Source organism: Chiloscyllium plagiosum, unplaced genomic scaffold, assembly GCF_037043375.1.
Source record: "Chiloscyllium plagiosum isolate Xiang-an unplaced genomic scaffold, Cpla_swu_hap1 HiC_scaffold_11, whole genome shotgun sequence".
Taxonomy (NCBI): domain Eukaryota; kingdom Metazoa; phylum Chordata; class Chondrichthyes; order Orectolobiformes; family Hemiscylliidae; genus Chiloscyllium; species Chiloscyllium plagiosum.
This window is the reverse complement of record NW_028270149.1, coordinates 31,204,102-31,328,834: the sequence shown is the minus strand read 5'-3', so window position 1 is coordinate 31,328,834 and position 124,733 is coordinate 31,204,102. Positions and strand designations below refer to the sequence as shown.

The following is a 124,733-nucleotide window of genomic DNA, read 5'->3' as shown; positions in this document are numbered from 1 at the left end:
CATTAGATGGGGAAATGTTTGATAGGCTGTTTGATTCAGCTTGGAGGGATCCATTTGAGAAAACAATCAAGCCCATAGCCACTGGGAGTACTGTCCTCATTCTGTTCTCTGAGACTACATCTTCAGTATTGTATTGTTTTGTGATCACCTCCTTGACTGTATGACTCTAATACAGTTGCTCATGTATTAGAGTCATACAGTCATACAGCACGGAAACAGACCCCTCAGTCCAACTTGTCAATGCTGACCAAGTTTCTCAAACTAAACTAGTGTCACTTGCCTGCATTTTGACCCATATCCCTCTAAACCTTTCCTATTCATGTACCTGTCCAAATGTCTTTTAAATGTTGTAACTGTACCAGCATCTACCATTTCCTCTAGTATTTCATTCCACACATGAACCACCCTCTATGTGAAAATGTTGCCCCTTAGATCCCTTTTAAATCTTTATCCTCTCACCTTAAAAATATGCTCCTTAAGTTTTGAACTCCCCCAACTCTAGTGAAAACATCTTTGTTGTTCACCTTATTTATGCCCCTCATGAGTTTATAAATCTCTAATACTTCGACTGGACAGTGTGCCAAACAACTGGGAGTGGAATCCTCAGTGACCCACTTAGGGCACTCATGAGCGAACACCAACAAATAAAGTGATATTTCAATCGCTCATCCAGAAAGCAAAAAAAACAACTCACAGAGTGGCAATGTGAATCACACTGCAGCTGGATAAGTAACCAGTAAAATAACATTCACAGTATTAACAGAGATGATGTGGGTGAATCTGAAAGTAAAAGTTCTGCATTTGGCAAGTCCTTTTCAAGAGAATCATGCATGCCTTGAGTAATAACTTCCCAGTCACATGGGTGTAAGACGGCACCCTTACAGTCAATACTAAGAAAATGTTCTCCTTTCATCAGAGGTGGGGAAGAACGAATAACAAAAATGGGGAGAAAGGTTCATATGGCACTTGTTTTTGAATGGTAATTTTCATTATACTGCATTATGCTGGACACTGCAGCGAAACCAGCAACATTATTACTGGCTAGCAACAAAAAGGCTAAAGTAATTGATCAACTGTAAGCAATGTTGTAGAGAGGTGTTTGTGTGAGCCATTATCACGCCATTTTCCATAAAACCAGCTTACCCTGCACAGTGCCCCAGGTGTACTGGTGTGCCTTTATCGTCTTATCCCCAATCTATTTCTTCTGTGCTCTCAACTACAGCAAATGCCAAATGTGCATTCATCTTTCTATTGATTACTCCAGACTTATGTAAAAGATGGTGAATACTTCCCAAAGATTCTTAAGTGGATAATGTTTCCTGCTCTTCTCCCCCCTGCAAAAAGCTCATCTTCTTCGGTGACTTTACTCTATCCTTTCCTCATGCTGCAGAGCAAGGATGGGGACAACTATATCCCCAGTGAGTGGGGGCAGGTGAGAACTTGCAATGGCAAACAACACCTCACCAATGTCGCGTATCACTTCCTGCAGACTTACCAACTCTTCTTCAGTGCTCGAAAGAGACTGTACTTCCAGAATTACTGCAAAGGTTAATAGAAAGTAATAAGCAACTAACCTGCAAGGTGGATGATGCTGACTTTAAACAGCCCTATTGGAGTCTGGAGACGGATGAGGGAGGTGGTCCTTTGCATTGCTGAATGCAAACATAGCTATGTGTGTATTTAAGAGAGGGCCATAAATCACATGGTGTGGTCAAAAATGGCAGCTCAGGTTTGAAATCAATATAGACACTAATATAATCTGCTCCTTCATGTGCTTCTAGCACATGCAGGTATTGCCTAAGCAAACACTATCAAGATGATGTTTCTTGCACAGTGATCCTGGAATGATAATGAAAATGCCAAAGTACAGAACATATTGGTGCTATAGAGCCAGATTTTGTGAACATGGTTTGTTATCATACCTATGAGCGCCTACACTTCTCTCTGAAAATAATTTACAGATTTTCTTTTATTCATCATTTCACTCTTGAATAATTTGTCATCCTGCTATTGCTCAAACTTGTTTGGCTTCCTTATTTGAGTATATTCAAAAAAATGTGCTTAGACCTGTTCTGACACACCTCTGTGGCAAGTGGGGCTTGATATGGCTTAGAGGTAGTGACAACAGCTGATGACAAGAGCCTCCTGATTTTGAACCTTAAGTTGTATATATATTTTTAATCAACCTCTTCACAGATGTTATAACACAACTCTGGGGCAGGTTGGGCTTGAACCCCAGTCTTCTGGCTCAGAGGTAGAGACACTATCACTGCATCACAAGTACCTCCTGATTTTGCTTATATACTTTTATTTATGTATTATGCCCTTAAATATGTTTCATTTGTTCTTTATTGAAATGTTGTTGAGCAAACCTCTCCAATCGATTATAGACTGTATTTTGTTTATATTCCATCATGCATTATTAGTTTCCTCGAACTATGTTTTAAGTAAAACTTTATAATGATACATCCACTTGGCTAACAATATGATGACCTCCTGAGATGTCTAGTGGAAATATGAGCTGCTTGCAAAATATCTTAGTATGCAGTTTGATGAATTATGTTCATTGGTTTGTAATTCATAACTCAGTCCCATTTTGGGATAACTCTCATTTACCATTTGTGGAACAGGCGACGAAATCAACAATGCCCCCTCAGATTTGGTTGTGTGCTGTACATTATCTTTTCAGGATGGAAATCTACCATCCTTACGTGGTCTGGCCTACGTGTGACTCCAGATCCACAGCAATATGTCCCTCTGGGCAGCTAGGGAGGGTAACGAATGTTGGCCTAGCCAATGACAATTGCATCCTGTGAACTATCAAGCAAAGGTGTTGGTTTTTTTGCTGCATACGTCCCACAATTCTTTTGATCTTGCAAGCATGTTGATGCCAGCTGCAAGAATATTAGCTGCTTTTTCAGTATTTCTATGAGAGATTATTCGAGTGCGAAAGGAGACAAAGGTAGTGACCACGTGGTAGGAAGTGAATCAACCAAGAAAGAAACCTACACTGCAGTCTAACCCAGCAGTGAATCTTCACAGCTACTTTGTCTGCAGTTTGATTTCAAGTGCCTCTGAACATTGGAGTTGGTCTAAGAAAAATAAACAAAGAGTGAAATTCAGAGCACAGCTGACCTTGGAGACACCTATGTGGGGAGAGCACAGCAGGGGAGCAGCTAAGTGGCTTTTTTTTGTGAATCTACAGTAGTGAATTGAGTGAGTTCTTTCTTATTATATGTTTTTATTGAGATCTATCTCTTGATTAAACTTTAAAAATATAAAACATGGGTACTAAGTTAGCATGGAGTAGGGTTTTTAGAGCAGAAGACTGTGCCATTTTCTGGGTACAAAGGTGGAGGTGTAAAAATAGCCTTTCGTGGAGTGACATGATCTTCCTGTTGGATGTGGGAGATGATGGTGAGTTTCCATGTTACTGATGATTGTGTCTGCAGGAAGTGTGCTTGGTTGTGAATCCTATCAGATCGCATGGATTGGCTAGAGCGGCAGTTAGAGGCAATGAGGAATTCACAGAAGCTGGGGATGATGAATGGAATTTGCAGGAAGGAGATAAACTGAAGATCTAGTCAGGAAGATGGGTGACCTCCAATAAAGCTAGGAGAGGGAGGCAGGTAGTGCCGGAGTCTTCTGTGGCTATCCCCATCTCAAACAAGTGTACTGTTATGGAATATGTAGGAGGTGATGGACTCTCAGAAGAATGTAGCACTGACATCGAGTACCGAGACTGGCTGTAATGTAACGAGGGGTAACCAGGTTCCAAGCAATCGATTGTGATAGGGGAATCTCTAGTCAAAGGCACGGACACATGTTTCTGCAGCTGACAACGAGACATCAGAATGGTGTGTTGCGTCCCTGGTGCCAGGAACAAGGCTATCTCAGAGAGGGTGCAGAATATTCTCAAAGGTGAGAGAGACCAGTAGGAGGTTATTGTACAAATTAGAACTAATGACATAGGAAGAGATAAGAACGAGATGTTGAGGCGAGAATATAGGAGGTTCGGCGGGAAATTAAAACGGAGACCCTCGAAGGTAGTAATATTGTTCCTGATGCCAAGAGCTAATGAGGGTAGGAATAGGAGGATAGAGCAGATGATTGCATGGCTGAGGAGCTGGTGTTTGGAAGAAGGGTTCATATTTTTGAATCATTGGAATCTTGTCTAGGGTAGAAGTGATCTGTACAAGAAGGATGGATTGCACCTGAATTGGAAGGGGATTAATATACTGACTGGGAGATTTGCTAGAGCTGCTCGGGAGGATTTAAATGAGTAAGGGAGGGTATGGGACTCATAGAGATAGTGTGGAAAGAGAGCAGTTTGAGACTGATATTGTTGGGAAAAGGAATAAGTCAAACATTCAGGGTAGGCAGGAACAAAGCAGAGACTGAGGTAAGGCTGTTAAATTACATTTATTTCAATGCAACAGGCCTAACAGGTAAGACAGATGAACTGACGGCATAATTGGGAACATGGGTTAGGGATACCATAGCAATTACAGAGACACAGCTTACGGATGGTCAGGGCTGGCAGCTTAATGTTCCAGGTTTGGATGCTATACAAAGGATAGAAAGGGGAGCAAGAGAGGAGTGGGAGTGGTATTTTTGTATAAGGATAACATTACTGCTGTACGTTGGGATGATATTCTTGGGAATATATCAAGGGAAGATATTTGGATGAAACTGAGAAATAAGAAAGGGATGGTCATCTTATTGAGTTTGTACAATAGACCCCCTGGTAGTCAGCCAGACATTGAGAAATAAATTTGTAAGGAGATCTCAGTTATCTGTAAGAATAATAGGGTGATTATGGTAGGGGATTTTAACTTTCCAAACATGGACTGGTTCTGCCACGATGTTAAGGGCTTGGATGGAAAGGAATTTGTTAAGTGTGTACAAGAAACTTTTTTGATTCTGTACGTGGATGCACCAACTAGAGGTGTAAACCTTGACCAACTCTTGGGAAATAAGGCAGGGCAGGTGACTGAGGTGTCAGTGGGGAGCACTTTTGAGCCAGTGACCATAATTCTATTGATTTTAAAATAGTAATGAAAAAGGATAGACTGGATGTAAATGTTAAAGTTCTAAATTGGAGGAAGGCCAATTTGGCAGTATTAGGTTGGAACTTTCAAAAGTTGATTGGGGGCAGATATTTGCAGGTAAAGGGACAGCTAGAAAATGGGAAGCATTAAAAAATGAGATTACAAGAGTCCAGAGACAGTATGTTCCTGTTAGGGTGAAAGGCACAGCTGGTAGGTGTAGGCAATGCTGGATAACTAGAGAAATTGAGGTTTTGGTCAAGAAAAGAAGGATGCATAAGTTACATATAGACAACAGGAACGAAGTGAATCCCTTGAGGTGTATAAAGACAGTAGGAGTATGCTTAAGAGGGAAATCAGGAGGGCAAAAGGGAAACATGAAATGGATTTGGCAAATAGGGTTAAGGAGAATCCAAAGAAATTCTACAGATAGATTAAGGACAAAAGGGTAACTTGGGAGAGGTTAGGGCCCCTTAAAGATCAGCAAGGCCACCTAATTGTGGAACTGCAGAAGATCGGTGACATAGTAAATGAGTATTTTGCATCAGTGTTTACTGTGGTGAAGTATATGGAAGATATAGAATGTGAGGAAATATATGGTGACATCTTGATAAATGTCCATATTACAGGGGAGAAGGTGCTGGACATCTTAAAATGTATAAAGATGAATAAATCCTTGGGACCTGATCAGGCATACCCTAGAATTCTTTGGGAAGCAAAGTATGAGATTGCTGAGTCCCTTGCTGAGATACTTGTATCATCAATAGCCATAGATGAGGTGCCCGAAGATTGGAGACTGGCTGGTGTTGTGCCACTATTTAAGAAAGGTGGTAAGGAAAAGCCAGGGTGAGACTGACACGGGTGGGCAAGTTATTGGACGGAATCCTGAGGGACAGGATTTACATGTATTTGGAAAGGCAAGGACTGATTAGGGAGAATCAACATGGCTTTGTGCTTGGGAAATCGTATCTCACTAACTGGATTGAGTTGTTGAAGAAGTAATGAAAAAAGATGATGAGGGCAGGGCAGTGGATGTGATCTATACGGACTTCAGTAAGGCATTCAACAAGGTTCCTTCTGGTAGACTGGTTAACAAGATTAGATCACGTGGAATAAAGGGATACAGACCTGGCTTGAAGGTAGAAGATAAAGAGTGGTGGTGAAGGGTTGCTTTTCAGATTGGAGGTCTGTGACCAGGGTATGCCACAAGGATCGGTGCTGGGACTACTGTTTTTTGACATTTATATAAATGAGTTGGATGTGAATACCAGAGGTATAGTTAGTAAATTTGCAGATGATGCTGAAATTGGAGGTGTTCTGGACAGCGAAGAGGGTTACCTCAAAATACAACAATATCTTGTTCAAATGGGTCAATGGGTTGTGGAACAAAGTGTAATTTAGATAAATGTGAGGTATCGCATTTTGGAAAGGCAAATCAGGACAGGACTTAAATACTTAATTGTAAGGTTGTGGGGAGTGTTGCTGAACAAAGAGACCTTGGAGTGCAGGTTTATATTTTCTTGAGAATGGAGCCGCACATAGATAGAATAGTGAAGAAGGCATTTGGTATGCTTGCCTTTATTAGTCAGTCATTGAGTATAGGAGTTGCAAGGTCATGTTGCAGCCACACAGGACATTGGTTCGCCCACTTTTCAATTATTGGTCTCCCTCCTATAGGAAGGATATTGTGAAATTTGAACGGGTTCAGAAAAGATTTACATGGATGTTGCCAGGTTTGGAGAGTTTGAGCTGTAGGGAGAGGCTGAATATACTGGGGCTATTTTCTCTGGAGCATCAGAGGCTGAGGGGTGACCTTATAGAGTTTAATAAAATTATGAGGGGCATGGATAGGATAAATAGGCAAGTTCTTTCCGCCGGAGTGGGGGAGTCCAGAACTAGAGGGCATAGGTTTATGGTGAGAGGGAAAAGATATAAAAGGGACCTAAGAGGCAACTTTTTCACGCAGAGGGTGATGTGTGTATGGGATGTGTTGCCAGAGGAAGTGGTGGAGGCTGGTACAATTACAACATAAAAAAGGCATCTGGATGGGTACATGAATAGGAAGAGTTTAGAGGGATATGGGCCAAATGTTAGCAAATGGGATGAAATTTATATAATATATCTGGTCAGCATGGACAAATAGGACTGAAGGGTCTGCTTCTGTGTTGTATATCTATGATTCTATGACTCTTAATAAATAGGAAGGTCAGTAATACTCATGATGACTCTAAGATGGTGGCGCCGGAGTAGGCAGTGTTCCTCAGCTTGGTGTTCATCCATTCCGTCTGTTTTATTCTTTCTTATCTTTACTCGTTTTTCTTCTCTCTTTTAAATTTTTTAAAAAATGGTGTTTTTGGAAACATACCTTGAAGCGACAGTGACAACATCGGAGTGGCTGAGGGTCAGAGCAGAGTGGGCAGGAGGCATGGAACAGAGCTGGCTCAAGGCCCAAGCAGAGCAGATGGCCAGTGGGCTGGAGGCCCGAGCAGAGCGGGACGGCCAGCGTGCCACCAAGTGGAATGGGACGCCCAGCAGCCTAGAGACTCGAGCAGAGCAGGATAGCCAGTGTGCCCCCAAATGGAGTGGAACGCTCAGCGGCCTGGACACCAGAACAGAGCGGGATGGCCAGCATAGCCCCAAGTGGAGTGGAACACCCAGCGGCTGGAGGCCCGAACAGAGCAGGATGACCAGCGTGCCCCAAGAGGAGATGGTTGTTGAACTGGGGACTGGAGCGGCCAGTCAGCGGTTTGTGAGCCCGGTCACACCACATGTGGAAGCTCCCTGCATTGATTTACTGAAGGTCATTTATAGAAAGACCATAATGTTCAGTTTTAACTTTAGTTCTTACTTTTCTAATTTATTCTATTAATAACTGTTAGGTTATTTAACTTATTCTTATCTCTGTATTTTGTATCTAAGATTTTTACCTCAGTACTTTTTAGCTAAGATGGCATCATGTGGGGTGGCACTGTAAACTTCTCACTGTACTACTGTATTTGAGTACACACGACAATAAAGGATATTCCAATTCTAAAGATTCTTTGCAACTCATGGTGTATGATCGGAGTACAAATCACTCAGATGATTGGCATTAGAATTGGTAACAAGTACTGGTTTAACTTGTTGATGTCGGTTTGCTTGCTGAGCTGGAATGTTCATTTCCAGACATTTCATCTCCCTACTAGGTAACGTCTTCAGTGGGCCTCAGGCGACACACTGCTGATAAGTCCTGCATTCTATATTTGTATTGGTTTAACTGTATAATCTTATATGACAGCACAGGGCCACCAACTAATAACTGGTTAAATATTGGGTAAATACAGCCATGAGATAATGTGTAAAGGAGGGGGACAGATTAATGAGTCATTTGACCCAATATAAAGTGAAACAAAAATATTGCTGGAGAAACTCAGCAAGTCTGACAGCATCCGTCAAGAGAAAGAAATGATGTGGAGGTGCCAGCATTGGACTAGGTGGACAAAGTTAAAAATCCCACAACACTGGGTTATCGTCCAACCTGTTTATTTGGAAGCAATAGCTTTTGGAGTGCTGCTCCTTCATCAGGTAGCTTTAGAAGAGGATCATAAGACAGAATTTATAGCAAAAGATTACAGTGTCTTGCAACTGAAATGAAATATTGAACAAACCTAGATTGCTGGCAATCAATATTTCATTTCAGGTGCATGGCACTGTAATCTTTTGCTGTAAATTCTGTGTCTTATCATCCTCTTCCAAAACATCCTGACGGATGAGCAGCCCTCCGAAAGCTAGTGCGTCCAAATAAACCTGTTGGACTATAACTTGGTTGTTGTGTGATTTTTAACTGAGGGAGAGAAAGAGGGAGTTGATGTTTCGAGTCCGCTGATCCTTCCCCTCTACAGATGCTGCCAGAGTTGCTGACTTTCGCCACCACTTTTAGTTTCAGATTTCCAGCAGTTCCTTGCTTTGTAAAATTCTAGCTTTAGTTTTGAAAGCAGGCGTGTTATTTATTAGACAATAATTCATTTCGTTAGGTTCTGCCAGGTTGACCGTTGCGTTGATGTTTGTGTTGTAGATTATGTGCTGTACACTGTGTGTGTGTGTGTGTGGAGGGCGGGCGCTATGACCCTGCGGAAGAGTGCTGGCAGTTGATGGCGGCGCGGACTCGGTAGGGTGGACTCTGCCGCTGTATGCCCGACTGTGCTCCCGCTCCGGCGGCTGCACTACCATCCGGTTTCCCCTCCCCTTTCTCCTCCTCCTCCTCCTTCCAGCCCCCTGCTCCGAGACCATCGGCGTGGACCCCAGTGCTTCCCCGCCCCGCCCGGCACTCACTCGGAATGGCGACCGAAATGGATTCGCTGGGCTCGGCTGCAGAGAGTACGGCAGCGCCCGGCGGCGGCCTGGACGCCGACGATGATGAAGAGAACTGGCTGTACGGAGGTGAGCAAATCCCGGGAAAGCCTGGGGACGGCGCCGGGGGACGGCGCCACTTCCCCAGGAGCTGGGAGCGGGCTTGCCTCGGTGCATTTTACTCAGGAGTGAACGAAGCGCTGGAAGTGCATGTTTGTGTCTTGGCTGCAAGTGTTTCCAGAACATGGACTGTCCGGGGATCAGTCAACATTGCCTTTAAAGGGACAATGCCCTTTTGTTGGCCTAAGTCCCCGCAGCAGAAAGCGCGCACACACTTACTTTTGCAGCATTCTCGATGTAAACAGATTACCTGCGACCTTTCATTAGTGTCGAGATAATCAGAAGCATTGCATTGCAAGTGATTCACTCAAAGTCATTCCAAGCTTCTTAATTTTATTTGAAAGGAGAAGGGGTAACGACCGAGTTTTAATTGCTGTTCCTATGAGTGCAGCAATTAGATTTTACTTTTTTACAAGTGAAATGCACTAAAGAAACAACTTGTGTTTACCATCTCAGCATGCCCTGCAGTGCCACTCAGTTCATGAATCAATTATCACAGTTTATATAGGTCAGTTTAAGGGAAAGCATTTTCTTCTGAATTGCCTCATAAATAGTTACTAGTTTCTAAAGTCCCCCATTCCATCCAATGCACTTCTTCCCTTGTAACTCATGCAGATTTAAGGTTTCACTGATGCCCTCCAAGCGTTCATTCTAGGTCATGTATTGTCAACCTGGCTAAGAGCAGGATGCAGAGTGTAGATTGATCCCCGATGGTCTGTGTGGTTGTGCATTTAGTCAGAATTTGATGTCAACACAATAGTGAGTTAAATGGCAGCAAAATTATTAATGTGTAAGTTTCTCAGCAATTTTTGCCAAGGAAACAATGTGGCATAAATTAACAATTGCCACAATTTGCTGGACAATTTGTGCTGTTACACTGTCAGCCTCTCAAAAAAAAGTGGATCAATTTGCTGTCGAACTTCCTGAGAATCTTGTGAAGTGGTTGCATTTGTGCATTAACTGCCAATAAATCCCACCACGGAAAGTTTTGTACCTAACCATGATAAGGTTTTTTTTAATGGAATTGATGTTCCATTGATGTCAATCAACCCCCATGTTTAGGAAGTGCTGACAAAAAGTGTACTCTTAGCACTGAGCACCCTCCTCTCCATGTTGAATTTGTAGGGAATTAGTCAGAAGTGTCATAATTTTTTGAATAAAATCCCTAACTTGAACAAAACGAGAGAAGTATTATTATGTAGCACATATTTCCGTGCTAACTGATCAAAGGACATCATTGTGTCTCCCTCAAATAACTCGCCCATGCAAGACACACCCCTAATGTTTGAATCCTGAATCTATCGTCCCTGGATGGCAAGCTGGCATACCCACTATAGATGTAAGAGAAGATGTTTTGCCAATGTTGCCTTTCCTCTGCCGAATTGTCCTCCATGCTTTATAACTATTCATAACAATTGGGTTATGGCAATATTCCTTAACTGTCCTAATTTTATCCAAAAGCAGCAAGCTAGTAAGGGGGCACCCTTCCTGAGAGGTTTTGATATCTAACCATATTGAAAGAGTGTCCCCACAAGCCCAATCACTCACGTAAGATAAAAGCGAGCTTAGTTGATAGTTTTTAATGTCCAGGAGATCCACTCATCCTAATCGGTGAGGCAATTGCAGTTTAGCTAATTTTAATAAGGGGCCGCTTACAATGCCAAATAAAAGAACTGGACCAACGTTCAGTGTCCTGAACATTTCTTATCGAAAATCACAGGGAGCAGCCATATAGGATACAACAAACGGGGGGAGAATATTCATCTTAATAAGAGCTATTCGACCTAACCATGAGACCAGAAGCACTTCTTTAAGGTCTTGTTTGATTTCATTAAATAATTGAATAAAATTAGCTTTAAACAACCGAAGATCAGCAAGGCGGCCTTTGTGTGGAGCCACAGAAAATGGGGGAGATACTAAATGAATCTTTTGCATCAGTATTTACTGTGGAAAAGGATATGGAAGATATAGACTGTAAGGAAATAGATGGTGACATCTTGCAAAATGTCCAGGTTACAGAGGAGGAAGTGCTGGATGTCTTGAAACGGTTAAAAGTGGATAAATGACCGGGACCTGATCAGGTGTACCCGAGAACTCTGTGGGAAGCTAGAGAAGTGATTGCTGGGCCTGTTGCTGAGATATTTGTATTATCGATAGTCATGGGTGAGGTGCCGGAAGACTGGAGGTTGGCAAACGTGGTGCCACTGTTTAAGAAAGGCGGTAAAGACGAGCCAGGGAACTATAGACCGGTGAGCCTGACCTCGGTGGTGGGCAAGTTGTTGGAGGGAATCCTGAGGGACAGGATGTACATGTATTTGGAAATGCAAGGACTGATTTGGGATAGTCAACATGGCTTTGTGAGTGGGAAATCATGTCTCACAAATTTGATTGAGTTTCTTGAAGAAGTCACAAAAAAGATTGATGACGGTAGAGCAGTAGATGTGATCCATATGGACTTCAGTAAGGTGTTCGACAAGGTTCCCCATGGGCAACTGATTAGCAAGGTTAGATCTCATAGGATACAGGGAGAACTAGCCATTTGGATACAGAACTAGCTCAAAGGTAGAAGACAGAGGGTGGTGGTGGAGGGTTGTTTTTCAGACTGGAGGCCTGTGACCAATGGAGTGCCACAAGGATCAGTGATGGGTCCTCTACTTTTTGTCAATTACATAAATGATTTGGATGCGAGCATAAAAGGTACAGTTAGTAAGTTTGCAGATGACACCAAAATTGGAGGTTTAGTGGACAGCGAAGAGGGTTACCTCAGATTACATCAGGATCTTGACCAGATTGGCCAATGGGCTGAGTAGTGGCAGATGGAGTTTAATTCAGATAAATGCGAGGTGCTGCATTTTGGGAAAGCAAATCTTAGCAGGACTTATACACTTAATGGTAAGGTCCCAGGGAGTGTTGCTGAACAAAGATACCTTGGAGTGCAGGTTCATAGCTCCTTGAAAGTGGATTCACAGGTAGATAGGATAGTGAAGAAGGCGTTTGGTATGCTTTCCTTTATTGGTCAGAGTAATGAGTACAGGAGTTGGGGGGGTCATGTTGCGGCTGTACAGGACATTGGTTAGGCCACTGTTAGGAAATTTCACGCAATATTCCATCGGAAAGATGTTGTGAAATTTGAAAGAGTTCAGAAAAGATTTACAAGGATGTTGCCAGGATTGGAGGATCTGAGCTATAGAGAGAGGCTGAACAGGCTGGGGCTGTTTTCCCTGGAGCGTCGGAGGCTGAGGGCTGACCTTATAGAGGTTTACAAAATTATAAGGGGCGTGGATAGGATAAATAGGCAAAGTCTTTTCCCTGGGGTGGGGGAGTCCAGAACTAGAGGGCATAGGTTTTGGGTGAGAGGGGAAAGATATAAAAGAGACCTAAGGGGCAACGTTTTCACACAGATGGTGGTAAGTGTATGGAATGAGCTGCCAGAGGATGTGGTGGAGGCTGGTACAATTGCAACATTTAAGAGGCATTTGGATGGGTATATGAATAGGAAGGGTTTGGAGGGATATGTGCCAGGGGTTGGCAGGTGGGGCTAGATCGGGTTGGGATATCTGGTTGGCATGGACAGGTTGGACCGAAGGGTCTGTTTTCATGCTGTACATCTCTATGACTCTATAACCGATCTAGAACTAAAGTGATGAATATGTCCAAATAGATAAAACCCCACTGTGACATTTAAATGGGAATCAATATTCACCCTCAAGACCTAGCACCTTCGTAAGACCACCCATAGGCATAGCCTCTGATTTTGCAAAATTAATCTTGTACCCTGCAAAGGTGCCAAACGTGCTGATGTGTTGTATCAGGCGAGGCACCGAAGCTGCTGGATTTGACAAAAAAAAACGTCGTCTGCGTACAACGAAATCTAATGTTATTTTGATCCCACTTCTGGAGCCGATATATCGGAATCCCTACTAATGGCCACCACAACTGTCCAATTACCAACATAAAAAGCAATGGTGAAAGGGGACAGCCCTGCCGGCTGCCCCTAAAAATGTTAAAATTCCTTGATTGCAGTGAGAGGATCACTGTAGAGAACCTTTACCCACCTTGTAATGTCTTCGCCCAAGCCCAACCGCTCCAGAGCATAAAAAAGGCACGGCCACTCAACTCGGTCAAATGCCGTCTCAGAGATAGTGGGAGACGATCATGACTCTGAGTCATTGAACATGTTGAGCATTGGGTCAGACAATATGTTTATAAATTCCTTGTAGAATTCACTGGGAAGACCATCAGAACTGGGTGTCTTTCCACTCTGAAGCTGTTTCACAGCCTCCTGCATCTCTTGCTCTGAGAAGGGGGCATTGAGAAAAGACTCTTCTTCAGGAGTCATGCCCAGGAGTTCCAGATCCTTGAAAAAGGACTCCATCATGTTCTGTCCCTCCTCACAACCCCCAGATTGGTACAACTTCACTTCTACTATTTTAGATTCCTCTGGCTCTTAATTGAAGGTACACTGTACCTATAACTAAAAGTTAAATGCCAGTTTACGCTGTCAGTGCCCATCCCAGACCAGACCTACTCTCTGACTTCTGCAGCGAGCCCTGAATTGTTTCCTAAATGTTTGAACTTCTCTGGGCATCAAGATTACATATCAGCACTGTGCTACACTGTGAGACTGTGAAGTGTTGTTTAAGTTATAAAATAGCTTTGATTAGCTCAAGCCCTTAGGGTGACCCTGTCTCTGGGCCAGAAGGCTGGGTTAAGTCCTGACTGCAGTAGAGATATGTCATAACACACTTGAACATACCGCACTTAATCACATTTGATTAAATGTATCTGCACCCTTTCCGACTGCTACAGTCCCCTGCTGAGCTTGTCACTGGCCTACCAGTTTTACTGGATATTTTTTCAGCTTCAGTTGCAGTTTGGTTCCTAGCCAGAGATTCACTCTTCTGTATTGATGTACATTTCTGTGTGGCTTCTCAAACTTAGGGTGATCTCCAATCACACCAGTGTCTTTTCAATACCTTGTAACTGTTTCTGCACATCTGAATCTTATTCCCATTCAACTATGTTCATCAATGTAGCCGTATAAAAGTAAAATACTGTGATGCTGGAAATCTGAAACCAGAAGAAATATTGGAAAAACAAGGTCCAAATGATATCTGTGGATGGAAGCCATGTTAATGTTTCCGATTGATGACCTTTCGTCAAAATGGTACATGGACAATCAGCAAATGCATTGATGCTCTACCTTTTAAATGGATTCAGTACTTAAATCATCAGGTGTGCCTTTCTCTAACCTGATCAAGAATTTGTCAATTTTACAGGTTAACTCTATCTGCATCAATTTTATTGGACTGTGACACTATTGGAATACATCCCCCTTAATAACCAGACCTTTGGAACTTAAGTTGTCCCTCCATTGATATTTCCTATTTTTATAATAGGTTATTTCCTCTATACTAGATTGGGTTGGGATATCTGGTCGGCATGGACGGGTTGGACCGAAGGGTCTGTTTCCATGCTGTACATCTCTATGACCCTATGACCTCTCTCTCCTCTCACTTCTTCATATCAGTACCCTCCTAAACCCTACCACAATCATTTTTTAATTCTTGACCTTGTTCTTCTTCTGCTTCGGAGCCCAGGCTTGACACTTTCTTGGACAAGGCTACAGCTTCCCTCTCTGCCGTTCTTGGTATCTGATAAAGTTCACACTGAGTCACTTGTAGCTGCCTCCTCCTGAGCAGCAACCCTAACTGCTCCATCAGCACTTTTTTTGACATTATTACCAGATATTCTGTCTGGTGCTAATTAGATTAGATTACATTACAGTGTGGAAACAGGCCCTTCGGCCCAACAAGTCCACACCGACCCGCCGAAGCGAAACCCACCCATACCCCTACATTTACCCCTTACCTAACACTACGGGCAATTTAGTATGGCCAATTCACCTGGCCCTGCACATCTTTGGACTGTGGGAGGAAACCGGAGCACCCGGAGGAAACCCACGCAGACACGGGGAGAACGTGCAAACTCCACACAGTCAGTCGACTGAGGCGGGAATTGAACCCGGGTCTCTGGCGCTGTGAGGCAGCAGTGCTAACCACTGTGCCACCATGCTCTTCCACTCGAATCTCTTCCTTGCTTGAGTTACCCCTGCTTATTTACTTTTTCAGTTGGTCAGTTGCCATTGCATTTCTCTTTGACTTGTTTTATTTGGTTCTGATTGTTATCCTTACTATGTGGATGATTGCATTGACATCTGGACCTTTTTTCCCTAAGTGAAATAATAGTGATATCTGCCTGAACCCTCCAACACTTGCCCTGCCCACACCATTGCAGTGCTGCTGGGGAACTTGTATCTCACCAATTTACTACAATTCTTGAGGAGGTAACAAGCAATTCTGAGGATAGATTTAGGGGAAACCAGTGGATGTAATATATTTGGATTTCCAAAACGTGCTTGATAAGAACCACTCGTGGAGTTTGCACATTCTCCCCGTGTCTGCGTGGGTTTCCTCTGGGTGCTCTGGTTTCCTCCCACAGTCAAAAGATGTGCAGATTAGGTGAATTGGCCATGCTAAATTGCCCTTAGTGTTAGGTGCATTAGTCAGGGGTAATTGGAGGGGAATGGGTCTGGGTGGGTTGCTTTTCGGAGGGTCGGTGTGGACTTGTTGGGCTGAAGGGCCTGTTTCCACACTGTCAGGAATCTAATCTAATCTAATCTAATCATAAGGCTGCTTAAGAGCCATGATGTTGGGGATAGTATATTAGCATGGATAGAGGGTTGGCTAATTATCAAAGACAGAATTGGGATAAAGAGGCCATCTTCAGGGTGGTAACTTGTAACTAATGGTGTGCCATAGATATCAATGCTGGGGTGACCGTTATTTGCGATACACATTAATGACTTGATGAGGAAAATGAATGTGCAATCGTCAAGTTTGGGGATGACACAAAGATGGAAATGCAAGTAGTTAAGGTGACACAAAGAGTCTGCAGTGGAATATAGACAGGTTGCTGAATGGATAAAAGCTTCACAGACAAAATATAATATGGGAAAATAAGTTGTTAAAAAAAACTGAAAGAACTGAGGAATTAAAGGATGAGTAGGGTAGGAATAGGGCCAAAGACAGAATTGGGAAGTTGTATGTGGACCCTGTGGAGATCGGAGAGGAGCTCAACGAATATTTCTCATCGGTTTTCACTCCGGAAAAGGAGAATATTTCAGAGGAGAAGAATGAGATATGTGATATTAGACCAGAAAGGATCAAGGTTAGTCAGGAAGAAGTGTTATCAATTCTAGAAGGAGTAAAAATAGACACGTCCCCTGGGCCGGGTGGGATTTATCGAAGGATTCTCTGGGAAGCTAGGGAGGAGGTGTTGGAACCTTTGGCTTTGATCTTTGAGTCATCATTATCTACAGGTTTTGTACCAGACTACTGGAGGATTGCAAATGTTGTGCCCTTGTTCAAGAAGGGCAATAGAGATGACCCAGGTTATTATAGACCAGTGAGCCTTACATCTGTTATTGGAAAGGATTGTGAGAGATAGGATTAATAATCATCTAGCAAGCAACAATTTGATTGCAGGTAGTCAACATGGTTTTGTCAAGGGTAGGTCATGTCTCACAAACCTCATTGAGTTTTTTGAGAAGTGACCAAGCATGTAGATGAGGGTAGGGCAGTCGACATCGTGTACATGGACTTCAGTAAGACCTTTGATAACGTTCCACATGGTAGGCTGTTGGAGAAAATGCAGAGGCATGAGATTAAGAGTGATTTAGCAGTTTGGGTTAGAAACTGGCTTTTTGTAAGAAGGCAGCGAGTGGTGTTTGGTGGAAAATTTTCAGCTTGGAGTCCGGTTACTAGTGGTGTGCCACAAGGATCTGTTTTGGTACCACTGCTGTTTGTCATTTTTATGAATGACTTAGACGCAGGCATAGGTGGGTGGGTTAGTGGGTGTGCAGATGACACTAAAGTTCGTGGAGTAGTGGACAGTGTGGTAGAATGTTGCAGGTTGCAGGTGGACTTGGATAAACTGCAGAACTGGGCCAAGAGGTGGCAAATGGAGTTCAATGCAGATAACTGAGAGGTGATTCACTTTGGGAAGAATAACAGGTAGGCAGAATACTGGGTGAATGGAAAAATTCTTGGTAATGTGAATGTGCATAGGGATCTTGGAGTCCATGTACATAGATCCCTGAAAGTTGCCACCCACGTGGATAGTGCTGTTAAGAAGGCATAAGGGTATGTTAGGTTTTATTGGTAGAGAGATTGAGTTCCCAATCCGCAATATCATGCTGCAACTATACAAAACGCTAGTGCGGGCGCATTTGGAATATTGTATACGGCTCTGGTTGCCATATTTCGGGAAGGATGTGGAAGCATTGGAAAAGGTGCAGAGGAGATTTAGATTAGATTAGATTACTTTACAGTGTGGAAACAGGCCCTTTGGCCCAACAAGACCACACCGACCCGCCGAAGCGCACCCACCCAGACCCATTCCCCTACATTTACCTCTGCACCTAACACTACAGGCAATTTAGCGTGGCCAATTCACCTAACCTGCACATTTTTGGACTGTGGGAGGAAACCGGAGCACCCGGAGGAAACCCACGCAGACACTGGGAGAATGTGCAAACTCCACACAGTCAGTCGCCTGAGGTGGGAATTGAACCTGGGTCTCTGGCGCTGTGAGGCAGCAGTGCTAACCACTGTGCCACCGTGCCGCCCACTAACCAGGGTGTTTACCCTGGGTGTTGCCTGATCTGAAGGGAAGCTCTTATGAGGAAAAGCTGAGAGACTTGGGTCTGTTCTCATTGGAAAGAAGAAGGCTAAGAGGGGATTTGATGGAGACATACAAGACGATCAGAGTATTAGATAGGGTCGAAAGTGAAAGTCTTTTCCCAAAGTCTTGTACAAGGGAGCATAGCTACAAATTGAGGGGTGATAGATTTAAGACAGATGTCAGAGGCAGGTTCTTTACTCAGAGAGTGGGAAGGGCGTGGAATGCCCTGCCTGCTAATGTAGTTAACCCAACCACATTAGGGAGACTTAAACAATCTTTGAATAAGCACATGGATGATGATGGGATAGTGTAGGGAGATGGGCTTAGATTAGTTCACAGTTCGACGCAACATCAAGGGCCGAGGGGCCTCTCCTGCGCTATATTGTTCTATCTATGTAACTGCGGATGCTGGAAATCAGAAACAAAAACTGAAATTGCTGGAAAAGCTCATCAGGTCTGGCAGCAACTGTGGAGGGAAATCGAGAATTAAAGTTTTGGGTCCAACGACCCTTCAGAACTGATGGTAGCTAGGAAAATGTTGATTTTTATGCAAAAAATAAGGTGGAGGTCTGATTTTAATTGTTTTACATTGAGAGCCAAACCTTAAGCTTCTGAGACCTTAGGACCTCAATCTCTCTTTTAAGACATTAATTAAAACCATCTTTTGACCAAATATTTAGTCATCTGTGCCTAATACGTGACTTGGTGTTAAATTTCACTTCTATGATGTGCCTTGGGATGTTTGATGTTCCTAGTGCATTTATATAGCACTATTAGAAAGTGGGGACTGCAGATGCTGGAAATCAGAGTCAAAAAGTATGGTGCTGGAAAAGCACAGCAGGTCAGGCAGCATCTGAGGAGCAGGAGAGAAACACTTCGAGCATGAGCTCTTCATCAGGAATGTATGGGTGTGCAAAGGGGCCTGAGAGATAAATGGGAGAGGGATGGGGCTGGGGGAAGGTAGCTGGGAATGCGATAGGTAGATGTGGGAGTTGCTGGTGATAGGTTGGAGTGGAGGATGGAGCGGATAGGTGGGAAGGAAGATGGACAGATAGGACAGTTCAAGAGGGTGGCGCTAAACTTCACAAGCACCTTCTTGTGAAGGCTGAGGATCCTGGGATTGTATTCATTGGAGTTTAGAAGATTAAGGGGAGATCTAATAGAAACTTACAAGATAATACATGACTTGGAAAGGGTGGACGCTAGGAAATTGTTTCCATTAGGCGAGGAGACTAGGACCCGTGGACACAGCCTTAGAATTAGAGGGGGTACATTCAGAACAGAAATGCGGAGACATTTCTTTAGCCAAAGAGTGGTGGGCCTGTGGAATTCATTGCCGCGGAGTGCAGTGGAGGCTGGGACGCTAAATGTCTTCAAGGCCGAGATTGATAAATTCTTGATGTCACAAGAAATTAAGGGCTACGGGGAGAATGCGGGTAAGTGGAGTTGAAATGCCCATCAGCCATGATTGAATGGCGGAGTGGACTCGATGGGCCGAATGGCCTTACTTCCACTCCTATGACTTATGGTCTTCTACCCTGACCTCAAGTTCTCCTCGACCATCACAGACACCTCCCTCCCCTTCCTAGACCCCTCCACCTCCATTTCCGGCAAAGGACTCAACGTGGACATTTATTTCAAACCCACCGACTCTCACAGCTACCTTGACAACACCACCTCCCACAACCCACTCCTGTAAAAACTCTATCCCTTGCTCCCAATTCCTCTGCCTCTGCCACATCTGCTCCCAGGAGGACCAATTCCACCGTAGAACAATCTGGATGGCTTCCTTCTTCAAGGACTGCAATTTCCCCTCCCACATGGGTGATGATGCCCTCCAGCATATCTCCTCTGCTTCCCACACTCCGCCTTGAACTCTACCCCTCCAACTGAAACAAGGACAGAACCCCTCGGTCCTCACCTGTGAACAGACCCCACCACCAGAACTATATTTCCCTCCCCACCCCTATCTACATTTTGCACAGACCATTCCCTCCACATCTCCCTTGTTAGGTCCATGCCCCTCATCAACCCACCCTCCACTCCTGGCGCCTTCCCCTGCCATCACAAGATGTTTAAAACCTGTGCCTACACCTCCCCCCTCACTTCCAGCCAGGCCCCGAAGGATCCTTCCATATCTGACTGAGATTTTCCTGCACATCCAAACGCTTCATCTACTGTGTCCATTGCTCGTTATGTGGTCTCCTCTACATTGGGGAGGCAGGACGCCAACTTGTGGAACATTTCTGGGACATGTAAACAAAGCCACTGAACTGTGGCTGAACACTTCAACTCCCTCTCCCACTCCGCCAAGGACATGGAAGTCCTGGGCCGCCTCCATCGCCAAATCCTAGCCACCTGACATCTGGAGGAAGAATACCTCATCTTCCGCTTTGGGACCCTCCAACCCAAGGAATCAATGTCGATTTCACTGGTTTCATCATGTCCCCACCCCCCACCTTATCCCAGGTCCAACCCTCTAACTCAGCACCACCCTCTTGAACTGTCCTACCTGTCCATCTTCCTTCCCACCCATCTGCTCCACCCTCCGCTCTAACCTATCACTATCACCCCCCACCTTCATCTACCTATTGCATTCCCAGCTACGTTCCCCTGTTCCAGCAACAACCCCTTCCCATTTATCCCTTAGCCCCCTTGGGGGCCCCCCTACATTCCTGATGAAGAGCTTATGCTTAAAACATCAACTCTCCTGCTCCTTGGATGCTGCCTGACCAGCTGTGCTTTTCCGGAAGCGTACTTTTTGACTATATATATGCACTGTTAATACTGTATCACCTGATGCTTTTTTTTTACAAAATAAGCTGCTCAGTGCTTCTATTGGCATGTGACTAATTCATTTATAGCTCTGTCAAGTATGGGGTACTCCACTGCTGAAAACCTTTCATTCTATATGCACGAATGTTGGGCACTATGTATGTGCGACTGAAGGGTTAATATGCATTTTAGAGCAGATTACCTTTTTTAAACAAGTCCAGTCTTTGGCTTTTTATTGAACATTTCATTTTAAAATAAGGATGCCTCCAGTATTGTCATGAGGCTGTTTTGCAAAAATGGAAACTTTTACATCTTCGCTGCAGTAAGCTAACTCTGTCCTCAAGCAGTGAAAGATTACTTTCTCGAGTTAGGTTTGCACTTTATGCTTTAAGTAGGGTCAGGAATTGAATTGCAAACTTGATTCCCATGTCATACTTCACCGTTTTGCACTTGCGAGGCAGCTTTACTTCAGTGTGGTAGTGGTGATATTACCAACCCATGAGATTTCCCTCGCAAGGTTATACTACGCAAATATTATAAATTTTCAAGATTATTACATTTTGAAATTATTACTTACCTGTTGGAAACCACAAATAGACTTCTCTCTTTCTATTAATAGATGAAAACCCTGGAAAACAAGAAGAGGTGGCTTTGGTTGATGGGTAAGCAACAGGATTTTAATTTGCAGCACTGTATAAGAAAGTTGAATTCCATTCCCATTTCGTTTGAAATGTAAATCCTTATGTGTGTATACACTTTAGACAAACCATTTAGTCATTTGTTCCTTTTACTGCGTTTGGAGAAAAGTTTGTTGTACACTGCATTGACCTCCCCATATTTCTGCACGCATGTATACCTCACGTATTGAGGTTCCTTTGTATTCCTTTACTTTGTTGTTTAATTGTGATTGCAGCATTAGGGAAATGATGAATCAGAATTTCCAGTTGTGTATTGTATGTGTGCTGTTTCATTCTCAGTTTTATAAATCTACATTCTTCCTGTAAATTCCAGCACCATTTTTTAATGTGCATGATACTTGGATCCTTGGCGAGTTCTGAGAAGATTTGTAGCTCAGGTTGAGGTTCTGGATGGAGGTTTATTCACTGAGCTGGAAGATTCATTTTCACCATACTAGATAACATCTTCAGTCAGCCTCCAGACGAAGTACTGCTGATGATTCCTGCTTTCTATTTATATGTTACCTAGTATGGTGACGAAACGTCTGAAATGAACCCTCCAGCTCAACGAAGAAGCCTACATCCAGAACTTGGATTCTTAACCACTGACTGGCATGATTTGAGAGTTGTAGGTCTTTAAAATCTTGTTTTTCTAACTGTAAATAAGCTGCCATAATTGTGGTTTCAAAACCAGTCTTCGTGTTTTCATAATTTCTGATTTTCATTTTTGGGACTTTTGAATTTAAAACAAATCAGATATTATACTGTAATACTGAGACAACAGGCACTTGCTCACTTTTTCTAGTTCACCTTATCTCACCACTGTAATCCTGCTCTGGTTTGTGCTTTTTTCAAGTCTAAATGGAATTAAATGTACGAAATGCAGGCTAACAAATATGAATTGAATTGCCTTTTGTAACCTTTGGGAGTGATGTTGGTGAAGCATATTTAACAAATGTATCAGTTACATCATAGAAACATCCCTATTCTACTTGAAGTCTGTGTTCTTTTTTCCTGTCTAGAGTCCCAAAATATGATTTTTTTTCCGGTCTTGGTGTACTTTCATCTTAATCTTAAAGAAAGTTTGTTGATTACCAAGAAATACTTTATTCCATCCTGAAAGGATGCATATCGTTGTCATATCATTATAAACTTTACCCAAAAACTTAATGGGGAATATCAGTCTTGTGGCTCTCTTTATAGAGTTCTACTAGTGAGGTAAATGTTTATGATGTATTTATTACAAAGAATCCATAATTTTGAATTGAAAATTGGGCAACTAATCATAAGTCAGAACTGCGATGAAAAACTGTTGGTATTGTCCAGACAAACAGCTAAGAATGGCTGTCCGAATAAAGTCCTAAAGTTAGTGGCAATTTTTATTCAGCTTTGTTTGCATGAGTCTGTGCCCTCACAAAATGCATAGAAAATGAGCATTTAAAAATTAAATTGTTGATAATTAAAGAAGAAAATGCAAATAATCTTAAGACATCTACTCCTAAGAATGTTAGTTATTTAAAATTAAAATCATTATTCAAATTTATCATCTTATGTTTTGTTTTGATGTAACTTGGTTACTTGCTTGTACAGGGGTGAAGATTCTTTAAAATCGCTGCAGGAGCCGTCACAAGAATTCAAAGTCAGCAATTTGGAAATGGCTGAGGCTGTAAGTTTCAGAATGGTGTTCTCAGCATTAGTTTGCTATTTGTTTAGTAATTGGGTAAAGTCTCAGTTAAAAAGAATGTAGTATTTCAGATGGAGAGTTCTGCATATTCCATGTCAATGATTTACGATTTAGTCAGAATGTGCCTCAGGAGTGGGTCGGATTAATTCATTAGGATTGCACCATACTTTTTTATGCTTTCAGTGCTGCTTTTTGACGGCTGCATTATTTAGACCCTTCCTTCATTTTAATCAGAGGAAGTTGTAACGTTGAAGGACATGGGAGCACATGTGCTATTGTGTATCTTATGCTTGCACACTCTCGTCATTACCTGACAAAGTACAAGTTTCCTATTTCTGTCTTTAAACTCTAAATAATAAAATGCACAGATGTGGACAGTGAAGCTTTCATTTTTGAAAGGAAATGCTGCAGGTCAGCTGAAAAAAGACTGTGAAAAATTAGATCAAAAGAGGTGATCTGCATGTGGTATATTATTATGCTAATTATTTTTGGACAATTAGAGTCATAAAGATGCACAGCACGGAAACACACCTTTCGGTCCAACTTGTCCATGCCAACCAGATATCCCTAAATTAATCTAGTCCCATTTGTCAGGATTTGGCCCATATCCCTGTAAACCTTTCCTCCTCATATACCCATCCAGATGCCTTTGAAATGTTGTAATTGTACCAGCCTCCACCACTTCCTCTGGCAGCTCATTCCATACGCTGTACATGAAAAACTTGCACCTTAGGTCCTTTTTAAATTTTTCTCCCTAATCTTAAACCTATGCCCTCTCGTTTTGGACTCCTCCCCATCCCACGGAAAAGACCTTGTATATTTACCCCATGCATGCCCCTCATGATTTTATAAACATGTGTAATGTCACCCCTTAGTTTCCAATGCTGCAAGGAAAATAGCCCCAGCCTCTCCCTATAGCTCAAACCCTCCAAGCTTGGCAACATCTTTGTAAATCTTTTCTGAACCCTTTCAAGTTTCACAACATCCTTCCTGTATCAGGGAGACCTGAATTGCACACAGTATTCCAAAAGTGGTGTAACATGGCCACCCAAATCATATACTCAATGCTCTGACCAATAAAGGCAAGCAAATCAAATGCTGCCTTCACAATCCTATCTACCTGCGATTCTACTTTCAAGCAACAGTGATCCTCACTCCAAGGCCACTTTGTTCAGCAACACTCCCCAGGATCTTACTATTAAGTGTATAAGTCCTGCCCTGATTCCAAAATGCAACACCTCACATTTATGTAAATTAAACTCCATCTGCAGCCCATTACCTCATGATAAATTGTACTGTCAAACTAAATGAATCTGACCCTGACTTGGTCAGTATATTTGCTGTCTATGAATAAAGCAATCTAATTTATTTGTGTCAATTTTTTCTTGATTCACCTTCAGAATGTTTAAAGACACATGAAAGATACATATGTTCAGTCCAGGACACAAAGGAGTACAATGTATTAAACTCCCATGTGTTTTTCATTATTCAAGTTGATGTATGACAGTGAAATTATTATCTTAGGAATGATTTCTGTTCAACTGAAGAGGTATCAAATAGAATCAGCAAAGGTTTAGTCGTTGACCCTGGCTGTGAAGGGAGAAACAATGGACTGAATTTAATGGAAGCATACCGGTTGGGACAGGGGCAGGGTGGATACCCTGTCACTTTCCAGACTCTCCAGTTAAGTTCAGGGTGGAAGGTTCAAACATTACCTTTCTGTCCACAGACCAGTTGAGGTCTTTAAGTGCCACTTAAGAGCCTTATTCCATTGCCCTGGTAATCCCCAACCACCTCGGGTAGGTGGGGAGGGGTCACCTGTCGTCTTGGGTGTTCTGTGCCCAAAGAAGTGATCTGCTAATGGAAGCCAAGGGACCTTCAGGGACACAACCCTCCACAATTGATAATATCCCCATGCTGGGACCCCACTGCCCTTGATGTTTCTGCCCATTCACCTTTGTTCAAAGAGGTTCAGTTCTGAACCTTCTAGTCAATTCCACTGCAGTACCAGCAAATGGCTATGGTTCCTGGGGGTACTGAGAGCATTAGTGATCTGCAGATTCCGGGTGTGATATCTACATTGCACAAGGACATTGTTGGGAAATTGTTCCTTATGGCACCGGGGACCTCAACAGATTGGTTAATTGGGATTTTATCTCAATAGGGCTTCTAGAAAAGGCTGTGAGAACTGATGGGTTGCCACACCATTACAACCATTGAATTTCGCCAATGTTTAAAGGGAAAAGAGGAAAAATAACATAGTGAGGTGGCAAAGGAATTTCCACTTATTTTCATAGGATGATGGTTAAGCTTCAGGATATATTAATGTTTCCTAGCCAACGATCCAATGTGTACTAAATCATATTGACTTGAAAGATATCAGGCCTTTTTTCTGTTTGGGCAAAGTAACCTAGCCTCAGCTAGGGTAGCAGTAACCACAGCAGGCAGGACTAGATGGAAAAATTATCAGCAATAATCTTATATGTGACTGGTGTCAAGTGATCTTTTTGAAAAATGCAAGACTTTGGGTGAGGCCTGGATTGGCTGTGTTTTCTGGGTTCTTTTAACAAACCTTTAAAATAGAGATTTCTCGATGACTATGAAAGATGTCTTTGAAATGTAACCTCATCTCATCTAGTCTGCCAAATGACAGCAGCTGAATTGAATGTATTGTAGGCCAACCCAGCACTTATTGCACATCTCTTATTACCCAGAGGGCATTACTAAGGTCTGAAGTTGCATGGAAGCCAGACAGATGACAGCTTTCCTTGCTTACCGACTATTAGTAAACCAGATGACATTACAATGCCATTAGGCTAGTTTTTTATTCCAGACTTTATTGAGTTGAAGTTGCACTATCTACTATCATGACCCATATCCTGGTTAATATCATGGGGTTCTAGATTACTCGTCCAGTGACAAATACCACTACGTCAACACCACCTTCATGACCTAAGCCAGCTAAGAACTAGTTTGAAGCAAGGTTTTTTCCACAAGGGTATTTTATCCCATCAGTCAGAATTATTTTTAAATCCACGTGCTGATGCACTACTTCACCATCTTCCCAACCTCCTTAAGTCTTTAAAACCAACTGTACTTTATCTGCTCTTTTTGCATGGAGCAGATAAAGTACAGTTGGCCAAAAACAATCTCTCCGCTATTGGTGTATAGTGACAGTGGGGTGCACTATCTGCAAGAAGCACTGTAGTGACTCACCAAGGTTCCGTTGATGTCACCTTCCGAAACTATGAACTCTACCATCTAGAAAAACCAAAAGCAGAATGGTAACACAAGCAGCACCAAGTTCCATTCTAACTTGGCAAATATTGGTGTTCCTGCTCTGTTGCCATATCAGTATCCTCGAATAGCCTACTTAACAATTCTCTGGGTATACCTTCACTTCAAGAAGGCAGCTCATTTCTTTTTCCATCAGGGAGAATAATTAATGCTAACCATGCCAGTAATGTCCACATTCGATGAATGAATAAATACATATAGCAAATCTGTCTCTTGTTATTTAAACAAATAGCTTATAAGAAGGGATTGAACCAAAATGTAATCATTCTGACTTAATAGCAAAATTGATACTTCAGAAATTTATTAACATGTTGGTTGATTGAAATGTATGTATTTTAGGCTTCACAAAATGGTGATGAGGATGACAGTGACAGCGACAGTGATGACGATGATGTGAAGGTCACTATTGGCAACATTAAGACAGGTGCACCACAATATATGTAAGTGAACTTGTATGTTATTATATCTTTTTTTTATTACTATAACAAAATAAACTGTGGGCACTGGAAATCTGAAACAAAAACAAAAATTTCTGCTTTTGTCTATGTATTACATTGCTTTATTTGATCAAACATTGTAGAATAAGACAAGTAACAAGTAGGGAATCTAACCTAACACTTGCTTAGACCACGTAGCTCTTGACCTTATTTAAGTCTTGGCCCAAACATAAATAAAAGAACTGAACTCTAGAGGTGAAGTGAGAGTGACTGCCCTTAACATCAAGGCTGCATTTGACCAAGACCTGTACAATGTGACAAGTGGCAAATAACATTTATGCTACACAATTCCCAAGGAATAACTATCTCCAATGAGAGAGAGAATTTAGGCATCGCCCTTTGACATTCAGTGGCATCAGCATCACTGAGGCCCCCACTATCAACGTCCTGGAAATTGGCCTAGATCAAACACTGAAGAGGACTAGCTGTATGAATTGTGAGTACAAGAGCAGGTTAGAGTCTAGGAATTCTGCAACAAGGACCTAACTTCCCAAAGCCTCTCTACCATAAACAAGGCATAACTCTGATGAAGTACTCCAAACTTGCCTGGACGAATGCATCTTCAACAATACATGGACTTGTCCCCTCTAGAACAAAGCAGTCCACTTGATTGGCACTACATCCACAGGAAATCACTTTATCCATCACTAATACGTTGTGGCAGCAGCGTGTGCCATCTGCCAGATGCACTGTAGAAATTCACTGTAACTCTTCAGTTAGCATCTTCCAAACCCATGACCACTACCATCTAGAACAGCAAGGGCAGCAGGTATATGGGAATGCTACCTGCAAGTCTCCTGCCCCGTAACACCCCACCAAGCTGCTCAATATCATGACTTGGAAATATGTTGCTATTCCTTCCATTTGCTGAGTCAAAAACCATCCCTCCCTCTCTCCCTACCTATCAAAATTGTGGGTCTACCTATATCAAATAGACTGCAGTGATTGGTGAAGGTAGTGCACTACCACCTTTTTGACAGAATTGGGGATGGGCAATAATATTTGGCTCAACCAGTGAAACCCACATCCCCTAAATAATTTTTTTGTAAAAAATGAACAAGAAGTTGACAAAGTTTTGTTTAAATCAACCTAACTACCAGATCCCTCAAATAAGTTTTGTCTCCACTAGAACATGGCAACATGTTGCTTGCCCCACTGAAACTTCCTATTAATCTTTTCCTTAAGTTCGTTATTCTTCATATAAAGAAATGAAATATTAACTTCCTTTCTTGTTATTGACATTAACTTGAAGGAGTTCCAGTGCTTTCACTCAGCAGCAGTGAAGGATAGGCAATATCCTTTCTAAATAAAATTGTATGTGTGGATTAAATTAGATTACTTACAGTGTGGAAACAGGCCCTTTGGCCCAAGAAGTCCACACCGACCCTCCGAAGAGCAACCCATCCAGACCAATTCCCCTACATTTTACCCTTTCACCTTACACTATTTAGCTTGGCCAATTCACCTAACCTGCACATCTTTGGACTGTGGGAAGAAACCAAGCAGACACGGGGAGAATGTGCAAACTCCACCCAAACAGTTGCCTGAGGTGGGAATTGAACCCGGGTCTCTGGCGCTGTGAGGCAGCAGTGCTAACCACTGTGCCACCGTGCCACCCAAATTGGAGGGGAAGTTACAAGTTGCGGTATTCCCATGTCTCTGCTGCTCTTGTCCTTTTTCGATAGTAGCATTGTGGGTTTGGAAAGAGGCTTGATGAATTTCTGCATGGATCTTGTAGTGGTATGCACTGCTGCTATTGAAAGTCCATGGTGAGGGAGTGAATTTTGTAGATATGGTACCAATCAAGTGGGTTGCTTTGTCCTGGTTGGTGTCAAGCTTCTTGAGTATTGTTGGAGCTGCACTCGTTCAGACAAGTGGGGAGTATTCCCACAGACTCCTGTCCTGTAGATGGTAGACAGGCTTTGGGGAGTCAGGAGGTGAGTTGCCTGCTGCAGGATTCCTAGCTTCTAATCTGCTATGGTAACCACAGTATTTATGATGCGCCTAACTTACTTTTTGGTTAGTGGTAATTTCCAGAAAGTTGATAGTAGAGGTTTCAGTGATGGTAACAGCATTAAAAATCATATGGCATTGGTTAGATTCTCTTTCATTGGCGATGGTTGCTTGACATTTATGTGGCATGAATGTTATTTGCCACTAGTCAACGCAAGCCTGGATTTCGGCCAGTGCGTATGGACATAGCCTACTTGAGTCATTGAGTCATACAGCATGGAAACAGAACTTTTGGTCCCACTTGTCCATGACAACCAAGTTTTCCAAACTAAACCAGTTCCACTTGCCTGCATTTGGCCATATCCCTCTCAACTTTTCCTACTCATATCCCTATCCAAACGTCTTTTAAATGTTGAAACTGTACCTGCGTCAACTACTACTTCCGGCAGTTCATTCCACGTACGATCCATCCTGTATGTGAAAATGTTGTCCCTCGGGTCTTTTTTAAATCTTTCTCCTCTCCTTAAAAAATGCCCTCTGGTTTTGAAAGACCCCACCCTTGGGAAAAGACTTCTGCTATTCACCTTGTCTATGTTGCTTGCGATCTTAAACCTCTATAAGATTACCCCTCAACATCCTATGCTCCAGTGAATAATGTTCCAGTTTAACCTTATAACTCAAATCTTCCTATCCTTGTAACACCCTGGTAAATCTTTTCTGAACCTTCTCCAATTTAATAATATCCTTCCTATTGCAAGGCAACCAGAACTGTATACAGTACTAGTACTGCGGAATCACAAATGGTGCTGAACATTTTCCAATATCAGAGAACATCCTCACTTCTTTTCCATTATGCTGGAGGGAAGATGATTGAAGCTGCTGAGCATGTTCAGACCTGAGACTGTACCAAGATAATAGTTAGCCCTGGTTCAGTGGTAGCCCTCTTACCACAGAGTTAGACACTGTGGTCATACTCCAAGGATTTGGTCACAGTCTAGGCTATCATTCCACTCTTGGACCATAAGACATAGGAGCGGAAGTAAGGCCATTCAGCCCATCGAGTCCACTCCGCCATTCAATCATGGCTGATGGGCATTTCAACTCCACTTACCCGCATTCTCCCCATACAGTACCATACTAAGGTACTGTATTTTAGACAGGATTTTTATAGCAAGGCCTCATTGGCTCCATCGAGTAGGCCTGAGTGATCTCTTGATGATATTTTGAAGAAGATCAGATAAGCTTGCTCTGGTGTCCTATCACCATTTACCTTAGCCAACAGATTATCTAATCAGTAATATTTTACTGTGCACAAACTGACCTCATGTTTTCAATATCACAAGGTCTGTGTGTCAAATACTGTTTCATTTGCTGTAAAGCCCTATGGAATGTTCTGCATGATGGTATATGAATGCAAGTCTTTATTTCTTTATAAATCAACACATCTCAACTATTCAGTTTTTTGAACTAAGAAAATTTGTTGCAATTTTTCACATATGTCAAAATCTTTCTTAATCACGGATACATTTTAACGTAGGCGGGGGTAGGGTAATGGCCCACTTACCGGAACTTGTTAGTAATACAATACATAGTGATATGTATTTAAAAATGAAAAGAAATTGAAAATTGTTTTAATTTATTTACTTTTAATTTATACAGGGGGACTCCGATGAACTTGAATCTGAAGAGTGGACGGCCTTATGGCTCTTCTGCAGGTCAGTGAGCTGCCTATACAGCAATTTTTCAGTGATAGTAGTGAATTTTTAGATTACGCAGGGCTGTTCACTTTAATTGAAAACCACTAGGTAGCCCATGACCCGTTTTACTGGCATGTGGAAGACTACTGGGAACGAACGAGACTCGCGGTTGGTGTGTTGCCTCCCACGTGCCAGGGTCCGTGATGTCTCGGATCGTATCTTTGGGGTCCTGAAGGGAGAGGGTGACCAGTCTCAAGTCGTTGTCCATGTAGGTACCAATGACACAGGTAGAAGGAGAGATAGGGATGTAAGGCAGGATTTCAGGGAGCTAGGGTGGAAGCTGAGAGCTAGAGTTGTTATCTCTGGTTTGTTACCCGTGCCATGTGATAGCGGGGCAAGGAATAGGGATGGTGCAGGAGGGTGGGTTTCAGGTTCTTGGACAATTGGGGCTCATTCTGGGGAAGGTGGGACTTGTACAAACAGGACGGTCTTCACTTGAACCAGAGGGGTACTAATATCCTGGGTGGGAAATTTGCTGGAGCTATTCAGGTGGGTTTAAACTAGCTCAGCCGGGGGATGGGAACCGGAGGTGTAGCTGCAGTGCACAGGAGGATGAGAGTAGGAAGGACAAGGATAGGATTTCAGGGTCACAGGAATGTGCTGGCAGACAGCGAAGTGGTTTGAAGTGTGTTTACTTCAATGCCAAAAGTATCCGAAATAAGATGGGTGAGCTTGCAGCATGGATAGGTACTTGGGACGTCGATGTTGTAGCCATTTCAGAGACGTGGATAGAGCAGGGTGAGGAATGGGTGTTGCAGGTTCCAGGATTTAGATCTTTCATTAACAACAGGCAAGGTGGTAAAAGAGGGGGACATGGCCTTGTTAGTCAAGGATAGTATAATGGTGGCTGAGAGAACTTTTGATGAGGACTCGTCTACTGAGGTAGTGTGGGCTGAGGTTAGAAATAGGAGAGGAGAGGTCACACTGCTTGGAGTTTTTTATAGGCCTCCGCAGAGTTCCAGGGAGGTGGAATAGAGGACTGGCAAAATTATTCTGGGTAGGAGTGAAAGGAACAGGGTGGTCATTATGGGGGACTTTAACTTCCCCAACATTGACTGAAAATGCTATAACTCTAGTATGTCGATGGACAAAAACTGATCCAATGTGTACAGGAGGGTTTCCTGACACAGTGTATCGAAGGGCTGACAAGAGGGGAGGCCACACTGGATCTGGTGCTTGGTAATGAACCAGGCCAGGTGTTTGATTTAGTTGTAGGTGAGCACTTTGGAGAGAGTGACCATAATTCAGTTACGTTTGGTTTAGCGATGGAAAGGGATAGGTTCAAGCCATAGGTCAAGAGCTATCAATGGGGTAAGGGCAATTATAATGCTATTAGGCAAGAATTAGGATGCATAGAATGGGGTAGTAAAATGCAGGGGATGCAGGTAATGGAAATGTGGAGCTGGTTTAAGGAAAAGATATTGCGTGTCCTTGATAGGTATGTCCTTGTCAGGCAGGGAGGAAGTGATAAGGTAAGGGAACCGTGGTTTACAACAGAAATTGCATCTCTTGTTACGAAGAAGAATGAGGCAAGATGGTTCAGACGAGGCAATGGAGAGTTGCAGATCAGCTAGGAAGAATTTGAAGAGAGAGTTAAGAAGAGCAAAGAGAGGACACGAGCAGTCTTTAGCAAATAGAATGAAGGAGAACCCTAGGGAACTTTAGGAAACTTATTTTTTTAATCTGCTGTCCTTGCCCAGTATGGCCCATGTGATGCCAGACCCACAGAAATATAATTGATTCTTCACTGCCTTCCTGCATGCCTCTCAATCAAGACCAATTCGGGATAGCTAACAAATTTTGGCCCTGCATCCAACATCCATAAACCAGGAATGAATGGCTGTGGCTGTTTGACAAATTGCTTTTAGTTAACTGAGCTGTGATAAAATTTGTTGTTCTGCAGATACTTGTTGTGTTTTGAGTTTAACATAGTATGTTGTTATTTGAGCTATCAGTTCATGCACCAAATTGCACTCTACATAGCCAAACAGGCTAGGAAGGACCTTGGTCAGTCTCCAGGATTCTCTGTTAGGATTGGTTTTCTTAAATAAGTTTGCTCATTCATCAGTAGGACCTGCACAGAGATGAAGAGATGGTAACGGTCAGAATTTTATTTCAGTTTTAACCTATGGATATATGGTACTGTAGAGAGAGAGAGAGTTAATCTCAAATTGGTGTCCCTTTATTCTGAACCTAAGATGAGAAGTAATTTCTTGTGAGGATTGTAAGCCTTTAGAACACCTTACCACAGAGAACTGTGGGAGCAGAGTCATTGCCTATATTTAAGGCTGCGATACACTGTTGATCAGTAGGAGATTCCACGGTTGTTGGAAAAATGCAGGAGGGTGGATATGACTGATGTTGGATCAGCTATGATCCTAATGAATGGTTAAGTAGGCTCGAGGGGCCAAATGGCCTATGTCAGTTCCTATTTATTTTGGTCTTACATGAACATCAATTTATCAATATCCTTTGAACGGTTTTGATGATGGCAACTCGACTGTCAAGAGTAGCTTTGTCTATGTAACTTGTGGTTTCAAATTTAACCCGAAGGAAATTTATAGATTGTCATATGTAATACTTTAATGTTGATTCAAAGAAATCAATTACTTAAAAGGGATTGATTTGTGCTGATGGAAGGCCAAAGTTATTAAAGCAGATAAAGAGTTAATGCACTGGAGTGATATACTGAGTTATTTCTGTTTCTTTATTCTACTTCCTGGCTGAAAGGCAATTCCTGAACCCATTTCAAATAATAGGCTTAAGCAAGAGCACATTAGTTATCTGTTAGCTTGTCATATAAGCCTAAAAGGTATAACATCACTGAACAGCTTTACTGTATAAAACACCTGAAAGCTCTACTGTGATTTTTGAATCCAATTTAATGTGCAGTTTCTGATGTTCATGTGACTGTTTTTCTTCGGTGTAAAAATGGTTAAATAAAGTCTTTAATTGTGATGCTTCTATAAATCATTTTAGTTGTTAATAGTTCTTTAGCCAATGCTGTGATGCAGTCCTGTTTCTAGGGAAAGGAGTTAATGTTAATTGAACCAGTTTATACAGGAGAATTCAGAATGAACAGTGGCACAGTGGTTAGCACTGCTGCCTCACAGCGCCAGAGACCCGGTTCAATTCCCGCCTCAGGCGACTGACTGTGTGGAGTTTGCACATTCTCCCCGTGTCTGCGTGGGTTTCCTCCGAGAGCTCCGGTTTCCTCCCACAGTCCAAAGATGTGCAGGTCAGGTGAATTGGCCATGCTAAATTGCCCGTAGTGTTAGGTAAAGGGGTAAATGTAGGGGAATGGGTGGGTTGCGCTTCGGCGGGTCGGTGTGGACCTGTTGGGCCGAAGGGCCTGTTTCCACACTGTAATATAATCTAATCTAATTTAATCTAATCTAAACGAAGTGCTATGCGCAAAACCCTAAATAAAAGTGTAAATCGTATGTCAGTTTTCTCTGAAAATCACTGGTCTGTTCTAAATTAGTTAATCCTGACATATTGGAGTGAATCGATTGTAGTTGGCTTCCCTGTCCCCGCCTCAGAAATAAGAATGAGAGATTGGGCCTCTGCTGCTCAATGGCCAATGTAACAGTGAATGAGCAGTTGGTACTCCTCCAATTGAATACCTTGGCGCAGATTGTGCAGACTTTCTGTTGAATTAATAGATGCACAAATGAGATATTCGAGACTAACCACTCCACTGGGAACTGCACAGATCTGTACCAATCACCACAAAATGAGGAGTCTTACAAAAATTGTTCATTTAAAGCAAATGTATTAACAAAGATGACTAGAAGTACTATTGCAGAAGCAATTAGATTTTTATTGGCTGAGTATCACTTCAGTAGAATGCATTTTAATAGAGTTTGAAAATTTATGCTGCAATGTCTACGGAGTTTCTAATCAAATACTGAGGAAAGATTGTAAAAACTGGACAGCAACAAAGGAATTTAACAGATGTTCCTAAATAAGATCCATTTATGGATAATGTGTGAGAAATTCATTCAAATAAACATTAGTTTTAAAAATAATTGGACATTGCTTGAAAGCAGGTCAGTTTTCTCTCTTCACTTTGAGAATTTTCTAATAGAATATTGTCATAGCTCTTGTGTTCAAACATGGTACTTTTAATATTTTAGTAGACTAGGTTAGATTACCTACAGTATGAAAACAGGCCCTTTGGCCCAACCAGTCCACACCGACCCTCCGAAGAGTAACCCACCCAGACCCATTTCCCTCTGACTAATGCACCTAACACTATGGGCAATTTAGCATGGCCAATTCACCTGATCTGCACATCTTTGGACTGTGGGAGGAAACCGGAGCACCCGGAGGAAACCCACGCAGACACGAGGAGAATGTGCAAACTCCACACAGACAGTCGCCCGAGGCTGGAATCGAACCTGGGACCCTGGTGCTGTGAGGCAGCAGTGCTAACCACTGAGCCACCGTACTGCCTACTTGGTTTATATGCAAAATAATTTTGCTGCAGTGAGTACTTATTATTGATTAAGCATTTGTCATGGGCAATTCACTGGTTATGCTGTAAAGAGAATGAAATTTTGTTGAAAGGAAATGTTTTGATTGTAAAAGTGTCTTTTCTGTTCTTGCTACAGCAAAGTTGCATTCCCGAGGTATTGACTTAGATGCCCCTGGGAGCATCAATGGGATTCCAGTGATTGAGGCAGATTTAGATTTGTTTGAAGACAAACCTTGGAGAAAACCAGGTAAGTTTTGAATAAAAATAATTGTTTTTGGTCCAAACACACACAATGCTGGAGAAATTCAGCTACCCTGGCAAATCTGTGGGGAGAGAAACAGAGTTAACATTTTGAGACAGATGTGGCTATTATTCAGAAGCCTATTTTTAATGCCTAGCATGATTCTGTTATAGACAATAGGTGCAGGAGTAGGCCATTCGGCCCTTGGAGCCAGCACCACCATTCATTATGATCATGGCTGATCATCCTCAATCAGTATCCTGTTCCTGCTTTATCCCCATAACCCTTGATTCCACTATCCTTAAGAGCTCTATCCAACTGTGTCTTGAAATGTTTAATGAAATTGTTTAATGCATGTTGAAATGAAAGGCCATGCACTTAGTTAACACCTTTCATATCGTCAGACGTTCAAAAATGTAGAATCGTTAAAGTATTGTCACTATTGTTACATTGTTAAATGAACAGCGAATTTGTGGATGGTTGTCTCTCTCAGACAAGACTTGAGACCTTTTTTACCGTGAATTTTTAGTGTAAGTTTTTAAATTGAGAAATGTAAACTATTTACAACTAAGAATGTCTAAAGTGCAGGTGTGAGCTATTCAGTAAATCCTTTGGAATTACCATTGACTTCCCAATTCCAATGAAGTTTCCAAACATGATTATTGACACCAGAATGGAGTCAGAAATTGACAGCCTCAGACTCCAACTTTGATGTTGCCTAGAAAACCCCTTGGAGGATGTGGGTATTGACAATGCTGAATTGCTGCTGTATTTGTTTATCTATGCTGCAAGCAGTAACATATATATTTTGATATAAATTGGGAAACTAATTAAGATAAGGAGTTTTCATTGAGTGTGCAAATTTAATTGCGTGTTTCTTTAGAGACCAAAATTCCCAAAGTGAATGTGAGGGCCCCCAACGGGGTTGCGAGCTGACATTTGGGTTTGAGATTGCTAAGGCAGCATTGGCTCATACCCCCAAAAACATGGTGTTGTGGTGGGAAAAGATTTGGGAAACACTGTTATGAATGCTTGAGACCCAGGTGATGAATGTTTAACTCTTTTTGTTATTAGGTCATTGTCCTCATCCTTGTACAGTGCGAATGGTCGGGAAAGCCAACTTTTGTGAAGGAAGCTATTGGAACATGGAATATTTTATCACAGGAAGTTGTTGAGACAGAAAGAATTGCAGCTTTTTAAGAAATAATGGGTAAATATTTGAAGCTGAATAGATACAGAGCTATGAAGAGAGCACAGGGCTGAGAGGTGAATTTGGGGTTGCTCTGACAAAAAGCCAGCGCAAACATTCTAGGCCAAATACTGGCTTTCTGTGCTGTAGTCTTATAATTGTTCAATTGAGTGAATGGTGAGGTAAGGGTTATCGAGTACCAATATTTCATTTGCAGGTAGGAGGGAAAATAGTTGACTTTGACATAACATGCTCCTTTATTTTTCCATTTACTTCCTTTCTTAGGAGCTGATCTTTCTGATTATTTTAATTATGGCTTCAATGAAGAGACGTGGAAAGCTTATTGTGAGAAACAACGAAGACTCCAGTTAGGACTTGATCCTATACTTGCATCTGCTTCAGAGAGCAAAAAATTGGTACAGAATACTTTGCTGCTTAAAGGGTGAATGGGATAACAATTGGTTTGTTGCTTCACTTTGTTTCACAGTTTAAGGATTTTATTTTCTGTTTGGAATGAGTTACCAAAATAAAACAAAACTCTTAATGTAGTTCAGAAGATACTTCGATCAGTCTGTTTTATTGATAGATAATGGCCATTCTGTTCTGTGGTGAGTTAATTGCGGTTATTTTGTTTGGAAATCTGAAGACATTTGAGCAGCGTCCTCATCATTACAGATACTGTGTGTGATGTAATACATGTCAGTAATTAATTCTCCAGTCAATATTCAGTTATGTTTAAGTAACATAATCTACAGGAATAAGGGCTTATCTAGTTTCCACACTTACTGGCATTCGTTAGTAATAAAATAACTTTCATTTCTGTGTAGCAGTGGGCGGCATGGTGGCACAGTGGTTAGCACTGCTGCCTCACAGCGCCAGAGACCTGGGTTCAATTCCCACCTCAGGCGACTGATTGATTGTGTGGAGTTTGCACGTTCTGCGTGGGTTTCCTCCGGGCACTCCGGTTTCCTCCCACAGTCCAAAGATGTGCAGGTCAGGTGAATTGGCCATGCTAAATTGCCCGTAGTGTTAGGTAAGGGGTGAATGTAGGGGTATGGGTGGGTTACGCTTCGGCGGGTCGGTGTGGACTTGTTGGGCCTGTTTCCACACTGTAATGTAATCTAATCTAATCTAATCATAATCTAATCAATTTCTGAGTCCCAGGAAACCTAAAATACTTTATTGCTAATTAGATACATTTGAGGTATATTTGCAGGTCTTTCAACTTGGTTTGATGGAAACAAGATTTGAGAGAGGAATGTTAATTAGACTACTCTTTGCTCTATGTTGAATAGCACCAGAGAAGCTTTCCACCTGAACTGGAATCCCTTTTAAACATCACCTCTGAAAAATAAAGTAGGCCCTCAGTACAGTTCTCAAGGAGCAGCCAAAACTAAATGCTAAAGTCTTGCTTGCTTATGTGTTCTTGAAACTGTTTAATGTTAACTTAATGTTTAAGTGTGATATGTGTGTTTTGCGCAAATTTTACAAAAGGCTTGTGTCTACTCATTGTTTCCAACCATCTCTTTTGCCTAGGTTCAGCAAGGGAAAGTGAGCAACATAGAGAAGGATCTGGAAAATAATTTACCCAAAATGGAATTGAAAGCTGATTTTACATCTCCTCCTGGTGGAAGGATGAAAGCAGGCCCACCGCCTAATAGGTAAGATGCATTGCTACTGACGATCAATACGTACTTGTGAAAGCTGAATAAACATAAAAACAAAATATAGTGAGTTTAGGTGGAACCCAGTCCAGTCCTAATTCTCCACAAAGAATAAAAGAACTGCAATTACTGAGGATCTAGAATAAAAATTAAATGCTGGAAAAACTCAGAAGCTCTCGCAGCAGCTAAGGACAGAGAAACAATGTTAATGCTTTGAGTTCAGTAGCTCTTCAGCAAAGGCCTGTAAAATAATTCTCTTCTGATGTCTTTTTTGTGAAGGTTGATTTTTGTTCAAGTGGTGGGGAGCTGTTGGCTTTGAACTTCCAATCTTATGATCTCCTAAAATGGAAGATAAGCACTCTTAGAATGAGGAATAGATGTGATACATCATTGGGTTGTGTCAGTAAAGGATGCTGATAGAAAATAGGGTTAAATCTTTCTTTCTGCTGTTTAAGACTTTTCCAAATTCTTGTGTATGTAGCACTTTATTTTTCTTGTAACCTTTTAATATTCTTTTGTTAAGTACATTAGTAGTTTCTTGGGAATTTTTCAGTGACCAATCACCATGTTAACCAAATTGTAAACAATAAATTTTACAATTTATCAAGCCAGGATTCACTATGGCTTCTGATTGCTCATTTGGGATTAAGGGCAGGATTTGGCTCGGCTGTGATATGCTCACAATTTAAAAGGTTTGCTGTGTAAGATCACTTAAATAGAATAAGGTAGTGGAAGTTGACTGGCACTCCAGCAAGGGTCAGATTGTTTAAGAAGGGAGAAAATTACGCAATAACTAATGTCACTTGTGGGATTAGATATTTTAATTTTGCAATTCTTTTCAAAACACCAAACACTTGCAACACAGGTGAAACTTTGAAATGTTGATGCTCAGAGGGACTTGAGTATACTTGTATAAGGAAGATAAAGTTAACATGAAGATAAAGCAAGCAGTAGGAAGCAGGTGGCATGTCAGCCTTTATTAAAAGTGGATTGAAGTACAAGGATAAAGGAATCTTGCTGCAATTGTACAGGGCTTTGGTCAGACCACATCTAAAATACTGAGTGTTGTTTGCGTCTCTGTAAGTAAGGCAAGATGTACATTCATTGGAGGTAGCTGAAAATGTGTTGCTGGAACAGCGCAGCAGGTCAGGCGGCATCCAGGGAACAGGAGAATCGACGTTTCGGGCATAAGCCCTTCTTCAGGAAAGAAGGGCTTATGCCCGAAACGTCGATTCTCCTGTTCCCTGGATGCTGCCTGACCTGCTGCGCTGTTCCAGCAACACATTTTCAGCTCTGATCTCCAGCATCTGCAGACCTCACTTTCTCCTCGAAGATTCATTGGAGGTAGTTCAGTGAAGGTGAGTCCCTTGCTGAGGGGATTGTCCTATGTTGAAAGGCTGAGTAAATTGAGTCTGTATCCACTGGGGTTCACATAAATTGGAGGTGGCCTAATTGAAACATTGAAGATTCTGAGCATGTTGACAGGGTTGATGCTGGTTGTTTCTACTGTAATTAGAACACAGCAGACTCAAGAAAAGGGGGAGATCATTTAGGACTGAGATGAAAAGAAATTTCTCTTCCATGGTATGTTGTGGGTGCTCTATCACTGGATATGGGATATGGGAAGTGGGCAAGAAAGTGGGAACCCAAGATCAGTCATGATCATTCTGAATGGCAACATCAGCTGAATGGGTGGTATCATCTGTTCCACTTCTTCCTTGTGTTGTTATTAGCCAAATGGATCCTTCGGGTGTGCTGATTTTTGTTAGGTGTTGTTTTCAATCAAGATCCATGATCACACTAATAGATTCTAATTTGGCATCCAAAATTTTTTTAATTCTGTGTCTTGCTTGTTGGACAAAAGTTAATGGTTGGGAATAACTAGTTTTGCAAGAAAGTTCTGTCGGGCAGCAAAGAATGTATGTATTCCGTGAATTGGCAAGCTGAATCAAATTGCAGGAATGACAGATGTCGTAATCATGTATGCCACAGTAGTTCTGTTCAAAGAGTGTGGCTGATCCAATGTTTTGGAACAGAGGCACCTGTTCTCTGCACTTTCAGTGATCCAGTAAATCTGGAATTGATGATATCCTTCATCTTGAATGTCAGCAAAAAATATTTTTGTTAAGTGGCAGTGACATGTTTGGAGGAATTGTTGGAAGTATCGTGTGTGACACATCTTGAGTTATAAAAGCAGTTTCCCTCCGATGAGGCATTTCGTGTACTTGTACTGTGTGGTTTATTTCCAGTCATTTTTCTCTAAGATGTTATCAGTTCAAGCTTAAGTAGAAATATTCAACTCATGAGAATCCATGGAATGAGTTGTGAACTCAGTTTTATTTGTTGTGTAGTGATTTTATTTTTAATAGTGACTTTACCATGAAAGCATATTTGATGAAGTTCAACTTTATTCGAGACTTTTTTTATATAACTTATTGCAACATATATGTATATATATATATATATATATATATGCCTAATCATGAAGCAATATCTACTTCTTTAAATTTTGAAATTCATTTGCTAAGTTGCATTTCTGTGTACGGTTTCTGTATGACCTGTGGAGCCCTGGGTATGATTTCTGTTCCTGATTCTTCTCAAAAATAATGATGTTGGAGGAGACTTTTAAGCTGTGCCATTTAATCCTGGTCATTACCTTGCCTTTTGATACATTTATCATACAGAGCAATACAATCATTTTTGGTTCTGAATGCTGCGAGGACAATTCAGTAAGATTGAAAACTAAATATTTGTTTTCTTTCTGAATTGTCTGGTTTAAAAGAAAAATGCTTCTCCCATTGCATTCCACACTTTCACTTAAGTGCTGTTGCAGGATTGTAAGGGATAAACATTTACCCAGATGACAGTTTGAATTGTAACTTGGTTTGCTACAGATGTGGCATTGTTGGAAAACCCGAGCTTATCAGCACCTCAGAATATTAAGTACAGCATTCAAAAAAAAACAAAATGGACTGATTCTTGCAGAACTTTTATGTGATCTAACTCTTTAGAACTATCAGATTTAATGTAATATTAAGTTTTTCCTCCAGAAAACTTGCTGGCGCGATTGACGTTATTAGTGGATACACTGGTTCCATCAGGAGGGTAGAAGGAAGGCGACGAGACAAACATGGAGGAGATGAGAGTGCAATTCAGGTAAAATCATTGCTTTGTATGTTAATCACAAAAACAAAATTGGGACATGTTTATGGTAAAAATGAGCAATCTTTTCAGAGACTGTGTAAAAGCTGATGGGTACAGCACATGTTCTTTCAATATCCTGTTCCATTGAATTGAAGGTAGTTAAAATGGAAATTTGAGATGGCCACAAGGAGTACTTAGTGCCCTTGAAACAGTGCTGCAGCAAGAAGTCAGAATTTTCAGCTTTGAGTGGAAGGAAATAGACAGGAAAAAACTGTTTACCCTGATCTGTACTGTAGGCATCTGTAATTGTAGTGGTTAAATAGTCTAGAGTTCATTTCCTGAAGGGTAGAGCTTCATCATATATACAAGAGGAATAGTATATTGTTTCCAGGTGACACATTAAGTAGTGATCTCTTTAGTTTGTTCAAGCAAGTGTAAAAGATTCTATGATAACAGTGTGGGACAGTGCACTGACTCAGTGGTTAGCATTGCTGTCTCAAAGTGCCAGGGACCCGGGTTCAATTCCACCCTTAGGCATCTGTCTATGTTGAGTTTACACATTCTCCCTGTGACTGCTCTGGGTTTTCTCTGGGTGCTCCTGTTTCTTCCCACGGTCCAAAGATGTGCAGGTTAGGTGGATTGGTCATGTGAAATTACCCACAGTATCCAGGGATGTGCAAGCTGGGTGGATTAGACATGAGGAAACGCAGGGTGACAGGGATAGGATGGAGGGGTGGATCTGGGTGGGATGCTTTTTGGAGGGTTGATGTAGATTTGATGGACTGAATGGCCTCTTTCCACATTCTAGGAATTCAATGATACTATGAACAATTCAAATAAGAGTCCTAGCCGGCATTTCTTTCTTTCTTTCTGTCTGTAGTTGCACAGTTTATCTTATAATACCAATGGGGCTTAAAAACTGTTATTGTTGGCTTTAGATAATCCTTTTGCTAGTCTACACCCAGGGTGTTTTGCACTGTCAATTGATAATCAGATGTCCTAGCCAATAGTATGATTTTTAGAACATTGCTCTTTAACTCTCAAGACAACTTCAAGTGCAATCCTTGTTTAATATGGAGCCATTTCACCGTAATCAGTTACTGGATAATTTAACGAAGGGAAATCTTTCCCTTTTCTAAATTAAAACCACTGAAGTGATTTGTAGTTTGTCCATCAAATTTTGAATGAAATCAGCAAGTTAGGCATAGTCCTGGTCTGTTTTCAGGAAAGGCTATCTCAAGTGATCTGCAGAAAGCCCTGTGACACTTTGTATCTAACTTTTCAAAATATGTTTGACAGAATGTCACACAATGGGCTCTTGGTTAAACTCAAAGCTGTGGTGATCACTGAGTAACCAGAGTATCACTTTGTGAAATGGTTGTAAGTTGTGAACAAGTAATCAAATAATTTACTGCCTAGGGCTCAATATTTGTTTAAATCTTTGAGTTTATACAAATGCTCTACTTTAAGAAACTTGATGCAAGGTAATTAGTTCTGCAGATGATGTCATTGTAGTGGTGGGCAGTTAATATTGAGGAAACAGCTCAAAAACCAAAAATGACTTGGGTCAGAAATGTGTAGACAGAATTATAGTGAATAACAAGATAGATACAAAGTAAAGCACCTAAGAATGAAGAATAGTGATTCATGTGCTCTATGAATTAGGGTTACATAAGTTCTAGCAAATCTATATAAAATCTAGGTGCTTTGGTAGTTGATGCTAAAATATCTAATATTAAATTATAATTAATGTTGTACGCAACATAAATCTGGTCAGAGAAAATTAGTGATCAGACTACAGTGCTGTGGTCTAATCATATTTTAAATATCGCATTCTAATCTGGTGCCAAAATTTCATTGGTGTGCTGGAGACAGTGCTGAGAAGAGTCATGAGGCTCATCTCTATTATCAAAGTTTTGACCGATGAGGAAAGGCACTCTAGAAATTGATCTTCAATAATATAGACAGGATATGTGAGTGAAAATTTTAAATGTAGAACTTCAAATTATATAAGTAGGAGAAGAGTCTGTTGGTTTCCATAATAAAAGATAAATTTAAGACTGGAAAATAGGGTATTTTTCACATAAGCTGATAATTTCTGATAGAAAGAAACAAAATCTGGGAAACATTTTAAACCAATTAAATTCTGTGGTGAGATACTCTGATCTTTTTGAATGGATTAATAAAATTGTGTCAAATGGCATTGTTCCTTGGTAACCATATTGTGACCTGGGCCACTTTGGTCTGTGTCGCTCAGTGGTTAATTGGGCAGTGCACTTTCCAGCTCAGTCATTAAAATAGCTGTAATGTCACAGACGTAATAGACAAATTGATTAAAGGAACCTGAGTGCATGTCAGAGAGCAAAACTTTACCAGAACTTCCATTCAAAATACACTTGGATTTTTGTTTATGAAGTCAAATATTTGAACTGAATGTGTTTCTCTCTAGAATTTCTTCCCTTATGTTACAATGCCATGTGGTACTTAGTTATTCAAACCACAGTGCTCAGGTTTGGTTCCATATCTGTCACCTGATGATTTCTGTTGGGTTGCAAATAGGTGAACCAAAGTTAGCCACTGAACCACAAAGGAAGGATTCCTGCTTTGGTTCTGAGCGATGGGATACCATCAATGCCCCACAGCCCGCTAACACTTGGGGGGGAAAATGGCCATGGGCACGATACCAGAAGGCTGATGATGAGTGGGAATCATTAGTCAGTTCTTTCACAACAAGCAGGGAGCAAATTTTTTTTCAATTTTTCTGCTCTGACTAATTTGTTTTATCTATTTGTTCTTTTGTTGGGGTATGATCTTCTGGAACAACAGTGTCTCAGTTGGCTGCCTTGAGTATTCAGAATTAGACTTCTGTTATCGTACAGGGATTTGAGTAGGGTTAGGAAGTGGACAGGCAAATGACAAATGCAGTTCAATACAGACTGATCTAAGATGATGAGCCTGGGGAAGATAAGTAAAACAGTGGGAATTCAAGTTTAAAGATTGAAGAATATACATCAGAGCACCTTGTCAATCTTTGGAATTGGGGAACAGAGTCCATTTACATTAAGCTCGTTCGTTGTCAAGTTTTGAAATGACTTGAAGTTATTATTGGTTGCGATGGTTATAATTGTCCAATATAAGTAAGACTTGATTCCTCCTAATGTCTAATCAATCATATCAAAAGGCATTAACTTTATTGCCTTGGGTGGAAGTACAATTTCTTTATACCTAATCCTTGATTGTTCTAGGTATAAGTGCTTTAGTCAATCTCTGTCCTTAGGAATTCATCCTTAGGTTTTCTTTACATAAAACTTTTGGTGGCAAATTTATTCTAATCATTGCTACCTTATTATTTGACTGGATCATTTACAAAGGATGTCCTGTATCCATTTATCTGCTGAAGCCAGATGAAGATCTCTGAGCTTCCCATGCCATGATTCTATCAGCTGATAAACATTTCAGTTCCAGTTTTTCAGCAAAGGAATGAAAATACAGTGGCTCTTGCAGCTTTTGCTGGAAATTTAGCTGTTTATGATCGATTTATTTCAAAACCTAGGTGTTAAAAATCTATAGTTATTGAAGACCAAATGCTTAAGTCATTCCTCAGCCTTTACTTAAAATGTATCACAAACAGGAATAAAAATGTTAGAATCAATTTTCATTGTTAGATTTTGTTAATAAGCAAAAGAAAATCTGATGTGGGGATTTTCCTGTAACCTTATATAAGAGTGTTAATGGATACCTTGTTGAAAAATACTAGGCTCTGCAGCAATACTAATGATGACTAGCAAGATTTTAGTCTGCATGACTAACTCCCGGGATAATGTTGAAATTTTATGGAGCGCTGATTTGGACTGGTCTTTGCAATTCACTTTGAGTCATTTTCAAACTGGAGAGGTTAGACTGCAAATGATGCTGTTGATTAAATACCTGAGCTTTAAAGAGCACTGAGGGAAATGTGCAATAAGACCCTATTGTACTTGGGGTTATAAATGAACCACAACTAATATTACCAAAATATTACCATGGTTGCCAATTTTATTAAGTTCAAATGAGAAAAATAATGAGACAAAAATAGATATGGCATTTTTACACGAAGTGGTAAATTGTGGAACAGAATGCCCAGCAACATTGTGAGGGTATATGCAAATTCAAGAAGGAGAAACGTACAACAGCCCAATGATCTTTTCAAACTTGTATCTTTTTAATTCTGTACTTTAGGAAATGTAATTCTGACACACAAGTGTAACTGACTGAACTATAAGAATATTTTCTTTTGTTGAGGATATTTAGGTTCTTGGAGACCATGGAAACAAAAGACCACCATTTCCAGCTCCCACAGGTCCTCCTCCTCCAATACCTGGACCACCCCCTCATTTCTTGCATCCACCCCCTCCTGTCAGCAGTGGACCACCACCCATGCACCCACCAGGTAAGATGCTTTGATTATGTTTACTTTTTTTGATAATTTATTTTAGTTTTATTTTGTGTTTGTAATAATAGTTAAAGAGTCAACAAGAGTAGAATACAGAGATGGGAAGGATATTGGAATTTCTGGTGTTAGTGATACCGCGTGTCGTTAAAGCAGTGTGTGACAATTACAGCTTCGGAAGTGTTGCAAATAGGATATTATTCAGCCAGAAATTGAGCTGGTATAATTTTAGCACTGTCCTCCTAGTTTACATCTATTAGTGAGCGACAGCAATGGCACAGTGATTTAGCCTTGCTGCCTCAGAGGACCAGGCACCCAGGTTTGATTCGCAATTTGGGTGACTGTCCATGTGGAGTTTGCACATTCTCCCCGTGTCTGTGTGGGTTTCCTCTGCGTGCTCAAGTTTCTTCCCACAGCCCACAGATTGCAGGTTAGGTGGATTAGCCATTCTAAGTTGGCCGTAGTGTCCAGGGATGGACAGGCCAGGTAGATTAGCCATGGGAAATGTAAGGTGGTAGGTGAATGGGTCTGGGTGGAATGCTCTTGAGAGGATCCTCAACCAGAGGCTCAAGGCAGACTTGATGTGGCGAATAGCCTCTTTCTGCACTGTAGGGATTCTATGATTGTATGAATTTTTGACAGATTGGTGTGAGGTACAAAAGACTTTCTGATTTGAGTGTGATCTACCGGATAAAAGGGATTAAGAGGGACTTATTGAAATATTTAAAGTGAGCCTGCCCCCTAATCTCATGATTTTTCCTTCATTAGTATTGTAGATTTTAGGAAAGCATCAATCTTGATTTTCCTTCATATATTCTGCAGCACCTATACATTTGGTTTGTTATGTGAACATGCAAATTACGAGCAGGAGTAGGTAATTGAACCTGTCAATTCGATAAGATCATGGCTGATTGGATTGTAACCTCAAATCCACATTCCTCTCTACCCCAATAAACTTTTACCCTTTGCTTAACAAGAATCTCTTTGCTTCTCCCACCTTTTCAGGAAGAGAGTTCTAAAACTCCTGACTCACTGACAGAAAGAAAATCACCTTATCTCTGTTTTAAATGGGTGACCCTTGATTTTTAAATGGTGACCTCTAGTTCTAGATTGTCATCGGAGGAAATCGAATCCATATCTATCTTGTCAAAATCACTCAGATCTTACATAATTTAATCAAGGTAACTCCTACTCTTCTAAAGTCAGCTGCTGCAAATCTTATCTGTCATAATATTCCATCAATTCGAGGTATTATAACAACAGATTTCAGTTTATTGCCAATTATAAGGCATAAACTAAATGAGCTGTATATACAAGTGTAGACGTTCTTATTCAACATTTGTACTCAGTCAGTCCATTGTTTATTGTAAATGGTGGGAAGCTTGCATGTCCATCCTGGATCTAGATTTATTTACACTCTGATCCACACCATAAAATGCTTCTTTCAGTATGGCATCAGAGTGGTTAAGGTGAAGATAGATTCCATGAGTAGGTGCAGGATAAATGTGCTATCCGGTGTTATCCTGTTTTTAATTTCTAGTTTGTACTGAATGTTAAGGGTTCAGTAATTAGATAGTATTACCCCTGAATTATGAGTATTTGCTGGAAAGTGAGTAGTGAGGGAGAGGCTGTCTGGTTTGGGTTTAATGATACTGTGTCACATAAACTGCCAACAGTTGGTCCAAATAATGGTGTCCTCTGCATGGTTATAAAGGACGGATGAATTTGGAATTCGCTTCCTTTTAATTAGGAAATAATTCATTTCCACCATAGTTATTCTACAGATTTATCTTGACACTGCATAATGATTCAATAGATTAAATATAGAATTGCAACAAAATGATGCAACCAGGTTTTTCTTTTTTTTGGGGCAAGGAAGAAGGTGGACTATAAACTTGTTCCTGAGAGTTACCTTCACCCAGTGGGTCAAAATGTTAATTTGATGCCTCCTGGGCTTGTATTTATATCTACCCGTTTTCTTCCAACAACAGGATCAGGCCAGAGAAGCTTACCAGTTTATTTCCCTTGCTTCAATTGTTGGTTTTCCTCAAACTGAAGATCAATAGATTAGTTAAATTCTTCCTAAGATTCTCATAACAAATGGTGAATAATAAACGGATTTTTAAAAAAAAAACCCATTTATTCAGCTGGGCTAAAATCTTCGGGTGGTATACAGGAACTAACAGAAGTGAGGAGGACATAGTTAGCATTCATCTAAACGGAGATACAAATACAGCATAAAGTAATCAGTGCAGGCTTCAAATTGGCGAAGTTGCTTAGAAAATGAAACCCAGAGTGTAGTTTGTGGGAAATAATTTGTTTCCATGGATGATCTTTTTGGGATGTTGAAACAAATAACTTGTGCACAATGGTACATCTTTTTACATTCATGTCTTCATTCAGTGACATTAAAATCAAGGAAGTGCAAAATGGAGTAGGTGTAAAGCATCCTACCTGTAGCTATATTTATGTCAAATAGATCAGATAAAAATGGGACCTCTCTTTGCTGCACCCTGATCAACAAAATGACCAGTCATTCAGTGGATAATTGCAACAGTAATCCAGTGTTTTAGCAATGTAACTATGTTGTTGGTGCCTGTTTACTGTAACTTAGCAACCCTATCATTAGTTTAAATTTCTTTCCCTGCCACGGGATGGTTCAGAAGGAACCACTCTTCCAGGTAATTGGAGAACATTTTTATTAAACTCAATGTTCATAGTCACCTAATATTTTAATGCAGTTGGTTTGTTTAAAGCTCGTGAAACTTGTTGTATTCACAGGAATGCCGCCACCTGGGCCTCTTCCAGGTAATTGTACTTTTGATTTATATCTATGAATGTAAGAAATGCTCTTGGTTGAAGAACCTATGGATTTATAATTTTAATGGCACAGTTTTACGCACAGTTTTACTGTGCATTTAGCAATAAATCCTTTTGCGCAGAAATCTAGTGGTCTGTAATAATTTCCCAAATATTGATAACAAGACCAAAGAAGTGCTTTCATTTAGCACTAACTGTTTCAAATGTAGGTACTATTTGGATCACTTTTAATTATTTGATAGAAATTGTTTTTTCTAACTGAGTGAATTTCACCAGGATTCAGAAGCCGCTGATCAGAACTGAATGTATTGCAAAATTTAAAGCTGCATACGTAAAGTTCTACTTTCCTGATGTGAGCATAATGTAAGTGGCAGATATAGATGTGTTTGCCACATGTGCCACACTTTGCTGATAACTCATCACCTTTTGTATTATAATAGGGAATCTAAGTTGCTACCACCATGATTGTTTCTTCATGCATGAAGAAACAATGTAACTAATTTTGCAATGAACTTTCTGACAAGAGGAGCTGTTGTTCATGTTTCCCTTCCTTAATGCTGAAGTCACTTTGACATTCTTGTTGGTGCTAACACAGCTCTGATCAGGGAATCAAACTTTGAACCTTTTTAGTTTGTATTGCTATACCAGTTGCAGGATTAATATTGGGACATGGGTCGAGATATATCCAAACAGGTATCCATTGTGTTGTTTCTGCGAGAGATGTGTTTGAGATCAATTATGATGTGTTGAACGTTGCTGACCAAAGATGAAATTCAGTACTGTATATGTTTAGCAGCATGAAATACTGCGAAAGATAACCTTTGCAATCTTGATTGTTCTACATTATTGTACTATTTTGAATTTTATTCAGACATGTAAAATGAACTGAACTCTGCTTTCTTTTTTCAGCATTATTTCCACCACCAGTTGTGCCCCCTCCATCATTACTTATGCCAACCATAGACGGGTAAGAAACAACGTGTCACTAACTTGATTGTATGATAACAGTGAAGAGGAAACTGGTATTTTAAGAAATCTTCCTTATATTCCATATATTCCAAAGTACTTGACAACCAATAAGTTATTTTTGTAACTGTTGTAATGTAGGAAATTTGGATTTTCAAAAAGATTTCAATCATGCACTGTATTATAGACTGTGTTTTAAAGTACAAGCATGTGGAATTGGCAAATAACAGAACGAATAGAAAGCTGCCTTGGAAAGTGGGGTTCAACAGGAATTCTTGTTGGGGCCTATGTTCACAATTAAGATAAAATGATTTGAACATGGTGATTATGAGCACAATTTCAGAATTACAGACACATCAGGAGGTAAAGCTAAAATTGAGGAAGAACTCCACATAATTGTAAGACATATATAATCTTGCAGAATGGTTGTGCAGCTGAGAAACTAATTTCAATATAAGCAGGTGTGGATAGTGCTCTTCCATAGGAAGGTTAAGGAGACCACATACTGCCTGGATAATAAGAATAACTAGGAGATCTTGGGTATACAACACAAAACGTAGTGAAGCAAGTTTAAAAACAGAGCAAGTGAATCTGGAGCTCTCGGAGAGCTGGAGTTCAGGAATAAAATTAAAAAGCCCTTTTATATAATTACATTTTATTATGTAAGAAATGGAGACAAGTGATCATTTTGACACTGTTTTTGTTAGTGTAAGTAATACAACTTGTGCCTAATGAAGAATTTCTGACTTTTCCAGTGGTCCACCTCCAGGCTATGACAACAGGCCACCTCCTTTATTCCCCTATAGTACTGCAGGTAATTGTTCGTCAGTTCTACTGGAAATTCATCTTTTAATCTAAGTAAAACATTAATTGGCTGGCAGCACAATTTATCAGAATCTTTGATAAAATTCATGGAGATTCTTCGGGGCATCAGGAGATGAGTTACTTATTGTCTATTCCTAGCTTCTAACCAGCCACCACAGTACGTACTTTTTAAAGTTTTATTTTGGTTTGTTAGTCTTTTCTGCTTTGTTGCTGAAGGTTGATTCATGCTGAAGTATAGTTAAATTGGTACCAGATGCCCTCTAGTACTTTATGCAAGTGGCCATTCTACACATGCCTGGATGATGAATGTTGGGAAGCTGTACATATGTAAGATATGTCATATATAAGCCTGATCCTATTTTCACTGAACATACATGCAAGTGCTTTTTCAGTAAAGGTCAGATACCATTAATAGATATGAGGAATGGGTACTCTGCTTGATTGATCACCCTGTCCTCAATCTTTTCTTCATCTAAGAAGCAGTGAGGCCAGAACACAAGGGTTTTAATTAGTAAACTTTCACATTTTATCTTTTTATAATTTTACATAGTGTTTAATTTATACATTAAGATTAGATTTTAAATTTTAAACCTGGACAAAATAAATTTAATTCCAAATGTGAGGTAAGACTGACTGTCCTTGACATCAAGGCTGCACTTGACTAAGTGTGGCTTCAAGGAGTCCTAGGCAAAACTGAAGTCATTGAAAAGCAGGTGTGGGAAAGCTCTCTGCTGGTTGGAGTCACTTAGGAAAATGGCTGAGGTTATTGGAAGTCAGTCAACTCAGCTGCAGGACAGCTCTGTAGGCATTCCTCAGGGTAGCTATCTTCGATAGCTTCATAATGACTTTCCTCCATCATTTAGGTCAGAAGTGGGGATGTTCAGCACCATTTGCAACTCCTCTGATACTGAAGCAGTCTGATGCAACATGATCTAGACAATAGTTTGCCTAAATATGGACAAGTAGTCAAGCCACACAAATGCCAGGCAATGACCATCTCCAATAAGAGACATCTACTACCCCTTGATATTCAATGGCATTACAATTACTGAAATCTTCACTACGAACATGAAGGGAGTTACCGTCGGCTGGAAATTGATCTGGATTCACCATATCAATGCAGTGGCTGGTTAGAGGCTAGAAACATGCAGTGAGTAACTCACCTCCTGACTCCCCAAAGATTGCCCATCATTTACAAGGCACAAGTCGGAGTATGATGGAATACTCCCCACTTACCTGGATTAGTCCAGCTACACAAACACTCAAACTTGACACCGTTCAGGACAAAGCAGCCCGCTTGATTGGCAACATATACACAACCATTCAGTCATTCCTCCACAGATGCTCAGTGGCAGCAATCTACAAATTTGCCAGAGACCCTAAGACAATACCTTCCAAACTCACAACCAGTTCCATCTAGAAGGACAACAGCAGCAGAACATTGAGAACTCCAGAACTGCAAGTTCCCCTTCAAGCAGTTATCCTGGCTTGGAAGTATATGACCATTCCTTCACTGTCACTGGGTCAAAATCCTGTAATTCGCTCCCTAATGGCATTGTGGGTCAACCTACAGCACAAATCTGTAGCAGTTCAAGATGGTAGTTCACCACCATCTTCTCAAGGGCAACTAGGAACGAGCAATAAATGCTGGCCACCCAATGATGCCAACATCCCATGAGTGAATTTTTTAAAAAAGCAATACTTGAAGTATTGCAATCAAGCTCAATATTGGACATAATGAAGAGTGTATCATTAATTGGACTGTAAATGGCAGAGCTGCAAATGAAGGACAAAATCTAAATTGTGTACAGGTTTATTGATAGTATACTTAAGTTTCTGTCATACCTTGGGCATCACAGATCAGATTTGTTTATTGCAACAAGTTTAGTGCTGACTTAAGTCCCTTGAAAGAAAGACCTTTTGATTATCTGCATTTATTGTCAAATATCCAATTACTTTATTTGAAAGTTCTTTTGTTTTGACAGTTATGGTAGGTCAGAAGAACTAGTTATATTATCAGACCTTTCATTAAACATCCAATATATCCAAGGAAGATCAGTTCAGTTGCAAGCTGAGTATGTTTAAGCTAAAGGTTCAGTGCTGAAATACTTATTTTCCTTAGGTTCTCAGGTATTCTTCTAGTTTGTCACCCGTGGGCTCAGTGTTATAAATAATGTTCCTCTTTTAGTAATGGGAGCTTATATCTAATCCCCAGCTCATCTGCTTTGATTATTTTTCTTTTCCCCCAGACTCTGGACTAATTGGTTATCCTGCTATCTCTACAACACACACGTCCTGGATGAACACAGTTGAGAAAAGTACCAACAGCCACTGGGAATACCAAGGGCATCGGCGAGAAAGAGAGCGAGAACATGATCGAGACAGAAATCGTGAGCGAGATCGTGGCCCAACACCAACAACATCTGAATACAGGTGAGTGAATGCCTTGATTATAAGAAAAATAATGGATACTGGAAATCTAAAATAATAATAAGAGATATTTGCAGAAAGCATGTAGAGAAAATTATGATAAATCATTGAGAGTTGCTGAGCTAAATAGCTCCTTTTATAATGATTTCTCTTCCTCACCCCCATAGTGCTGTAAGCAAGGTTCTATCCTCGGCCCTAATTCTCATTTACATATCCTTGGAAACACAGAATTAGGCCTTACAGTATTGCAAAGGTGGGCGATAGGGTAACATGTCAGCAAAGATTGCAAATCGATTAACATACAATCGGAATAAACAGGTATGGTCTGGCTGGCTAGCAGGAGGTAATGAACGAGGTGCCACAAGGATCAGTACTTGTGCCTCAACTTGAAACAGTGACATGCAACCACAATTAAAATGAAATCAATATAGCTTGAATTCCTTTATGTCTGAGGGTTTGCAGTTGCTGTGACTAAATAATGAACGGCCAAGCTAGATTCTTCCTGTTTCAAAAATAGCTGAATCATTTTAGAATGCTGATTTAAGTAATCACACACTTGATCAAAAATTAATTCATCCGGCTATTTTGATTGTTCCTTATTCAATACTGTAGTTGTGTTTGTGTTAACTAACCCTTAAAAAAAAAGGCTGAAGCACAGGAGTGGAATGTGTTGATACTAATTTAATGTTAAGCATAGTGAACAGAAGGAGGCAAATGCTCTGCCTTTTGGAAGCAATATATTTTCAATCAGTTGATCAGAGATCCCTCAATAGTTTTTGTGTTCTCAAGCTTGGAGTGAGCATCTTGAGATGATTAATAAAGGCAACAGGGCTTTGTGACTATGTTAAGATGTTCAAGAGGTTCTGCAAAATATAGAAACTAGGAGCAGGAGTAGACCATTCAGTCTTTGTGCCATTCAGTATGATCATGGCTGATCCTTTATCTCAGTGCCATATTCCTACTTCTTATATCCCTTGATGTTTTGTGTTTCTCTTTCTTGAATATATTCATTGATATCACCTACGCAAATTTCTCTGTTAGAGAATTCCACAGGTTCTTACCCTTTCGGTAATATTTCCTCATTTCAGTCCAAAATGGCATATGTTGAGACAGCATCCCCTCACTCTAGACTCTCCAAACAGGGAAGGCATTCTTCTGGCATCTAGTCTGTCCCTCCCTGTTAGAATTTTTATACATTTAAATCATATGCCCTTATCATCCCATTTGAACACAGTCAAGCTAATCTCTCTTCACAGGACAGCTCTGCTATCCCTGGTATCAGCATAGTGAATTTCCACTGCGCTCCCTCAATAGCAAGTATATTTTTTCTTAGATAGGGAGACCAAAACTGCACACAATACTCCAAGTATGGCCTCTCCATGGCCCTGCATAACTTCTGTAAGACATCCTACTTCAGACCTCAAATCTTTTTGTAATGAAGACCGGTTTTCAAATTTGCTTTCCTAATAGTTTGCTGCAGGATAACTAAGGTCCCTTGCCATTAAATAAAAGCAAACTTTTGCCATAGATCATAGTCCACCGACTTTATGCAGTGAAGATAATGCTTATTGCTTTTTTTTCAGTAGCAGAGAACGTAACTATGACAGAGACTATCATCGGAGCAGAGATCGCAGTAGAGACCGAGAAGATCGCCACAGGGAACGGCGGCACAAAGACAAAGATGATTCCAAGCACAAGTCCTCGAGGCGGTATGCACTTTATATCTAGTGACATTTCATCTTAACTATGAGTCAGCCAATGAGTGGTATGGTAAGTCCTGTTGCTATAAAGGTTAAGTGTAGCAAGGAGTTCTCGCAGCATCAGGCTTTAAATAATTTTTAATCAACTTGTTTGGGCAACTTATGACACATTTCTCGAGGCAGGCTGAAGTTCTGCCCCAGATGTTGGGACAGAAGACCCTGCACAATAGGAGTCCCAAAAATCAGTCTTTATTGACAACTCCTGGGGTTTTATAATTAAGGAATGAAGGAAAATAACACTTGTATCATACTCCTAAGAAAGAATATCTTAGACCACTTCATTAGGAGAAAACAGCACATATCAATGAGAAAATGATGGAAGTTTATACAATGGAAGGAAAAAAAAACACAATGCACAAATTATTAGGCTACAATACTTGAAAACAAGGAGAGGGATGGCATGGAGCAAAATTGATTTGGAAAGGAAAATGTAGTTCATAACAATGATCCCTCTACCTTTTTTTTTCTCTATTGAAGTGTGGATTAAATTTTGTTTTATTTCAGTATCCTGGCAATTATGGATATAAGCCACAGTAGAAACACATTAAACTGTCATGTAAGAATTTTCTTACACACGTTAAATGCATTCTATCCACACTAAAATTCATTTTTGAAATAAAACAGTCTGATGAGCTTCCTTTCCTTGATGTGCTGGCTGAGAAATCCAAAAATGGATAATCTACTGTTTCCTGCAAGCCTATTCACTAGTGAATATATGCATTGGGATTCCTACAGCCCCACCCCAAGATTAGCCTCATTGGTAGACTTATAAATAGGACCTAAGCCATTTACTCTTAGTTAGCTTTGATATGCATTATTTTGGTATTAAGCTATTCTTCAGGATAATGCCTACCATGATCAGATCATTGCTGTGAAACTGTACGTTACTTCAGCTGTTTGCAATAGGCAAAGTACTGAACTATCCTGTGCATTGCAAAACTTGAAACATTATACCTGATGTTACATCTGCTTCTGTGATTGGACAATTTGAGTATTTAGCTTTGCACTTGTGATGCCAATGCTATGGGCCAAATGTTAGAAAGGGGATTAGAATGGTTAAGTGCTTGATTTTGACAAGCACAGTTTCAAAGGGCTTTTTTGTGCTTTAGACCTGACATTAAAACTTGGTAATCATTAGGAACAGTGGAAAGCCATTTAGCCCTTCAAGCCTGTTCCATCATTCTTAATGTAAACACTGCCAGAAACTATATAGAGGAACCTCTATTATCCAAACAAGATCACAAGGTCTTGGCTAAACTGTGTTATCCTGCATTCGATTATCCAAACAAAATATTTCCCATCCATATCGTTCAGATAACCGAGGTTCCTCTGTAGCTGAATTTAGTTTTATACCATATTAAAGTGCTTTACAGCAATTTCTCATGAAGCACTCCTGATATGTTCCTAAAAACAAAGGCTAAATGAAAACATGAACGAATGAGCGAATGTTTTGTCCTGTAATGTTTACATTTAAAGCAAATTGGCTACCTTCAACCTAACTGGCTCAAGATTCCTCTTACTAATTTTTGACATAACTCAAAGTAACTTCTTGCTTGCTGTTTTCTGTCACTCTCCTCCCAAACCTTCGCACTTGCTACTTCTCCAAACTATAGCTATTTCTGTGAATCCTCAAAAACACAAGAATCAGGAGACAGCAACTCAGCCCTTTGAGCCTGCTCTGCCATTTACTATGACCACGGCTAATCTCATCTTGATCTTTCTTAATTCCACTTTCCGACTTGTTGTCCATAAATTTTTAATTCAGAATGGGCTGAAAGGTTATCTCTGTTATATTTATTCAATATGCTGGCATCCACCATATTCTGTGGTAATGAATTCTGCCGATTCATGCATGACCTGAGATAAGTAATTCTTCATGTGTTTTAAATTTGCCACCCTTTAGCCTAAAACAAGACCTCTTGTTTTCCCTTGTAGGGTAATCTAGAACATCTGCTCTATGTCTATTTTATCAATCGCCTTTAGCATATTTAAATATCTCAATTAATGTCCTCTTATTCTAAACTCTACCAAGTATAGACCAAACTGCTTGTTCTCTCTCTTCATGTTCCCAGCTCACACTAGACCCTCACCAGCAATGTGAGTAGCTGCATTTCTGCAGAGGACATCCAAAACTTGTGCTGCAAATAAACTTCTCCGAAGAGCTCTCGGTCCCTCAAACGGCAGCACCTTTTATCCACCCTCTCCCACTTTGAGCCTGTCCTCTTTTCCTGCACTGTTACTGGTCACCCTTCACTAACACTAGCTACAGCATACCAATAATGAATGCTATGCAATGCAACAAAAAGGAGTTTGTGCTTTACAGCGTTAACCATAATTTTGCCAAGTTATTTTTGACCGGAGGTGGTTTCACGGGAATTTCCAGGTACCTCAGTCACGCAGTCATTATTCATGTCTGGGTTAAAACAGTGAACGGCAGCTGGTTATTTGACTGAACAACCTTGTTGTTTTTAATCTGATATTCACAGATCACTGCAGAGAAAAAGCCCTGTGCATTTTGAAAGTGCTGTTTTCACAGTGCGAAAGGGATTTTGCTCAATTCACTAATTGAACAGCAATAGCATTTCATTTATTGGAAATTGTGTGTAGTTTTTCCTTTTCCACCATTACTTCTAGGGAAGGGCTGAGAGAACCCTGGGAAATGGGTAACTTCCTGGGATTTTTGTGCTTCAAAGTTTCAGTAGACTCACAGGAACCACCCTGAAGCATTCACCCATGCTTGTAGCTCACTGTTCTGTATACAAGTTTTACTGTTGACTTATTTTCACAGCAAACAACACGAGAGTGAGGAAGGAGAAAGTCACAGACGTCACAAACACAAGAAAAATAAACGAAACAAAGAGGACAAAGAAGTTGGGGATGAAGGTGCTGCAGAGACCGAGGGAACTGAAACTAAAGACTAACTGCTGAGTTGGTAGTCTTCATTGGAGAATACTACTCCTGATGAACAGTTAGCTCTGATGTTTTGGATCATTTCCTATTGAAGTTGCATTCACAGCACCTTTAAAAACAAAAAAAAACTAAATGGACAGTAATGCTGAAGATGGCCTCTGCATAATATTACAATGTGAAGCCTGATCCCACCTTTCTACGTATTTACACTTGTCTTTTTTTTGTAAAATGTGCTTGTAAAACAAAAAAAATTAAAACAGTTTTTCTAAATCTAGTTTATATTCAATGCACATTTAAGTTCAGAAATTACCAAGTCAAACATTGCAGATTAAGATTTTTATATTTAAAAAATCAGACATTTTCTAAAGCTTACATTTATGGTTCATAAATCAGTTGTACAACCTCAACCAATTTTCTTAGGTTTCATAATTTAACTTACAGCAGCATTTTAAAGTCTCCAGTGCAAAAACATTTTTCCACAGATGTAAACAGGAACCATATTAAATTGCAACAACCTGGAGGATTATATAATGCAAACTTGCAGTTTTAAGAAAATACAGCAGTGATTTTTCTGCCGAATGAAAAATTTTAATTCTAGCAAACTTAAACTAGAGATTACAGTATTTACTTTTCTCCCCATTTGTTTCTCAGCTGATTCATTTCCAGGCTACCAGGTACCAATGCCCACTTTGTTGGAATGTTCCATGTGGCTTTAGCACAGAAGTTCTTCAATAACTCAAATTGCCTACAGAGGTTAAAGCAGCATCCTGTAGTATCCAAAAACCAGATAAAATTGGAGATCGGTGAACTGCTACAAGATCCAAGGAAAGGATAATCTGAATAGGAGTCCTGACATTGTCAATAGTCATGTGCAAGTTTAGGTTTCTGCCCCAAGAGAAAATTTTTGCTTTGGCTATAGCCATACTATTAGAAATGCTTCATCCTGCCCTCGGAAGCAGCCCAACTATGACATCCTTGTATATGATCATCTGTATGACCACAAAATTACATTAACAAATTGACTCAGATTGTTGAATGTGGGAACTCATACACTGGACATCTGTTTGGAAATTATGGTCAGCCTTTGACTTTTATCCCACCACCCCATGATTCACTCATTGCATTTTTAAACTATTTGGTATTTTGCTGGAGTAAAGTGAAATCACAGGTCTGTATTTTTAAAAAAAGTTTGACAAATGCACTTTGGTAATCTCGTATTTTTCTACTTGACCACATAATGAGGTGGTTTCTTGTTTTCTAAGTTGTACTGTGCCATTTCATTATTTAAGTTTTGAAGGAAAATGTCTCATCAGTTCACTTTCTTTCACACATTACTTCCTGGCCATGAGACGACAGTAAGAGTGACTCTGTTCCTCTGTTCTTTTAGCATTGGAATTACAGCTGAATTGCTCATGCCTGCAGTGGAAACTCCATTTACAGCTACAATCTCATCCCCGCATCTGTAAGACAAAATATGTAAAACAATGCTGTCAAGAGGAATTGAATCTTGAGTAAAGATTATTTAGTGATAGTTAATTCAAAGATAGTTGCTCTGGCAGGCATTCAGTTCTTCAAGCCTGTTCAACAATTAGACTCTAGCTGATCTGTACCTCAATTCCATCAATCAATCTCAGTTCATACATTTATCAGCTTGATCTAGCGTTATTTGCTTTTTTTAAATTTAGAATTGGAGGAGAGGCAACGTTCCATGTTTTCACGGCCCTTTGCTTTGAAAAAGTACTTTTGTCATACCCAACAGTCCAGCTTTTCTGTCCTTATGACTATATAATATCCTCTTGGTCGGGATTCTGCTATTGCCATCTACCCTCAAATTATTTTGAATCATTAGTTCAATTAGCCCTTCCTATTCAAGTATAAATCTAGTCATAGTAAACTAATTACCTGAATGGATACAATTTCTCCTGTTTCCAGCATGATCACAATGAAAAGAAGCATTCAGTTCAACATGTTATTCCATTTTCATAAGAATTTTGTACTTTTTGCCAATGTCTGGGTTTGCACTTACATTAGAATGTAGCCTTCTATGAAATGAAATAAAGCCTAGTCCTTTATTGTACATATAGTGGAATGAAGTGAAAAGGGAAATGAGTCTTTTCTTTCCAAGTGCGCTGTCTGATATGCTGAGTGTTTCCAAAGTTTGGTGTACCACAGTTTTCTTTTAACCTTCTACCAGATTGTACCCTTTCCAGTCTAGACAAGTATTCTTGACAACAGAGTAAGACTAGTCTGACTCATACAGCATGGAAACAGACCCTTTCGTCCAACTCATCCATGCTGACCAAGTTTCCCAAACTAAACTAGTCTCCTTTATCTGTGTATTGCCCATATTCCTCTAAATCTTTCTTATTCATTACCTATCCATGTTGTAACTCTACCTTTGCATACCACTTCCTCTGGCAGTTTGTTCAGTGCAGATCCAGCCTCTTGTTATAACTCAAATCCTCCAGTCCCAGCAAATCCTGGGGTAAATTTTTTCTGAACTCTCTCCAATTTAATAATATCCTTCCTGTAGCTAGGCATCAAGAACTATATACAGTATTTCAAAAGTGGCCTCACCAAGATCCTGTACAACTGCAACATGTCTCCTGTATTCAATGGTCTGAGCAATGAAGGAAAGTGTACCAAGCATCTTTATAACCATCCAGTTTACCTGTGACACAACCTTTAAAAGAATTGTGTACCTGAACCCCTAGGTGTCTCTGTACAATAACACTAACCAGAGCTGTACCATTAACTGTATAAGTCCTGCCCTTGCTTGTCTTAGCAAAATGTAACAGCTCGCATTTATCCAAATTAAACTCTGACTCTGAATAGGAGATTATGGGATTGGAAACTCAGCTCAAAGACTATCTATTTGCATGTTTGTAATGTTGTTTGTCCCCACATAATTGCTGTAGAAACCCTCTGTTATGCCTTTGTTACTGCTAGACTGAACTATTCCAGGGGTCTACTAACTGGCCTCCCTTAAGCCCTTCATCAGAAATGGAATATGTCCAAAACATCAACTCTCCTGCTCCTCATAGTACCTGACCTGTGCCTTTTCAGTGCCACACGTTTTGACACTGATCTGCAGTCCTTACTTTTTTTTTTAGATTAGATTAGATTACAGTGTGGAAACAGGCCCTTCGGCCCAACAAGTCCACACCGACCCGCCAAAGCGAAACCCACCCATACCCCTACATTTACCCATTACCTAACACTACGGGCAATTTAGTATGGCCAATTCACCTGACCCTGCACATCTTTGGACTGTGGGAGGAAACCGGAGCACCCGGAGGAAACCCACGCAGACACGGGGAGAACGTGCAAACTCCACACAGTCAGTCGCCTGAGTCGGGAATTGAACCCGGGTCTCTGGCGCTGCGAGGCAGCAGTGCTAACTGCTGTGCCACCGTGCCGCCCACTTTCTCGTCACTTATTCCATTATCTATAAACAATAGATCTATAAACTGCTGCCTAATTCCCACCTTACTAGCTCCTTGACCTGTATTGATTAACTGTCCGTCAAGACCTCCATCTGATCTTCTTTCTAAACTCCTCCAGTTCTACCATCTTCACAACTTATCATTTCTCCAATTCTGGCAACTTGTGCATCCCACCACTGACTCCAGCCCTCTTGGCCCTACACTCTGACAATTCCTTTCCACATCACTTGACCTCTTTCTTTGAAGATAATCCTTTTCTTCAAATTTCTTTTTACAGAAATCTAGGTTTGCAGTCTCCTCAAGATGCCTTTCAAAACGATGCTTTCACAATTTAAATGAATCCTTTTGTTGCAAAGTCTTCTATATTCTGAAGAGCAATAATAAATGTAGGTTGTGTCTGACCAATTCTTTACTGAACAATTAATCCTCTTTTTGCTTCCTCTCTATAAGCATGTCATTTTCCTTTTCCATAAAGTCATATACCAGGCTGATCTTTCTAGAGCATGGAGGTGGCATAAGGCGGCATAAGGCATTTGGTCCTCTGAAGCTGCTCTCGTGATAAGAAACAATTACTTTCAAATCCACCTTTTTGCCTTATTCCCATATTCCTAATTTTCCTGGTACCTGAAATTTTGTTGACGTCTATCTTAAATATATTCAACAAAGAAGCATCCTCAACTTTACGATAAAGTGAATTGTTGGGATCCATAACCCTTCGATTGAAAGCATTTCTCCACAACTCAAACCTAAATAGTTGATCCCTAATTCTGGGACTCTTCCCAGGCATATTCTAACTCTACAGCCAGAATAAACATAGTATCAGCATCTATCTGGTCCAGTCTCTCATTGTTTTAATGAGATCACCTCTTGTTAATCTGCAATCCAGGGAAAACAGACCTAGTCTAGTCTTATCAACATTTCCTCACAGGACAGTCAAAACAGTTGTAACTTACTTGAGTCTTCCATCAAAGTATGCTGGTGTGCCCGGTACAATGGTTTTGATAAAGAAAGGCTGGTTTTCTTGGCTTTCCTCTACACCCCCAACGATGCTAAATCCCCAGCTTTCAGAATTACTCTTATGCAGAGTAATGTCATTGCAACAGTGAAGATAACTTTGAATGGAGAACAGGAAATAAGATGTCAAGATTAATAATTTTAAAAATATTTATGGAAGACACTTGATCAGAAATATTCTAAAAATCAATTTTACACCACGATGTTTAAGATACACATCTTTTATGTTCTATCCATTTTTAAGAAAGTATGGATCAGTTTGTAGGTGTCAGCAATTTTGTAATGTGTTTGAATATTTGCCAATGTTCATGTCTTGGTACAGTTGTGATTAAAATGTATTCACGATATTTACAGCAAGGGTGGCCAAGCTTCACATGGCAGGGTGCACATTTTCAATCTTTCTCTTTGCAGGGGTCTGGTGAGCAAATTTCGAAAAGGTAATGGTTGCCAAAACACAATAAGACAGGGATGTCATTAAAAAGAAATTGAAAAATAATACGTTGATAATTTAAATGACCAATTAACAAATTGTCATGTACTGCCAATTAAAGATTTATTGACTGCTAATTTTTGTCTCCATGGTCAAGAAGCAGAGCTAAAGAGAGAGGGTGGAAAAAAGCCCCAATTTATGATCACCCAGGTAAGGCGATGTCATGCAGGACTGAGCTAAGTAGTTATGTTTCACTGATGCTAATCTTGCAATGCCTCTCGTGGGGCATATGCCGAGATGGCTCAGCAGAATTCACATGTAAGCCAAGTTTGGAATGTTGACTTTCAGCCTGGAGTTTCCTCTTCTCACAGTCTGCTTTCCCTCTCCTTTCTCCCATTTCCTACATTCTCATCCTTTTCCCTCCTCTCTCACTCACTCTGCCTTACTCAACACTTTTAACTTCAATTATAAGAAATAATCATGGGCTTTCTGCTCCAGACATTTCCCTAACACGCCACCATCAAATAGTTTGCCTTGAAATGTAAGTGGCCAAGATTATTTTTCCTGGAGAGACAACCTAACTTGGTAGAAGACTCCTTTTTTGTATAAATGAAAGGAAAGAAAAATTAGGAGTGACCTGATTTTTGTATCATTCCCACTTGATCTCTCTCACCATTATAGCCCAAGTTGCAGCTCCCTTCTGCCTTCTGACATTCACTGGCTACTCCCCATGGTACACTCATCTTCCCTCTCCCCAAAGCCAACAAACTTCCACTTAACCCTCCACAAAGCAGGAAAAACAATGTGTAATGTAGTTATCAATAATGGGAGCATTATGAATAAGCTGTAAACCCATCTATCAGCAAAGACTGCATCAGACCATTAAAAAAAATGCTGATATTAACCCTATTCAACTGGGAGTAAAGTGGCAGTAGAAGAAAATCTCATTATACATTCTAAATTGGCATTTGTTCTAAACCAATTAAACCATTTATCTTTTTTCTTAACTCACTCTGACTTACGTTATTGTAAAAAATGTTTCCATTCCATGCAATCCTTCTGCCATTAAAAAAAAGGTTTTGCACCCATTGCTGTGAAAACAGTGCTCACCTTGGTAACCCTAGCCATGTGACCCAGAGAGGGGACCAATCATAATCACTTTCCTTGCCTGCTTCCATGAGCTCCTCAGATGTTGGTGCCATCTCAGCATTTGGCAAATCCAAAACCTTTAGCAGCACTGCAGAGGAGGCTGTATTCAATTTGAGAACTGACACTGCTTCATTATAACTCAACTGTGTGAGGTCTACTCCATTTATGCTCAGCAGTACATTTCCTATGAAAAAAGAATGACTCATTTTAGTGTCATACAATAAATTATGAATCTCAGAATGAATGTGTACATTAAAGAAGAATACATGATTGCAACATTTTTTTCGCCTTCCCTACAGGACTTTCATGTCAGGTATGCTTAGACCTGCTTGTCCAAATAACCATTCTTCATGTGCCAGCTCTAATCACCAAAGAGAAATTTTGACCTAATCACATTTATCCTTTGCACTCCACCCAATCTGATGTCATCAGCTTCCTATCAGACTAGATTAGTTTAAAACGTTAGTGGATTACTCATCTTTAGCTCAACCTACTCCAAATTTCTAGCAAAGGTTGCCAGACTACAATCAGAAGGAATTCAGACGAAGTTTCCTTAATGTGGAGTAGGGTAGACAAAGTTAAAAATCTCACAACACCAGGTTGTTTGGTAGTTCAACAGATTTATTTGGAAGCACTAGCTTTCGGCATGCTGCTCCTTTGTCAAGTGATTGTGGAGTCCACTATAACCTGGTGTTGTGAGATTTTTTAAACTTCCTTTCCTTGGTACAGGGCTGTAGATAGCAATTACAACACTCTTGCCACCATCACAGTTAACTGAATACTTTGGAAGTTTCTTTAGTTTCCATGATGCAGCTATTCTCCACCTGAGCTGCCAAGGGAAACTGAATTTTATTGATAAATTCCAACAATAAAAATGTTAAAGACAATTAACTATCAGGTGATCAACAGCACCAGTTGTCTCCAAATGTGTCTCACTTCAAAAATTGGCATGATGAAAAGCTTTAAAGGGGAAATAAACACAAAAGGGAATTCATGAGCAGCCTGTTCTATTCAAAATGATTCTATTTGCGTCTTTATCAGAATTAACACTGATGTAGTCAAACACAGTGGCATGCAGTCAACAGTCATTTCGTTATTCCAAGGGATTTGATAATGGGTGTTCAGACTGAGTGCAGTCTGAGGAACAAACCATATGTTAGGTCATTCTGCAACTTGAAAATTATCTAGGTATGAAAATTTAAAGTAGTTTCATCCATGTATCACTGTGTTTTTCACCCTAAAACATGAATTTCAGGTCACATGGTCTCTCATGCATGATCTTCCATGGGAGTGTGCCAGCTGCCAAATTGAAAGTGGGAGTGTTCCAGACATGAAGGGATACCAATTGGAATCTTAATTCTGGTTGTGAAATCCTGACTGGATTAATGTCTTCCTGACGCCACACAAAAAAAAACAAAATATGGATTGCTGCCATCCTACCATTCTACCTCTCCCATTTCAGGATCTGAGGACCAGATTATGCAGATAAATGTGGGTGGCCTTTGTTTTAATCAACACAACTAGACATGAAAGTAGAAATTACGCATTATGCCAAGCTTTCTGAAAATGAGAATTTATTACATCTTTCCTTCCTCTGCTATGTAATTCCCTCAAGTTGCCTGCACTGAAACTCTGTTTGAAAACAATACAAGGATGGAGGAAAGGAGATTTACAACAGCCTTTATAATATTGCAACAGCTTTGCTTCATAAAAAAAGTATCTATTTTTTATTTCAGTTCAAATCAGAAAATAAGAAAAAATATTTAGATGCCAAGAAGAACTGGTTTTTATATTGCATCTGCTTCACGTAATAAAAAGTTCCAAGCCACGTCTTAAAAGGAAAACTAAGGTAGAGGGACAGAGAGGTTTAACAAGGGAATTTCAGTCATTAGGACTTTGTCAGCTGAAGGCATACTAACCAACAGTACAATTAAAACTCATTAATGCTCAAGAAGTCTGAATTAAAAGAATGGCAATGTGGACTGGTAGAGATTTTAAAGATAAGTAAGGCCGTGGAGGGATCTGGCAATATGAGAACTTTTAATCAAAGCATTGGCTCCCAATTGTGTAATGTACATCAGTGAGGTGAGGGGTGACGGATAAATGGGACTTGATGTGAGTAAAAACACGGGCTGCAGAATTTGGATGCTCACTAGAGTGGAAGAGGCTGACCAGGAGAGCATTGAAAAAGCCAACTGTAGAGATGGAAGTAGTATAAAAGAGCATTTCAGCAGCAGATCAGCTAAAATGCACAGAATTAGGCAACGTTACAGAGGTGGAACCAGGCAGTCATAGTGATGGTGCTCATCTGTGGTTAAACACATTCTGGGATCAAATATGAACAACCTGATTTAGGAAAACTGGCACTGTTCTATCAGGCAGCATACAGATGAAAAATAAGGAGGACAAAAGGTAGAGTCATTGTGTGTGGGGCAGGAGTGCACATGTAACCATGAGAGTGAGAAGCCTTTTCAGCCAATTCTCTGGAACTGTAAAGGAACAAGGTGAGCGCATCTCATCCAGACGATAATAGCCGAGAGCCAGTGGAAGACAATAATGTGGTCAACTCTGGCAAAGATTGCAAGCAAGTTGAGTAGGACAAGGACAGTTTGTCTATCTTTATTAGAGTCACATAGGATGTCATTTAATGATTTTGAAAAAAAAAGTATGTGATTGGGGCAAAAATTTGTTTGGAGGATTTCGAACAGTCAAGTTTTGAAAACAATGGGCATAGATTTGGGAGGCAAATGTATATTGAAAGACTTTGGAAAAGAAGCAGGTTGGAAATGGGGAAATAGCCTGTACGGACTGGACGGTCATGGACTGTTTGTGTTTTGAATGATGGGGTGATGGTGGGAATTTGAGGAGAAAAGAACAATAACTGAAGAGACAGAACTGTAAATGTCATCAAGTAACATGAGAACCAGGAAGGTAAATCAAGTGATCAACAGTTTAGTGGGAATAATGCTAAGCATGCAAGGCCATGGCATGGTGTTATTATCAGTGGACTGTTAACTCAGAGACCCAGGTAACGTTCTGGGAACCTGGATTTGAATCCTCGCACGGCAGATGATGGCATTTATATTCAATAATGAAAAACATCTGTAAAGAATAGTTTAGTAATGACCATGAATCCATTGTCGATTGTCGTCAAAACCCACCGCATTCACTAATGTCCGTTAGGAAGGAAACTGCTATCCTTACCTGGTCTGGCCTACATGTGATTCCAGACCAACAACAATGTGGTTGACTCTTAATTGCCCTCTGGGCAATTAGGGATGAGCAATAAATGCTGGTCTAGCTAGTGATGCCCTCATCTTGTGAATAAATGGAATAAAAACATAGGAGGAGGTGGGAACTCTAATTAATAAATATATCAATATGCAATATAAGCTGTCTTTCAGTTTTTAAATTACAATTTTATTTCCATTCAGAGGCTGCAATGCATTTCTAGCAAGGCCAGCACTGAATATCCCTAATTACCCTTGTGGTGATGGTGTTGCACTGCCTTTCTGGATCACTGCAGTCAGGAAGTGTGTTTTGGAATTTTCACCCAGCAATCTTATGACAGTTTATCTCTGGGCAGATAACTGGAACTGATGAAATGCAAACACAAATACCTAGATATGCTATTAAATAATCCATGAGAAGACAGATTAAAATTTAAATATACTGATAAAACAAAAAGTCAGAATAGGAAATACAGATTTGATATAAATGCAAAATATTACAGATGTTTAAAATCTGTGATAAAAACAAACAGTAAACTGTTTTCCTGCTGGAAATACTCAACAGGTCACGGAGCATTTTCTGAGAGAGAAAAACAGAGGTCGATGACTTTCATTGGAACAGAGTTTATATAGAAATGATAATGCTATTAAAGCCAATGGAAGGGGAAAGCAATCGGGAGAATCGAAGAGGTCTGTGATAGGGTGGAGATCAAATAAATAAAAGGTTTCATGGTGCAAAAGCCAAAGCGAGTGGTAATGGGTCCAGTGTATCCAAATGCAGGAATAGTTACAAGGCCATTGTCTGACTGTAGGGATAAAAAGACAAACACAACAAAATGAATTTTTTTCTCAGTAGCAAACAAACAGAAAATATTGAGACAAAGATCCTGATCTGAAATTGTTGAATCTAGCAGGCTGACGAGTTCTGAGTTGCAAGATGAGAGTACTGAGCTTCATTAGAACATTGAGGCTGGCCATGAACATAAAGGTCAGAATAGGAGCAAGGCAGAGAATTAAAATAACAATTAACAGGAAGCCCCTGGGCCATATGTGCTTGCTCTATGCCAAGTTAATTGATTTAGTGAAGTTAGAGGTTAAAAAAAGATAGAATTGGCTCACGTCCCTACATTATGGAAAGAAAATTGAATACAGGCCTGTACTTTCAAACTAACATGCAGATATTTGTACGTTGGTTGAGGGCAGGCTGGTACTCTATTGTGATGCCTGCTACAGTTAATATCTTGGTAATAATTAATGTTTGAAGTTTATGCATGAAGAGAACTATTTACGAGATATAGGGGAACAAACAACACCTGCTGGAAAATACTTCAATAAAGCGAAAAGGAAAATATCACAGTTGATGCAGTAATTAGCGAGCTTAAACTACAAATGGAGAGGTTAATTAATGCACAGACTTTTAGGCATACAACCAACATCTTCTAAACAATAAGCAGAGCTCTACATATAGCTCTGTATCCTGAAATCTAAGAGTGCAGATGGCTACACAGGTATGCTACAATCAATAAATGTCACTGAAATGTAATCTTACCCTTTTTGATTCTGCCATCTCTATAGAGGCAGCCCACTGGCTGGATGCTGGTCACATAGATCGGTACCTTATACTTATTTTCACGACCACCTGAAATAGTTATTCCCAGAGACTCACGAGGCTCCTTTCTCACTGGAACTGTCTTCTCCAGGCACAGTGAATTCTGGGAAGGATCCTTAGGGAAGATTATATTATTGAAGGATAAAACTGTAAATGCACAACTTATAGGGATTTATCCAATTTGATGCTAAGCACAATATTTCAGCCCTATTACTTCAAAACTAGTCAAGGATTACAGACAATCTTTGCTCCAGTCTCATTATGTCTTTTTAAAATATCCCTATAAAGATTAGCCATACAGAAATTCAAATGAAAGTGACACCCTCCCTAATCCAGGAATTTAAACTGGTGAAACTATAAATTGTCAATGGTATTGGTTCAGATTGGTGAAGTAATCCATGGTGTACCTCCCATTTTTAAATATTCCTCCTGCCTTCCTTTTAGTTAATACATTTTATTTTCCATTGGAGTATTGAGTTGAAACTTATTCCCAAGCCTTTATCCCTGTCTCAACTGTCCCACCAGGATGGTGATGGACCATGTTTCTGCTTACTTAAATTTGGGGGGGGGGGGGGGGGGAGGGGGGAGGGGGGTGGAAAGAGGGATACGCAGCCATGTGTAGAGGACACATATGTCAGCCTATGCGTTTTCACTAATGGTAGTGTGATACTGACCCATATGGAGGGTTTGAGAGCTAATCGTAAAATAGTGAATGGAAAATAATGCAAGGGCGGAATACTTCTCATATCATATTCATGAGCAAACTCCATTCAATGATGTAGCAGACTAAAGGTAAAATCAGAGAGCAAGCATGTTAATCCAGAGATACTCATTTCCATTATGTCTCCACACATCATTGACGTAATCGAGACATTACAGCTCAGAGGAAATCATTTGGTCCTCAAGGCATCATTAAAGAACAAAGTGACTCCACCAGTGACTGAGAGCTTCCAGCTTTTTCAATGCTCGTCAGCATTTTCTCACGATAGAACTTGCCAGGTATCAGAATCAACTAGTAGAGAAACGTCTTACTGTTTTGGTTTCAAGCATGTTGACAGGAAGACAAAATCCTGGATTTTGGATTTGTTTTGTAATAACTGGGAATTGCTGAAGGGAATAGACTTACATACTAAATCGCATGACCTTGTCTCAAAATAGATACAGTAAAACCAAGCTTTCAATTGTCATTCAGAATATTTGGCAAACAAAGTCTTGTTTAAACCTCACCTCACTAACTCCCAATCTCCTTTTACATGACATGAATCAATCTCATAGCCCAAGGAAGTTTACATTCAATGTAACTTTTGTACTCAACTTATGCCTTAGACATGAAAAATGAAACATTAGACCACCTTTACTGCCCAATTCCCATTTTGACAAAAGCAACAACGGTTCCTTTGGAATCAGTTTTGCACTTTTTTCCCCCTATACATTATTTTATCAATTAAACCGGATATAATGTATAAAATTTAAAACTAAATACTGCAGTCTCCAATAACCCTTTTTGAATAACTGATTTGCAATCCAATAAGAACACAAGATCAAATTACTTAAACTACATTCTGAAAATAAAAAAAAAAATCTGTTTTGTTCTAGGTTAGCACTTGTCAAAATAGTTGCCTGCTTGGTGTTTCAACTGTGAATGGAGTGGGTACAGAACTCTAATGGAAAGCACATAGAAATGGTTTTTATTCACCATCATATTATGACTGCGTTTACCTTTTGGTAATGGGAGCGTCGACGGCAATGATGCTGCAGTGATTTACTGCGCTGGCGTGGGGGACTGCTGTTGCTTGATCCAGCTTCATCAATAATCTCTGAGCTTTGCTGACCAGTGTACCTCTGAATCACAAAGTTAACATTTCCTTCACTGGACTAAAGAGAGGAACAGTAATTGGTTCAGTTATTGGACAGTTTATTCCAATTTTTAAAAAAAACATTTAGGTTGATATGCATTTGCAGTAGAGCAAGAGACAACCAGAGATAAAAGGGAAGCAGAGAGGATGAGTTTTCGAAGAGGGCAAGTGAAAAAGGGTGAGGGATGGAGGAGAGGAGGAGATGAATTAGAGGCAAGAGGGGAAAAGAGAGATGCACAAGAGAGGGACTGAGGGAGAGAGAAATAGACAGAAGGAGGAGGGACGGGGGAAAATGGGAAGGGGGGGTAACAGAAAAGCAGTGAGATAAAGAAAGCATAAAAAAAAAGATGCAGTGGTGATCAGCTAAGGTATGTACTCACTTGTTCTCAAATGGACTAATCCTTAAAAGAATCTTATATTTTGAAACAAGAGGTCAATCTCTGAAGTTACCTGGATTATCTGTGAAATTACCTGGATTATCTGTGCTGCAATTTCTGGAGTTCCGTTTTTGAGGTCCTGCTGATTAATCATAAGCACTTTGTCATTATTACGCAGCTTTCCATCCCGAGCAGCCAAGCCACCAGCCAGGAGATCCAAAATAAACACTCCTGGCTCATCCGCCTTCCGAATCAGTTTAATCCCCAATGGTTCGCTTCGGTCCCTTTTGTGCAAAGTTACATTCAGAATCTGCTTGTGGCTGCTGTTGCTCCTTTCTTGTGAAGAACTTCGAATGGCAAAGCCTCTTTCCTGCAGCACTGAGAGCCGACAGACAGTGCTGGGCTGCCTCAGTACCTTGATGGCGTAGCTGTGTGGAACACTGGTGATGTTCACACCATTTACCTGTGAGGAATAGAATGGGATGAGATCCTGATGGTGTATATCCAGTGTGTCTGATCGACATTAGTGAACGTCAAATCAGGAGACAACTGGCAAAACCCATAACTGCGGTGATTTTAATTCCAGACACCTACTGCATGCTCACAGGCACCTGTCAGCCCAAAGCTGGTGATGATTGCCAGGTGTCTATAAGCATGAGGACATTTTGGCGTAACAGAACAGCCAGCTGGTACGGAAGGAAACGTCACTGCCACTTGAGCAAGTAAAGTCAGGTAGACCTAATGCTTTCTTTGTTCAACTTAGAGATCCACTCTTGCTGAAAGAGGCATGAATTCCAGTCTCAGTAATATCATCCACACCAATCAGCCTAAACTGTTGGTATTGGATGTGAAAGAACTGCTGTATTATTAAGGCTAAACATGCATGCTGTAGAGAAGGGTGCTAGGCCTCAAAGAAAGAGGCTGAGCCTTTTCATTTTATACAGGATCTACTCAGTCATCAAAAAGAAAAGACTTCCATTTCATTAATCTATGCACACCTTGAAATTACCATGACTTCTGTGACAGTACCTTACAAATGCACCACTATCTAAAAAGGCAGGATAGCTATATACAGGAGCACCACCACCCACCTGCAAGTTCCCCTCTGAGTCATACACCATCCTAAATTGGAACTTCACAGCCAATCTTTCACTGTCACGGAGTCAAAATCCTTCCTAGTAGCACTGTGGGTGTCCCTACCTCCCAAGGATTGCAGTGGTTCAGAAGGCAGCTCACCACCACTTCCAGAGGCAAAAGAGGAATGGCAAAATAAATGCTGACCTACATCCCATGAACTGATGGAAAAAACCCAATACTGAAGTGAAACTTTGCTGGACCACTACACAACTTAGTTCCCTGAACGAGCAATTATTTTGAAAGTACGTTAATGTTTGAAAATCTAAAATGGCATAAACAATCTTAGTTTCAGTTAGCAAGTTTAAAATAAAGGCCAAACTGAAACCCAAGACTTTACAAGTTAAGCTATACATCTGATCACCTTCAGAAGCAGTTACCTCTGTTATATGGTCTCCAGGTGCAAGCTTTCCATTTCTAGCAACAACGCTGTCCCGAAGAATCTCCTGAATCACAATGTTACACAGTGGTGTATCTTTACCACCCACTATCCGAATCCCTAGCTCCTCCTGAGGATCTGCACGATGAATTTCAACAATAGTTGTTTCTGCTAAGAGGCTTGACAATCGAGGCAAGTCTGCAACAAAATGAAAATCATGTCAGTTTCGTTTGAGAAGAACAAATAACGACCAATCAAGCTAAAACTGATCACACATTAAACTGATCCACCACTGCCAATAACATTTTATGCAATTAACTGTTGCATAACCATGTAAATGTCGTGAGGATTGCTGCCTCAACCAGACTTCCAGGCATTGAGTCCCAGCTTCCGAACTCCCTCTGAGCAAGAAAGTATTTCTCCTTGAATCTCCACTGAACCTCCTATCTCTTACTCTAAATTTATGCCTCTACCCTGGTTATAAACTCCTGTGGATATCCACTTGTTACATCTTGCCAACCTAAAAATGACCCATTTATGCCTACTGTTTTCTGTTACCTATAAAACATGAGCTCTGATTTTGCACAGCTGCATCCCGTCAAATGGAAATCTAAGCGTGGTAAATGCAAAGGTTCCCAGTTATCCACATCAGCTATGATTTCTTAAAGGAACCCAGTCAAACATAACTTCCTTTTCACAAAACCATGTTGATTTTGTCCAATTGAATTGGTTGGTATGGGGTTCCTTCGGTTGGGGTTTTACTGGGAGATGACTGGGGGCTGGGGGAGGAAATCACAGACATCAGAAGCAGGGGCAGGGGTTGGCTCCCAGCAGACACTCCACTGCTTGTTGTCCAGTACCTCAAATCAGGTGCTAGAGTGTGTACTCCCCCAGGCCTCCGCTGGCAGTGGGCCAGAAAGGTCAAACATTGGCTCCTCTGCCTAGATTTGACCATTGTACCTAGAATTTCATTCAGTTGGGACTTTTAAAGGTGACCTCCCATCTCATTAATTGGCTATCCCTCTTCCAGGGCAGAGGATTCCATTGCAGTTCTCACATGTTATGCACTTGTCTCAATTGTGCTAAGTCACTAGTGTTTGCCTTTTACAGGTGTTACCCTCTCAGTCTGTTTGAACAAACTAAACCTCCATCTGGGTCATCCTAACACAAGCAAGTACCTTCAACAGTGCAACCGATTGTAAGTACTGTTCCTCAAATAATATTTTCAGCACTGATATGAAAAGTGCCAGAACCAGAAACACCAATCTTTACTTTTCAAAGAAAAACAAGCACTTACTGCAATCAATCCCAAAGTTATTTTTACTTTGTTACCTTTACTATAGCAGTCTACATGCAGGATAGTGAAACAGAAGTATTAAAAAGAATATCCTGTGTTAGATTATATATGCACGTTTAAAAAATGTAGAATATTTGTCATATATGAAAAGATCAGCATTTGTATAGCACTTTTCACAACAGCAGAACAACTCAAAAACACTTCCAAGCCAATTAAGTGCATGCTAACTATCAACACGGTTGTAATTTTTGACACTAGCCAAGCAAAGGAGAGCTTGCATTCATGTAAGAACATTCTGCTGAAGTACAGTCCATCGGGTGATCTCAGCTTTCTGTCCATCCTACTCTAAAAACATTAGCAGGCTCATGAACTTCAATTGTTCATCCCTCAAGATGTAGCTGGAATTAAGAAACACTCTATTTTCTCCCATGTCCATCTACAATTCAATCAAGTTTTAAATGTTTGTTTCAAAAAGCTGCCAGCCCAGCTTTCAAGCACCTCAAAATTTGTAACAATCCAAGTCCTGAAAGATACTTAATTGTAGGAACTAGAAACGATAATAGATGTGTAACAGAAAATTTAACAATACGTATGTTTGGATGAAAAGTTGTTGAGGGCCCAACTTGCGATCTAAGAGTTTTGATTAAGTCCTTTTTTATTGTAACTATTTGAAACATGTAGAAGCCAGCAATATCAGAATTGTAATATTCACGTAACAGACAGTTCCAAGCGGTTGCTAACTTTAACTTTTCCATTGCTAAATTCAATCCTGCTTTGCAATAAAGACAGTGCTTGTTGCAAGGTTTTCAATAGGTCCCTAAACCAATTGTGGCACCACACTTGATGAAATCAAGGATCACAATTGAGGGGAAGAGAGAAAGAGAGAGACAGAGAGAGACAGAAAGAGAGAAAGAGAGAGAAACGGGGGAACAGGATGGAGGGCAACAGAGATAGTTAAACAAACAGACAGATAGACAGACATGGAGAAATATGGGGAGGGTATGAGAGCTAAATATAAAACATTGATTGGAAGAATACAGAAAGGTGGTGTGCTTATATTACACTTCTGAGCAAACCCCTTGTAGTCACGTGACTCCTGTGGGGATGTCTTGGAGCTGAGTTGACTGATCTCCAATAACCACGATCGCCTTTGTTTGTGCCAGATATGACTCCAATCAGCGAAGAGCTTCCTCTGATTTCCATCAGCTCCAGTTTTGCTAGGTCTCCTTGATGCTACATGGAGTCAAATATGGACTCAATGTCACACTCACCTCATCTCTGATAAACATCTCTTTTGTCCATGTTTAGACCAAGACTGTCATGAGGTCAGGTGTTGAGTGGCACTGGCACAACTCAAACAATGCGTCTATGAGCAGGTTATTGCTGACATGTTCGAAAGCACTGTTGATGACACTTTCCAAAACTTTACTGCTGAGAGTAGACTGACAGGACGGTTATTATCTGGGTTAGATTTGTTCTGCTTTTTGTGTACAGTATATACCTGCATACATTGCAATGTTCTAGCTGTACTGGAGAACAAGTCTTTAGTACTATTGCCAGAATGCCATCAGGGGCCATAGCCTTTGCAGTATTCAGTGCCTCCAGCTGTTTCTTGATATTGCATGCAGTAAATTGAATTGGCTGAAGACTGGAATCTGTTGTACAGGAGACCTCTGGATGAGGCCAAGGTGGATCATCCACTTAGCACTTCTGGCTGAAGATTGTTGCAAATGCTTCAGCCCTATCTTTTGTACTGGTGTGCAGGGTTCTTCCATCATTGAGGATGGGGATATCTGCGGAGCCTCATCCTCCTCCAGTAAGTTGTCCCCCACCATTCACAATTTCACTTGGCCATTGCCAGTATCTGCTTCATCTAAATCTCATTTCTTGAAACACATTCTACATAAACAATTTTCTTCACTGGCCGACTTGTTCCTGAAACTTACTGAATTGACAAGCAGCTCATCCATTCCGTTGGAAGCCCAAATTCTATTTCATGGGCTGCCACTTATTTAATTTTCAGGCACCCATTCCCACTCAGTCACAATTTTATTTCATTGTTTTAATAGTACTCCTGCCTAACTTAAAACCAATGCAAATTTAACTAATTCTGCTTTTGGCAATGCAAATTTGGAAAAATAGGAATTGAAGAGGGGCTCTAAGGTGGCTCTCTTAAATGTATAAAATAACGGTATGCATGAGACAGACAGAGATCCATGTGATATCACAAATTACAGCAGTGAACCTAATGCTATATAATACTTCACCTTTCAAATTACACCATGATATTAAGTGAATAATTAAATTAATTAAGTTAATTATTTCAGTTTCAATTCAAAATCAAAGCCTTTAACTTACTTTAAAACCACAGAATCCCTACTCTGCAGAAAGAGGCCATTTGACCCCATCAAGTCTGCACCAACCCTCCAAGGAGTGGCACACCCAGACACAGCAACCATATTCCTTTTTCCCCTGAGCAATCCACCTAATCTGCATATCTTTTGACTGTGGGAGGAAACAGGAGCTCCAAAGGAGAAGGTGCAATCTCCACTCATGCAGTTACCCAAGGCTGGAATCGAACCCACATCTCTGGTGCTGTGAGGCAGCAGTGCTAATCACTGAAACACCATTGCCTCCCAATGTTGGGCAGTTATTTTGGATTTGATGGATGGTTTTCTGGTCTGGACAGTAACAGTTGAATATAAATACTTAGGCAGCCAAATTCTTACCATCTTCTTCCCGATCTTCTTCAAAAGCAGGGTTAACAAGTCCAGGCTCAGCAGTTCTGAGGGAGACAATAGCTGCTGCAGAACCTTCTGAAGCTATTGTTTCATCATCTGGTGCTGGGTCTTGGTTTATCTTCAAGCTAGATTGCCTCTTGTTTTCAATTTTAATTCTGTGCTTTGTCAGGCCAGGGCACCTAAAGCAAAAAAAATTAGATCATCACTATTGTCGGGAGACCATGACACAATGATCCAATCTATACAAATTGTTTCACTGCATGCAAAATTTGAGCTTCTGATCTACTAACTTTCAAAGGATTTTAATCTGTGGGAGCACCTGCAATTGCTGACTCACATCAAGGAACGCTTCTCTTTGAAAAGGTATTTCACAATCAATTACTTGTTATTTCATTCAGGTAGGCATAACATCCAATGGCGAAAGTGAGGACTGCAGATGCTGGAGATTAAAGTCAAGATTAGAGTGGTGCTGGAAAAGCACAGCAAGTCAGGCAGCATCCGAGGAGCAGGAAAGTTGATGTTTCGGGCAAAGGCCCTTCATCAGGAACGAATGCATTCATTCCTGCTCCTCGGATGCTGCCTGACCTGATGTGCTTTTCCAGCACCACTCTAATCATAACATCCAATGGTTCAATGTCTAATCAAAATCAGTAGGACAACAACCAATTCAATTTTAGCGGTTTACAGATGAATTAGAATTGAGAGAACTCTAACGCTTTCTCATTAGGACAATGAGATTTAATGTTCTTTTAATTTTTTTTGTTGCTGAAACTCATTTATTGCACTATGTGGTTCATTCCAACTTGCTGTGTGGCCACATGTGCATCTTAGAGGGAAGGCTGGTTGAGCATGGCCTAATTTTTGTATTTGAAGTACATTCCCGGTTGCTGTTTAGCACCAGTTCAACTAACAGGGAACATTGTTGGGCACAGCCTCAGACCAACAGTTCATTCAAAAGATGCCACACAACCTACAATGAAGCAAACCTTCGCACTACACGGATCATGACCTCCTGAATATTAAGCCAACTTGGCAGTTCCCAATAATGACAAGAGGAAAAAAAAAACAAAGAAAATGCTGAATGTAAAATGGACTCCATTGACTTCAGACATTGCCGCTCTGTCCCATCACAGACTTGGTAAAAATAACTTAATCTCATAATGTAAATTACTAACCACAGGTAAAACCTTCAGAAACACAGGCCCACCCTCCCTTAATCTACAACCTGATTGGCCTCTTACCAAATAGAAACTCAATACGCTGTACTACTTATGATTTAAAAAACACCAAGTCAGTGAGAAATTGATAAAAGTGCAGCTAAACTGATTAAGGATTAACAGAATCAGTTTCTAATTTGGCACAATCTCCTGTGATCTTATTTAAGATTTAAAATGAATATGGGCAAATGCAAACTTTCTGAGACATCAGAATTAACATTAATCTACCCTTTAACATATTTGAGGATTCATACAGATGTTCTAGGTATGGGGTAGATTTGAAAAAAAAAAGATTATTTCCTTTTCTTGAAAAAAAATCAAGCCCTCCCTCAACTAATTTATTGTCTGATCTACCTTGTAGATATATTTCTTGGCACTAAAAAAAATTAAGGGCTCTGGGCAGAAAGCAGGATCAGGGTACCAAGTTGGATGATAATACTGAATGATGGAACAGGCTCGAAGGACCAAATGGTCTATCCTGATCCTATTTGCTATTTCTGTTTCATTGCCTCCTGGCTAAACAATGGCTTGATGTTAAAATTCTCAGCATCGCTTTCAAATCCCTCCATGGTCTTGCCTTTCTCGATCTTTATCATTTTCTCCACCCCCAAAACCCTCTTGACCTACCTGTACTATTTAAAACTGGGGATGCACAAGAAACTAGAATTAATCAGTTTAATATCTATATCTGTGCCTTCAGCTGCCACAGGTCCTACGCTTTGAATTCCCTTGACAAACCTCTCCAAATCTTCAGTTGAACTTCTTCCTTTAAAAAGGTACCCCTTAAACCCTCTCTCTATGATTTTTTGACCATCTGCTCTCAGATTTGCCTTATGTAGTTCAATATTAAACTTTGCTTAATACTGTTTTAACATGAGGGACACTCCACAATTTAAATTTCCTCCTTAGCAGTTCCTGTGCTCGGCTTATTGATCCATTCACAATAATAATCTCCTTGCAGACCATTACACTGTAAATACTACAATTTCCACATCTCTGCAAATATATATTTTCAGCTTTTGTTGCTGTGTTCATACAAACATGTTTCCAGTAATAGTTTAGCCTTCAAAGAGGTCAGAGGAATTTAAATTGCAACATTAGCAGCAGTGTATCTTTAGATTTAGTAAGTAAAGCCTATTTATATTATGGACTGAGACTGAATGCAATTCCTTTTTGAATGATCTTAAAGTGATAAAGATTTTTAAGTAAGAAATTGCACCTTCACTGGAGGTAAATACTAAATCGATGAGCATAACAGAAATTAACATGAAACTGGCTGCAATGCCTTCACTTGCTGAGATCACTGACTAGCTCCACACCCAAATCATCAAGTTTGTTCTCATCTCACTTGAATGGCAGCTGGTTCAGAGTAGTTTGTACTGTACTGCATGCATTCCATGGTCTAACAGATTGGACATCAGTTACCAAAGACCCCTGGCAGTGCTGTCACCAGTTTTATTTAGACTAAGTAATACCCATTCACTGGAGGGCATTCAAATCAATAGACTCTCAGATATAATGAAATGTGGCTTATGCATTTTGTGTATATAACAGGAGTGCCACTGATGATAAGACGTCTAGTAGTTTGGCAGTACATTGCATTTCCAGCAAAAAGGACTTGATGTCTGGGGAATCCACAACATTATCAATTTACAAAAGTATGGATCTACTATAACATGGTACCACCGTGCTAAAAGAGTAAGATTCAGTAAATACAGGGAAGACTGTTCTTTCCATTTCATTAAAACAATTGTTTCTCTGTGTACCATAGTGGAGCCCAGTGTGATAACACCTGGCCCAAAGGTATAAATGGGAAGAAGGGGGTGAAGTAGTTACATTTCTCAGGTAGAAATAACAGGATACAGTATAAACATTTTTGAGACTAAATGTGAGGGCAGGTACATTAGCATTGTCTAGCTCACCGTACCAACTAACCAACTCTTAAAAGACAATCAGAGAATGTAACAGCAAAAAAAACCTTCTTCCCTGCCCACTACCTTCAATTTTTCACAGGGCATTGTGTTACAGGCAGAGCTGGGGGGGGGTCTAATTGACCCCAGGCTGGTGCAGGTGGGTCAACCCGGTTAGGATTTCAGGAACCAATCATTTCTCTCCCTTGCCAGGAAGCTGGGTAATTGTGGAGATGTTGAGTTAAGGCCTCTGAGTTATGCCCTATTAACGATTACTTAAGGGATTTAAATGATGGTGGGTTGAGAAAGAGCCTTCCTATCCAGAGCTTAATTGATGAGGTGATAAGAAGCAGCTAGTATCTCTCCATGGTCAATTCGTCCAATCATTTCCCCATCCTTCCACCTCCAGTGAGGGTAAAATTCCATCCAGTCTAACCACTGAATGGAAAGTACTAGTCATTATATATTGGAACCTCAAGATGTTGGCAAAATACCAATGACTCATAGCATGAGACACAAGCTAGCAATTGTACACAAAAAGATTATTTCGTAATTTATCTTATTGCTGTTGGCAGAACCTTGCAGAACACCTTTATGGTTCCCTGATTACAAAAGTGATCTGATTGATTAGAAAGATATTTTGGCTATCCTCGGGCCAAAAAGGTGCTGCGTAAACATAAATCATTTTCTTTTTATCCTGAGAATGGAACTTCACTAATTAGAAACATGCATTGTTCATACACCATCGTGTATCACTTTATGATCTAAGAAAGATGGTTTCATCCAAGAATTTAGTCACTTTTCGAGCTGTGCAATATTTGCATTCTGAAAAAAGGATAATTTATACCTTGAAACCATTGTTAAATATTTACATTCAGTGTTTATTGCACTTTGTTACTTCTGTTCCTAAGGATGTTGGTTAAACTGATAACTTTTAAATTCAAGGAAAGCATGTTAAAAATCACACAACACCAGGTTATAGTCCAACAGGTTTAATTGGAAGCACACTAGCTTTCGGAGCAACGCTCCTTCATCAGGTGATTCGGAGCGTCGCTCCGAAAGCTAGTGTGCTTCCAATTAAACCTGTTGGACTATAACCTGGTGTTGTGTGATTTTTAACTTTGTACACCCCAGTCCAACACCGGCATCTCCGAATCTTGAATTTAAAAGGTACTGAGAATGTGATGAGCATTCATCATTATAAAAAAGGCAACCTTGACCCTTGAGCTTGCTAATACTGACATTAAGATATATGCATAACTACTAGGTGACTGGAGTTTCCAGTCAGCTATGTGAGATACATTTAGTTAGAAATATTTTAAAAACGTATTGGAAGAAAACTTTAACTAGAACTGTATAATAAATGTTTATTCTTCTCATCCATAATCCCTAGTTTGTTCCACATTTTAAGACTCCATTGCAGTTATAACATCTCCTCTCACTGAATCTCTCAATAGTTGTGGAGATAGACTTAATGATCTTTGTCTTCGTACAATAATGTTAGTGGATAGCAACCAGAAGTGTACACGCTCATCAAATTGGAAAAACAATTTGAAATATAATCAAACCTCCCTGACAAGCAACATTGCTGACAACATCTATGAAGACACTTTGGATATGTTCCAAAAGAAAAAACAAAATTATACTTAAAAAACAAATGCTGCCATAATCCTACAAAGAGTCATATTGCTGACAGCGGAGAGATATAGCCACAGCCGTGGTAAATCAACTTGGGGATAATTTTTGGCTACTATGGGACTGGTCAAATGATCCAATTAGTTCCTCTTGTCACATGCATAATCTTCTACTTTGCCAATTAACCAGTGCTGTACCAGATTTCAGTTGGCACAAAAGGTGGCAACCTCACCAATATAATTAATCCAAAGCTAAAATTGTCCTGAACTGCTAGGACATCAACAAATCACATAGACAAGCGTAAATGTTTGCATCGATTATAAATTGTATTGTAAGAAAATGTGATCTATCAAAACAGTAAAAAGATTGAAATGCTTAAATGCATTGTTTTGGGAACAGGTTCGATGGACCTGCAGATTTGTTGATAATTGTATAATCAACAGATTTTTGCAAAGCCAGAGAGGAAAGTTGAGATAAATGACAGAATAAATTAAGAGTACCAATAAAGAATTGAAACAATTTAGTCATTTGGTAAGATAGAACTTAAGTAACACTGAAAAGATATACATTTTATTAAAGCTTTTTGTTTCACACTCATCAGGACAATTCATCAGGAATATCAATGTAAAAGGAAAATTAACGTTTGTACATACTGAAAGTTACATATCAATGGAAATAAAATGTTTCTATTTCACCAACTTTTCAATCTAGTATTATTACATATCAGTGCAGAAGACCCAAATTGTTGCAAACAGAAATAACATGTACACACAACGTATCTGTTTCAACTCAAAAACATAGGTGATATCCATTCTCTGATATTTTTCTCAAGACAATGCCTTGACAAATCAGAGTCAGTCACCGAGCTGATGCATCCTCTATGGCAATGCCTCTATCAAGCAGAGTCCACTTTTCAACCAATCAGAAATCTTCTCATAAACAATATATATGCTGTTTTCCCTTTCTGTTGGTATTCTTGCAAATTTTCCTGACGAATGCCAGATGAAACCCTTCGGAAAAAGTGTCTCTCTGAGTAATATGCTAAATGAAACATTATTGGCCAGTTAGGGATTTAACATTCAAGGAATTTCTGCTGTTAGCATTGTATCAATGCAAAACCATCTAATCTCAGTGTAAGCAAAGCCTTGTCTGGTCTCAATTATTGTGAGTTTTTAATTTAAGAAGATTAGTTTAAATTATATCTGCTGTGACAAATACCTTAAAAGCACAATACCAAGACTAAAGTTGAAAGAACATAATCATCTCATTGTGATTTGAGGAGTGCATGTCTCCTCATGTCACAAGGCACACTCCAGGTGAGAGTGAAACGCTCCATTTAAAACTACAGCACTTGTAAAGAGACAGACTTTATTCCAGACTCCCCACTAAGAAAAGGAGGGTTGACAGGAGGGCAGATACTTATGGTACAACAGGAAACTATTATTTTCTTTTTAATCTTATTCAGAGAGTAGTCCCCCAAAGGCACACAGTTGCAATGCCAGATTAAACAAAAAAAAATCAGCAAAATAAAAACATTATATTTCCGGCTGAACAGCCCTACTGTGCCTGTTTGATCCCCTGATCAATTATTAATGAGCTGAAAGTATCTACTCAATCTAAATCCATGGTTAAAGTCCACTCCAGTTCAGAAACAAAAGTCTTGTGATAACATCTCGTTTACCAACAGATGTTTTCACTGAATATGCTATTGTCCAAACTCTCCCATTACTGTCTCATAAATACACCAGTCTAAAGGAGGTCAGGTCACTGGAACAAGAGTCGCAGTCAGAAATGTTAGCAACCTAGTTCATCAAAATCCAGCAGGCATTGTTTGGCTGAAGTAATAGCCACCATATGGGAACAATAGCTGTGGTTGCGTTACTAAATTAGTAATGTAGAGGACTGGACTAGTGTTCCATGGCATAAATTCAAATTAAGTCTGGCTAGTAAAGCTCAAAATAAAGAAGGGGGTAGCCACACTTCTAGATGTGTACTGCACACCCCCAACTAATGGAAGAGAGTTAGAGGAGCAAATATATAGGGAAAAAGTTCTGAGTCCACAAATAATCAGTTATTAACAACTGCGGAATTCAAACACCCAAATACCAACTGGAATACAGCTAGTATAAAAAGATCTGGAGGTACAAAATGGTTGAACTGCATTCAACAGGACTTTTGTTTGCCAGCAATAAAACCTGACATGGGCTTTTTTTTAAATAAACCTAAGACCGTCTCATACAGACAGTTCTAGGTTTAGTCTCAGAAACTGGACAGGTGAAAGAAAAAGTGATCCTTTTGGATACAGCCATCATAATACATTTAGACTTATCATCCTGATGGATAGGGTCAAAAATAGAACAAGAATAGAATTTCTAAACAGTGCAAGGCAAACTTTAACAAGCTAAATCATGATCAGGCAGAAGTGGAATAGTTACAGCTGTGGTAAAACAGAAGGAGACTTGAAAAGTTGTTGTTGTGACCTGTCTGGGAAAACTACAAGAAGTGGGGGAAGGGATGGGAGGTGAGAGTGTGGGAGTCCATCAGAGGGAGAGTACAACTACTGTAACTCGGTCAGAATACTGAAATGGCTACCTCTAAGCTCATAACCCCAAAACCTCAGCTTTTAACTCCACTTGGGGTCGCAGACCCCACTTTAGAAAATCTGGCCCTAAGTTTCTTTCAAAGCTCGCGTTACATTTTCCATCTCTACAGGTATCAACATCATTGTGTTAACAAGAGTTTGTTTGAGATTCTTGCCCTGTTCCCAAGTAAAACATCATATAAGAGTAAGATCAAGTAGAATTTTTTTTAAAAAAAGTTCAAGGAATGTGGGCATTGCTGGCTGGGTCAGCATTAATTCCCCATGAGAAAGTGGTGCTGAGCTGCCTTCTTGAACTGCTGCAGGAGATTCTCGGAAGTTTCAGCATTTTGAACAAGTAATGAACAACGTCCTCATGTTGAAAGCCAATACTTGTCACTCAAATGAAAAATGTTTCTATTCAGTATTTTTCTGTGTCCACTGTTACTTCAATGGATTGACAAAAGGTAAAGATCGTTTTGTTTTGACCGAGTAAAATCCCTGAACTTCCTGCACTCTCCATAATGGTAACACCATCAGCTTCCAAACCTAGTGTTCAATATAAAACAGACACAGTAATGAAAATTTATTGCCAGCTTTGTGCCACAATTCAGTCATATAATCAACTGTCTAATCTTGAACCACAATGTTTGGTTTTGGGATGAGTTATTTGGAACTTGTAAAAAATAAAACTAGACGTAAAATGCATGTTTTAATGATTGCCTAAAACAATATGCCCTCCGTATGTATGCAGAGTGGAAAACAAGAGCTGTTTTCTTTTAAATTTATTCATGGGATGTGGGTGTTGCTGGCTAGACCAGCATTTATTGCCCATCCTTAATTGCTCTGTAAAGCTGGTAGTGAGTTTGCTGTTGTACAGCAGCTACATGAAAGAAATCCAAGATGTGAAGGGCGGTGAACGTCTGGAATTCTTTACCACAGGGAACTGTGGAGGCCAAACCACTGAAAGAGGAAATAGATAGCTTTTGAAATGTTGGTGGGTTGATGGTTATGCCGAGCTGGAACGAAGGAGGAGTTGACACCTGGTGCAGATCAGCCATGACCTTATTGAATAGTGCGACACACTTGTGCAGCTGAAGGGTCTACTCCTGCTGTTTTACTTTGTGTACAAAAAAAAACACAATTCAAATGTATTGAGATTAGCCACAGAAAACAAACATGCCTTTTGTCAAAAATTCTTCCAGTGGATGAAGTGCTTGATTCTTGTTTTACAACATTGAACTACTCAATGAGGTATTGAACACTTTTCCTGTCCCATTATGCTCCACAAGATGAGACATTCCCTCCAGGAAGACTGAGAGGGGTTTTAAAAATGCCAAAAAGGGTATATATTTGTCTCATACAAAATAACGATTTACAATTTAGCTGAAAAAATACACAACTTTGTGATGAGAGCTTATGAAGGCAAATACATCTTGGTTTATCTTGGAATTCACAGTATTAGCAGAGGGTTCGCAACTGCTCTCAAAGTGCACAATTCAAACTATCTTTACAATGAAAGAACTGCAGCTATACAACCTCCTGCATCAGCAGACTCTTAGTTATTTTGATAGTTCAAGCTAGAGAAAGTCCTGTTTGAACCAGATAAGTACAATTCCCTGCATTTGGATCTAGAAAAGTGACTGTCTTATTAAGATGGCATCAAGCTTGAATTTGCTGTTTCAGGAAAAACTCTGAGCAAAGTTGGTATCTGTTTTTATTCACAGTTCTTTGCTCTTGTCAATCGGGTTTCTATATCACATACTATAGCCCAGCACTATAATGGAGATCAGCATCAAATGCAAAGGAAGAATGCAAGGGTTGCTTGGAGGTTGTCTGAAATGGGAACAGTTTTTAAAGCATGAGATCATGCTTTCACAACCATATATACAGTTAAAAATATTTTGACCAGTGAATCCCTTAAAAAACAATAACAAATGCTATTTGTATTTGCATAGCTCCTACAATGTCATAAAAATTCACAAGGTGCTACACAGGAGCATTATCAAATAAAATGTGACAATGTGCTATATAACATAGATTACAAAAAGCTTGGGGTATCATAAAAGAGAGAGGGCAATGAAGTTTATAATGGAATTCCAGAGCTTAGGGCTCAGTGGTAGGGGGTGTGATTAAAATTGGGGACAGACATAAAAGGCAGTGGTGGGTTTGGAAAAGATTACAGATACAAAGCAAGCCAAGGCCATGCATGGAACAGTATTTTAAACATCAAGGCATTGCTTAAACTGGAGCCAAATGTAATTCAATATGAATGATCCTGTTCCCGATGCTTGCCCTACTAAATTTGGCTCTATCAGCAGAATTGCAGAAAGTGTATCTTGGTCTACTATTGAGACAATGCTTCAAAATGAACAATTTAAACACCAGTAATGGGTTAACAGGGCAAACTTCCTGAATAATTATTAACCAAATGCCAGTATAAAAATGGTTACTGCCTACGGCCATACTAGTCTCAAAGCACTCAACCTAGTCTGATCTCAGAAGCTAAAATGACTCAGGCCTGGTTAGTACTTGGATGAGAGATTGCCTGGGAATGCCAGATGCAGCAGACTTAAGGGCTATTGTAGTACAATGGTAGTGCCCTTACCTCTGAGCCAGGAGACCCAAATTCAATTCCCACTTGCTCCTGGTGGTGTGTACTAACAGCTCTGAACAGATTGATTAGAAAATATTTAAAATTGATTGTAACTCACTGCATGATGCACTTGTTATTTTATGCCAATCTCATCTAAAGGCATGAGTCCACAAGTACCAGTGACTCAATGGTCACCACCTTCTCAGGGCAACTATGAGTGTGCAATAAATGCAACACTTCCCAGCAAAATTTGCATTCTATGAATGATTAATAAGAAAATCCTCCAAGTGGCTTTACCAACACCTTCCACCCCGACCTCAAATTCACCTGGACCGTCTCAAACTCCTCCCTCCCCTTCCTAGACCTTTCCATTTCTATCTCGGGTGACCGAATCGACACGGACATTTACTATAAACCGATCGACTCCCACAGCTACCTAGACTACACCTCCTCCCACCCTGCCCCCTGTAAAAACGCCATCCCATATTCCCAATTCCTTCGTCTCCGCCGCATCTGCTCCCAGGAGGACCAGTTCCAAAACCGTACAACCCAGATGGCCTCCTTCTTCAAGGACCGCCACTTCCCGCCAGACATAGTCGACGATGCCCTCCACCGCATCTCTTCCACTTCCCGCTCCTCCGCCCTTGAGCCCCGCCACTCCCCTCCAACCACCACCAGGAGAGAACCCCACTGGTCCTCACCTACTACCTCACCAACCTCCATGTACGACGTATCATCCGCCGTCATTTCCGCCACCTCCAAACGGACCCCACCACCAGGGATATATTTCCCTCCCCTGCCCTATCAGCGTTCCGAAAAGACCACTCCCTCCGTGACTCCCTCGTCAGGTCCACACCCCCCACCAAACCCAACCTCCACTCCCGGCACCTTCCCCTGCAACCGCAAGAAATGCAAAACTTGCGCCCACACCTCCCCCCCTTACTTCCCTCCAAGGCCCCAAGGGACACTTCCATATCCGCCACAAATTCACCTGCACCTCCACACACATCATCTATTGCATCTGCTGCACCCGATGTGGCTTCCTCTATATTGGGGAGACAGGCCTCCTACTTGCGGAATATTTCAGAGCACACCTCTGGGACACCCGGACCAACCAATCCAACCACCCCGTGGCCCAACACTTTAACTCCCCCTCCCACTCCACCAAGGACATGCAGGTCCTTGGACTCCTCCATCGCCAGACCATGGCAACACGACGGTTGGAGGAAGAGCGCCTCATTTTCTGCCTGGGAACCCTCCAACCACAAGGGATGAACTCAGATTTCTCCAGTTTCCTCATTTCCCCTCCCCCCACCTTGTCTCAGTCAAATCCCTCGAACTCAGCACCGCCTTCCTAACCTGCAATCTTCTTCCTGACCTCTCCGCCCCCACACCACTCCGGCCTATCACCCTCACCTTGACCTCTCTCCACCTATCGCATTTCCAAAGCCCCTCCCCCAAGTCCCTCCTCCCTACCTTTTATCTTAGCCTGCTGGACACACTTTCCTCATTCCTGAAGAAGGGCTTATGCCCGAAACGTCGATTCTCCTGTTCCTTGGATGCTGCCTGACCTGCTGCGCTTTTCCAGCAACACATTTTCAGGTCAAAATAACAGCATGTTTGACCATAATGGCTACAACTGCCATAATAAATCCTCACCTACCATCTCAGTGTGAATACTTAGCTATAATCAGTAGTTTAAACCAAAAATATGTGTACTGTTACAGTGTTCAAATGCTTCCTGAATTAAAATTAGATTAATCAATGCAGAGGAAATTCTACCTGGGTGCGTCTGCTATGGAATGACGCAGTGTGACAGACATTCCCAGGGTATGATTTGGAGATGCCAGTGTTGGACGGGGGTGTACAAAGTTAAAAATCACACAACACCAGGTTATAGTCCAACAAGTTTATTTGGAAGCACTAGTTTTCGGCTCTGACAACCACCTCATGAAGGAGCAGTGCTCCGAAAGCTCTTGCTTCCAAATAAACCTGTTGGACAACAACCTCGTGTTGTGTGATTTTTAACCTTGCACATTCCAGGGTAGGGGAGTTCAAAACTAGAGGGCATAGGTTGAAGGTCAGAGGGGAAAGATATAAAAAGGACCTAAGGGGCTACCATTTCACACAAAGGGTGGTGTGTGTATGAAATGAGCTGCCAGAGGAAGTGGTGGAGGCTGGTACAATTAAAACATTTCATAGAATCCCCACAGTGTGGGAAAAAGGCCAAACAGCATCTGGAGTGGTATATGAATAGGAAGTGTTTAGAGGGATATGATGCAATACTGATAAATCAGACTAGATTTATTTAGGGTATCTATCTGGTTGGCATGGACGAGTTGGACCGAAGGGCCTGTTTCTATCCTGTACATCTCTGTGACTCTATGACTATTTGTGTTACATAAGAACTCAAACTTCTGTTCAGTTTTGTTTCCATGAATGTATTTCAAAAGAACTTTGGTAGTGAAGAGCTTGACATGACCCAAGGATATAAAAAAGGTGCTATACAAAGACTAGCTAACCCTTTCCCAATTAGTTTCAAATTTATTGTGTTTTTGGTAGTGGGGGGAGCGGAGACAAGGACACAAGAAGTTTCTAAATTTCTGTATTAATTTTTGCATTAGTTTAACTGCACCACTTGCTTCTCTTACCATTGAAACTGGAGCACACACCGCTTACCTATTCCGGAGATGTGGGTCGAGCTCACAGCGTTGCATCACCTTCCCACAGTCCAATCGAAAAGGGCAAAAAACGATCAGCTTATCGAGTAGGTTCCGCACCAGGAGGCTGGATTTCCGACAGTGCTGGAAGTGAAGCCTCTTACGATCCATCGGGCAGAAATCCTGCTCTTGCAAGAAATTCTCCAGGCACTTAAAACAAAACGTGTGGCCACATGGAGTGTCCAGAGGCTGCAGCAGGGGCTGCAGGCAAATGTGACAAACTAGTTCATCATCCACTTCATCTTGATAGTCGTACAAATGGTTCTCTACCACCATATGGGTCTGACCGCACTCCCAACACAATTCATTCACAGTCTGGCTTGCATCTTCAGGATTAACGTCACTCATGATGTCCACCTGGTACTGAGAGCTCCTCAACGAGTTGCAGATCTTTACTGGAAACTTTCAGATCGCACTTGTCAGTGTCTGTTTCTTTACTGCAAAAGAAAAATCATTTGGAAAAAAGGCATGAATCAGACATAAATATTTATTCCTGCTTCAAGAGTAAAATACTTCAAATTTGAAATAATAAAAGAAAACATGAGAAATATTCAGTAGATCAAACAGCATCTTGGAGAGAAACAGACTTCACATTAATTGATTTGTATTTCAAATATTTAATAATGAGAATCATTAGCCAACAGGCAGTTTTAATACTTCAGGGTAAAAGACAGAGGTTCAGCTAAACGGGAATTACCAGAATGCTTTTTAACAAGTCTGGCAAGTTGTTTTGCAACTTACATTCTAATTAGAGTGATACTGTTTCGGAGGTATCTGTATTAATAATAGGTGCACCCATTAACTCCACCTTTTCTCAAGTATCATGTTCAAAGTAAAAGCTATGTGATGCACAAGCTCTTCCTATGAATGAGCTGTTTACCTGAAATCGTCACAATACTGAGATCAGTCCTTTTACAGTCATTTTTGCAAGGTGGGTCTAATGGTGGCATCAAGTACAGTATTGTAGTACAGTGGTTAAGATACTGGCCTGTTAATCCAAGGGCCCTGGACTAATATTCTGGAGACAGGAGTTCAAATATCACCATTGCAGTTAATTAACTAAATCTGGAACTAAACGATGACCGTAAAATTAATAAATTGTCATGGGTTCACTAATGTCCAATATAAATGACTCCAAATCTACAGCTATGTGACAGATTCAAAAGCACTCTCTCAAATGACAAGGAAACCACTCCATTGTACCAAACTACTATGAAAAGCTATAATAAAAATAAACTCAGATGAAATACACAACATTGACCTGGACATCAAGTTTGGAGGCACAACCAGCCTAGTCCATTATGCAAAGTCATCCTAACATCTAGAGACATAGGAGACTGTCCCCACATAGTAGTCAAACAGTAATAATAAAGCAAAGAACAACAGATATTACAGATCTTAAACAAACAGAAATCAAACACTACTAGAGAAACTCGTAGAGAGAAAACAGGAGTTCCAAGACCTGTAAGCCTTATTTAAAACAGACCCAGGTCTCAAAATGTTAACTGTTTTCTCCACAGAGGCTAGCAGACCTGACTTTCTCCAGCAATTTCTGTTTCTTAAATCTTAATTTTTAAAGTTGTTCATGGAATGTGGGTATTGCAGACTAGGACACCATTTATTGCCCATCCCTAAATGCCCTGGACTTCCTTCTCAAACTGCTGTGGTCCTTGAGGTTTAGGAAGTCCCACAGTCCCTTAAGGGATGGAATTGCTGGGTTCTAACCCATCAAGCATGAAGGAACAGTGATAAATTTCCAAGTCGGGGTGGTGTGTGGCTTGGAGAGGAACCTTCAGGTGGTTGTATTTCCCATACATCTACTGTCCCTGCCCTTCCATGTGGTAGACACCATGTACGGTATTTGGAAATGGTGTTGAAGGAGCCCGAGTGAGTTACTGCACTGCATCTTGTAAATGGTATATACTGCAACACCGTGTATCAGTGGTAATGGGTGTGAATGAAACTTGAATTCAATAGAAAATATGGAATTGAAAGTAGAGCAATTGTAAAAACCATTTTTCCTGAATTTTTAAATTGTGGACTGAAATGGGAAAGGACTGTTTTAAAACCTAAGGATTGTGGGAAGAATTACTGCACTTTCTAAAAAGCAGGTTACTCACAATAAGTGCTGCTTACACTGTTGTTTGTTCAAGCAGCAGTGGAAGTTTAGTTGCTGAGGAATGGACACCAGGGAGCATGCCCAAAATGAGAATCTGCCTGCAACAAGTGGTTGATTGTTCAGTGGAATGGCAACCAGTTGTTGATTACAAAGGCCTTCTCTCCAACAAATGTGAGATTGGCTCTCTAGTAGCTGAACAGCTCATGCGTGTAAATGTTTGGTCAGAGCCATTAGACTTGTGAAAAGTAAGGAATTACCCGTTTTCTACTGTAAAAGTCACCTTAAGCCTGAAAAAGCCAGTTTACTTCACTCATCAATTGCTGTAAACGAAGGCTCTTAACCAACAATTCAGAGACTTTGTAAGTGTGAACCGGTCACTCTGTGCCTCCTGCAAGTAAGTGAAATTACCTGGAGAAGGAAGATTGAGGAGCAGCATCATCTCAGTGAACCCTATCGATTGGCGGGATGGGACCATTCGCAGCGCCGATTCACCGCCGCCAATTAGCCACTGCCCTTTCACCGCTGGGGACGCTTCGCCACCGCCCATTGGCCACTGAGGATGATTCGCCACCGCAAGTGTTTGTAACTCATTTTTATGTATAAACCAGTAAAATGATATTTATTTCACCGCATTTTTTATCAATACGTACTATGTTGTTGTATAAATAAAGGGGACCGAGAAGTATGAAAGAACAGGCGGGAGGGAAAACAATCAGTACATATATATATTTCCGGTGGCGAATAGTCTCCAGAGATCAAACGACCCCAGTGGAGAAATGCTGGTGGCGAACCGGCAGTGGCTAATCGGCGGCGGCAAATGTGCCGTGGCGAATCATCACCAACCCATCGACTAGGACCATTGAACTGCCTTCCCAGTCTTTCCCTCTGCCTGCCACACACATTTTTTTGTATTTGTCGGTCTATATATGAGAAGAATTTTATAATGAGGATAGAACTAGTAAAGTTCACATCCATGGATCATAATTGTTTACCTGTGGTTAAAATCTACTTATTTGTAATAAATAGATAATTCTTGTTAAGTACAGAAAGCTAGTCCTTGCTTTCTGTGAAACTTGTATTAAAACAAAATGGCAAAACATGACCCTAAGAAGCCCAGAGAAAAGATGTCCTTTAATGCTTAATCTGTTCAGAATTGCATATAAGAGGAAACAAGAGGAAAAGCTCTGATATTAAAAGGGGAGGTGATGGCCTAGTGGTATTATCACTGGACTATTAATCCAGAGACCCAGGTAAGGTTCTGGCAACCGAAGTTTGAATACTGCCATGACAGCTGCTGGAATTTGAATTCAATACAAATTTGGAATTAAGAATCAGTTCAGCCCAGAAGCTCCCAAGGAATGTGTCCAATTCTGAATAATCTTCCAACTGCTCCAGAAATGAACTCTCCACCATAAGGAGATGCTCGCTGATGATTGCACAGTGTTTAGTTTCATTCGTAACTCATCAGTCAATGACAACAGTTTCTGCCCACATGCATCAAGGGCTGGACATCCTTAAGGCTTGACAAGGAGTAAGTAACATCTGTGCCACACAAGTATCAGGCAATGACAATGACAATCTCCAACAAAAGAAAGAGAATCTGTACTTCTCCCCTTGAAATTCAATGGCATGATCATTGCTGAATTTCCCAATATCAATACCCTGGGAGGTTACCTTTGACAAAATATATAATTGGGCCAGCTAAACAGCAGGGAAGAGATTTCTACTGCCATCACTGCTTTATCATCATTACTGGGTAGTTTGGATATTACCCTATTAACAATAGATTTGAAATTGACAAAACTTTATCAAGCCTATAACGAAATCATTGAGCAACTCAAAAAGAGAGTTCACTGTTCAATTCATAGGCACACTGTAAATGTATTTTGATAGCTGAGCAAAGAAAAACATTAAGATATCACAAGTGAAGGTTTGCTTCTGTATTTGGCAATGCTCAAATTTCTGCAAAGATCTACTGTTTTAGGTTTCCTTTAAAAACATGACCTGCTCTACATTAGGGTACTTAACAACAGGACATACGTTCCATTGAAAATACATTAACGACCTTCAAATACTGAGTATTTTTGCCAGAACAGTTAGGTTTTGTACTATTTGTAGATCAGAATAAGCATTTAAGCATATAGCATGCACATTAATTCAAGTATCAATGCATCAACTGAAAATAAATTTTAAAATTCAGACAATTGCATATTGGAAAGTGAGCTGAGAATTGATTAAATAATAATAATGCACTGTGTTCATGTCCACTACCTAGAGAAGAAGCACTTAATGGAAATTACAGGGGAAAATGGATAGCAACATCTATCACCTTAAGGAGTACAAATCACCAACAATGAAAGGCCACAAAACTTTCAAATATAGATAAACTCAACTCTCTCCTGAAACAAAGTTGTTGTTTAATTGACCCATTTCAATTATTTTCTTCAATGTTTCAAAATATATGAAGGCATGATGAAGCTATTTTTGATATAAAATTTCATTTTAACTAAATGATTTATTTGATGATATCCACCAAAAAGATGAAGCCCATTTTGGTTCAGCCTGATCATTTTTTAGTTTCCTTCATTAAAACAGGATTTCTGAAAAATTTATTTTTAAACCAATGATTGGATTGCCCATTTCTGACTCTTTCCCCATGAAGACTCTAAATAGTGGCCATGTGACTTGGTTAAGCCATTACATCAGCACCTCATACTTTTCCATGACCTCAAAGCAATAAAACTGTATGCCTTCCTTAGTGTACACTCTTGTACAATTTACGGATTTACATTTAAAAGTTTGGAACCACCCAACAATTACCACGTGTCACGACTGGGTCTCATATTCTTTCCAATTTTGCTACTGAAACTATGGTCTCTTCCTTATGTTTCCCAATTTGTCACCTTTGACAAATCTATTTCTTAGCTTTATAAGTCACACTTCCATTCAACCATACGAAAAGTCTTTGATTAGACCTGGCAATCATTAATCGGACAAAGCCATCATCACCTCTGTTTGGTGGAGTTCAGTATTCTTCTAGCTAGTTCTATTAATTTCACATTTCACTCCTCCAAGGAGAAAAGTCCCTGGTTCTCTAATTTATCCATCTAACTGGAACCCCTCATCCCTGGAACCATTCATTCAGCACCCTCTCCAAATGCATTCACAATTTTTCTAATGTGCAGGAAGCAGAAGTGCACATAACAATCCAATTGAGGCTTTGTAATCAGCGCTTTATAAAGATTCAATAAAACGTCCACTGGTCCAGCCCAGGATCCCAAATGTCTTGTTAACCACTTACTCATGCCCTGCCACCTTCAATAATTCATGCACATAGTTCCCCAGCTTGCTCTGCTCTGTGTCCCATTTAGAATTGTGCCCTTTATTTTACAATGTCTCTTCTCGTTCTTCTTACCAAATTGAAATTTAGTGCAGAGAACGGTGAAACAATACTGTTTGCCACTATTTATTATTGCACCAGTACTATGTCCTCTTGCTGTTGATCACTATCCTGCACACAGGTCAAGTTTTTATTCTTTCAAGCTTTGCGTCACTTTTTTGTAATTCACTTCGGGACATGGGCATTGTTGGCTGGCCAGCATTTACTACTTGCCCCTAATTGTCTTTGAGAAGGTGGTAATGAACTGACTTCTTGAACCACTGCAGTCCATGTGCTATAGGTAGATCCACAATGCCCTTCAGAAGAGGATTCCAGGACTTTCACCTGGTGACAGTCAAGGAGGGGAACTTGCAGGTGGCAGTGTTCCCACGTATCTATTGCCCTTGCTCCATGGAAGTGACTGTAGATTTGGAAGGTTCTGTCGAAGGTTCTTTGGTGAATTTTATAGACAGTACACACAGCAACTAAGAATTGGTGGTGAATGAATGGATGCTTGTGGATGAGGTGCCATCCAAATGGGCTGCTTTGTCCTGGATGATGTCAAGCTTCGAGTGTTTCTGGAGCTGCACTTATCCAGCCAAGTGGGGAGTATTCTATTACACTCTTGACTTGCACCTTGGAGATGGTGGACACACTTTGGGGAGTCAGGAGGTGAGTTACTTACTGCAATACTCAAACTTTGAAATTATGACCCGAATGTCAATTACTTTCTCTTTCCCAATACATGTTACTTGACAAGTTTCAGACTTATTGTCCTAAAATGGGTTTTCTCTTTGGCTGCTTTTGCTCAGATAGCACACCTGTTGTTAAAACTACATCATTCAAATGGTAACTAACACGGTCAGTTGAGTCCCAGTGGGATAACTCTCACCTGATTCAAATGTTTCACTCTAGAATTTTCAGCATAGGTTAACATTTCAGAGTACAGTAATATCAAGGTGGTGATACACTGGAGAAAGGATCAACTTTTTACAGAGACATTAAACTTGCCCTCGCAGCTTAACGTAAACTATCCAGTTATACCATCTCAAAAAGAGCTGTACTATTCTCTCCAATGTTGTGGGCAACATTTGCCCTGCAGCCAACATCACTGAAATAGATTAAGTGATTTATTTAATTGTTATTTATGGAAGCATACTGTGTGCAATTTGGATGGAGTGCTTCCTACATTGCAAAACAGTCATCTCACTTCAAACATACTTCAATACACAAGATATTCTGAGGTTGTGCATGGTACTATATAAAAGAAACACTTCCCTTTCAGCTTCTTTGGATTAACAGACAGTGGAACGCACTAGTGTCATGTTTCTCATTACCAAGCTGTCTGGGAAACAGAAAGGGGAACAGTGAGCATTCCAATATCAACACAATATTTCATGAGATGTGACACCTGATGAACTTTGTCCATCTGTTTATGCCAAGCAAAAGGATGCAATGTATCATGAACTAGACCAAAGATGCCTGAATGCATGTTGGAAATGTTAACAGTTACAATTAAAATGAAATGGAAATGAGAATTTTGGAAGTGAATTTGTTTTATAGAGGTGGATCAGTTTTAAGGGCTCTACATTTATGTCTATCTTGGAAAGAACTATTTTCTCCCTCTGCTAGACATATTACACACATTTGTATACTTTCAACCTAATGAGTAATAGGTACTAATCTGCCCAAAACTATCCAAAATGTGTCATGAGTTGTCATTAACATGTCAGCTTTAAGAGAGGTGACAGGATAGACAAGGTAGGAAATAAAAATTGAACTGTTTTGGGGATGAAGCTGAGGAATGACTGTAGGTGTACAGCAAAGGATATTTTGGATCTGGCTGGATTATAACTGACCCAAAAGGTATTTGATCTTAAAACTGATGCTGAAAATGCATGGTTTTGTTGAAAACTTGTAGAGCCCATGCACACTGAAGGGCATAGAATTACAACTCGTACAAAAAGAAAACTTGAATCAAAATGCAATGGACGCATTATAACCATGGTAGATGAATATGCTGGTTAGATGTGATACTCTATCACCATCCATCTTTATGCCTCTCTGTCTAAGAGACACACTATGGCATCACAACAGAATTAATTGACATTGATAGTTTAATTATTCAACTTTACCCCTGTGATATTCCAGATAGTGAGTGGTCAAGGAGCAAGTCTTAAAACAATAAGTCGAAAACCTGTAACACTCAGCATCACATGACATTACTGTAACAACCCACTATTTAGTTCACTGGCTTCTTCCTTGGTACTTTCTGCTATACAAATCCAAATGCAAAAGAAAATCAGTTGCTACATTTAGATCAGGTTTCTCCAAATTAACTACGCCTTGTGCATTCAGAGCTATGGTAGGAACCCCTGAGGGCAAACCATCCATCAACAGCAGAGAACCATTTCATAACATGACTAAGCAAAGGGAATTATTCTTAATGCTGAAAAATATAAAGAACCAGAGTGAGCACTTGAGCAGTCTCCCAGCAGTCCAAAATTTGTTTGTCACATCCAAACTTTCTGCCTATGACTCAATACTCTACCAGAGGTGGGAATGGCCATTTTCAGGGGTCACTAAACTCTTCACCTGAAAGCTTCCCAGATCAGACTCTAATCAACCAATTATGGAGTTGATCAATGAGCTTTTCAATGAATCCTTAACAGCAAAGCCCCATTCTTCCAGAAGCAACCAGCCAACCAGAAGCCAGCACCTTCTGGTTCCTAGTAATCATGCTGGAAGCCCAGGCATCAAGAGATCCAACAGCAAGAAAGCACCTCAATTTCTTTTCAGTCTCACAGGTGAGGCTGGCCACCCTTAACTGATGCAAATTAAGACCACAGGCCCTAGTTCTCTAGTTGGAGAACCAACTACTTTTCTTGCCTACAGGGAAGGCAAGTATTTGGGCCGGTTGTGATGTTGAGGCCTTTAGCTAACTCTTAATTGGTCCCTTAAGGGTCTTTATTCATGACAGCTCAAGAAGGTCACCAGTTGACCTTCTCACCAGCATTTCATTACTGGGGTGGCAAGAAAGAGGCAAATATCCCTCAAGGCAAAAGTGAGGACTGCAGATGTTGGAAACCAGAGTTTAGATCAGAATGGTGCTGGAAAAGCACAGCAGGTCAAGCAGCATCCGAGGAGCAGGAAAATCGACGTTTCAGGCAAAAGCCCTTCATCAGCCTTTTATCTCTCCACCCTGGAGGCTTTCTACCTCTATTCCTAATGAAAGGCTTTTGCCAGAAACGTTGATTTTCCTGCTCCTCGGATGCTGCCTGACCTGCTATGCTTTTCCAGCACCACTCTGATCTAAACCCCAAATATCTCAAGTCCAACTCACTCAATTTTTACCCTTCTCACCACCTTCTAGGAGGGAATAAATGAAACCTCAGTGTTACAGCCGATATGTCAAAAGTAATGGTAATGTCTATCCAATTTACAAAATGTGAAATAACAAACAGTTGAGAGTAAGAGAGAGACCAAGTGAATTGCATATTTCTGTAGTAATTTTCAACTTCTCAAACGGTGTTTTCTATGGATCGGAAGGGGAACCTGATTGAGGTGACAGAATTAGGAGGAGCATGGACTGGCTGGACAGGAAGCAGCTGTTCCCCCCAGTTGAAGAGTAAATCATTTTAATGTTTAGATTCCCTACAGTCCGGAAATAGGCCCTCCAGCCCAACAAGTTCACACCAACCCTCCAAAGAGTAACCCATCCAGATCCATTTCCCTACCATTTATTTACCCCTTACTAATGCACTGTGGACAATTTACCATGGCCAATTCATCTGAACTACACATTTTTAGATTGTGGGAGGAAACCAGAGCACCCAGAGAATGTGCAAACTCCACACAGACAGACAGTCGCCCTAAGCAGGAATTGAACCTGGGTCCCTGGCGCTATGAGGCAGCATTGCTAACCACTGAGCCACCATGCCGCCCAAGTTATAGAAATCTTACAATATGGAAGCAGGCCATTCAGCTCATCAAGTCCACATCAACCCTCCAAAGACAGACCCACCCAGACCCAACCCACTGTAACCTTGCATTTTCCCATGGCCAATCCACCTAACCTGCACATCTTTGGACTATGTGTGAGAGGAAACCTACACAGACACAAGGAGAATGTGTGGAGTTTACACAGACAGTTGCCCGAGGGTGGAACTGAACCCAGGTCCCTAGCGTTGTGGGGCAGCAGTGTTAACCACTCAGCCACCAAGCCATAGAGGCCTAACTGTAATCATAAATTTTAAAAGGTGAAGAGAAGGAGGTTTACAGGGGATTTGAGGAAAAATGTCTTCATACAGAGGGTGGTGGGAATCTGGAATGCACACTTGGGAGGGCAGTAGAGATCGGAGCCCCACAAAACTTAAAAAAAAAAGGATGAGCACTTGAGATGTCATAGCATTCACGGCTGTGGACCAAGTGCTGGAAAGTGGGGTTAGTGTCAATAAGTCAGCACAGTCTTGATGGGCCAAATGGCCTCTTGTATGACTTGATGTCTCTATGACTCTTAGTGACATTAATTCATCCAAAGAATTTGGGCGGCACGGTGGCACAGTGGTTAGCACTGCTGCCTCGCAGCGCCAGAGACCCGGGTTCAATTCCCGCCTCAGGCGACTGACTGTGTGGAGTTTGCACATTCTCCCCGTGTCTGCATGGGTTTCCTCCGGGTGCTCCGGTTTCCTCCCACAGTCCAAAGATGTGCAGGTCAGGTGAATTGGCCATGTTAAAATTGTCCGTAGTGTTAGGTAAGGGTTAAATGTAGGGGTATGGGTGGTTTGCGCTTCGGCGGGTCAGTGTGGACTTGTTGGGCCGAAGGGCCTGTTTCCACACTGTAAAGTAATCTAATCTAATCTAATCTAATCACAATGGAATGGATATAGAGAGTCTGAAACTTTGCCCTAGTGAGTCAGGACCTCTAAAAACGGGCATGCATGAGCAAAGTAAGATTCTTAACATATCTTGAGAAGGAGTATAATATTAATCATCATGACAGTTTGTTCTTTTAGATTTTGCTTATCAGCAATTCATATAGATTTTGATATTTTGATTTTATACGCTGGATATTGAGACTTACATAGGGGCTCATAATGTGCTCAGGCAGACTTTATAAATTCATCTCTCATCTAATAAACAGGCAATATTTTTAAATAGATATTTAATTTTAATATGCAAATAATCCAGCAACAAATACCACAACTGGCCAACTGTTTCAGGCAGCAGCTCCTGTGAATAAGTGATCCGTGCAGCCTCTGTATACAACCAGTCTAAGAATATCTTTTATCAAATAGAACATACACCTGTCGCTGTACAAAGCTGTCAAACAACCACACCCATTCTTAATAGGGACAGCCCTTACCAGGACCTGTACTTGCAAGTGGCTGTGAAGCAGCTCTCCTATAGGTTCCTATTCAAAGACAGAGAGAGGCTTGGCAGCAAATCAACTTGTTTTCCATTTCATCATCTAGCTGCTGTTTGTCTGTTGCCTGTAGATTAATCAGCATGAACCATCTGAGAAAATGGAAAGAGACCCGCCCACTGCTAGCTGCCTTACTTATATTACCAAGCTGTGTGCCAGTGTTTAAGGATGAATAGAATCTTCAAATATTCAAAGTCTACATCCAAGGAAAGCAGAGAAAGGGCAGTGCTGCAGTTATCTTAACACATGATTGACAATTTAAGAGATTATGTCTTGATTTGCCATCTGAATCATGGTTGAGAGAACCGCATGTGATAGCAGGCCATGTATAGTTCATATTTCAATTACAAACTCCTGGAAGTTAATCTGAAACATTCCCTTGCATACTGACAGTAGGGAAACTGTCTCTGAAATTAAATGGAACCTTAACTGTGTTTGGTTTTAGTTGCACTTTCTTTAGGCAATGAAGTGAAATAAATTCAACACTCTACCCACACCATCTCACTGGAGTCAACTTACCCCACCAGAGAGCAACTATCTCTTCAGATCAGCCAATGATCTGCTTGGTCCAACATGCTCAGCAATATACTAGTCTGTGCCTTTAGTAACTGAATAGTCAGTAGTCATTGCTTTTATAAGTATGTGATCTCCACAGCAGCACAGCAACATCAATCAGAAAATGCAACAGGCAATTTACACGCAGCAAGGTCACACAAACTCCAGTGTAAATGTGAACAGACCATCGGTTTTAGTAACATTGCTCGAGGGATAAACGCTGTCATGGACAATGGAGAGAAGTTCCTATTGTTTTCCAAAAGAGTGCTGGATATTGGACTTACATAGGGGCTCATAATGTGCTCAGGCAGACTTTATGAATTCATCTCTCATATAATAAAAAGGCAATACTCTTAAATGGATATTTAATTTTAATATGCAAATAATCCAGCAACAAATACCACAACTGGCCAACTGTTTCAGGCAGCAGCTCCTCTTCAAAGAGAGCATTTATATCTAGCTCAGGTGGCTGAGAGTTGCCTCAGTCTAAGAAAGCTTTGAGAAGGAGGAAGAAGCAATGTAGATTAGGATGAACAAATTTTCCTTAACAATGCATTGCTGATGATAGAAGTATCTCAGATATATAGATTTGCAGTTTTTGGAGCATACGGTGTACCATCCACTGTTGGTGCGGGTGTGACAGCATATCACAGAATGGTTATTTTAAATCAACCTGCTCAGCCATTTAACTACACACCTTTAGATCAGGTGTGACTTGAAGCCAACTCTCCTGATCCAGAGGTGGGGATATTACTACTGCAAGACAGAGTCCTCACATCGAGTGAATCTAAATGTCTAATACCTGCAACAAACTTATTATGTGGAAATTCAGAAAAACAATTCCCCAAATAAAATAGTGCTATATTTTGCAACATATTTATTGTGTTCATCACTATCACAGTAGTCTGATCAGTAAATTAATACTATTCACAAATCCACAATGAAGAATTTGGGGGCTCAGTGTATCACTTTCTTCGGGGACTATTCCAAATCCCAAGTCTTGTGGTCAATGAGTAAAATTTTGACATTCATTAAAATATTATTTTGTTTTAATTTGATTTATATTTTGTCATTTAATAAATGAATATAATGTTAAGTTTATTTAATTGAAAGCAAATGATTTTTCCCACTCACTAAGCCTGGGGCACTAGGAAACTCAAATTTATGCCATTTCAGGCTTGGAATTCTTGGCAGGTTTGCAGTCATATTCCCAAAGCTATGTCATTGCCACTATCAAAGGATCAGAACAACAGATTTTCAGAGGAAAAAACCTCCAACTCCCTGTATTGAACTTCTAATTGAAAGCTGACAATTAAAAATTCACTGAACAGAAAGTATTCACTTAACTGGAACAAAATATTACCATAGTCTGTGTTTAGGAAGGCCTTTGACCAGGTCAGTTAGAGTTCTGCTGTTACAGTGTCATTTTTCCAAACAATGAGAACATAATCAAGCTTTAGTAAGTGATCTTGGCTACCATGCTATTCAATGCAGACCCAATACACGTTTTGCAATCTATCCAACATGAACAGAATGTCATTATTTGCAGACTTTACATACAAAGAGGCCTGTAAAGGCATACATCATACGATTAACTTCTATTTGAAGTCCCACAGTGTGGTGCAGGTTATTTATGGAAATCATTCATTTGCATGCTGGTATCAATACGCTGGGGGGGGGAACAAATGTGGCATCACAATTCTACTTACAGATTACTTTCTCATATGAAGGAAAAGAGTATCTTCCTAAAGAAGATACTCTTAATGCTGCTGCGCCCCAATACAAACTTGCACAGTCAGACCCAACAAGTGCAAACACTGGGGTCTCCACAATGGCATTGGAGACTTACATTCTTCTGGGTCATTAGGGACATGCAAACAGAAGTAGACTATTCAGCCCCTCTCACCATTCAGAAAGATCATGGCTGATCTGTGGCCTAACTCCAAATGCCTGCCTTTGGCCCAAATCCCTTAACGCCTTTGCTTTACAAAAATCGATCTATCGTAGATTTTAAATGATCAACTGTTCCAGCATCCATTGCTGTTTGTGGAAGGAATTGAAGCCATGCAGCTATCATCATTCTGCACAGCAAACCAGCTATCCTGCTTATGAACTAACTGACCCCCTTATCTCTTGATATGACTCTAGAGGTCTGGCCTGTTTTGTAGCTATCCAAGATTCTGAGAAGATTCAAATGTGGCAGCACGTCAGGTATCATAAAACTGCACCATTACACATCACACACAGCACAATCGATAGAACAGGTTTCTTCCCAAGTGTTTCTGTTCTCAAACTGAGGATTTTCATACTAAACTGGCAGAACAGTCCATACTACCCCATGTCTCATAATAAGATAAAAGATAGTTGACCACATGCCCAGCCTATGGGGGTCACAACTTTCTGAATCAGCTTATTATTCCTAGTGGAATGGAAATAGAGTGGAATTAAAACACACATAAAAGGATGGAGATTAGATTTATACCACATACCTGCATCTAGAAAATGTCATTGTTTGCTCATTTGAGTCTTTTGCGAGAGGACTTTATCCAATTTTCTCCTTTACCCTGTGCCAAAGATACAAATCTTAGGGGGACACAGCTCAGCTGTGTCTGGCAATCCTGAGTGTCTCTGCATGGTCATTCTCCACATTTAAGATATTCAACTGCGGACAGGGTGAGAGGCAAGCCTGTGTTTACATGAAGGTGGCACAGATGCTTTACAATTTTTAATATGTTCCTTTAATTATGTGCAGTAGTAAGTGAATAAGGCATGAAGTTAAGATCATAAGAAATTGGAACAGAGTAGGCCTTCGACCCCTCGAGCCTGTTCTGCTATTCAATGTGGTCTTGGCTGACCCAGCATTCCTCATGGTCATTTTCCTGACCTTCTTCATAACCTTTGATTCCATGCTGAGATGGACTAGGAATGCCAAAAGTGTGACAATAAAAATATCCCTGAACATGGGCTGAGGGGGCAACTTGTGAGAAAGTAGCAGTGACTCAAAATGCATTGACCAGGAAGGTCCGAGTCTTATTCTGCGTTGAGATGGTTGATCCAAGCTGAGACAGGGACAGGAATGCTAAAGAAATTGAACTGTATTTCACTTTACATAATGTCAATGGGGAGGATGATAGCATAATGGTTACTAGTTCAGCAACCACTGACACCTGGAGTAAATCTCTGCAGATATAATTTCAAATCCCACCATTGCAGATGAGCAGATGTAAATATAATCAATAAAAAAAACTGGAATAAAATGCTGGTTCCATGAATATTAATCATAAGTCTAAATCATTTAGTTGTAAAAACCCACATGGTTCACTAATGTGTTTCATGGAGGCAACTTGGTCTGGCCTACATATGATTCCAGACCCACAGCAGATTAAAATATCACGGAATCACAGAGCTGTACAGCATAGAAACTGACCCTTCGGTCCAATTTGTCCATGCCAACCAGACATCCTAACATAACCTAGTCCCATTTGCCAGCATTTGGCCCATATCCCTCTAAACAATTCCTATTCATGTACCCATCCAGATGTCTTTTAAATGTTGCAATTGTACCAGTCTCCACCACTTCCTCTAGCAGCCCAACCCATACACACACACTACCCTCTGCATGAAAAAGTTGCTCCTTAGGTCCCTTTTAAATCTTTCCCCTCTCACCTTAAACATATACCCTCTAGTTTTGGACTCCCTCATGACAGGGAAAACACATTGGCTAGTCACTCTATCCATGCCCCTCATGATTTTATAAACCTTTACAAGGTCACTCCTTAGCCTCTGATGCTCCAGGGAAAATAGACCCAACCTCTTCAGCCTCTCGCTACAGCTCAAATCCTCCAACCCTGCCAACATCCTTGTAAATCCAGTGAATTACATCAATCTGCTACAAAAAAAAACAAAGCACTATGAATGTACTTGTACCACATGGACTGCAGTGATTCAAAAAGGGGGCTTAATGCTATCACAAAGCCTCATGATGGCTCAGTCATTAGCACTACATTTCTTACAGCGCCAGGGATCCAGGTTCAATTCCACCCTTCGGCAACTGTGTGGAATTTGTACGTTCTCCCCATGTCTTCGTGGGCTTCCTCTGGGTGCCCCAGTTTCTTCCCACACTCCAAAGATGTGTAGGTTAGTGAACAGCTCAGGCTAAATTGCTCACAGTGTCCAGGGATGTGCAGGTTAAGGTGGGTTAGCCATGGGGCATGCAAGGTTTGGATAGTGAGTGAGTCTGGGTGAAATGTGCTTCGGTGGGTCAGCATGTGCTCGACGGGCCAAATGGCCTGCTTCCACACTTTCGGTATTCTATGATTCTTCAGGACCCTCCACAGGGGAAATAAATGCTGGCCTTGCCAGTGACACTCACATCCTGACAACAAATTTTAAAAATTGAAACATTACCTAATATAAATTTTCCAAATGTTATGAATAAAGTTTATGCTGAGAAATATGTTGACAACTACTTTTTGGTCTACAATCCAGTAACAGCTACAGGAGTGGAAATGAGTGAATACTTAGCTGAAGATAAAGGTACTCCCAGCTGAGTTCCCCTCCTCTGTTACTGTCATACCTTAGACATGAGCATAGCCACTCGAGAGAATGGCTGCTCTCCACAGAACCACTCAAGGAAGGATGTCAACTTAATTAACAAAGCAGCGAAACAAAATCTGAAGGAAGCAAGAGTGTTTTGGTTTGCTTTTTGTGCAATGGTATACTGCCCTATTCCTGTAAATGTTTTCTCTGTAAATTATGCACCCATAATTGGCTATATGTTCGCAATTACTGATAGGGAACACTTTATTACATTGCCAAAGGGCCAGTTCCATCTATGAGGCTGCAGCTGCCAGCAAATTGTGAGACTGCTAGAGGAAAAATTGCCAAGCCCAAAACGGTCCCCCACAAGATGTAAAACCACCATTACATCAGAAGCCAAGGGCTAAATGATCAGAAGTTGGAACAGTGAGTCTTTTTTTTCTCACACACAGCCCAAACACTGCTGTGGAAACTGAACCAATCCAGGAACATGCTTATTTGGATACCAGACTGTACAATAAATTTAGCAACTGATCAGGTACACTTTGTTTCATACAAGGTTTAACTCTGTTGTGATGGCAACAACAGCCAAAACACATTACAAGGTGGAGCGACAACAGCACAAAATGCTTCGCCGTACTGTGGAACTTAGTTGGAGATCAAATCACAATAGACACATTAACAACAGACACTGAACTCAATTATTTAGAATCTTGGAAAAATGACAAAGTCCATTCCACCTGATGAGCTCATGGGTCTGTGAAACTTAGCATTACTGAGCACTACATGACATCAAACAAGAATTTTAAGGTGTTATCATTTTTTTTGTTCATTGTCATGGTAAAATACAGTTAACAAATTTACATGTTACAATAATAAAAAAAGAAAGCAAGACTTTGGGAATAACGTGGACTGTTTTTCTCCTGTATTTTCCCTGGGAATAACGTGGACTGTTTTTCTCCTGTATTTTCCCTGAACCAATTGCTTCAATTCCTTGTTAGGCTACAATATATCAAGTCAAGATTAGAGTGGTGCTGGAAAAGCACAGCAGGTCAGGCAGCATCCAAGGAGCATGGGCGCTGCTGTGCTTTTCCAGCACCACTCTAATCTTGACTTTGATCTCCAGCATCTGCACTCCTCACTTTCGCCTACACTATCTCAAGTGGCAATCTCTCTTCAGTAACTGGTGGGATACCTGCAAGAGGGCCCAACTACTTGGGCTCAAGCTATTCATAAGAGAAAGTGACAATTTGGAGGTGGGGCCCATATGAAATATTTCTAAATTCACAGATGATATAAAAGCCAGGCCAGAAACCATGTGTTGTGAGGAAGTCTTCAGTGGTTTTAGGAGGACATGGACAGGCTTAATGAATGGCCAAGAACATGGCAGAGAGAATATAATGAGGAAAAAGTGAGGTTATCTGCTTGGTAGGAAGAATAAATGTACAGAGTATTTCAAATGGTAAGAGTTGGAAAGTGTAAATGGACAAAGGAACCTGGATGACCAAGTCAGTAAATCACTGAAGACTAACAGAGGTGCAGTAAGCTACTTGGATGGCTGAAGGAATTTTAACCTTTATTGCAAGAGGATTCAATTCCAGGAGTAGTGATGTCATGCTTCAGCTGGACAGAAGCTTGGAGTACTGTTTAGGAAAGCTATTATTGCCACTAAGGGAGTACAATGAAGATTCACCAGACTTGTATAGTCAGGATGGCAGGATTGTCCTATTAAAGAGGTTGAGAATACTATTTCTGTACTCTCTGGAGTTTCAAAGCATGAATGTTGATCTCCTGGAAATTTACAAAATAATTAAAGGGATAGACAGGGTAGATGCAGGCAAAAATGTGGAACCTGGTTAGGGATTCTGGAACCAGAGGGTACAATTTAAAAATAAGAGGCATGCCATTTAGGATTGAGATGAGGAGAAAGTGTTTTTTCAGAAGGATGTGAATCTTTGGAAATCTCTACCCAGAGTGTTGTGGAAGCTCAGACTCGGAGTATATTTAAAGCAGAGGTTGATAAGATTTCTGATTACCCATAGCATAAATGGTTATGGGATGTTGTGGGTAAAAGGCATTGAAATATTGATTGTATTAAATGGCCAAGCAGGATCGATGGGCTGGGTGGCTTATTCCTGTTCCTAGGTTCCAGTTTCCCATCCAGGTGTAATGGTGGTGGCATATCAGCAAACAATGTAACCATGTATATTGCTGTACCTCCAGCCAGGGTCAATGGACAATGAGTAAAAAGTGAACCCTGAATGAATATTCCATAAATAACGGGTGATGCAAGTAACTACTATTTCCAGGAATAATGGTTTCAGAGGAACAGTCTCAAACTTTCTGGATCTGTAATTGCCCTGACTTTCCAGGCAAAATCACAACTATGTGGAAAGCCCTGACTTGTTGTTTCTTGAGTGTTCTGAAGAAGGGTCACTGGACCTGAATCATTAACTCTGCTTTCTCTTTACAGACTACCAGACTGCTAAGTTTGTCCAGAAATTTCTGTTTTTGTTTCTGCTGTTTCTTGTACTGCCTTGAAAAGACCATGACGTAATCAATGTTTCTAGTAATGCAGAAGGTTCTCACATTCATCTTGAGTTTGTTTCCTTGCAATGATAGGTAGGAAAACAAGTTGGAAAGAGGACATGGAGTCTGCAAAAGGGATATAGATATGTTGAGTGTGCAAAATTTTGCAACATAAGGTTGTGTACTTTGGCAGTATTACCAGAAAGCCAAATATTACTTAAATGGAAAAAAAACTGCAAAACATTGTATTGCAGAGGTATCTGGATATTCTATTATGTGATTCACAGGAAGTCAGCATTCAGGTACAGCAAGTAATTATGAAGGGAAATGAATGTTGGCCTTTATTGCAAGGGCAATAGAGTATTAAAGTAGGGAAGTGTTGTTACAGCTGTACAGTTCTGATCTTAACTATGAGATCACATGGCACAAATGGTGGCCATTTGGTGCATTGTAAGCCCCATGTCTCTGTTCTTTCCAATATCCCAGTAATGGTTTCTTTCAAATGTGTAGGTCAAATCCCATGTGAAAATTACCACTGAATGTGCTTCTACTACCCTGTCATGCAGTACCATCTAAGGTCATGACAAATCATTGCACTTAAAATAAGTTATCCTGCATTTGAGATAATTAACAAAAGAAGCATGCCCTTTGGTTACCAACCTCCTGCCTGTGGGAATATGCTCTTTATTATTTATTCAAAACCCAGAACCTTTTCCGCTTTAAGAACAATTCCAATATCATTAATCTCTCCACATGACTGACATCCCTCACCCTTGGTATTTTTTACTTTAGGAACTCTCCTTTGCACCATTGCCAGGGTCCGGATATCCTTCCTAAAAGCATGGTGTTCAGAATCACAGACAATACTTTTGCTGGCGTCCAACTGAAAACAGTTCTAAAGACTTAAATTAACTTTCATGCTTTTGTAAAACTGATATTTATAAAGCCACAGATCCTGGGTCTTTTTTTTTTTAAATTATAGCTTTTCCTGCCACCTTCATATATTTGTATTTGGAATATGATCTGTCAGTGATTTTGGTGTTAAAAGCTGGTATCCTTACCTGTTGCTTGAATTTGCTCTAATTCTTTTAGAGGGAATATGGCACGGCTGCAGAAGAGACTTTTTATGCAATGAAGAATGATGTCCTTCACCAGCACAGCAAGTATGGATTAATTTACTGATTAAAAGGGATAAATTATGAGGGTATGTTGTATAGAGTAGGCTCATATTCCACTGAATATAGAAAATTAGTGATAATCTAATTGAGATTTTAAAACGATGAATGCATTTGCTGGATGGAGAGTACTCAACTACTTCCCTTCACGGAGATAAGGGGCCATAGCATTAAAAATCATTAGGCTGTACTGGGGTTCACCTCTCACAAAATGTAGTGAGAATCTGTAACTTTCTCCCCCAAAATAAGATCAATTTAAATTAGCAAAACTGAAATTGATATTAAGCAAAGATATTAAGTGTTACGGATCCTGAGAGAGAGTAAATGGAATTAGGTCATAGATCAACATAATCTAAATGAATAGTGAAACAGGGTCTAAAGGACTGAGTGACAATGACAGCTTCACAATATTAACAACATCCAAACCCAACAACGATGTGCATTTACATAGCACCATTAAATAGTGAAACACCCCAAAATGTTTCACAGGAATGTTATAAAATAAAAATTCCTGGACTTCTCTAAAGTGCAAAATTCTGATGGCAATTTGCTATAATTATCCGGAATAAAGCATTTACATTTACAGTTGCAAAAAGGAGATATTATTTTTCTTCAATAGATTGCTAACAGTTAAGCTAACAGACATCTGAGAAAAAAAAGCCTTTTATTCTTTGCACTGATGTTTGAATGACGAAGTTGTTTTTACTTTTCCTGAACCAACAATTGGTTCTTAGAAAGATTATCATGGACAAGAATAGCATATTGAAAGTAACCTTTGATTGAGATCTAATTGGCAATTTAACAAGTAGTTTTCAAGCAAACTGATACAAATGTTAAATAAAAACCAAAGAACTGTGGATGTTGTAAATCAGAAACAAAAACAGTTCTGAGGAAGGGTCACTTGAACCTGAAATGTGAACTCTGTTTTCTCTCCACAAATGCTGCCAGACCTGCTGAGTTTTTCCAGGAATTTCTGTTTTTGTTTCTGATAACTGTTTTTGGGTTCTTGCTAGTACATTGGTCCAGACTACAGGATTACCTCACTTATAGCAGCAGAAATCAGGTCAATCATAGGCATCAATATACAGTTTGCACTTCACAAATATTTTGCTGGCAATTTAATGAGCGCGGATGTTAATCCTGCTCTGAATAATAGGAATTATATTAAGCACCACATCAAAATTTCACAGCCTGATTAACTGCTTATACTGTTTGTCTCACTTTGAAAGACTATTATTTCAGATGTCAGACCTCAAGTATTTAGTATTTTGTGTAATCAAGTCTGAAATTCCTAAAAATGAAACTAAACCACAATCAGATTTTGCAAATTATAACCATCATCCACCCATCATCCACTTCTATAGGTTCCATTAAAAGGTTCAGGCAATACTGCAATAAAATGTACAAACTGCAGGCAGTTTAAAACGGGGTTTCAAAATCAAATACCTCTGCTGTAGCACAATAACAATTGAAGAGTCTAGGTTCTGCACATCTGCATGCTCAAGTCATTGGTAAACAGCATGATAGTGTAAACAATAGATACGTGGAATTGACTCCAGATGTTTACCAGGCAAAGAAAACAAGCACCTTCTCAAAACCAGAAACACAAAACCCAACAAACGCAGTTCTTCCATATTGTCAGAGCTCTGGAGACAAGCATCCTGATGCCGTGTCACCAAGATTAGTGGTAATGATCCTACCATCAGTGTCAATAAATTACTAAAACCAACAAACAAACAGTGAATGCTAGTTTTAAGTAACTGGAAATATGCCAAAGCAGCAGTAGGGCCAGTGCAGCTTTGGGTACAGCCCATAGTGTAAACAAAGAGTGAATTGAAAACAGGGAATTTTGGGAATACACCAGAAGTCAATCAGCACTTATAAAGACAGACTTTTAAGTGCTCTGAGTATTTGCCCTTCCAATTAAGAAATAATTGGGATCAGCAAATGCTTTACATTCCATTCAGGAGTTTTGCAATGTATATGGGGCACAGTGTTACAAAAAATATCCGTGAAAACTGCGTTGAGAGATATGCCAAATGTGAATACCAAATTTAAATTTGGAAAGTAAATACAAAGCTTGATTGATTTTTCCCATCTTTACCTGCCTGGCTTATCCAGAGCACGATTCATCACCTTCCTTCCCCAACTAGAACCGAACAGATATATAAATGACTCCTCTCCCTGACTCATGCACACACACGTCAATCAGAATCAACACCATTCCATCAGTGTTTGGTGTCCCGATGCTGTTTAAACAGCAAATACTCTGATTAACTGACCTCACAAAGCTTTCGATAGTTTTGACTGTTCACTTCGATAACTGCATCTGAACTTTGCCTTCGCTGATGAGCATTAATCTCTATCACAGTGCCCAGAACTGCGACTGACTACAATGGCAATTTCAAAACTCCTGCAAGTTTCCAACTCTGGTGCCATTAGTCCTCTGATCTCCCAAAATGCTACTAACGTAAAGCTAATCTCAGCCCCATTACTGTAATAAAATCTAGACTGAGATTTCAAAGTCACCATTATTTTAATTCCAACACAATCACTCGGTTAACATCCCGCAATGTTCCGATTCGTGTCATGCCACAATCCTGGGATTTTTGTTTGTTCCGTCTCTGTATTTATTGTAAAACTTTTACTTTATAACTAACCAAGCGTCGGTGATTTTACAGCAGCCCGCACCATCACGGAAATGTAACCCGTCTCTACCTGCATGGTTCAATCTAGACTGACGCCAATCACCATCGATCCGGAGAACAAAGAACGGGAGCACCAATCTTAACAGAATCAATAAGAAGCAGAACCCGAATGGGAAACCGGAGCCCCCCCAAATGCCAACGATTTCTAACGCATGGTTTAACTGCAAATTTGGCCGCGCCTGAAATTTACCTGTCGAACCTTTCGAGCGAGTGGGAGGGAATCACTGAAGTCGAACGAGTCCTTTTCTGATTGAACAGGAACAAAGTCCGCTCTTTCAAGAGCAAATGCTTCAAAACACAGATCTCTCCCTCTCCCAGCCAAAATCAAAGGCACATTCAACACTGCATTGTATTGCCAGTCGTCACAATAGAAAGTACACTCTCTAACTACAACCTCACTATTCACCTAATCCTTTTACCAAGGGGGAAATAAAGGGAAGGAACTGACGTTGAGTAGGCGGGCTGCGTCAGCATGGAGACCTGTACGTCAGACAGCCACATGAAGAAGGTTCTGGCTCAGTGACTTGTGAGGAGTGCCCTTGGGTTCCATAATTCAGCTGTGAAATATGAAGCTCCTTAGTCTAGGGTATAACTTACTGCAAAATACAACTATCCACTTATTGAAAGTTACTTAGGTTTGCAACAGGGATTGTCACATTAAAATCCAACTAAAAACCAATGGACACAGGGTGTACCTGAAATTATGTACCTACTCAATCAATATTCATCGGAAATGTTATCAACCCGCTCGCCCACAACTTGGAACACAGAACAAAATAGTATTACCTCAAACAGAATCCCTGAAGATGAATTTTCTGGGCTGAACTGAACCACTGATTAAAAAGCACAAAGTGAACTTTATTTTCCCAAAATTAATGAGATCCAAAGCCTGTTTGAAGCTCAGTTTTGAGAGGACTGACCATCTAAACCTGGAGCAGGATTTAAGATATTCGAGTTTGTAAAAATGCCTGTCAGCAATTTTGGTGCACACAAGTTAACAGCTTGGTATAGCAGCAGACAGAATCATGGACTATTGCAAAACATGAAGTTTCTCCACCATTGAATCTGAACTGGCTCTTTCTAAGAGAAATCTAGTCAGACCAACTTACTTGTGCATAGTCCTGCTACTCTTTATCCCAAAGTATTTTTGCAATTTCCATAAGATATAGGAGCAGAATTAGACCATTCAGCCCATCAGGCCTGCTCCACTATTTGACCGTGGCTGACATGTTTCTCAACTGCATTCTCCTGCTTCTTCCCATAACCCTTGGTCTCGTACTAATCAAGAACCTTTCTATCTCTGTCTTAAAGACACTCAATGGCTTGGCCTCCTCAGGCTTCTGCAGCAATGAGTTTCACAGATTCACCATCCTCTGTCTGAAGAAATTCCTCCTCATCTCAATTCAAAAGGGTCCTCACTTCACTCTGACGCTGTGCTCTTTTCCTAGTCTCTCCTACTAGTGAATACATCTTCTCCATGTCCACTCTATCCAGGCCTTTCAGTGTTGTATAAGTTTCATCAGATTCCCCCCTCATCCTTCTAAACTCCAACAAGTATAGACCTAGAGTTCTCAACCGTTCCCCATATCACAAGCCCTTCATTGTCAGGATCATTCTTGTGAGCCTCCTCTGGCTCCCTTCCTCGGCCAGCACATTCTTCCTTAGATATGGGCACAAAACCAATTGTATAACTGCTTCTAAAACTGTTGTCGCTCCCTTCAACTTACGCCCTGAAGCTTAGGTATCATCTACATTTTCCAGCATCATTCTCTGACAGATTGTTACCCACTCACTCAACCTATCAAATCCATCTGCAACTTCCCCTTACATCTTCTTCACAACATACTTTCCTGCAGTGCAATAAGACCAAAAGAAGTAAGAAGGTGATCTGAAAGTCTTCGCCTCCAGTTTCATTTGTATTTATTATCTACGAATTTAGCTACTATGCCTTTGCTCACCTCATCTAATTCACCGAAGTAAAATGTCAAATGTTGAGGCCCCAATACAGACTCCACTCATGGGTCTCTCCATTTTCTGTGAGTCAACCAATCCTCTATCCATGTTAACATGTTACTCTCAATGCCACCTTTAATGTGACATTCTATAAAAGCTTTCCATAAATCCAAGTGCAGTAAGTCTACATGCTTCCTGCTATTCACATAGTCCATTAATCCTTCAAAGAACTCCAATAGTTTTAGATTTAGAATTTATTTCACATGTACTCAAGTACAGAAGGAGTTCAGTGAAAAGTGGTTAAACATAATTTCCATTCGATTAACCATACAGAGGGACCTACGGATCCAGGTACACAATTCTCTGAAGTTTGCATCACATACAGACAGGAGACCTTATAGAAGTTTATAAAATAATGAGGAGTGTAGATAGGATTAATGGTAGTGTCTTTTCCCTGGCATTGAAGATTTCAAGAGAGGGGAGAGATTTTAATAAGGCATGAGGGGCAAATTGTTTGCAACATTTAAAAGACATTTGGATAAATATATGAATAGGAAAGGTTTGGAGGGATATGGACCAGGAGCAGACAGGTAGGAGTAGTTTGGGATTATTTTTTCAACATGGACTGATTGGACCTAAGGGTCTGTTCTGTATGACTCTACGACTCTATGATTATTTCAAACTATGTTGAATGCTTCCCATACAAGGGAATTCTGTAGAAGGACACATTTTATGTCTACAATTTATATCTGGAATTTATTTCCATTCTCATATTCACTGGATTCAAGAAAAAACATCTTTCCACCTGAATATAATTTTATTATGCATGAATGTCTGATTGCACTCACCATGGACTGCACTAAAATATCACTGCTTATCCTTCTGACAAAATCAAACACTTGCCTCTTCTTTGCAACAGTCTGCAAATACACACCCTAGAGCAGGCAGTATTGGGAATGGAGTTCGATGAACCCACTATCCAACAGGCTTGTTTACATTCTCACTAAGTAGTTGAGTCCAAGAATGCAAACACCCCTTATGTCTGATTCTATCCCCCTTATTACCTGCTGTTCCTAGAACAACTCACTATTTAAGGATATCTGCTGAAAGACCAACATCCTTTCTGCTCATCACATTCCTGCTCACTATGCTACTCCTGTGGAGGCAACCATTCCCCCAACTCCCCCTCCCCCTCCACCCCGACATATAATTGACTGGAGTGAGGATTAGCCTCCACTCAGTTTCTAACATAATCATCTGCGGTGTGTTTATTGCACATGTTACTGGTGTTAGACTGACACCTTGGTGCGACATACAACAAGACATTCCCTCCTGACAAGCATACAAGCAACCTGGCTGTCTGCCAAAGGGTACATCACTGTGGGATTACTGATAATGCATTTCTGGTTATCCAGGGCCAAAAGCAAGGCAAGACAAGATATGAATGCTGTGAGAACGTGGGTGAGCACTAAGTGAGTAATTGCTAAGAGAGCAAGCAAACAGCCCTAAAATGCAGCCTGGTCCAATCTGTGAGCTGGGTGTTCGCTTCTGCATGTAAACTGTCCCTGTGGCAGCTTTTCAATGTGGATGGTGTGCCTGCATTGCAAGTCTGTGCTTCCTAAACACCCTGTAAGCAAATCCGAGAGGTGCTGTGATGGCCATAATGGGTTGGCATGTGTTGGATGCCAGTGTCAATGAGGGATTCATGCAACTTGTGCCCATGGATCGTGGCCTGAATTGAGCCAGGTACCTGCTCTGACCTCCATGTTGAGAATTCTCAACATCTAGCTTATTTGGCACATTTTGTGATCTTGAATGCTGATTATTAATGAGTGAAGTTGTGATATTAACAAGGTGTTTAACAAACAATATTTCCTTTCAATTGGCAACCCATTGCTACCTGGGACAAACCCACCTCACTGTAACACAAAACCATAAAAGATGCAGCAAGCTGCTCCTGATATCGAGATAAGTCTTGTTTTTCTTCTCATCTTTGTCTACCACGAACCTCCCCAGAGCTCAAGTCACTCAGACCTCTGTAAGGTTCCATAATAAGAGTGGACATGACCTCTGGGTAAAATGTTTATTCATCTTCTGATGCCCCCTGTAGAAATCTAACTTCTTACCGTGTCAAAGGGTAAATTTTGCTGAGAGCTGGTCATTTAGTATTACTAACCATTTCAATAGATAACGACTTTCACTGATTGCTTATATTTTAAAGCAACTCAAGCCACAGGTAAGTGACTCAGTGTTATTGACTCAGTGTTCTTGTTTTTGGAGAAAGTGTACAGTCATGGCAGCGCAGGCGGTGGAATGTTCCTCCTGCAGGATGTTTGAGGTAGGGGTGACCACCGATACTCCTGCCGACTTCGTCTGCAGGAAATGCAGTCAGATCCTGATCCTCACCGAACGAGTTAGGGAACTGGAACTGGAGTTGGATGAACTGAGGATTATTCGAGAGGCTGAGAGGGTGATTGATAGAAGCTACAGGGACATAGTTACGCCGGAGAACAGAGGTAGCTGGGTAACAGTTAGAGGTGGGAAGGGGAAGAAGCAGGCAGTGCAGGGTTCCCCTGTGGTCGTTCCCCTAAAAAATAAGTATACAGCTTTGGAAACTGTTGGGGGGGACAGCGTTGCAGGTGTAAGCTGCAGTGAAGGGGTCTGTGGCTCTGAGACTCAGAAGGGAAAGGGGGAGAGGAGGAGAGCGCTAGTTATAGGGGACTCTCTAGTTAGAGGGACGGACAGGCGGTTCTGTGGACATGGGCGAGACTCACGGATGGTTTGTTGCCTCCCGGGTGCTAGGGTCCGAGACGTCTCAGACCGTGTCTTCAGAATCCTTAAGGGGGAGGGTGTGCAGCCAGAAGTCGTGGTACACATTGGCACCAACGACATAGGTAGGAAGAGGGGTGGGGAGGTCATTCAAGAGCTCAAGGAGTTAGGCTGGAAGCTAAAAGCTAGGACAGACAGAGTCGTCATCTCTGGGTTGTTGCCGGTGCCACGTGACAGTGAGGCAAAGAATAGGGAGAGAGTGCAGTTGAACACGTGGCTGCAAGGATGGTGTAGGAGGGAGGGCTTCAGGTATTTGGACAATTGGACTGCATTCTGGGGAAGGTGGGACCTGTACAAACAGGACGGGTTGCACCTGAACCAGAAGGGCACCAATATCCTGGGGGGTAGGTTTGCTAGCACTCTTTGGGGGGGTTTAAACTAATTTGGCAGGGGGATGGGATCCGGACTTGTAGTCCAGCAAGTAAGCTGGATGCCCAAGACTGTAGGGAGGCTGTGGAGAAGGTAGCACTGACAGGGACTACTTGCGGACACAGAGATGGGCTCAAGTGCATATACTTCAACGCAAGGAGTATCAGAAATAAGGTGGGTGAACTTAAGGCGTGGATCGGTACCTGGGACTACGATGTTGTGGCCATCACGGAAATATGGATCGATGAGGGACAGGAATGGCTGTTGGAGGTTCCTGGTTACAGGTGTTTCAGTAAGATTAGGGAGGGTGGGAAAAAAGGAGGGGGGGTGGCATTGCTAATTAGAAATGGTATAACGGCTGCAGAAAGGAAGTTTGAGGGGGATCTGCCTCTGGAGGTAGTATGGGCTGAAGTCAGAAATAGGAAAGGTGCAGTCACCTTGTTGGGTGTTTACTATAGGCCCCCCAATAGCAGCAGAGATGTGGAGAAACAGATTGGGAAACAGATTTTGGAAAGGTGCAGAAGCCACAGGGTCGTAGTCATGGGCGACTTCAACTTCCCAAATATTGACTGGAAGCTCTTTAGATCAAGTAGATTGGATGGGGCGGTGTTTGTGCAGTGTGTCCAGGAAGCTTTTCTAACGCAGTATGTAGATTGTCCAACCAGAGGGGAGGCCATATTGGATTTGGTACTCGGTAATGAACCGGGACAAGTGGTGGGCTTGTTAGTGGGTGAACATTTTGGTGATGGTGACCACAATTCTGTGACTTTCACCTTGGTTATGGAGAGAGATAGGTGCGCACAACAAGGTAGATTTTATAATTGGGGGAAGGGAAATTACGATGCTGTAAGGCAGGATTTGAGGAGCATACGTTGGGAGCATAGGCTGTCAGGGAAGGATGTGGTGGAAATGTGGAACTTTTTCAAAGAGCAGATACGACGTGTCCATGATATGTATGTACCTATCAGGCAGGAAAGAAATGGTCGTGTGAGGGAGCCTTGGTTGACGAGAGAGGTTGAATGTCTGGTAAAGAGGAAGAAGGAGGCTGACATAAAGTTGAGGAAACAGGATTCAGACAGAGCAGTGGAGGGATACAGGATAGCCAGAAGGGACCTGAAGAAAGGGATTAGGAGAGCTAAGAGAGGGCATGAAAAATCGTTGGCGGATAGGATCAAGGATAACCCCAAGGCATTTTATGCGTATGTGAGAAACCTGAGAATGACGAGAACGAGGGTAGGTCCGATCAAGGACAGTAGTGGGAGACTGTGTATTGAGTCGGAAGAGATAGGAGAGGTCTTGAACAAGTACTTCTCTTCAGTATTTACGAACGAGAGGGACCATATTGTAGAAGAGGAGAGTGTGAAATGGACTGGTAAGCTAGAAGAGATACCTGTTAGGAAGGAAGATGTGTTGGACATTTTGAACAACGTGAGGATAGACAAGTCCCCCGGGCCTGACGGGATATATCCTAGGATTATGTGGGAAGCAAGAGAGGAAATTGCAGTACCGTTGGCAATGATCTTCTCGTCTTCACTGGCAACGGGGGTGGTACCAGGGGACTGGAGAGTAGCGAATGTTGTGCCCCTGTTCAAAAAAGGGATAGGGAAAACCCCGGGAATTACAGGCCTGTTAGTCTTACTTCTGTGGTAGGCAAAGTAATGGAAAGGGTACTGAGGGATAGGATTTATGAGTATCTGGAAAGACACTGCTTGATTAGGGACAGCCAGCACGGATTTGTGAAGGGTAGGTCTTGCCTTACAAGTCTTATTGAATTCTTCGAGGAGGTGACCAAGCATGTGGATGAGGGTAGAGCAGTGGATGTAGTGTACATGGATTTTAGTAAGGCATTTGATAAGGTTCCCCATGGTAGGCTTATGCGGAAAGTCAGGAGGCATGGGATAGAGGGAAATTTGGCCAATTGGATAGAAAACTGGCTAACCGGTCGAAGGCAGAGAGTGGTGGTAGATGGTAAATATTCAGCCTGGAGCCCAGTTACAAGTGGAGTTCCGCAGGGATCAGTTCTGGGTCCTCTGCTGTTTGTAATTTTTATTAATGACTTAGATGATGGAGTCGAAGGGTGGGTCAGTAAATTTGCAGATGATACGAAGATAGATGGAGTTGTGGACAGTGAGGAGGGCTGTTGTCGGCTGCAGAGGGACTTAGATATGATGCAGAGCTGGGCTGAGGAGTGGCAGATGGAGTTCAACCCTGCCAAGTGTGAGGTTGTCCATTTTGGAAGAACAAATAAGAATGCAGAATACAGGGTTAATGGTAGGGTTCTTAGTCAGGTGGAGGAACAGAGGGATCTTGGGGTCTATGTACATAGATCTTTGAAGGTTGCCACTCAGGTGGATAGAGTTTGTAAGAAGGCCTATGGAGTATTATCGTTCATTAGCAGAGGGATTGAATTCAAGAGTCGTGAAGTGATGTTGCAGCTGTACAGGACTTTGGTTAGGCCACAGTTGGAGTACTGTGTGCAGTTCTGGTCGCCTCACTTTAGGAAAGATGTGGAAGCTTTGGAGAGGGTGCAGAGAAGATTTACCAGGATGTTGCCTGGAATGGAGAGGGAGTCGTACGAGGATAGGTTGAGAGTTCTCGGCCTTTTCTCGTTGGAACGGCGAAGGATGAGGGGTGACTTGATAGAGGTTTATAAGATGATCAGAGGAATAGATAGAGTAGACAGTCAGAAACTTTTTCCCCGGGTACAACAGAGTGTTACAAGGGGACATAAATTTAAGGTGAAGAGTGGAAGGTATAGGGGAGATGTCAGGGGTGGGTTCTTTACCCAGAGAGTGGTGGGGGCATGGAATGCGCTGCCCGTGGGAGTGGTAGAGTCGGAATCATTGGCGACCTTTAAGCGGCATTTGGATAGATACATGGATGGGTACTTAATCTAGGTTAGAAGTTCGGCACAACATCGTGGGCCGAAGGGCCTGTTCTGTGCTGTATTGTTCTATGTTCTATGTTCTATGTTCTATATGAAATATTTAGATAAATTGTAACCTTAAATGCCCAAACTAATTGTGATTTTACATCCTCTAATGTGAGAGAAGGCAATATTTATGTTCAAATCAATAGCAAAGTTGAGCTTGCTCTCTCAGCATGTCCACCCACAGGTTTGCAACATCTGTGCTATGCCTTGCCATGCCATTCCTGTTAGATTAGATTAGATTCCCTACAGTGTGGAAACACAACAACTCCACACCGACCCTCCGAAGAGTAACCCACCCAGACCCATTCCCCTCTGACTAACACTATGGGCAATTTAGCATGGCCAATTCACTTGACCTGCACATCTTTGGATTGTGGGAGGAAACCGGAGCACCCGGAGGAAACCCACGCAGACATGGGGAGAATATCAAACTCCACACAGACAGTTGCCCGAGGGTGGAATCAAACCTGGGACTCTGGTGCTGTGTGGCAGCAGTGCTAACAACTGAGCCACCGTGCCACCCTAGCATAGTGGTGTTTAAGGCAGAGCCTAAAACTGGCAGTACTATCACATTGAGGTCCACTTTAGTGCAGATACACAGAGAAACAGCAAACACATTGTGCATTACTGTCCATTCACCAAATGGTCAAGTTGGTAACTGGGTGGGGACTCGTCCTCCCTTCAGTAAAGGATAGGCAGCCATTATCGGTCAGAGGATCTTGGTACTGTCAGTCATGACCAGAGTCTGCATTAAATCCATGGGCTTGGACACAGTCAGTTATTCGCTTGGGCTGCTCATGGTCTTGGGACATGTCTGACTACAGTCGGGGAGTGGGCAGCGGTATGTTCCGTTGGATCAGCATCAGCAAGTAGGGGGAATTACATATCATCCGTTAGGGAGCTGCAAATACAATGGTCAGGGGTTAGGGTTAGGGCAACTAGGTGTTGTCTGATGCTGAAGTGATCTCAACAAGCTGCGCTCCTTGCCATCATTTGTCATTCTCTAGATGCAAAGCACAATTGGAAAATAGCCAGGCCAATGATCAGGGTCAGTTGCACTGGGCACTAGAAACCAGACAGAACCTGATTGACACCTAATTCCAGTGGATGGGAACTGGATCCAGCTGACATCATAGAGTGTAAAATAATCATTGGTCATCATACCAATATTTGGCTTGTATTATAGGGGAGAACATTATGGGGGAGATAGTCAGCATGGCTTTGTGTGTGGGAAATCGTACCTCGTGAATTTGACTGAGTTTTTTTTGAAGAGGTGACCAAGAAAATAGATGAGGGCAATGCAGTAGACGTTGTCTACATGGATTTTAGTAAGTCCTTTGACAAGGTGCTGCACATTAGACTGTTGAGTAAGGTGATGGTAGGGATTTGTTTTTCAAGTGGGAGGCCTGTGACCTGTGTTGTGCCAGAAGGAGTAGTGCTGGGTCCACTGTTATTCATCATTTATATGAATAATTTGGATAAGAATTTGGGGGGTAAGGTTAGTAAGCTTGCTGATGACACCAAGATTGTTGTTATAGTGGACAATGAAGAAAGATATCTGAGAATGCAGCAAGATCTTGATCAATGGGGCCAGTAGGCTGAGGAGTGGCAGATGGGGTTTAATTTAGATAAATGCAAAGTGTTGCATTTTGGGAAGGCAAACCAAAGCAGGACTTACACAGTCAATGGCAGAGCCCTGGGGAGTGTTATAGAACAAAAGGATCTCAGGGTACATGTTCATAGATACTTGAAAATTGAATCACAGGTGAACAGGGCAGAGAAGAAGGTTATCAGCATGCTAGCTTTCATTGGTCAGAGCATTGAGTAGGGAGTTGAGATGTCTTATTGCAGCTGTACAAGATGTTAATGAGGCCACATTTGAAGTATTGCATGTAGTTCTGGTTGCCCTACTATAGACAGGATATTATTCAACTAAAAAGAGTACAGAAAAGATTTACTAAGATGCTACATTGACTAGAAGGTTTGAGTTTTAAGGAAAGGTTAGATGGGCTGGGACTTTTCTCCCTGGACCATAGGAGATGGAGGGCTGACTTGGTAGAGGTTTACAAGATGACGAGAGGCATAGATAGAGTGGATAGCCAGAGACTTCTTCTCAGGGTGGAAATGGCTATCACGAGGGAGCATAATTTTAAGATGATTGGAGGAAGGTTTTGGGGAGATGTCAGAGGTAGATTCTTTACAGAGAGTGGTGGGTGCATGGAATGCACTGCCAGCAGTGGTAGTAGAGTCAGATACATTAGGGACATTTAAGTGACTCTTAGATTGGCACATGGATGATAGTAAAATAAAGGGTATGTAGGTTAGGATAAAGTGAGGACTGCAGATGCTGGAGATCAGAGTTGAAAGTGTGGTGTTAGAAAAGCACAGCAGATCAGGCAACATCCAAGGAGCAGGAGAATTGATGCTTTGAGCATAGGATAAAGGTCAGAGAGTCTTTACTCAGAGAGTAGTAAGGGTATGGAATGCTTTGCCTGCAACGGTAGTAGATTTACCAACTTTAAGTACATTTAAGTTGTCATTGGACAAGCATATGGACGTAAATGGAATAGTGTAGGTGGGCTTCAGATTGGTATGACAGGTCGGCGCAACATCGAGGGCCGAAGGGCCTGTACTGAGCTGTATTGTCCTATGTTCTATGTTTATGGAGGTATATAAAATCATGAGAAGCATAGATAAGGTAGATAGCTGACAACTTTTCCTCATGGCAGGGGAGTCTAAATCTAGAGGGCATAGTTTTAAGGTGAAAGGGGAGAAATACAAAAGAGTCTAGAGGGGCAATTTTTTTCACACAGATGGTGGTCAGTGTCTTGAATCAATTGCCAGATGTAGTGGTGGAGCTGAATACAATTTCATCATTTAAAAAGCTTTTAGACAGGTACCTGGATGGGATACGTATGGACGGATACGGGTCAAAAGTGTGGTGCTGGAAAAGCACAGCAGGTCAGGCAGCATCCAAGGAGGAGGAGAATCAATGTTTCACGCAAAAACTATTTATCAGAATTCCTTTGCCCGAAACGTCGATTTTCCTGCTCCTTGGATGCTGCCTGACCTGCTGTGTTTTTCCAGCATCACACTCTCGACTCTGATCTCCAGCATCTGCAGTCCTCACTGCGTGGAGTTTCTCCATGGAGGGATATGAACCAAACACAGACAATCGGGACTAGTTTGAATTGGGAAAACAGAGTGACATGGGCCGAAGGGCCTGTTTCCATGCTGTAGATCTCTATGACTGTATAACTGCAGGCTCTATTGGTCTTGTTTGTGTTTCTTTTCTTAAAAAATAAGCTCATCTTTGGAATTGTCATCTGCTTGTCTGCATATGATGTTCTTCTTCTGGACAATGACAAGATGTGAGTGCCCAGTAGACACTGGGGAAAGTGTGACATTGACATTGAGAGGATGGTTAGATTGAATGTAAGTATGGACAAGTAAACTGGCCTGTAGCAAAATGATAACAAGGGTGAGAGTATATTGTATGTTCCAGTGAGTGCAAGCAATGTGGATGCTCTGCTATTACCTTTCCAGTGAAGGGAAAGGCCAGATTATCAACACTTGTCTGGTGCAAGATAGCCACAAGGTTCAGTGCTGGGTCCACTGTTGTTCATCATTTATATGAATAATTTGGACAAGTATTTGGGGAGTAAGGTTAATAAGTTTGCTGATGACACCAAGATTGTTGTTATAGTGGACAGTGAAGAAAGGGATCTGAGAATGCAGCAAGGTCTTGATCAATGGGGCCATTAGGCCGAGGAGTGGCAGATGGGGTTTAATTTAGACAAATGCAAAGTGTTTCATTTTGAGAAGGCAAACCAGAGCGGGACTTGCATTGGATATCTGGTGTGTGGCAAGTTGTTTCAGGAATGGTGAATAGTAAAGTGGAGATAGAATTAAATGTGAGCGACACTAAAGGGATAGCGGAGGTAGTTACAAGGCTCAATTGGTAAGGTACGCAAGAAATCCTGTTGGTTCTCATGGCGAAAATCCCTCCAAGACCTCACTGCATCCTGCAGTTATTCAAAAAAAACCCCATAAGATTCAGTCCATGATGTTGCGGGCTGTTTGGTGCAATCTTCAAGGTATTTTGATAGTAAAATGCCACACGCTTGGCCACTGCAAATAGAATTCGCAGAGTAATTATTATTTTAGACTCATAGAGTCATGCAGTATTAAGTTGAACTAGCTCACACCAACCATGTGGCCAAACTAAACTAGTCCCTCTTGTCTGCACTTGGCCCCATTCCTGAGGAAGGGCTTATGCCCGAAACGTCGATTCTCCTGTTCCCTGAATGCTGCCTGACCTGCTGCGCTTTTCCAGCAACACATTTTCAGCTCTGATCTCCAGCATCTGCAGGCCTCACTTTCTCCCTGTCCCTCCAAACCTTTCTTATTCATGTACTTATCCAAATGTCTTTTAAATGTTGTAACTGTACCTGTAACTACCATACAGTCATAGTCATAGAGATGTACAGCATAGAAAGACCCTTCAGTCCAAGCCGTCCATGTCGACCAGATATCCCAACCCAACCTAGTCCCACCTGCCAGCACCCGGCCCATAACCCTCCAAACCCTTCCTATACATATTCCCATCCAAATGCCTCTCAAATGTTGCAATTGTACCAGCCTCCACCACATCCTCTGGCAGCTCATTCCATACACATACTACCCTCTGCGTGAAAAAGTTGCCCCTTAGGTCTCTTTTATATCTTTCCCCTCTCACCCTAAACCTATGCCCTCTAGTTCTGGACTCCCCCACCCCAGGGAAAAGACTTTGTCTTTTTAACCTTTCCATGCCCCTCATGATTTTGTAAACTTCTGTAAGGTCACCTCTCAGCCTCCGACGCTCCAGGGAAAACAGCCCCAGTCTGTTCAGCCTCTCCCTATTCTCCCTAAACTCCATCTGCCACTTCTCAGCCCATTGGCCCATCTGGTCAAGATTCTGTTATAATCTGAGGTAACCTTCTTCACTGTCCACTACACCGCAAAGTTTGGTGTCATTTGCAAATTTACTAACTATACCTCTTATGCTCACATCCAAATCATTTATGTAAATGACAAAAAGTAGAGGACCCAGATCCTTGTAGCACTCCACTGGTCACGGGCCTCCAGTCAGAAAAACAACCCTCCACCACCACCTTCTGTCTT

At 40.8% G+C, this 124,733-nt stretch overlaps 2 protein-coding genes across 5 annotated transcripts; one reads left to right on the top strand and one right to left on the bottom strand.

The window, feature by feature from the left end:
- The first annotated feature begins 9,178 nt into the window (after positions 1-9,178).
- LOC122557323 (pre-mRNA 3'-end-processing factor FIP1-like) lies at positions 9,179-58,014 on the top strand. 3 transcript variants are annotated; one of them, XM_087991962.1, is made up of 16 exons: positions 9,179-9,467; positions 21,637-21,679; positions 23,285-23,360; positions 27,015-27,115; positions 30,785-30,840; positions 35,499-35,609; positions 37,078-37,208; positions 38,329-38,453; positions 41,507-41,612; positions 45,891-46,029; positions 48,811-48,837; positions 49,759-49,816; positions 50,571-50,629; positions 52,890-53,073; positions 54,654-54,779; positions 57,619-58,014. In XM_087991962.1, the coding sequence occupies exons 1-16, from the start codon at positions 9,218-9,220 to the stop codon at positions 57,749-57,751; spliced, it is 1,725 nt and encodes a 574-aa protein (XP_087848088.1). In that variant the 5' UTR covers positions 9,179-9,217; the 3' UTR covers positions 57,752-58,014. The 3 variants fall into 3 exon arrangements, with proteins under 3 accessions (XP_087848088.1, XP_087848087.1, XP_087848086.1); XM_087991961.1 differs by having other exon boundaries at positions 41,495-41,612; positions 54,657-54,779; XM_087991960.1 differs by having other exon boundaries at positions 41,495-41,612.
- Positions 58,015-58,061: 47 nt separating this feature from the next.
- Positions 58,062-111,905, bottom strand: lnx2b (ligand of numb-protein X 2b). 2 transcript variants are annotated; one of them, XM_087991958.1, is made up of 10 exons: positions 111,678-111,905; positions 89,018-89,495; positions 76,391-76,581; positions 72,366-72,562; positions 70,946-71,314; positions 70,338-70,493; positions 68,559-68,733; positions 63,741-63,963; positions 62,140-62,298; positions 58,062-59,200 (listed from the first exon to the last, which is right to left on the bottom strand). In XM_087991958.1, the coding sequence occupies exons 2-10, from the start codon at positions 89,404-89,406 to the stop codon at positions 59,065-59,067; spliced, it is 1,995 nt and encodes a 664-aa protein (XP_087848084.1). In that variant the 5' UTR covers positions 89,407-89,495; positions 111,678-111,905; the 3' UTR covers positions 58,062-59,064. The 2 variants fall into 2 exon arrangements, with proteins under 2 accessions (XP_087848084.1, XP_087848085.1); XM_087991959.1 differs by lacking the exon at positions 111,678-111,905 and adding an exon at positions 111,498-111,643.
- Between the last annotated feature and the right edge of the window lie 12,828 nt (positions 111,906-124,733).

What these genes read in the sequence shown, in the direction of transcription:
- LOC122557323 (XM_087991960.1), top strand. Translation starts at nt 9,218, where the DNA reads ATGCCCGACTGTGCTCCCGCTCCGGCGGCTGCACTACCATCCGGTTTC. An exon ending in AGAGAACTGGCTGTACGGAG is followed by an intron (nt 9,468 to 21,636) that starts GTGAGCAAATCC and finishes TTCTATTAATAG; the next exon opens with ATGAAAACCCTGGAAAACAA. An exon ending in AAGCACAAGTCCTCGAGGCG is followed by an intron (nt 54,780 to 57,618) that starts GTATGCACTTTA and finishes TTATTTTCACAG; the next exon opens with CAAACAACACGAGAGTGAGG.
- lnx2b (XM_087991958.1), bottom strand. Translation starts at nt 89,406, where the DNA reads ATGAGTGACGTTAATCCTGAAGATGCAAGCCAGACTGTGAATGAATTG. An exon ending in AGATGGCAGAATCAAAAAGG is followed by an intron (nt 63,964 to 68,558) that starts GTAAGATTACAT and finishes CTTTTTTCATAG; the next exon opens with GAAATGTACTGCTGAGCATA. An exon ending in ACATGGCTAGGGTTACCAAG is followed by an intron (nt 62,299 to 63,740) that starts GTGAGCACTGTT and finishes CTCCATTCAAAG; the next exon opens with TTATCTTCACTGTTGCAATG.